This window comes from Vanellus vanellus, assembly GCF_965231255.1.
Source record: "Vanellus vanellus genome assembly, chromosome: 15".
Taxonomy (NCBI): domain Eukaryota; kingdom Metazoa; phylum Chordata; class Aves; order Charadriiformes; family Charadriidae; genus Vanellus; species Vanellus vanellus.
The window spans coordinates 4,390,261-4,529,779 of NC_138920.1; the positions used below are offsets into that span (position 1 = coordinate 4,390,261).

Sequence of the window (139,519 nt, forward strand, 5' to 3'; positions counted from 1 at the left end):
ATATCCTGGGGCAGACTCTGCCCCGCTCCAGCGAGGTTGCCCCGGCGGCACCACTTGTGTTGGGGAGCTCCTGGCTACAGCAGCTGCAACTCTCTGTTCTTCATCAGGTCACTCACACCCTGCCCCCTCCCTACCCTGAGCTAATTTCTTTCCCATCTGTACTTTTTTGTTCTTGGGTATTTGTGTTTTTGGTGTATCTTTGCTTCTTCTTAACTGTAATAGATGTACACTTAAAATAAATGCTTCAAATTAAAAGGCTTTTAAGTTAAGGGATGCCTTTGCCATAGTCTAGTTAATTGGTGCATCCAAGGATTGCTGCTATAACCCTGCAGAGTCTCATTTACATCTCTGTATTTATGTAACGTACAGTTCGGGGCCAAGCTGCCCCTTCCCTGCGTGGGGCCGAGCTGAAATCACACCAGCCTCTGCCTTCTGCCTCGTGCATCCCTCCTCCCCAGCCTGGGACCAGCGGTAACTTTTGGGTCCTCGCCTGCTTAGAGGCAGCTTGGCTTCGCCTTTGCCTTCGCGCTGAGGCAGGAGGCTGAGCTGGCCGGCTGCCGCCCAGGGCACGGCAAAGAGGAGCACGCTGGTCTCCGGGGGAAGGCAGGGAGGGCCGCAGGCAAATTTTAACTGGGGGCCATGTCTGTCTGTGCCAGATGCCTCAAGAATCTCATTTTGAGAAGGGACCAGGCAGCTCTGTCCTTCATCCTTGTTTTGTTCTTATGTATGGAGAGCACGGGGGGGAAGGGGAGAGCTCGCTGGCATCAGCACAGGGCGCAGCGGGCTGCACACTGGGGCGGGGGGGGGGAGGCGGGACCCCTGTCACTAACATCCTTCTGGAAGTCTGCACTATCCCTATGGATTGCTGAGGTTCGTGCTGCCCGGATTAATGCCAATTTACTAACTGCAAATAAACATATTAAATGGAAACTATTAAAGAAATCTATTTTAAAGAAATGAGTGGAGATGTCTTTCTTTGCAGTCCCTTTGCCGAAGCCATAACGCCCCTCCCTCTGCCCTGTGGGACTGGAGTGAGGATTTTTGATGTTCTCCCCAGGAATGATGGTTTTGATGAGGTCTGCTCTACCGTCCGCCCTCACTCCAGTCCCCTGCAGCTGAGAGGTGGCTGAAGTGTTTTCATGGGAAGGGATGAGGAAAAGGCTCTTTTCCCAACCCCTCCCAAGGCCTGGAGCAAACCAGGGCACTAGTGCAGGGAGAGGGGAGGGCTGTGCCTCTGCTGCCTGGGAAAGATGTCCCCCAAGACCCCAGCTGCCCCCCACATCTCCCGCAGCCAAGGCCAGGGACGTGGTTACCCTGTGACAGACACAACAGAGCAAGTCCTGGCAGATCTACGTTTATTCACGTGGTGTGAAGCTGGCAGTGGCTGTTGCAGCCATTTGCCTTCAAGCCACAGCAGGCAGCTGGGGACAGGACAGGGCAGGCAACCGGGCTCCTGCTACTCGTGCTGGCAAAAAAAAACCAAACCCAAAAGGGCTTTGGTGAGACCCTGGGCCTGGAGGCAGGGAGCACCCTGCCACCCTTCAGGTCCTGGCAGTAGTGGTGGGTGAGGAGAGCAGTGCCACAGCAGCGCTGGGCAGGATGAGGCCATGGGCTGTACAGCTGCTGCGCTGGCTCCAGGGGTGGCAGGAGCCCCTGCCCGGCCTCCCCTGCCCCATGGCTGGGTGGGCTTACCTTGGAGGTGATGACCTCCCTGGTGCGGGCACGCAGCTTGTTGACCTGCGTCTCGGCAATGTCGGCACGTTCCTCAGCATCATCCAGCTCGTGCTGCACCTTGCGGTACTTCACCAGGTTGGAGTTGGCCTGCTGCTCCTGCACGGGGAGATGCGGGTGCATGGGACACAGCCAGGGACAGGTTGTGAGCTTCCTGTGACAGCTCATGGTCCTTTTCCCTTATGGCCATCCCAGGCTGCCCCCGGGAAGGGCAGCACTGTCTTCCACCCCCCGAGGAGAGCTGGATGGGGACAGGCACTTACCGCCTCCTCAAACTGGCGTTTGTAGCTCTTGACCTTGCTCTGCAGTTTGTCGATCAGGTCCTGCATTCGTGTCAGGTTCTTCCTGTCTTCCTCAGCCTGCAAGAGCCCTGGCCCCGTTAGCAGGACCCACCAGGCCCCCCAGCTTAGGCTCCGGCTGCCCCAATACCTTTATCAGGAGTCCCAGCGGTGCCAGAGCCCTTCACACACTGAAAGCATCAACCAACCCCGCTACCAGCCCCGTGTCCCCTGGTCCCCCAGCACCTAGCTTAGGAGGTGCCAGCAAAACGGCAAGACAGAGAGGCAGAGTAGGTGGTGGATGTTGGGACAGCAAGAAGCGCTGTCGGTCCCAGCACAGCGCCCAGAACAAGCCAGGGCAGGGCTGGGCTGGGGTGGGGGGTGTTGGATATCCAAGACAAGGAGCTGAGGACAGGGAGAGGCAGGCCAAGTCCTGCTGGGCTGGAGCTGCGCCCGGTGCTGCCGTACCTGGTAGCTCAGCTCCTTGATCCTCCGCTCGTACTTGCGAATGCCCTTCTGGGCTTCAGCCATCTTCTTCTGCTCCGTATCCAGCTCTCCTTCCAGCTCCCGCACCTGCGGGGGGGGTAGGGGCCAGCTCAGCGCTCCCCTCCCTCGCGCCAGCCCCAGCCCCGGCTGAGGTCAAATCACGGTCCCCACACCAGAGTAGCCACAGCCAAGGCTAAGCCACCCCAAGCAAAGGCACAGAGCTGGCCCCAGGCTTGCAGGTCCTCAGGGACTGCCCCTACTGCCCACGGTCCCCCTGTGGCACAGCATGGCCCCAGAGGGAGAGGGCAGTGCCAATGCCCTGCAGAGCCCAGTGCCACAGGGGCTGGGGCAGTGCCAGGAGCCCGCTCCTGCATGGCACAGCCGGGGATCTGCCCCTGCCACCTCACCCTGGCCTCCAGCTTCTGGATCTGCTTCTTGCCCCCCTTGAGAGCAATCTGCTCCGCTTCATCCAGGCGCATCTGCAGGTCCTTGATGGTCTGCTCCATGTTCTTCTTCATCCGCTCCAGGTGCGCACTCGTGTCCTGCTCTTTCTTCAGCTCCTCTGCCATCATGGCAGCCTGCAAGCCCAAGAGCACAGAGGCATCACCACGAGGCCTGGCAGCCCTGACAGACACAAGGGCACAGTGGAGAAGCTCTGAGAACCTCCCCTCTCCTCCCACCCACCAGCCCCACAGGGTGCTGGGCATCCTTGCCAAACCATACAGCACCATCCCCACCACGATCTTACATCTGTGATAGCCTTCTTCGCCTTCTCCTCAGCGTTGCGGCACTCCTGCACTGCATCCTCCACCTCGCTGCTCAGCTGTGAGATGTCGGTCTCCAGCTTCTTCTTTTGGTTGATCAGGCCCGTGTTCTGCAGACAGAGGAGGGTAGTGCCACAATGACCGGTCATTCAGCGTGGCCACCAGACAGGCTCCTGCTGCTCCAGGACCAGCAGAGACCAGGATCCAATGGTCCCTCACCTGGGAGTGGAGCAGGTTGACCCTCTCGGTGGCCTCCAGCAGCTCCTGCTCCGCCAGCTTCCTGCTCCGCTCTGCCTGCTCCAGCGCTGCCCGCAGCTCCTCCACCTCTGCCAGCAGCAGGTTGTTGCGGCGCTCCAGGGCAGCCGCCTGCTCCTTCAGGTCATCGTTGTGGCGTTGAGTGTCATCCAACTCGATTTGCAAGTCCTGCCGGGCAGTGTGGCGTCAGTGGGGGCAGGAAGGAACTGGGGCTGGCAGCAGGGACAGCACTGAGCCCATCCCACCCGTGGCCACCCAACCTTGATCTGGGCTTGGAGCTGGCGGCCGAGTTTCTGGAACTCGGCAGCCTGGCGGTTGGCGTGGCTCAACTGGATCTCCATCTCGTTCAGGTCTCCCTCCATCTTCTTCCTCAGACGGACAGCCTCATTCTTGGCCCGGGCCTCCGCATCCAGCGTGGCCTGCATGGAGTCCATGGCACGCTGGTGGTTGCGCCTGCAGGAGGACAATGCATCAGCTCCATCAGCCCGGGGACACCCACTCTGGGGCAGTGCTGTCAGGGCCATGGCGCCAGCTCTGCTCCTACAGCAACGGCCCAGCTTGTCCCCTCAGCACACACCTCAGGTTCTCAAACTCCTCGTCCTTCTCCGCCAGCTTCCTGTCCACATCAGCCTTGATCTGGTTCAGCTCCAGCTGGATGCGCAGTGTCTTGCTCTCCTCATGCTCCAGGGCTCCCTAGAAACAGTAGCAGCCATGAAAAGGTGGTTGCTGGGGGGGAACTCCCCAGCCACCCACCCCAGCCTGGCCTCTCCCCCCAGCCCAGAGCTATGGGGAGCAGCACAGGGGGAGTCACCACAGAGCCCTGCTGAGGTTTCACAACCCCCACGACCACGGACCAGGGGTTGCAGCCCAGCTCAGGACTGCCACCCTGTCAGCATGGTGTGGGTTGCTGCTTCAGCATTTTCTGGCCAGTGCTGCAGGGTGGGACGGGGGCTCTCAAGGGCAGCAGGGATGTGCAAGCATCAGTGGGAAACACAGACCCACCTCAGCCTCCTCCAGAGCTGCCTGGATATCACTCTTCTCACTTTCCAGGGCTTTCTTCAGCTTCTCCAGCTCATGGATGGTTTTGCCACTCAGACTGATCTGGTCGGTCAGATCAGCAATTTCCTCTGACAGGGACAGAAGGGCGTTTGGTCAGGACAGGGTTTGGAGAGCCAGCCCCATGCAGGTGACTTCCCCATCCCCTTGCCCAAGCTTGGTCCGTGTCCCCCCGGCCTCTTGGATCACAGCCGAGGTTGTGCTTGGGGAACAGGCACCAGCCCTCATTGCTGGGCTCTGCTGCGCTCCCCCATGGTCTGGGTGAAGGAGAGGCATAAGGACCCACGGAGACCTGCTTGTCCAAGAGCGACACCCCCAACCCAGCACCATGCCACAGCCATGGCACTCCTGGCAGCAAAACACGCACCATTTGCAAACAAGAGCCAAGTGACACTGCCCATCTGCCCGGTGTGCCCCCAGCAAGAGGGCAGGACACATGCTGCCTTCCTGGCTGGGCTGCTGCATCCCTCCAAGGAAGAAATGGGCCAAGCTTGGCTGAGCAGCAAGGTCTGCTCCCTGCCTACTTGTCCCACCACATGGCTGAGGACAGGGGAGCCACAGGCTGCCTGTGAGAGCAGGACAGAGAGCCCACAGGGAGAGCTTGAGCCCAGTCCTACCCTGCAGGTTCTTGTTCTCCCTCTTGAGGGTCTCCAGGTTGTCCAGGGACTCTTCGTAGGCATTCTTGAGCTTGAAGAGCTCCGTGCTCAGGCTGCGTGACTCCTTCTGTGATGCCTCTAGCTCTGCCTGGGTCTCCTCATACTTCTGCTTCCACTCTGCCAGGATCCTGTCAAAGTTGCGCTGCTTCTTGTCCAGGGCAGCGCAGGCCGAGTTGGCGCGCTCCAGGTCCACTGAGAGGTCCTCGATCTCTGTCTGCAGCCGGTGCTTGGTCTTTTCCAGTGAGGAGCACTTGGCGTGGGCAGCCTCCACTGCCTCCTCCGCCTCCTGCAGCCGGATGGCCAGCTTCTTCCTGCCAATGGCAGCAAGGGATTAGCACTTCCAGCCCAAGTGTCATCCCACCCCACTGCTCTGAGGAGAGGAGGCCACAGCCTGCCCAAACAGCCCCAAGTCCAAGCAGGAGGGTACAGCCTCACCCTGGGGTCTGGGAAAGCCCCATCCTTGAACAGAAGCCTGCCACCTGCAAGGAACAGACTCCTGCCATGAGACTCACTTGGCTTCCTCCAGCTCCTCTGTCCTCTGGATGGCATCTGTCTCGTACTTGGTTCTCCACTGGGCTACTTCTGCATTGGCCTTGGACAAGTTCCTCTGAAGCTCACTCTTGGCCTCCACCTCCTCCTCATACTGCTCCCGCAGCAGGTCACAGTCATGCCGGGAGGCTTGCAGGGCATGGGCCAGGGCGTTCTTGCTCTGAGGAAGTGGGAGCTCATGAGAGGAGCAGCTGGCCCCAGTCTCCAGGATATGGGCCATGGCACCAGGATTGGGGGCAGTGGGAAGGAACTTCTGTTTTTTCCAGGCTAGGAGCTGCCTTTGGGACTCCTGTGTGCAGGGTGTGTCCCGCCTCCCCAGTCCAAGAATCTGGGCCACTGCCACAGTGGGACATGTCCCATTCCCTGAGACCTGTGTCACTCAGAGATCAGCCAGAAGAAGCCTCACCTTGGTCTCTTCCTCCAGCTGCCTCTTCAGTTCCTCAATGTTCTGTGTGAATGAGGTCTTGCCGCGGCTCAGCTGGTTGATGAAGGACTCCTTCTCCTCCAGCAGCCGACTCAGCTCCCCTGGGTTCAAACAGAGCCAAACCAGCTACTTTAGGGCCTAAATCCTTCCATCCACATTATCCCACATCCCCCAGAGCCTGTGTCCTTCAGCTGCATGGAGACCTCCAGCAGTCCCAGCTGTATCCCCACCCAGGCAAGCTGGGGCCCATGGGCAGAGGTGGACTCCAGCAGCTAAAGGTGAAGTAGGCCAGCTAGGAACCCCTCCTTCTGATGCCCGAGACCACAGCACATCCCCCAGCACAACTAGCACCACCACAGAGGTCCTCTTCCTTGCCAAGCTATACGACACTTCTGCGAGGCCTGAGTGGAGGCACCACACAGCCATCCCACTCCCCTCCACTCCAGATGGAGCTCCTAATATCTTTTTTTGTCCATGGGAGAAGCAGGACAGCCTGCCTGGCTGAATCACGGCTCCCCCACTCAGATGCCCCAGTGCAAGACCAGCCCCAGGGCAGCTACATGTCCCCTGGCTGCCACCCCCACCTACCATTCTCGGTCTGCAGCCTGCCCCGCTGCGTGTTCACGTCGGTCAGTTGTCGCTGCAGCTCATCCACTTTGGACTTGGCCTCACTCAGCTGATCCTCGTAGGTGCGGCACAGCTTCTCGGCACTGGCCTGCACACACCGAGCAAAGCCTGTGTGAGACCCAGCGCTGCCCGGAGAGCACTGCCATCCCAGGAGGGACTCAGTGACTGCACCACCCTGGGACCTCGCTGCCCTCCTCGGCTGATCCCATGTGCACACAAAGCAGAGAGCAGAACCCTCCCAGAGCTTTTGTGCCTCTGCTAAGCCAACAGTGGCTCTCTGCAATCAGTCTCCCAGGAAATGTCTTCCCAGATCCTCCAGATTCAACTAGGACAAGCAAAGCCTCCTGCAAGCACTGCCATAGTGACACAGGGACAAGCTATACCTAGTGAAAACGAGGGACTGTGCCACGGGAAAGAGCTACCTTAGACAACGTGTCATGGACGTGGCTGTGCTGAACACACTGCAACCAGTTGCACTGATGTTCACAGAAGAGCTGAACCTGCCCCGCACAGAACCAGTGCTCACCTTGTTCTTGGTGAGATATTCAATGTTGGATGTTAGGTCATCCACCTCCATCTTCATCTCACTCTTCTCCTTCTCCAGCTTCTGCTTGACGCGCTGCAGGTTGTCAATCTGCTCGCTCAGCTCCGCCACACTGTCTGCGTGCTTCTTCCGCAGAGCAGCCGCTGTGGACTCGTGCTGCAGGGTTGCCTCCTCCAGGTCCCGCCGCAGCTTCAGGAATTCTGCTTCCCGCTTCTTGTTCATCTCCAGCTGTGTGGCTGTTGCCCCACCGGCCTCCTCCAGCCGCTCACTCAGCTCCTCCAGCTCCCGTGACACTTCTGCCCGCTGCTTCTCCACCTTAGCTCTGGCAGCACGCTCAGCCTCCAGCTCCTCCTCCAGCTCCTCAATGCGGGCCTGGCAGAGACAGAATAAGGCAAAACCTGGTGAAGCTCTGGCATCTTTGCTCTCCACAATGGAGCAAAGTGTCTCAGCCTCCTCTGATGAGGAGACACTTTGCAAAGTGTCTCAGCCTGGAGAAGAGAAGGCTCCAGGGAGACCTTAGAGTGACCTTCCAGTATCTAAAGTCTAAAGGGGGCCTACAGGAGAGCTGGGGAAGGACTTTTTACAAGGGCATGTAGTGATAAGGCGAGGGGGAAGGGCTTCAAACTGGAACAAGGTAGATTTAAATTAGATATTAGGAAGAAACTTTTCCCTGTGAGGGCGGTGAGCCCCTGGCGCAGGTTGCCCAGAGAAGCTGTGGCTGCCCCATCCCTGGAGGTGTTCAAGGCCAGGTTGGACGGGGCTTGGAGCAACCTGGGCTGGGGGGAGGTGTCCCTGCCCAGGGCAGGGGAGTGGGAACTCGATGATCTTCAAGGTCCCTTCCAACCTAAACCATTCTGTGATTCTATGATTCTGTGCTGGGGAGCAACAAGCCACCAGCCTGGAGCAAATACTTGGGCTGTTTTGTGACTTTTGGAGGCAGGTATGCCTGGTGCTCCTTGGTAGTCTGTTTTGCAGAGCCTCTGCTCTCCTCTGGACGCTGCCATCAGTCCACCACACTTTGGCAGAGGGCTTTGCTTATGCTACAAATGACAGCTTTTTTCTTCACTTCTCTGCCAAGGAGACGCTCCTGTGCTCAGGGAGGGACTGGCCCACAGAGATTCTCCAACACGTTACGTCTGATGGAAATTTAGGACTCCTGGACTGTGAGAACAGTTCTTCCCACCATACCTGGAGCTCCTTGATCTTCTTCTGCAGCTGGGCCTCAGTCACTTGCCCATCTTCAATCCTTGAATTCAGTTGACTCATTTCAAAGTCTTTCCTGTACAGAAAGAAGGCAGAGCGTTTGGTCAGACAAATGCTGTCCTGCCAAGTCCCTCTGGCTCCTGAGCCAGAGGAAAACTGTTCCCTGCGCCCACATCCAGAGGACAAACCAACCAACCCACATAGGAAGAGACTGTAGGGGTAAGAAGCGGTGCATGGACTACTCTGAGGGAGGCTTAAAGGGGACTCTGGCTCTGAGGTTTTCCCTGTGAGGTCCCTAGGTGTTGTTCTCCAGTTCCCCAGTGAGAATGGGGCACAAGTGATGAAGTCTGTACTTGTAGCTGATGTCCCAGCTCTGCGTTAGGATCCTGCCAGACAAGTCTCTCCTCTCCAATCCCACATACAGAGGAAGCTCCATAACACCCTGATCTATTAGTCAGTGCAGCTGACCAGCTCCTCAGCATCTCTGCATAGTACCCAGGAATACCAAGCCCTCATTTTGCCTGGACTGATCACACCAGCAGTGCTCGAAGCCACATCCCATTAGCCCCTGCAGAGGCAACATGTCCACCTGATTTAGAGGTGGGCACTGTCCTAGCAGAGTAAGCACACCGCCCAGGCACGTAGCACACACTTACTTTTTGAGTTTCTCTTCCAGCTGCTGTTTGTCATTCTCCAGATCCATTACAGACTCTTGTGTCAGCTTCAGGTCTCCTTCAAGCTTCCTCTTTGCTCTTTCCAGGTCCATGCGGACTTTCTTTTCTTGTTCAAGAGAGCTTTCCAGCTGGAGAATGAAGGGAGACAGGCTAGGCAGTGAAAGGACCCTCTGTAGCCCCAACCTTCCCCATGTCCATTGCTGTGGGAACTTCACCCAGCCCTGAGATCCAGAGCTGTTGCCTAGTTTGTCTCCAGTCCCATTACCTCAGCCCAGGACTGCTCTCCATGGGGTACTCTGGACCACCTCTTGGTTCAGGGGCAGTTTATCAATGGGGTTATTCATTAACTGGACATAATAAAAGGAGATTTGATAATGATCCCACCCTCCAGATACTCTTCAGGGATACCCTTTGGGCTTTTCTGGAGGTTGGCTCAAACCTTTCTCACTTCACTGTCACTGGCTTATGACTCACATCATCCACTTGCTGCTCCAGTTTGACCTTGGCTTTAGTCAGTGTGTTGACCTTATCTTCCTCAGCCTGCAGGTCATCCAGAGCTTGCTGATGGGCCTCTTGCAGTGCTTTCTTCTCTTTCGTCAGCTTGGCAATGATCTCGTCCAGAGCAGCCATCTCTTCGATCAGGTTTTTAACCTAGATCAGTGGGGTTGAAAATTAAGTGCATCTTTTCAGAAACAGGGGAAGCAAAGCTAATACAGCAGCCTGACCCATGAAAGGCAGGAGTCCATGATCAACAGCAGCTTGGGACCACAGCAGCTGCCAGCCCCTCTCCCCTTGGCCAAGCTGGTTCCACCAGATGGCTTGCCAATGCCCCAGATCATTTGCCGTTGCACAGAACCCTTTGCCCATACCACTCCTGTGCAATGAGACAGGACACCAGAAGGGTTTGTCCTCTCCCACACCTTTTTGTGCTCTGCCTTGCCTCAGCTCCCACACACCAGCAGCCTTGTCCCTGCCGTTTCTCTTTGGTGCCCCCACAACCACTGAGGTTCCTGGGCAATGAGGCTGTACTCTGCAGGGAGGGTGAATTACCTTGTTCTCTGTGGCATGCTTCTCCTTCTCCACCTTGGCCAGCGTGATCTCCAGGTCATCAATGTCCTTCTTAAGCTCTGCACACTCATCCTCCAGCTTGCGTCTCTTGGCGGTGAGGTCTGAGTTCATCTCCTCCTCATCCTCCAGACGCTCCGTCAGCTCCTTCACCTTGGCCTCCAGCTGGATCTTGGACTTGATCAGCAGGTCACAGCGTTCTTCTGCATCTGCCAGGTTGTCTTGCTCCTGGGACAGACACAGGAGAGCCAGTGCTCATACACTGCCCCAGGAGCGTACCAACAGGCTCTCAGCCATGCTACCCTGGCCCAGAGCTGAAGCTCTCCTTGTGGAAGGGGCAGAGCAAGCAAAGGTGCTCAGGTGTACAAAAAAGACAGTTCCAGTCACTGCATATCTTCAAGGGCCATGGGAGGACAACTAACACTAACCAGGGCCAAAGAGCTAATTGTAACTAAATTTTCCAGAGGAAGGAAACACTGGACTAACGCTTCCTCGTGCGGAAATGGCACAGATTAGCCACAGCCTGGCGAGCAAACATTCCCATCCCTCCCACCCCAATGTGAGGAGATCACCCTTTCCAGAGCCAGGGGAGCATGAATCCCCATGGCAGCCCTGAGATGGCAAGTGTGTAACATCATTGTTTCAGGTTTGCACCAAGTCCAGCATTGCAATTCAAACAGATTGTGGCAATGAGGGGGGTTTCAGAACTGCAGGAAGCTGAAGGAGGGATCTAGCATGCTCTGCTCCTTCTTCTACCCACAGATTCTGCATTATCTTTACACTTCAATAGAGAGGGTGAAGCACTCACTGCCTGCAGCTGGAGAGCCAGGTCATTCTTCTCCTGGATCATGGAGACCTGCTTCTCTTCCAGCTCCTTCCTCTTAGCCTCAGACTTTTCCAGAGCCTCCTTCAGCTTCTGGAACTCCTCCTTCAGGTTGGACATTTCCTTCTCAGTCTGAGCAGACTTGAGTAAAGGCTTGATCTTGAAGAACAGCTTCATCCAGGACCAGTTCTTAACAGCATTGAAGGCCCGGATGTTCCACTGAATGGTATAGAGGGCTTCCCTGGAGGGATAAAAGCATAGCATCATCATGGGTGTAGATTCCCCACCTCTCATCCTTACTGCAGCAAACGCCTGGCTTTTGCAGGCCTAGACATGGCTCTATTCTCCACCAGGAGGGCAAATGGCAGTATGTTGGATGAATGGCACGTTGTCCACACACTGTAGTGGCCCTAGTGGGATGGGTAGTGTGGCCTGGCTGTCAAGTTTCCTCACCCTACATTCCTCCAAATCTTCTAGTGGAAGCCAAAGGCTCCTCCCACCTAGATACACTGACCCTCCCTACCAGGCCCACACCAGAGTTCTGGCAGGTCTGCCTCCATCCCGTCAGGTCAGGGTCTTACCCAACCACTGCCAGCCATAGGCAAGCCCCACAGGTCAAACCCATTGAAATGTGCAGAAGCAACAAGGAGAGATGCTCACAAATGTCTGCCTCCCCCCCAGCTCTACCTCCTGCTGATGATCTTCTGATACTCAATGCGCATGAGGTGCCCACGGATTCTGGCCTGCAGCATGGTCAGGATCTTGGCCAGACGTTCATCTCGCATCTCTTCCAGCAAGCCCAGCAAACCAGCCTTGAAAAATACCTGCAGGCAAGAGAGTGAGAACAGAGTCAACACCAAAGAGGACACAGGGCTCAGGAGTAACATAACCTGTCAGGCAGACCCGGGCTACCTGTGGCCAAAGGAGGAATACACAGAGCAATGAGGGCTACATGCTGCAGGTTTAGGTGCCCCCCTGAACGGGCACACACCCATGCTCTGCACTGGTTGGAGGTGCACCCACACAAGGCATAGGCACAGCTGGGCACCACATCTCCCTGCCTGCGCACATCCCCTCGCATGCCCCCGCAGGGACTAGCTGCTGTGTTGGGTAGGAGGAGATCGGGTGGCAGCGACCTTCTGCTCAGACCTGTTTCTTCCAAGCCTGTTTCTTCCTCTGCCCTCCTCAATCCCTTCAAGGGCCACACTCAACCTGCAGAGCACAGGGCTTCAGCAGGGCTGTGGCCAGGCAGAGAGCAAGCTGGGCACAGAGAGTAAACTGTGGTTGCAGAGAGATAGGAGGGGCAATGTCTCTCTGCCAAGGACCAGCTGCCTGGTCTCACCTTGGTATGACCAAACTTGTACTGCGAGTGATCCAGTTCCAGGGAGCTCAGCAGCTTCTCTGTGGCCTTTCTGCTGTCCACAAACTTGTCATCTGGAATGGCTGCTGGATTCAGGATACGGTAGCTGCAGTGACAAAGCACAGGGAGGACATGCAAGAGAACCCCAACACAGTTGATGGGTCCATCATCATCCCTGAACCCCACTCATGCCAAATGCCCCTGGGAGCGCATTGCTTCAGCTCAGGCTGGAGCCACATATGAACCAGGAGCTCCAGGGTGCAGTATGGGCTCTTCTGCAGAGCAGACACCAGGGAACCCTGCCAGATCTTAGTCCCTGAACACAAGGAAGGCTGTGCAAGAGGAGGCCATTGGCTTCACCATGCCTGGTCAGGCCCAGGCCAAGCAGGGTGGATGGGACCAGCCTGGAGAACGGTAAGGATCCCAAGGGCAGAGAGAAATCTGAGCCAGGATCAGAGGACCTGAGCCTTGCCACCATCCACCTGCACCAGCCCTGCATTCAGTATCTCAAACATCACCTGCCCTGCTGTCTCATCGTGTCTGGCACCAAACTATCCACGTCTGGCACCACAGAGCCAGCAGCAGAGCTATCCCAGGCTGTGCACGCACTGGGCATATTGTGGTGGTTCAGACCAGCCCTGCACAAGCTGGGGAACAGGTCAAAAACAGTGCAAGTCTGTCGCCCGTCAGAATACGTGTGGGTTGCTGGGCAAGGAAGAAGATGGAATTACCGCTGCTTGAAGTCTGCGTAGAGGATCCTGTTGGGAAATCCCTTACGGCAGATACGGATACCTTCTAGGACACCGTTACATCGCAGCTGGTGCAGCACCAGGAAGGCATCCATGGCTCCTATGGGTGAGAACAAAGATGGAGCAGACACTCAGCCCAAGAGGACAGGGGAAACAGAGCTGCAGCATGGGTCTGAACTCTGGAAACAGCCCATGGTTTTGAACACAGGTGTCAACCTGTCCTGCAGGTCTATACTGAGCACCAGTGTAGCAGCTGGGGCCCCAGATGGTGGAAGTCAGCCTGAAAGACTCATCCGTGCCTGCTGTTATACACAAGTGCAAGGCAGCCCAACCACCAGTGCACAGCCAAACTGGAAGCCTGGCATAACTCATTCTCCCCAGTGCAGGAGACTGTCACGGGTCACAGGGGTTTCCACACCGAGATGGGCCAGGTCTCAGCAGCAGCAAAACTGCTGCAAGAAAAGGGTTGGGGAGAAGGTGGGTGCAAGAGTCCCTGCCAGCTCCCACATGTGGATGCCACCCAAGGGAACTGCCAGGGTGCTCTCTCAGTCCTCACATACCTGGTGTCTTTGTCTCATTCGGGATGATGCAGCGGACAAAGTGGGGCTGAGTGGAGCGCAGGTTGGTCATCAGCTTGTTGAGATTCTCCTGTAGGGCAGACACGGGGGATGAGGCATGAAGCGACAGCTCTGCTTCCCTACAACACTCCTCTCCAGCCCCTTCCCCCCACAGGCAGGGAGAGAGCGGACACTGAGAGCCCCTTACCACTCTTCATGAGAGGGGGAATCCCCTTCTGCTTGGCTGCTCTCTGTGCAGCCCTGTAGCAGGACCACTGCCTTCTGCCAGGGTGGGAGCAATGGCAGAGGGGACTGGGCTGGCACACATGCCAAACGGCATCTGCAGGTTTTGCTATGCCAGAGAGGTGCCAGCTGCTTCCCAAGTATTTGTAGGTAAGGTTTTGCTGCAGGGGTGAGCCAGGAACAGAGGACTGAGCATATTTCTGGTTTACAGCTCTGCTGCTGTCCATCAGTCCTGCCCTCAGCACCCTGCAAATCTGGTGCTGGTATCCACAGTGCCATCTCTTTAGGTTCTCCCTGTACCCCCACAGTGCTGCCCGTGCCCCTTGGCTGAGACAGGGGGTCCTGCTTATCCAGCCTGCGCCTCCTTTTCTCTCCAAGGCAGGGCTCAAGCCAAGACGTGGCCCTGCCTTTTCTTGTGGGAAAGGCATCTGTGCCCTCGATCTTTCCAGGCTGCCTTCACCCGCTCCTACAGGATCAGCCTGTCCAGGACCAGCTCGGGGAAGGGAACGCCTTCCCACAGCTCCATGTCATCATGGGGCAACTTCTCGCCACAGACATCTTTCCCCAAGGCTTGTGACTGCCCAGGAGGAAGAAAGTCACACATCTTCCCGAACAGGGGCTCTGACACAAGCTCTGCCCTCTTTGAGCACCCTGTCACCACAAGGCTCTCAGGGCAGGACACAGCTTTGGGCTCACACACCCCTCTGTGCTGTTTTCCAGTTGCTTAAGCTCTGGGGTGGACAAATAACTCCTGTGGCGAGCATGGGAATAGGGGTGCATGTGAAGTAGCTCAGGTCACTTCCCTGGACAGGACAGCAGAGAGCTGCCTGCTCAGAGACCTGTAAGATCCTCCTCCATTTTCTTCTGCCCAAAGGCTGTCCTTCCCGCCGACAAGAATGAGGAGAGAAGTAGCACAGACTTAAAGTGATGTTCATGTAATACATTATCTAAACATCACTACAAGTCTTAACTGCCGCTCTCTCAAAGGTGAAGGAGCTGCTGGGCAGCACAAGCATCACGCGGGCAGAAGCAGCACAAGCCCCAGCTCAAAGGGAGCCATCGCTCTCCCAGCCTGGAGCCTCGTGTCCCTCCCTAGCAGCATGGGCACAGGGCTGGGACTCTGCCAGGCACAGGTCTCTTGCCCAGGAATGAGAGGGTGTTAGGAGCTTTTGCCTAGTAGTGGTTCCTCAGGAGCCCTGGTGGTCCTTCAGGCCCCAGGAGCTCTTGTGCAAGATACCCCAGAGTCTTGGTAGGGAAGTGGGACAGATAGCGGGACACTGAGCATGCTTCCTGGCTGGCTCTTACCTTATGCAGCTGCGACACTGTTTGGAAAGAAGCTGCCTTTTTACGTTTCTCCTTGGTCCCTGGCTTGTGAGGTTCCTCTGTTGGGTTGAAATATTGATTAATTACATCAGCAAAGCATCTGCTCAGCTTGGAGAACTCAGAAGCACCCACCCGTGAAACTCCCATAGTGCCTTGCTGCAGAGCACAGCCACAGACCACCAAAAACATCTCCCACAGCACCCAACTCTTGGGTGTTGCTCCTCAGCTTTTGGTACCAGGGGACCCCTTCACACATCCCAGGTCACAGGGCCACCAGGACAGCTCTACAGCACCACACAAGCTCAGCCTGGTTGTAATCACCTGCCTAAAGCCCCTAGGTCAACACTGCACGTCCAGAGCACCCACCTACCCAGGTCAGAGAGGTTTTTAGGGGTCAGTGTGGGTCTTTGCCCAGGCTGCTAGGTGCAGGAATGTTGCACCAACAGTCGGATGTGGGGGTAAGGAGACTTTGCTGCAAAGGGAGAGAGAAACTGAGGTAAAAAAAAGGGTGAGGTTGTTCCTCACCTGAAGTAGAGCCCACATAGTTCTCATAGAGGGAGGCCAGGAGCTTGTTTTGGGATTTTTGGAAGACGGACACCACTGTCTCATTCAGGGGGTCCTTGTTCTTGTCCAGCCAACCAATGATGTTGTAAGGCACCTGTCACCAGAGGAGAGAGACAAAGGTAAGAACAGCCCTGCAAGCGGGAAGGTCTGAATGCTGTGGAAGAGCTGACAAGAGACATACCACACCAGCATAGTGCACCAGCTCAAAGTGGGCCTCGTATTTGCGCTTTTTATCCGGCCGGGGCTTCTGGAAGTTGGGTGACTTCCCAATGTGGTTGTCATAGAGCTTGGCTTTGAATGACATGTCGGAGGCTTTTGGGAACATGCACTCCTCTTCGAGGATGGACAGGATTCCCAGTGGCTACAGGGAGAAGGTGGTATAAAGAGGTTTGAGCTCAGTGTTGCTATGTCCCATCCCAGAATGGGGGTTCTCTGTGCCACTGAGTAAGGTGAGGCAAGGCTTCACTTGAGAGACCTCATCCTCATTCAGGCAAATGTTGCAAGACATTGACCATGGGGCAAGCTATCACAGGGGTATTCCAGGCTGAATCTGACCTCCAGCCAGTCAGAGTGGCACTGGCCAGGCCTGCCAGACATGGGAGGGTTGCCCAGTTCCATCAGTTTGTGGGGAAGGGGAGGTCCTCTCCAGTATCCTGACAGGTTTTCTCCTTTCCAAAAAAAGTGAGTTTCTTCCATGCAATGGTGAAAATCATTTATACAAGCTGCTCAGAATCAGCAAGTAAGAGGCACTTACTCAAGTAAGAGGCACTGAGGGGCAGCAACTGGGTAAGAAAAAAGGGGCAGAGATCACTGTTCTCTAGAGGAAAAGGCTGCACCATGTTTTGTGGCTCACCACTGGGCAGGAACAGAATTTCCATGGTTTCAAACAGTCAAAATTTACGTCAAAAAGTGCTCAATGGTCTGGAGGCTCTGAGCTGTATGTGAGGCGAAAACAAAGTTGGGCACTTGCCACTGACTGGGGAGCGAATAATTTAATTTCTGGTAGAAGAGCACCCCTCGCTGTTCCAGTCTTGCAAACAAGCCACCTACCAGAAGTACCGTTCCTGTGCCCTGACTCATGCTTTACCTTCTCAATCAGGTCGATGCAAGCCTGCAGGTCCAGGCCAAAGTCAATGAAGACCCATTCGATGCCTTCCTTCTTGTATTCTTCTTGCTCCAAGACAAACATGTGGTGGTTAAAGAACTGTTGCAGCTTCTCATTGGTGAAGTTGATGCACAGCTGCTCAAAGCTGTTGAACTGTAAGAACAAAACAAACCTGCATCAGAAGGAAGAGCTCCAGACATGAAGGGATTCACTCTTCTGCTTTGTCTGGGTGTGAAGAGTGATCTTTCCTAGGCTCAGCTGGATTGCTACTAGAGGAGGTAGCCAGGAATCATTGGACATGTGCCCACAGCAATGTTAGAACAGTCCTTGTGAGCTGCCCGTTTGCTCCAGATAAATTAATTTAGACAAGAGCTCTTTTTCTTATCAAGGCCAGCAGTTTCTTGGAGGAGATGGAGCTGTCAGACACTAGGGGACTGAGCTGTCTAGCTACAGCATTCCCCCAAACCCATTGCAGGGGGCCTGCAGAACTCACGTCAAAGATCTCGAAGCCTGCAATGTCCAGTACTCCGATGAAGAACTGTCTTGCCAGCTTGGTGTCTAGGGTCTTGTTGATCCGAGTCACCAGCCACTTGAACATGCGGTCATAGGTGGCTTTAGCCAGGGCTCCCACAGCATAGACAACCTGCCAAAGCAAATCATAGAGCAGGTCATGGGCACTTATCCTTCTCCCTGCTTTTGAAGGAGCTAGAGGCCAAAGAAGAGAGCTCCTCTTGGCACATAAAGGACAGACAGACAGATCCACAGAGTTCATGGTTACAGTATATGCTCCAAGATTAGTTTTCATGTTCTCACAAGTGTGTTCTTGTGTCCCTGGCCTGGTCTTAGCCTCTAAGATCTTAGGATACAGATTCAGACTAAAGTGATATTTTCAGAAGCCTTGTGCACAGCAGGAGCCTACAGCTCACTTTGGATAAGACACTGGCTCTTAAGGTCCTCTTGAATTTTACTCAAGGACTGGCTTGCAGTATTCTGGCCAGGTTTGGGTTCCTAACTGTGATGTGGCTGGAATCTGACAAGACACATTTTTGGTACATATGAGTCTCCCACAAGATCAGTTTAGATGAGTTTTAGATAAGTATTAGATGAGTTTTATACTTTCCAGAGCTGAACTCTTCATGGGAGTGTGACTGTTTCTGAAGCAGATCCATAGAAACTGGACCTCTTCTGGCTGTGATCCAACCCACATTTCAAAGATACTGAACTGAACCTCCAGCCTTGATTAATATCCAAAGTTATCTGTCAGCTTTGCCACCAAATTCCCTAGCTGCTGAAAGCCTGTAACTGTGGATACATCTTCTCATGCTGCTCTGAGTCTTCTCTGAAACACAAGAGAGTGAATTGAAGCACCAGTTGCCATGTACACAGAACATTACACAATGGACCTGCCTGCAGAGGAGTCACATACCAGCGTGAGCAGGGAGCTGGCGTCCTGGCACACTCACCTGTTCCACGTTCTGACCTTTGGTCACATACTCATTGCCCACTTTCACACGAGGGTGGAGCAGCCCCTTGATGAGGTCAGCTGAGCTGACTCCCATGAGGTAGGCAGCTTTGTCAGCACCTGTAAAACAGTACAAAGGCATGAGGAGCCAGCAAGGAAGCCCCGGGAAGGAAAAAAAAGAAAAAAAATAATTACCAGCTCTTCTGCTGATCAGTGCTAACTATACTAGTTTTTCCACTTGCTCCAGAGCCTCCTCCACTGTCTAGTGCGATTTCCCATCTTGGATATCGTATGATGCTTTTAAAGTCTGGACCTCCTGCCTGAGAAGTTACTCTTTGGAGGAGACGGCCATATCAGACCTGCTGCACCTTATCAGGTGCCTATCAGGTTTTTGAGTCTTCTTGATCTGGAGTCCTGTATGCATTTTCCAGTGGAAGTTTGGATTCCCATGCAGTGAATTTGAACTGACCACAAGAGAGGTGATATTCTTGATTATCTTTCACAGACTCCTAACAGCAGATTGTAGTTAGAAAATCACCTCTGTAGGGAGATTGCTGCTAAATCAAAGTCATCTTTAATTACCAGGTAGCAGCTGAATCCTGTGTTGATGTTCCTCAGGCAAGGGGAACTCTTCCTTCATGAATGTTAGCCTGACAAGGTCTGATCCAGGTAGTTATTTCTGTTGGATCTATGCCTCAGCTGATGTATATTTACTGTTTAAATCTTCCAGTTAAGCAACAGGACTCCCCCTTCTCATCCTTCCACGTGCTGGGAAGTCACCCTCTCCTTGAAGCTTGCTCCATTATGCCGGGGAGCCAGGCATAGTGCAGCAGTGCAAAAGCATTAGAAAATATTTGAGCTCTGAATTTTCAGGTTTGTTCTGCAGCCTAACTATTCTCTTAGATCTATGATTTGCATTGGACTTGCCTAGAGCAGCAAATGAGGAAAAGTATTACACAGTGACTGTATCCTACTCTAACCGCTCTTCAGGAGGCTGTGACTTGAGCAGGTCCTTGCAGTCCTCATCATGGCCTGGCTCATAATTTGTGGACAACCTGCTCTGGAAGACTGTCTAATGAAGTGCAAGAGAAGAGGTGATGAAGGGCAGGAGAACACTGAACAAGGTGAAGCACAGCCAGGGTGTGACAGCCTGTGATATTGCTGAGGTAAGTCTGATGCAGATGAGACCACCTAATGTTTGCAGAAAAGGCTGTCCGAAATATGCCCACTCAAGGACAAGCCCCTTCGTTCACCTAAAGCAGGTCCTAAGACAGTGTGGTTGCTTGGGATCATGGTCACAGACCTTCACAGACCAGGCAAGGCCCAGAGAGGTGGTAGATGCCCCATCCCTGGAGATATTCAAGGTCAGGTTGGATGAGGCTATGAGCAACCTGATCTAGTTGAAGAAGTCCCTGCTCATTGCAGGGGGTTGGACTAGATGGCCTTTAAAGGTCCCTTCCAACCCAAACTATTCTATGATTCTGTGAAGTTATCACAGTCTGACCTTGAAGGAATTTGCATGCCCAGCCCTGGCTGGACATATCTGGCAGCATGGAGCCAAACTCACTTTCAGTGCCATCAGCCTCTGCCTGCTCTTCTCGCTGCTTTTGCTTGAACTTCATGTTGCCGAAGTGCATGATAGCGCCCACTATTTTATAGGAGCCGTATTTCTCATCATTGCTGAAGCCCAAGATATCCATGGCGTGCTGAGGAGAGACAAAGCAGCATAGATAGAACAAAATCATCACTCTGAGGTGAGGGTTTGTTCTCCCACCATCCCCTAAGGTGCTCTCCCTATCCTGGGGCTCTGGGCAGGGTGCTCTATCCAGTGGGCACCTCACCAACGAACCAGAGGGATCTCACAGGTAACTTAGAGAGGGACACAGAAAAGCCAGGACACATCCCCATGTCTTCCCAGAAGGAGGTTGCGCCCTTCCCCAGGCCCCCGCCTCAGGCTGTGCAGTGTGAAGGAAGTACACGTACATCTGTTGCCATGAGTTCCTCGCCGTCATCCAAGTTGTCCACAGTTGTTACACCCTGAGAGCAGAAGTGGTAGTCGTAGGGGTTGAGGGAGAGCAGCAGCATATCTGTTGGGGGGAGACATGCAGGGAGTGAGGCCAGTCTGGCAGAGACAAAGCTGGGGCAGAGGGGCAACCCTGGACACAGACAAAGAAGTAAGGCTTCACCAGCCTCAAATAGAGAGCACCAGCCAGTGGGAGGAACAGCCTCTTCAAGCTCAGGCAGGTCCACACATAGGTCCACCTCTTCTGTGATGTGCCTCCTGCTTGCTATCTTGGGATATGGCTTGGCTGCAGACTGATTTAGAAGTGGCCATCCATGTCCTTGTGACCAGCAGATAAGATTACTGCACAGCTCTCCAGACCTGCCTAATAAGGTATTGTTCTCGAGCCAGCAACAAGCTCAAGAGCTCACAGCCAAGAGGCTGACCAGCCCAGGGGCCCGTGCCAACCATCTTTCTGCAGCATGGAAAGGTTTCCTGTGCACTTCGTGTGACCTGGCACCTGGAAGGCAGGGCTGCTCACAGCACGGGACTGCCCCACTGCAAATTCAGGTCAGCTGGGGAACACATCTAGGATATGTTTATACCAGGGCCACTGATGTGAGTGAGCTGTGCAGCTGTTTTCAAGCTCACCTGAAACAGGTCATCTCATTAGGGTGGCTGAAGGAGCTCAGAGTAGGCTGCAAAACACTTCCCCCTACCCCAAAATAAATAAATATCCAGCCTGCACATGCTGAGGTTGGTGCTGTACCCACCACACAATGAGGACTCTGTGCAAGGCAGCTTTGAAAAGCACTGTCCCACCCTACATATAGACCCTGAGTGACCTCTTCTCTGCAGAAAGAGCTTTAGTCTGGCTTCTCAGTCTGTGAGGATAAAGGAGACAGGACTAGATGACCTCTTGAAATCCCTTCCACCCTGAATTATCTGCCAATCCTAAGATCCTGCGCAGCTAGCAAAGCGTTCGAGGGCAGCACCTGCACCCTGAGCTGGGTTTGCACATTCCCCGTGGACCCCAAAGCTGACAACAGAGCTCTTTGTGGCCATTTTCAAGCCACCACACTGTAAAGGTTATGCTGCAGCTTTGGCTGCCTTACCTTGCAGCTCTGGTTTCTTCCCAGAGAGAATCTGGTAGTAGATGTGGTAGCTTCGCTCTTTGGGTTGCTGGAAAATCACTCTTGATTTTTCCAGAAGATCTAGAAGCAAATAGGGCAGAGGGGTTAGGGGAGGGCTTGTTCTTTCCTGGAGCTGACCCAGGATCAGCACAAACAGTGAGATGAAATCCCTCCCCACTGCAGCTGGCACACATCTACTCACAGATGTCGATGTCTGCAGAGGCCAGCTTCCCTGAGGGGCCAAAATGGATCCGGATGAACTTGCCCTGAAAACATGCACAGGGAGCTAAGCACTGGGCTTGGCTACACGGGTACAATTCTGAACAGCTCCTAGGAACCTCGTATCATTACAAGATGCTGGTAATTTCCCACTTCTTAGCCTTCTGCTGATGCCAGGCAAGTTACTGGGCTCTGTGAGGGGTAGGTGGGTGAAGTTCTCTGGTTTGCAATATGCAGATGGTAAGACAGCATAAGGCTTTAATCACTACGTAGGCAGAAGTTTCCCTCACAACAGACAAATCCCTGTCCTCCGGCCTGTTCTTAAAGCTAAGCACTTCTGCAGGGCAGTGTGATACAGAGTCTGCCCACAGCCTCCTGCTGTGTGGTGTGCTGAGGAACCTCACCCAGGAGTGTCTCCTTTCCCTCCAAGGCACAAGAACAGGCAACGAAGCCACCCATGGTTGATGAGCTCTGCATCCCATGGCAGACCCAGGCTGGGCTTAGCCAAAAGGATGCTGCTACCTGGAAGGGGCACACTTGCCTCTCCCAGCTCCAGCACTCCAGGCCGTGCTTACTGGTCCTGTCAACTTTGGTCCTGTAAGGGACTTCTCTCCAGCCACAGGCTGTGACACTGGGGCGATTCACTCTGACCAGCGCACCATTTACTGTATTGATGAAACCAGAGGAAACTTGGTCCCAGCAGCCCAATCCCAGTAGGAAGCACAGCTAGCTTCCTGCTACATGCCTTTGGCCCACAACGTACAGAAATACAATACCACAAACGATGTATTCGGCTTACATAAACACAGCACGTTAGCTCTCTGTCTTGCTAAGACACTTACAAAACGTGAGGAGTTGTCATTTCTTATGGTTTTGGCATTGCCAAAAGCTTCCATAGCTGGGTTAGCCTCAATGATTTGATCTTCGAGGGTGCCCTGGAAAACAAAACCAAAGGGTGTGTGAGCTCCCACCCAGCCGGAGGGCATCTGTTACCAACAACAGATGGAAACAGAGAGCGGGGCTCCCTGCGCCATCTGCCTGCTACGCGCGTTAGCCGTCTTTAAGAACTTGCTGCTCCTGGGTACCTCCTTGTCTCATAGGGCAATGAAGCTCAGTTTAGGGGTCAGCAGAGCTGGGTTTTGCAGCAATTCTCTCTGTGGGTTTCTCCTTGCCTAAAGCGGCCCCTCTGAAGATCCAAGCCACTGTCCTCTCTGCACACAGCAGTCCTTAGCCCCTTTCTTAGGCTGCTACACTATGCAATCCAAGAGCAGGCACGCATTGTCACCACAACAGTGCAAAACATTTCAGGCTCTTTGGCTCTGCCCGGTATTTCCTCTTCTGCCAAACCAAAGTCTCGGACAGTGCAAATCACAGCACATGGCAAAAGAAAAGATCCAGATACAGGCCTGACCTACGACTCCCTACACCAACAACATGCACAGGGTCGCTGTGTGATGGCAACACATCACAGGTCCCAGCTGGTGTGATCTGCTCAACTCACTGGAGCTCCCCTGAGCAAGGCCCAAGATTAATCTATCTTCCCTCAATCTCATTTTTCCACTGGTGTTTCGTATGCTCGGTTCAAAGAGAAAGAGACAGCCTCCACCTAATGCACACAAAGCAGGACAAGAATTCAAAGAGAGAAGCAAGAGACTCATGCCAAGCCACACAAAGAACAGCGGGGTTCGACAACAGCAGCGGGGTTTGGTGGCACAGGCACCTGCAGGATTTTTCATAAGAGCTTTTGCCAATGCTCTGACACATTACAGCCCACAGGGCTTTCCTTAGGTGGGAAACACCATCTCTGGGCTCTGCCCACCAAGAGCCGCGCTGTCTTTTCAGCGTTGGGCCCACGACTGCTCCCCACCTCTGCAGCTCCAGGTGTGTGGAGGGCAAAGGAGACAGGGAGCAGCTATGAATCACAGCTTGACTGACAAACTGTATTTTGTCACTTGGATAGCCTTTGATCTGTTACCTTGGAATGCAGCCTGATCTAAAATTGCCTGGCCTGTGAGATTCAACAGGGGCTGCCCCATGGGCTGCCCCAGGACCCACAGATTCAGCCCCACAGCTGCTTCACTCTTCATAACTTTGCCCAAGTGGTCTGAGACTCATGTGTTACTGAGCATCCCCCACCCAGGAGTGTGCATCAGCCTCAGTGCTCAGAGAAACCGAGGGCCAAGGACAGAGGACTGAGCTGCTGGAATGGCTGAGCCTTTGGGGTGCTGGGAGCGCCAAGGACTGAACTTTTGCTGGGTTTCCAAGGGCGCTCAGTTGTTTCCTTGAAGCTAAGCAAGCTCTTCAGAAATGCACCCCAGAGAAGGTCATCAGCTGCCTGCAATGTGGTGGGCTGAGGCAGTTCAGGTCTTTGCAGGGGGTGGCGTCATCAGGGCCCTGGTCCGCAGCCAGAGCAGAGCGCTGCCGGTGGCAAAGAGGGTCTTCCCCTGCACCACCACCCTCGGCTGGGCCTCAAGGCTGGGGGGACACTAACTGCTCAGAGAGCGGGGGCTTCACCTCACCTTTGGAGGAGCCCACGCCACCCTCAGACAAACACTGTGCTGGTTAGAAACAACCATTTGAAGAGTAACGATCCCTTGAAGGAGAGGTGGGAGTTAGAAAAAGTAGAAAGTCACTAAGAGATGAAACACCAAAGCTTCAAACTATGGGAAAGTGGGAGCTACAAAGCCAAGCGGAGAACTAAACGCTTCCCAGGCTCCCAGACCCAAGGCAGGTGCCCCACACAGGCATTCCCCATCACCCCGCCATCTCTCTGCAGTGCAGCACAACCCTGTTCTCAGCATTAAAGATTAGGAGTCTACAACACTTACCCCAGTTTTAGTGGCAAGAGCTGCCTAGAGAAAGGAAAGAAAATTGTCTTTAGAAATCCAGAAAAGCCAGGCAAGAACCACAAGAAGCATGGTCAGAAAAGCAGGGCATGACCATTTAGTGCCAAAAAACGTCCAAGAAAAAATGGGAGGATTAAACTTTATAAGAGATGCCAAAAAGTTGTTAAATAGATTAGCTCAAGAAAATCAAGAAATGCGTCAAAAAGCAAGAACAGTTAAATCCAAACCCAAAGAAGAGTAAAGAAAATAATGCTGAAGTATTGCTTGTCTGATACCTAAAGCAGCCAGTTTGCTTCTGCAAGGGAAAAGCAGGCTGGGGCCTCAACATATCAAGAAGAAATAAGTAATTGCAAGGGCAGCTCAAAAATAACAGCACCAAAGAAATGCAAGAATCAAAACAAGAGCAAGAAAAGCACAAGGTAGAAAAGGGTCAAAATGAACAAGAGGAGAAAAAAAGGAGAAAAGGGCGAAAAGCAAGGCTTAAAAGAGGCAAGGTGGGAAATGGCAGGTTTACTCTATTCTTTTAATGTTCCTTAAGAAGATCTGTGGGGTGTTGAAGGAGGAAGAGAAGATAAAGAGAGCATCTAAAGCACCTCTCCAGGCTGCACAGATTGAGCAGCCACATAAAAAAAAAAATATCCATTTCCCCTTGAGCAGAATAATTTCAAGCCTTGCTTGTTCAAAAGTCAGGGAAAAGCCAAGCCCTGGGTGGGTCAGACCAAAACACGCTTCCAAATGCAAAAAGTTGGGGGAAGAAAAAAACAAGTAAAAAGAAGAAGAAAGAAGGAGGGGGGAAAATAATAAAAAAAAAAAAAAAAAAAAGAAGAAGAAAGAAAGGAAGAAAACAGCAAGAACTTGTTTCAAAAGAGGGTCTTACTAATTTCTTGCCCGGTGTGTCGCCCAAGGCTGCGACAATGGCAAAGTACTGAATGACCCGCTTGGTGTTTACAGTCTTACCAGCACCAGATTCTCCGCTTAGAGTAACAGAAATACACAGATCAAGGACATGAGGCAAAGAACAGGCAAAACGTCAAACAAGAGACCCTGCCGACCTGCCACCCTGCTCATCCTGCCAGGAGGAGAGAAGCGAAGCATCGGAGGGACGGGGAGGCCAGTGCTATCAATCCCCTCCAGGCTGGGAGCGTACATGCTTGTCTTAGGGACTCATCTTTGGAGCGAAACCAAGCTCCATCCTCGCTGCATCCTCCGGTTGCGAGCCAAGGCTCTGCCCGCCCCCTCGAAGGTGCCGTGGGGGGTCAGCTGCAGATATGGCGGGAGGTGCCGGCGCCCACCGAGGCTGTCCGGCCCTGGCCCCAGGGGCTTCAGCTGTCCGGGATCAGCCAGGAACCGGCCTGCCCTTCTCCCGCTTGGGTGGTTTCAGTACATCCCGCTTTCTTGTAGGGGCTTGGAGATGGAGATGGCGATGGCACCGCGCCGGGGGGAATGCTACCCGGGCGAGAGTGGGGTCTTGCATGCCCAGCGCAGGGTGCGGGCGGCCAGCGGGCCCCACTGAGCTCATCCCTATAGTTAGCCGCTCTCCCATTGTAATCCCAGATCACAAAGAGCCGGGGGGGAGCTGGGGAGCGGACACGCGCCAAGCATCTCTCCACAGCCCCTGCCTTTCCTAATTAGGCTATGGCCGAGGCTAAAAATGTCCGTGGCTCCTGGCAGCGGCGTAGCGTCCTTTAGAGTCCTTTATATAGCCCTTATCTATATGTCACTTGAAATCAACCTGGCCTACACCCTCCCACGTCACCCTCCTCCCCCGCCGCCACCACCCCTCGGCCATCTCCCTCTGGCCTTGGCCTCCATCTCTCCTTCCCCCTCGCTCCTCGGAGGACGCCGGCAGGGTCGGGGCGCCCCACGGCAGCTCCCGCAGCTGTCGGGGTGCGGGGGAGACAAAGCTTCGTCACCTGGCGCGGTGGTGGCAGGCTGGGCTGGGCGGGAAGGGACAGGGGGACCGACAGCTGCCAGGGCAGGGCAGGAAGGGGGGAACATGGCCACGGGGTGCCTGTGCGGGGCTGCCCCCAGGAACATGGCGCAGGGGGCCTCGACTGCTCGGTGGGCATGGAGGGGCACTTACGTGATAAGCATGGACTGGTTTTCGCGGTCTGGAAGAGAAGGAGCAGGCGTTAGGCTGGTGCCACCCCAAGAGCCTTGGACACCTACCCTGCCACCCCCCAAGATGGGGGTCCCCAAGGGGAGGGTCTTACTGCGCAGCATGTCGTTGTAGGCGTTGTCAGCGATGGAGTAGATGTGCGGGGGCGCCTCGGAGCGCCGCTTGCCCTTGTAGGCCGCCACCACGGGTGCAGTGTAGACGGGCAGCCACTTGTAGGGGTTGATGGTAACGCAGAAGAGCCCCGAGTAGGTCTGCAAGGGGAAAGGGGGTGGATGAGGGACAGGGGATCCCTGGCACCCCTTCACCTCCCCACCCCAAGGGTCTTGTCCCCTGGGCGCCCTTGGCTTACGTAGATCATCCAGTGGGAGTAGCGGCGCTTCAGGTTGTAGAGCACGGAGGCCTCATTGAGGTGCGTCAGCATGGCCATGTCCTCAATCATGTCGAACTTGGGGGGGTTCATGGGCTGCACCTCATCCTCCTTCACCACCCGCGTCTGCCAGAGGAAGAGGGACACATCAGACAGGCCCCACCAAACACCCTCTCCCCCAAAAACCCGCCGGGTGGACGGACATACTGACAGTCCCGTGCTGGGGACAACCCTGGCCCCTTGCCTGCTGTCCTCCCAAGAGGGTTGTCCTCCATTTTGGGGTGGCGGGGCCAGGGGAGCCCCACCAGCGCTCCAGCCACAAAGCCCAGCTGGGAAAAGCAAGCACCGAGCCCGTCCCCTCCCCAGGAACACAGGTTGCAGCCAAGCCAGGCAGAGGGGGTCCAAGCTGTCACCCCACAATGCGCTTGACACCCCCATCCTACACTCTTCTTCGCAGCCCAAAGCCCCGCAGCAGCACGGTCTTTTGCTTGGAGACATCCCTGGTCGTTTGGGCCAACAGCTGAAGCCTGTACCCCATCACTTATAACTGGATTTATTTAATCCCGCAAAGCCAAGCGCTGGGAAACTATCGCGTTACGTGTCTGGCCTGAATGGAAGAAGCTGGATTTAGCAAATAGTCTTGTGAATAAAGATTAAATGAAACCTTTCATAGAGTTTTTCTTACAGGTGAATATGAAGTGCGTGGTGTTAAAAAGCGTCAGGTGTTAATAGCAGGAAGGTGGATAGAAGAATAAGGGTGGGGTTACATCTCTTGAAACTGTTTCTGCTGGGAAAGCTGATCCAGGGAAAGCAGATACGGTTTTAGATTTTGCAAATCCATGACAAATTGTCAAAAAAGAGAGTTTCAAGAGGGAACAGCAAAAAAGGTTTGGAAACTGCTTTGTTCGCAGAAGCTGAAGATCTTTTAAACATCAAAATAAACTTTTTAAATTGATACTCCCTCCCTGGTAAATTTTCTTTTGGGGAGAGAACAGTTTTTTGCTTTTTTCCCTGATTTCAGACAAAAATATTTTCACAACCTTGACACTTTTCAAAGACGGTTACATATAATTCTTTCAAATTCAGCAGACGCAAGCGCTTCTCAGTGCCATGACAACTAGCTGAGAAATAGAAATAACAAACTCTACCATTCACTGTCTGGCCAGGTCCTTGTTCTTTTTCTCAGTTTTACACCCTTGTAATGATGTTGCGGGGCCATGCGGCTCCCATAGACAAGAAAAGAATATTAATTAAGCTCATTTGCAGCTATTTATCCTGATTGTTTCTTGCTTTGCCTCCCTCCTGCTGCTGGAAAGCTGGAGCCTCACCCCTAGTCACAGCTGGTCCTACCTCTTTGCCCAGCGCCTGTTCTCCCAACAGCACCCCTCACTCTGCTGCGAATCCCGGCTAAAAGGAGCAGGAATTGGCCAAGCGGCCCCTTACCTCCTGTTTCAACCTTCGAGATGAGCCGGGCAGCGGTTCAGCATGGCAAAGGGCTGTGCTGGGGCAGGCGCAGCCTTTGGGCAGTCCTTCCTCCCACGGGCAGGAGCTGTGCTGGGCCAGCCTGACCGTCCCCCGTCCGTCTGTCTCGCCCGGTAAACCGCGTTTGGAAGCAAACACTCGATGGGGGGATGCTGAACCGTTACCGCTCTTGGCAAGTAATTGGCCTACGTGTCCTGACACACCGCAGTGTGTGTCCCCTCGGGGCATGACTGATCACCAAGTGTGGAAGGGTTATCAGCAAGAGCTTGGCTAGTTTCAAATGTAGTCTTGTCACACATATCCCCCCTCCGCACACGCGCGCTAGCCCTTGGGAAAGGAAAGGTATTTTGCTTACTTCATGATTTTTGGTTTCCACAGTGACTTTGCCACCAGAGCTTTCTTTGATTTCCACTTCAATATAAGCTTCTTTCTCATCTGGGATCCAAGCTCGCTTCTTTCCTGGAGGAGAAAGGGAAGGGAAGGGAAGGGAAGGGAAGGGAAGGGAAGGGAAGGGAAGGGAAGGGAAGGGAAGGGAAGGGAAGGGAAGGGAAGGGAAGGGAAGGGAAGGGAAGGGAAGGGAAGGGAAGGGAAGGGAAGGGAAGGGAAGGGAAGGGAAGGGAAGGGAAGGGAAGGGAAGGGAAGGGAAGGGAAGGGAAGGGAAGGGAAGGGAAGGGAAGGGAAGGGAAGGGAAGGGAAGGGAAGGGAGACACAAAATAGGCTGAAATGTAGGAAACCATTTGAAATGGTCAACTGAAAGCCACATGAACAAAGTCCGGTAACATGAAAGGGCAGTGATTATTCCTTCCTTTGCTCTTGGTCATAGGAGCTGGGATTTCTTTGTCTTTTTCATGTTTGGCAGCTGTTTACTTTGCCAGCGTCAACTTTTAGTCTGACGGAAGTCTGCTGCTTCACGTGTGCTTGCACTCAGACCGTTGTGAAAAAAAGGACAGTGAGAGCAAGCAAAATCCCCCTTGTTTGCTGAGCCAAGAGCAGCGAGGCAGAGCACGAACCGGGCCCTGGAGCCTGAGCACAGTGAACTGCGGTACAGCGGCATGGCTGCGACACAGCAGGAGCGCTGCGGGGTGACCTCTGTACAGCTCCAAAACCAAATGGAGCTGGAGAAGGCTTTGCCACCATTCCCTCAGCCCATCTCCCTCCACCCTCCTGCCCCTCAGAGTCAGGGAAGATGAAGGACCACCTCCTCCTGCACCTCAGAACACAAGGGGACAGTGAAAAATCTGCTTTTCCTACTTCTGAGATCTTCCTGTCCTCCAGGGTGTTGAGGGCAATTCTGCAGTGCCCGCGATACCTCAGGTATCAGCACTGGGAAAGGGATGGGGATGCTCTCCAAAGAGAGCCATGGCCAAGGGGCTGGCTTGGGGCACACACACGGGGCTGTGCCGAGAGCTGCCTCGGGGTCTTACCATCGAACGGGATTGTCTGAAGCTTCAGCTGCTCTGTGTAGCTTTTTCGGAGGTATTCAGCAGCCTCCCCAAACTCGCTCATGTCCAGCATAGACATCTTGCCCAGCTGGAGGAAGACTTGGCAGCAGCAAAGGAAGAGTGAAAGACACCTAAATGCTGAAAGAAGGGAAGGGACAAGGAGTCAGTGGATGGGGAAAGCACCCGCCGCTGGGCTGCTGACCGAGAACAACACGGTAACCACATGTGCTTTTGATTTTAGAGAGTGAGAGAAGACGCTGACAACAATACTTGCTAATAATTACTATAATAACAAGGCAATTACTAAACACTTTCCCTTCTGCTGCTATCAGCCCCACGCTGCAAGTCCCAGCTGGGTGAGCCGGCATCGCTTTGGTGTCAAAATCCACATTCACGTTTTAGGTGTCACCAGAAATCACCAACGACACCCCTTTTCTTGATAAACTCCGCTAAAACCTATTCCAGCTCTACAGACCTGTTGGATCCCTGGTGCCCTGCACAAAACCTCTGCAAAGACCCGGGTCCATTTTGCAGAGCAATTTTGCAAGATGATAAAAGCAAGACTGGAGGTATTATCCCTGGGAAGACCTCTTCTAGAAGACCACCGTGACAGCTGCTTGGAAAAGCGCTTTTACGAGAGTGCTTTCTAATATCCATCTAATGCGGTATCACACAGCAGAGCTCCAAAATGCCGCAGCGATCACGAACGTAGCCACTGCTGGTAGCCAGCAACTTGGCAAAGCGCGCGGACCTTAGCAAAAATGCTCTCGATCCAGGTCTGTCCCACCCTCCCATGTACCGCCAGAGTCAGCCCCTGTCCTCCGGCAACATCCACCCTGCAGAGGTGAAGCGGGTTAGTAGCAGAGGACAAGCGTGCACACAGACATGCTCTTTATTACTAACCTTGGTGATAGGACTGAGTGGCTGTGAGCGTGCAGCAAAGCCCCTTTTTATTGTGTCTGTCAAGGTCAGAGTGGGAAAAGATATGTCAGAAATTCCCATGTGTCATGTCCACACAGCTCCATTGGTGCTGCTGTCCCACTGCCCGGAGAGACACAAAAGGCAAACTTCGCTTTTATCTCTCTGCAAATGCAGCCTGGTTATTTTTATTCCTGTATTGTCAGGCGAGTACAAAGGCAGAGTGAGAGACTCCAGCTCGGGGAGGCAGCGCAGCTCTCCAAGCCTGCCCGTGCTGCCTGCAACGGCAGGGAGCAGAGGAATGAGAGCTTCGCCATTTCCTCCTGCACCTGAGCAATCAGTCCTCCTGCTTCTTCCCTGCACCCTGCCAGGGATGCGTGCAGCCACTGGCTTTCCGAGCTGAAGCATCCCAACTTCTTGATCAGCTCTGATTCAGCCTCTCCCCAGCCAGACTGCCCAGGAACGGGGCACCAGGGAAGGACCTCGAGGCTTGGTCTCTGCTACCCAATTGTCTTCTTCTCAAAGAGCTTGGCTTGTTTCTCGAGGCACGCCAGCCGCTGCCCATTCAACACCAACCACCAGAAACACCAGAATTTACCTTTCTAGTTATAGGCATGAAACTTAACAGTCTTGTCAGAGGGGCCTGACGCTCCCCTGAGCTGTAGTGGCCCAAGGGCAGCCCCCCTGGGTGGGCACGCTGCTGGGCAGAGGGGCTCAAGTCCCCCGCTCTGCCTGGCTGCCCTGGGTGGGCTTTGCCTTTGGCAAGCTCTGCCCAGCAGTAACGTGCCAGGTCCTGCTCCCAGAGCTCGCTCACCTTGGGGTGGGAGCTTGGTTCACAGCTACGCCAGATTCAAAATCGCTCAACAGAGGGGTTGCTGGGTTTCCTCCACACCGTTTTACCCGGGCAGCACCCAAAGACACTGTGTACAACGTGGTAACCACAGCCTGGAACACACCCCCATGCTGGCAGCACCACCACGGGCTGCCCGAGATGGGAATGGGAACCGGCAGGGGCCAGCCAGACCCACAGCCACGGGGATTTCTGTGCCAGGCTCAAGGAAAAGCCAGTTTAGTTGCTGACACCCCAAGTGCAGTGATGTTTCTACCCTCTGGGCTGGCTGTGTTGCTGCCTTCCCAAAGGACCCTCATGCCTGCCCACCAAGCGCTCTGCCCCCCTCTTTGCCTTTGCTTTGGTGCATTTAAAAAGCAAAGCAGGGCTGGATGCTTTTCTGCACCCCATCTCCCTCCTGCCCGCACCGGGCCAGGCGATGCCGCTGTCAAGGGCAGGACCAGCAGACACCTTTCCCAGGGCAAAGGGATGTGCACACCCTGCCAGGGTGGGCTACCACTGCTCAGCCCCCCGGGAAACACGGCCGGTCCTCTCTGCAGCGCTGCTGTGCTCCTTCCCGGACACAAAGCCACTCCATGCCCACCGTGGGAGAAGGGGCACTTGTGGGCTGCTTGCATTCAACGCAGACTTGTGTGAAATGAGCTGCAGCTGCCTCCGGAGCTGGAACTCAGCCTAACTGGAGCTGGGTGACTCAGAAACCCCACATGCACGTGCAGAAAAGGGCAGTATCTGCCCCCCCCCCCCAAATGGTCTGGATGGCTGCAACCCCCATCCTTGACCGGGGGCTGCCTCAGTGCCAAACCACCTCTTGGCTCCCCAGTCGTGTGGTCACGTCCTGGAGACATAGACATTAGAAATAACCCCAGCAATGTGATACTGGAGAACCAGGGCTCACGGCTGCAGGGTTTTGCTGTTCCCCAGTCAGTACCCCTCACACCCCGAAGTAACTTGGGATTGTTGTATCCTCCTGAGAGTAGGGGAAACTGAGGCACGGGGTGATTAAGGATTAGCTGCACAGTGCTGTGCCCAGGCTGGATGTGGCATGGCCTCTGCCACAGCCAGAATAGCAGCACCGGGAGCTGCTTAGGGCACGTGGCTTCAGCCTGGGCACACAGCCCAAGTTGCAGAGAGATTTTTGCAGCCCAGGACCTGCCCTGAACCTAAACCAGGCACTGGAGGGTGTTTCTGCTGACGCCCCAGCAATCATAAGTCTTCCCATCCAGCATGCAGGCATGGTTTGCTGCTACACCCCATGAGTCTGGGTTCCCAGTGCCATCTCGTCCGCATCCCCCTGACAGGCCAGTCCTCTGCCCTCCCACCCTGCTTTGGAGTGAAGTCAGAGAGAGTCATGGGATGGAGGAGGACTCCAGACCTGTCCCCTGTGGCTTGAGCCGCTGCAGAGAGGGTGGCTGGGCTCATGGATGTGTTGATGTTGCCTTCATTGGCAGTGTGGCACGGTGCCAGTATTCTCCACGAATTAAAATGCTCCCATGGAGGAGAGCCTGTAGCATGAACAAGGTGACTTTGAGTACATCAGGATAAAACAGGGTGCAAGCCCCCATCTCCATGTCCCATGTGGGCACTCTCTCGCCAGGCTGGTGTTCAGAAGCTCAGGTCCTCATCGGGATTTGGCAGCAGCTGGTGCGGAGCTGGACTCTGCAGTTGTGTCTACTGCAACTCCCCTGGGGAGACCATCAGGGGGACACTAGTCCTGAGATCCCTCTTGACCATGGCATGACAGAGGTGCTCAACCTTGCCGAGATGGCAGAGTTTCATTGTCCCAAAGAGCCATGGGCACTGGTGGACCACAGGTCCCTCTGAGGTTACTCTGGTGGTCTTCTGCCTCTCTGTCCTGGGCTCGGAATCAGGTTTCCACCCACAGCCTGGAGGACCCTTTGGCAGGTCCGGTGCCAAGTACCTTTGCCATGAGTGCCCTGGCAGTGGGACGAGCTCTCGGCCCAGACCTACCAGCTGGTCCAGCCTCACACATTCTTCTCAGGGCATGTACTCGCCCCACGCTCTGCTCACCCCCTCCTCTGCCTTATCTTTAAAGAGGTTTTATTTTCGGAGATTCCTTCTGCAGTTCCTTCTGTTCGCCCTAGTTTCTCTCCCTCTTTGAAGAGGTTCCAGCAGGGTCCATCAAAGGCCGAGCAGATCTGTAGAAGGGGAAATGTGGAATGGTTGCTCCAGCAGCTGCTGAAGTGCGCTTCCGCTGGGTTTGGGTGCTTTCGGCGTTGGCGTTTGTGATGTGGTTTTCAGGGTGATAGGAAGCTCATCCTCATATTGCTGCCAAGGCCTGAGCTGTGCCCTGCTCAGACAGGTGTGACGGGACATCCTCAGTGGGGCAGTGGCCGCAGAGGGCTCTTATGGACCTCCCATGAAACCCCACAGGCACAACGAGGAGCCCATGGCTTTAGCCTGAGCAGAAGGGAGTTGGCTTTAGGTGGCTATTACCCAAAGCAAACAGTCTGCCCAAATGTCCCACCAGCCCTGCACGGCCATCCTCAGCAGTGGGAGCATTTCCCCTGATGTTTCAGGCACCTCTGTTCTTTCCCCCATAGCTCTGTGCTTGATGTTGGCATCCCATGATATGATGGAAGAGGACGGAGCTCCTCAACCATGCCCCCAAGGGCTGGACAAGCCTCTCCCCACAGGATACCACCAGCACCAGACTGCAGAGCTGCCCCTTCAATGAGCATTTTGTGGTCAGACCAGCTCCTATCCAGCCCTGGAGGGCCAGGAGGGTGCCAGGGGCTCAGCTGTCCTCTCCAGAGAAACCCCCTGGCTGCTCCCCGACCCCCAGGAGGAATGTTTCCCATTAGCAGGCTCTGATAAGTGGCAGGAAGGAGAATTACTCTACATGTCGGGCAGTTTGCTAGAGGTTTCCACACTTAACATATCACCGCTATCAGCTCCCTGAAATGCACTGGAGGGGAGTGCGAAGGCAGCTGATTAGATAAAGACAATCTGCGGAGGGGCTATTTCAGGCATATTTCCATCGAGCGAGAATGCCTGCTTCCAGCGAGACAGGCGGAGGTGACAGGCCAGCGCTGCCAGTCTGACAGCGTCCCTCTGGCTCAGCCTGGCCGTGCAAGGCTCCCTCCAAAGCAAACCACTAAATCCCCACAGTCCTGTCCCCCCAGGGTGAGAGACACAGCAGCCACCGCCCCAGCACAGCTTTCCACGCACCCCACAGCGTCAGCAGGAGACCCCAAAGGGACCCCAAAGGGCAGGTGCTCCAGTGGAGTTCAGGATGGGACAAGAGCTGGATCCCCTTGTCTCACAGCTCCCTGGGCACTTCCCAGCACGAGTCTTCTCCTGCCAGGACATCCCACCCCAGGGACAACGCTGGTCCCCCTGTCCTGAGCTGGCTGTCCTTCAATCAGCAGTGAGGTGCTGCTTCTATGAACCTTTAGGAACATGTGTGAAGCTGCCGCTGCCATGAGTGCCTCAGTGCAGCGGGACACAGCTCACTGCAGCATGAGGTTTGGGCAGCGTGGGCACACAGGTGGCTGAGGCTCGAGGCGCCAAGCTCACACTGCATTCAAGGAGTCTCCAAAATAAATATTAGATTGAGAAAGTACCCGGAAGAGACATGATGTGAGAAATTAGCGGCCAGAGTCAGCAAGCAAGGTGCTGGGAAGGTCACACACAGGCATGGAGACAGCGAGATCACCAAGAGAATGGGAAAATTGGAGAGGTTTAGTTTGCTCGCTTTGAATTTACCAGCTTTGAGGATCTAGGGGGGTTCTTCTCCAGTGGGTTTGACACCGTAAAGCATCTGTTTAGGAATGAAGGTTGTACTCAACACTGTAAAAATTACAGGAACGTGTGAGCCTTCAGTGAAGATGCTTGAGGTTTTGGCAATGCACTTCAAAACAATGAGAGAAAAGAGAACCTTGCCCAGTTCATTTGAATACTTAATAGCACCTTAATTGCTGCTGGCCTGCTGGGACAGACCCTGGCACACAGTAGCTGTTGGAAAGCATGGCCAAGAGCTGCCTTGGAGGCTGCGAGGGAGGCGCAGAGCCAGAGCAGAACCAGAGCCGGGACATGGTTCTCCCAGTCCCTGTGCAGGATTTGCCCCTGCAGTGCCATGGCTGTTCTGCTTTTGCATCAGTTCTCATCTGCTTTGAGACCTAGGAGCACGAGGGTGGGTGGTGTCCTGCGCACACAGCGAGCCCACACAACCAACCGCTCGCAGAGCATCGGTCCCTGGGACGATCCCATCATAGCCCCCTGCTTTCTCCACTCCTCACGCACCTTCTTTGCTCCATGGGAAATGAGACTCGGGCCATGTTGAGGAGATAAGCTGATGGAAACGGCTACACTGGGCTGGGATGTGCTGCTTGGCTTTAGCAGTTTTTTCCTTGGCCTGGTGACGGCCACGGCTCTGCTCTCCTGGCCTGTCAACCTAGACTTCTGCTCACTGCAGGCTCAGACACTGCTCGGCTTGTCCTCCCCACTGCGCTTGGTCATCAAGCCTCACACTAGACTGAGCTCAGTTTATCTCATGGCAAGGGACAACTGTTCAAGATGGAGTGACAACAAGCGTGGGAGTTCCTCATGGGACTTGGTAGGCTTGGACCTTCCTCAAGGCTGGCTGTCACCTAGGAGGGAGCAATATTCCTGCATGTCCTCACATCACAGCAGGAGACCTTCTCACATCATTATGGCCCACCAGACATCAGCAAACGTCTGATTTGCAGTCTCCAGTCTGGATACACCTTGGTGGGATGCCACCTTGCAGGCAGCAGCTTTCCCCTACGAGATGTCCCCTGTCCCTAAGCAGGGCTCTGCCCCATGGCTTTTGGGCTCAAGGGTTACCTCGAGCATTCCAGTGCAGCAGCTGAGCTGGACACACACACAGAGCCTGTGCTACCGCCTGTTTGTTGGCCGGTGGGTGAAATAAACCTCCCTAAAAGCTCCCTCAGGAAGCAAGTCCTGGTGTTGGTGGGGCTCTGGCCCCGGGGGACCAGCTGCATGGCCAGCACGGGAGAAGGGGATCAGCATCCATGGCTGGTCCCCCCCTCGGCGCTGCAGAAGCTTGGGCACAGCTCGGGGGAGCGAAGGTACAGCCAAACGCAGGTTCAGGGCAGCAGCTTCGTTTTTCCTCTGCCTCTCTCGCAGCCTGGCTCGGTGCTATTTATACCTCACTCCATGGCCACTCCACGGCGCAGAAAGGCCTGGTGGAAAAGCTAAGGAAGTGAAGTTACTTTGGGGGAAGAAATGACACTACCCGTTTATAAATAACCCGGGTTTCATTGATCTTTTAGATGCTCTCTTGGCAGAGAGTCCAATGTCATCGCTCCAGCAATGCAGACAATACTTGGGCATTGTTTTATTCTCAGTTACAGGGAAAAGGACAGCACCAGCTGCCTTTCTATCTTTAGCCCATGAGAGCACCCTTCAATTGTTCTGCACTTCAAACAATAGGCACACGTGTGGGGGGTTTAAGATTGCTGGCCTCACCAGAGCATTTCGCATCAAAATACGTCCTTAGAGACAATAGATTTCTTTCATGCCCCGGCTGAAGCTGGTATTTATACCACAGAGAAGCCAGGGTGCAAGAGCTCTGTCTTGTTTTTCTTGTGCGTGATGGGCCAGCGAGAGGTTCGGCTCCCCGGGGAGCCCTCTGAACTCTCTTCCACAAAAATAGTCCTATTGTTCTCTCTTTATTTGGCTGGTGCCGAACATCACATCATACCCTCCGCTCGGCTCAAGGGGTCAAGTTAATGGCTTCGCTACTACTCTATTGCAAAAACGAGTTTCTGCTCTAATGCACAAATATCTTTGTGACACAACACAGTTGGCCCAAACCTCAGACTTGGTTAAGTTGGTTTCTTTGCAGCTGGAAGAGCAAAGGAGAATTGGGGGCTGCGGGTTTTTTTTGCCCCCATTTTAGGGTACCAGGCAAAGCGAGCGTGCCAGCGTGCGGTTGATGAGCGATTCTTTGACGGCGCAGACGGGCAGCCAGGCACCCAGCTCTGCGACCGGCCCGTCAGCTGCAGTGTATCAAATGCCCATGCATAACTCAGCAGCGTCGCGGGCAAACGATCTCCTGGCTTTCTGGTGGCTCTGCCAGTGCCCTCGGTGCAGGGCTGCCTCTGCCCCGCATGGCTGGGGGGACCTGGGCTGCACCATGGGCATCCCGGCTGCGGGATGTGGCTGCATGGGGGACGTACCTGCCGCAAAGCTCCCCTTCGCGCGACAGTCTCTGATGAGTGAGAGAAGCAGGGTCACGTCAGAACTATTTATTCCCCCCTCATCGTGGCTGATGTTGTACTAAGTTTCAATTGTCTGAGCCCTCGGCAGCCTTTGAAAGGGGACGCGACATCCCAAAGCCACAAAGCTCATCTTCGAAGGCTCTTTAACAGCCAGAGGAGTGGTTTACAAGTATAAAGTGCTTTTCGTTAAACTTTGTGGGACTCTATTTTTAGCAAATAAAGATAATGTCCCAGTTGCTGTTGTTCATCTTTTGTTGCATGTAACATGCCAAATACTTACCATGTCTGCCATATTTTTTTATCATTTAACCTTCTCTAAGCTACATTGCGGCTCTCTTACGCTGCAGCGGAGATTATGGGCTATCTGCATGTACAAATCCTCCCCAGGCTATTGGCTTACTTTGAAAAGATCTCATTCTGCAGACTGAATTTGGAAAAGAGAAAGAAAAGGCAAGTCACAGCTCTCTATAAAAAGACTTTTCCCAGTCTGAGCGGGGCACATTCATTCTGGAAACTCCCAGGGACAGGGCAGCACCTTTTTCCAACTTTTCACAATGAAACTGGACCATTTTTTGCAACATTTTGCTTAGAAACTCAAGCTTTTTAAGCCCTTTCTCAGACTCTCAGAGCACACAAAGAGGAGAGCGGGCTCAGGACGTGCCAAGACCGAGGGCTGAGGAGAAATGCTCCTGTTTGAGCGAACTCTGTCCTTCTGCATAGTCATTAAAACTCTTGGACTTTGTTTCTCACTTCCTCACTTCCATCCCTTACGGTCGAACAGCCCTTGCCCTGTGGTGGGGTCTGAGCAGGCTCCTGGCACAGGGCAGTTTTCCAGCCAGACAAGACTGGATCACCAGTTCACTTCCAAATTCACAGCCTGGATCTGTATTAATTAAGGAGTGAATCCACAGTTACTCATCAAAGGGATGACAGAGAGGAAAAAGAGAATAGGACTCCCGAGTCCAGAACAGAGACCAGGTGGGTGCATTAGAGAGCTATACTTCAGAGATATTTCAGAGCTTTGTTTCAGAGATAGATCTCTAAAAGCAGAGCCAAGAGGCTTGCAATGGCCTGGAAAACTCCTGGTGATGGTAACAGGATAAAGAGCCGGCCGTCTCTCAGTTCGGCCTGGCCACCGGTGATGATCCATCTGTGGAGGATGACCGAGTGTGTTAACAACAGGCATTGCCCAGTGCTTGCTGCACAAAGCTCTCCCCCACAGGCAGGCACGTCCCAGGGCCGGGGGCTGCCTTTGCACCCCCCTCCTAATGCATCCCACCACGGGGTGCCCTGCTTGGGGCTTCCCCTTGCTGCCCCAGGGTGAGGCCAGGAGCATCACACGTGTGAGCACAGCATGCGTGCGTGAGCCTGGCACCCTCCTCAGCCATCGTGCTCTAGGTTAATATACGCGTATGTATGTCTATACATATGGTCTTAATCCACCCACAGCCTCTCTGCAGGTTTAGATGTCTCCTGCACAGTCCAGCTCCAGGGTGAAGGACTTGCAAGTAAGTCATCAGCAAGTCAGTGGCCAAGCGAGGAAAGTATCCCGTCTTCCTCCCAGGCAGTCCACTGACACATCCTACAGCCCTGGGACAGGCCACCGAGGAGACAGGGCGGTCTCCATCCCTGGAGGTTTTTGAGGCTTGGCTAAGTAAAGCCACAGTCACTCTGATCTCGTGCTAGGGATGGTCCCACTGTGAGCAGGAGGTTTGGTTAGAGACCAGCCCCTTCCCTCTCTCGTTCCCTGACGTGAGAAAATGTCCGAGCTAATTCCTGCTGGTAGACCAGACAGAAAGAACGAGTATCTGCGGGCAGCACACTGTAGTCAATGAAATCATCCATTTTGTGATTGCAGAATCTGATCACCACATGTAGATTTACTCATTCCACCCCCAAAGCTGCATGAATGAAAAATTAAGTCCAAATAAAGATGCAGATCTGAGGCTGGTGTTCAGCCGTTGTTCTACTGGCTACACACAAGTGTCACACAACCCTCTCTTACCACCAATCAACCATTTCAAACGTTCATAACACAGGTTGCAAACCAAGTCCAGCCCTGCTGCTTTTGTTAGAGCCTCACAGCTATGTCATAAATGTGCTGTGAAAATGCTTAAGTAATTATATTACTCCAGTAGGTACACAAATGAGTGCCTTGTGATGACAGTAAATCTTTTTTCTAGTTATGCTGTTGTGTTGATGGTACCTTACTGGCAAACGTGTTAGGGTTTCTTCATTTTATTATGCTTATTGTAAGGGCAGAGCGAGTTAGGACTGACAGTTCCTTTGTATATTTAAATAAAAAAGTAGGAAGGATCCAGTTTGCTTTGGATTTATTTACACATAAACAAATTTTATCTGTTCCTAATACAGACACGTTCCTGCAGAAATAACCCTCTTGATTTATCACACTGCCATTTCGAACCCTGTTGCTGGGAAATGAACGTCCTGCAAGTACATGAAACTGTTCTGAAATCTGAGATTTACCAGATGTACTCGACCGCAGAGGCACAGGACAGCCCCCAGCCTCAGGTCTGCCCGGAAGGAGGGCAGAGAGCAACCCTATCTCCTGATGAACCGAGACAAAGTGAGCGCAAATACACATCTAAAGCGGGAGAAAAATATCAGCTTGCATTATGCCGCAGGGCATCCCAGCGACTGCCGAGGACCCGGGAGCGCCTCCCTACTGCAGCAAGGCATGTGGCTGGGGACATCCCTCTGGGGACAACCACCTCTCTGGGCAAAGGCAGAGGTTTGCAAGACCTCCCTTTTGTGCATCTGCAAGGATGCCGATGGTCACCCCGAGGTTGGGCTGGAGCACCACGGGCTCCCTGGAGGGGCAGAGTCACCCTGGTAGACCCTCCAGGGGCTGGGGCTCTCCTGGGGGACCATGGTGGCCGCCCCGCGTGCCCAGCTGCACCCAGGCTCTTGGCATTCAGAGCTACGGAAAGATGGAGTTGCTCAAACACGAGTTCAATTCAGCTGCTTTAATTCCCCAAGCCAGGCTTGTGGTTCCTCCATCCACAGAGAAACGTGCTCCGCATTTGCCCTGGAGAGTACTTCTATCCAGCATGATGAGATCTGCCCCACTAAATCCATAAAATTATTGATCCCAGATATTCAGACAAGCCACGACCTCATCAGTGTTGGTGACGGCTCCATTCTGGAGAACATCCCTCGCAAGCCCCTACTTGTTCCTCTGCCGGGGGATGCAGGTGAGGTTGAAGCCTGGTCCTCACCTCACCTTCGTGACCACAGGGGTGGCGCGCAGCCCTGGCTTTCCAGCAGCAGCAACCAAACCCAGCGCCAGCGCCCACGCCACGCCACATCCCTGCCAGCCATGGCACCCACGTTGCCAACAGGGGGAAGCCCTGCTCCGCTCTGCAGGGGTGGTCCTTCCCCAGGGGTCCCACAGCCTGCCACACAGCGGGGGGACACCCAGGGCACCTCCGCCACGGCTCTCCGGGAGCTACGGGCATCCCTTCTGTGGGAGATGATGTCATTATTGTGGATAATGACCTGGAAGGGCCCCGAATCTTCCTCTCTGTGGGTTAGCAGCGCCGCCCCCGGAAGCCAGCGCCCACCTTCCCGAACCCCACGGGGCGCCCCCGCCAGCGCTGCTCCCGCCCGTCTGACATCACATCACGTGACGTCACACCCCCCGTGACGCAGCCCCGTGCCGGAGCGCCACGCGCATGCGCTGCCTCAGCTCCTCCCTTAGCTCCTTTCCCCACGCAGCTGTATTGGCACGCGGTGGTCCTGGCTCCCCCCTCCCCGCGCTGATAGGTCGGATACGCTGCCAATCTGTGCCCGAGGCGGGGCGAAGGTGAGTGGTCTGTCCAATCGGCTGGCGGAGGGCCGGAGCGGCCGGGAGCAGGTAGGGGTGGCGGGCCCGGGGTTTGCCTCAGTGAGGGGCCGGTGGTTAGGCCCGTTCCCGGGCCGGGGTCCGGCGGGCGAGAGGGTGTCGCGGCCCGGCCCTGCGCAGGCCGCTGCCCTGCAGCGCCGCCAGGGTCCTGCACGGGCCTTCCTGAGGCGAGGCGCCTCCTCGAGCCGTGGCCGTTCCCGGAGCCGGCTCCTGAGGCAGGCCCGGGGTCGGGTGCTCGGCCCTGCCCGGGCGGGAAAGGCTCGAGGGGCCGGGTGGGTGATTTCTGCTCTGCCTCCTCAGCGGTGGCTATGGCTGCGCCGTGGGAGGACGTCCTGCGGAACGAGGCGGCTGTCGAGGAGGCGGCACGAGTGGCCGTGGACGCGGCGCTGCTGCAAGGCGTGCTGATGCGGACCGAGGGGGAGCCCAATGCTTCGGATGTAAGCGCCGGAGCGGAGTCACGGGACGCGTTCGGTGCGGGCCGGGGTGTGAGTCAGCAAAGCGAGAGGAGCACGGGGAGGAGCCGGCTACCATCCCTGGGTCAACGCGCAGCGCTTTGCAGTGAGCGCCCTGCGGCACGGCTGAAGCACAGCCGACCCGGGGGGCTGTAGTCGCCTCCTGTCCTCCTGATGAGTGCATCCCCCGAGCGAGAGAACCCTGTGATACCGTTCCCCTTTCCAAGGGGAGGGATGGACCGGGAAAGGTTTGGTAAATTGCCAGGAGCCCTTTATGTGTGTGGTGGTGGGAGTTCATCCCCCTCCTAGCTTCTCACCACCCGTATGATCCTTTGAACCAGGGGAGGGTCTCTTGGAGGGGCCTCTGTTTCTAGCGTGCACCCAGCCACGAGTCAGCCTTTGCTCCATACCTGGGACAAGGTGATGGGGACAGGGATGACCGATACTTGGGATTACGTCTGGTGAATCTTTGGCCATTGACACGGCCAGAGGCGCTGATGGGGCCATGAGGGATCTCAGAGGAAGAAGTACCCCAGTGCAAGAGGGGTGGGTCCCTGTGGAGCCTGGGGGCAAGCAGGCAGCTGTGCTTAGAGCAGGCAGAGGTGCGAGGAGGGAGGTCTCCACCATGGGGGCTGCTCTGTGATGCCAGCCCCATGGTCAGGTCAGGGTCCTGAGGGAATCTCAGAGTGAAAGCAAGAGGGAGCCTGGGTGGAGAGGCCAAACACACTGCCAGTGTCTTTTGGCTCATGTAAAAATCAAAGTGAATTGGGAACTTCTCTGATGTAATAATATTTCTGCTTTGAGGGTGGCTCTGTGCCTGAGCTGTGGGATGAGCCTGGGGTCTGGAATCACCCCTGGGACTCAGTGAGCTGGGATCAAAGGAAGCAACTCTTGATGGCCAAAACCCTGGACTGGCAAATTCACATTTTCTCTGAAACTGAGGCATTTTGGAGACAGTGCTCTCCGTTTAAGGTGGAAACAGCATCCTTCAGAGGGAAGCACTCAGCCCAGCTGGAGCTCTGGAGCAGCTGTGCCTGCTTCCGCAGTGCCCCACAGATGGCTCGTAAAGCAAAGTCCTCAGAAGTCAGGGGTCAGCAGGGTTGAGGCCATGTGTCTACTGAGGGGGCCTGAGGATGGCCTGAGCCTTCAGCCAAGCAGAGGAAGCACCTTTTTAGCCCCACTTAAACTGCATAGTCCAGGGTGTGTTTCCAGCCCTGTGGACCTGTGTTAAGACCCGACTTCTGTGCTGCTGCATTCTTGTTTGCAGGTGGTGAATTATGCTCCCTTCACACTGCTCCCCTCGGCAGTACCAAGTGCCTTGTTTCAACAAGCATACGCTGTTCAGCAAGATTTTAACCTGCTGGTGGATGCTATTAGCCAAAACAAAGAATTCCTGGAGCGTACTCTGGCCAGGTAACTTTCTTGTGTGTTGCATTCCAATGATGTACTTTAAATGCAAACTATTTATCACCCTTCAGGCATTCCTACCTTCCATCCATTCATGTCCTTCAAGCTGAGGCAGGCAATCGTGTACTCTGCAGGAATTGTCTCCTTTGCTGCGTTATTTGTCCTAAGACCAATTTCCATCAAGTCTCTGTGTTTTGGGGACTTCTTAGGCCTCAAAAGGTGGAACATCTGCCCAAGAGTTCACTCCCTGCAATGATCTTCAATTTTACCAGTGTTTCAAGCTTGTAAATTCTTACTTGTGAGCTTGTTGGCCCCTGGGCCTGAAATTCAAATTGCTGGAGGCTTCTTTGAGTCCTAGATTTAGTAGCCTGTTTTGGACTTGTTTTGCATCTGCCTGTGCTACCTGATAACCACCAGCTCAGCTGCCTGCCCACAGTTTTGAAGAGAAGGTGTTTGTTCCTTCCCTCACACCTACCTCTAATCAGTCCCCTGCTTTCCTAGCCATGCTGGGAAAGTGACCTGCAAACTTTGGGTGCTGGGGGACTGGTCAGCTCTGGCTCGTGAGCTCTGCTGGATTTATCTGTGGCTGTTGGCCTGTGCTGGAGCGACCATCCCTGGCTGTGGCCCCATAATCTGTAGGGCTGATGCTTCCACAAAACCCATTTCCCTTCCTGCTGGCTGTTGAGCGCCGCCTGTCTGTGCAGGTGCTGATGTCTCTCTGGCACTGGGACAGAGCAAAGGAGACAATTTTCCAGCATCATTCTTGTTTTGCTAAAGCCTGGCCCCTCAGAGCTGTTTGAACGCTTGCCCCTGTTCCAGAGCTGCCTACGACCAGAACTCGTGGGTGCATGTTTATACCTGTGGTTAAGGAACACAGTGCCTGGGGCTTGTGTGCACTCAGGCACCTGCCCTGTGCCGCCTCCTGCGCAGTGTCTCAGGGCAGCTCTTCGGAGGTGCTGCTTACGATTGGCTCAGGAATTTATGACCCTGAAGAAAAGCCAGACCTACTCTGGCAGGGCCACTGAAGCACTTGGCACCACACTGCGTGGGATTCAGAGCCCAACATGTCAAGGGGAATTTGATGAAGCTCCTGAAGCTTCTCCTGTGAACTGTGTGTGCAGGTACAGAGAGACTTATGATTTCTGTCCTTTATCTGCAGAATTCTGCTCCATTTCTTTGCTTTCTGTCTCTCTGCCCTGCAAATGAAAGTCACCTCTGCACAGCAGTGCTTTTTGTAGAGTGGCTGTGCTGAGCAAACTGGATTTGTGTTACGGATATGCACTGTAGGCCTTGATGAAGAGTGTGTTCATGATGAGATGCTCAACAGTGCTCTAGGACTTGGTCTAGCCACAGGCCTGCTGTTTGTGCTGAAGAATGTCCCTGGTAAGGATTTTTTCTGGAGAGGAATTCTGTGACAGCATAAAGGGGCTGATCTGGTCTGTCTTTTCTCTCTAGCACCATCAAGGTAGATGACTTCACAGCTCAGCTCTTCAGAATCTACATGCAAGTTTTGGAGGAAGGCTTGGCTCAGGTACCTTGGCAGGAGACCCCAGTGGTCAACAGCTGTGCCCCTTTGCAGTGTGGTGGGATTGCCTGGTCTCTGTCTGCAAGCTTGCTTGCTGCTGTGGGCTTTGAACTGTCCCATAGTTGGGCTAATTGCTCCCTACGCTACGATGTCTCAGTTACAGCCTGTGAGCTCAGGACCTTGCCCTGTTTGGCAGTCATGCCCTTTGGTTAGTGCTGCTGGAAACAGTCAGGCCTTGATTGGGAGGATTTAATATAGTTTGTCTTTGTCCTCTGGGAGCCTCGGGAGAACGCAAGGACGTGTGGTGTGTCAGGACCTGCGCTGGCCAGGCTTTCCCTGCAGGGTTTACTTTACTCTCACGAGTGTTGCTAACTCCTCTGGAGTACTGAGGAGGGCTGTGCGCCCTGAGCAAGGGCCAAAGCACCCACAGACGTGTCTTGCAATTTTTTATCAAAGTGAAGGTGATTGGATCTGCCCCAGGAGGATTTTGAAGTGAGGTCATCAGAGGGATTTTCAATTAAAGGCAACAGGAGAACCCACTTCACCTCCCCTCTGTTTCAGTCTGTGTTTTTAGGCATAAACCGCTCTGATTACATGTTTGACTGTGGGGTGGATGGGACACCGTCTCTGAAGCAGATAGAAATAAACACCATTGCTGCCAGCTTCGGAGGCCTCACCTCCCGCACTGCGGCAGTCCATGGGTAAGGGAGCATCTCTGGCCCATGCTGCCAGGCACTGCAGCAGCTGTACCGTGTGGGCTGCGGCACTCCTTGTCTTTGCATGCCCTCCAAAATCCTGTTCCCTGGGTCTGGTTGGTGACTGTCCTGGCATTTACAGCTTTTGTTTTTTTTTTATTCCCCAGGCAGGTGTTGAAAGTGCTGGGAAAGTCTGAGGAGGCATCACGCCTGCTGCCCAACAACCCATCGAAAGGGCTTGCCTTGGGTATTGCGAAAGCCTGGGAGCTCTATGGTTCACAAAGGTAAGGAGAGAGGAGGTGCTAAAGGCTGGTTTGTCTTATCTCTCTTGGGGATGCAAGTGTTTGGTTTTGAAATTGTGCTTTCTGAAAGATGCCTGTTTGCTAGACAAGCCACTCTCAAAAAGCCTGTGGCACCCTGGGAAGAGCAATGCAGTTGTCTTAGTGTGCAAGGCTGCTGTGTCGCAACGGCAGGGAGGTGCAGAGGGACCCTGGAGGAGTGTGTCAACAACCCTTGCACAGAGCTTGCTTTTCCTCCTGTCTTTTCCCTTTGTGCTTATGCCCTGCACTGGTTTGATAATGACGCAGGATTGGTACTGCTCTCTATTTGCATGCTGACCCTTAGAAACATTGGAGAAAACAAGCAGGGGCAATGCAGGAAGCCTGAATCGGAGAGATCAAAATTTGGTGATCCTGGGTGCGTGTGGAGTGTTTCTGGGTTTCATGATGTCTTTGGTATCTCTTCCAGTGCTGTGGTGATGTTTCTGGTGGAGGAAGTCCAAAGGAACATTTTTGATCAGCGATGTGTAGAAAATGAACTTTGGAACAGGTAAAGGTTGACTTTTCCTGGGATGGGACAGGGAGGAGGCGGTACAGTTTTGGAAAAGGGCAGCAGAATGGAGTACTGCTGGGTTGTGGCGTTTCCCTCAAGGCAGCTTGTGGGGCATCTCCAGGCTCTCCAGCAAGCACTGATGGTGGGGGGAGTGTAGGAGAGGGTCATGCTGTGGGCCAAGTCTCTTAGACGAGACAAGGAGCAGAGCAGGGTTAATGAGGGTACTGCTTGCTCTCTGACTTGGGATTGGGCACAGAGTATTTCATAAAAGCTTAATTAATGAAACCTCAAACCCATTGTGACAGATCTGGGCAAAGCAAGCAATGCAGCAGTGGAGCAAAGGATGGGAGAAGGAGGTGTTTTGATAGGGTCTAGCGCTAAGCCTGTGCTGGAGCAGTGGGAGGTGTATGGCATTGCCTCTCCAGATCAGCAAGTCCACACTGCCGCTGTGTGGAGGAAAGACTGTAAAGCATGAAGGAGGTAAAACATACAGGAAGTCACTTGTCTGTCTCCAGCTCTTGGCTTTGAAGCCAACAGTGAGTGGATCTGTCGTGTTGGGATAAAAACCCCAAAATATTGACTTCTCTTAGAAACACTGTAGGAGTTGAAAGGTGAGTATGGAGAAATCCGGGATGTTTAGGCCCATGTTCTGCTTCTGACAGTATTTGGGCTGGAAACGTAGGGCAGGTGCTAAAAACAGGGTCTGTTTTGGCCTGTAGGATTCCTCTGGCTCTGTAGTACAAAGTCTTAGGTTATTTGTGAAGGAGCCTACGGGTCCTCCTTGCTGGAGCCACTGGTTCCACCTGTGATTTCTAGCTCAAGTAACTATGCCAGGCCTGGTGACTCTCCCACTCCTCTCTTAACAGGAATATTCGGGTCATCAGGAAGCGATTCAGAGATGTGTTTGAAAAGGGGTCTTTGGATGATGCCAAGAGGCTGTATATGTGAGTATGAGCCAAGGTGCGCGTTCCTGGCTGTGTGTTGGGCACACAGGGCTGTAAATGGAAATTTTCAAACAAAGCCGGTGGTACGTTTTGAGTGTAAATAGTGACTTTCAGAGAAAACAGTTCTCTTCCATGCTCCAGGCTGCTGCTTCTACTTCCCCTTAGAGCTGAAATGATATATTTTTCACAGTGATGAGATTTTGCATACACACATCAGTCTCTTACAGCTGGAAACATCATTTCCCTCCTTCAAGCCGCAGCCTTCAGAGCTCTGTGGGGTCTTTACTTCCTCCACATATATCTGCTATGGAAAGTCCTGGCTATTTCAGAGGCTTCCACAAAGACATTTCCTGTTTACCGTCCACGTGATGCTCTGCCAGTGGGAGTTGGATTGGGTTATTAGCGCTAGAGGAGGAAGCATTACATGTCCTTATGGTATCTCTTGGGTTTGAATGCACTCAGCATCTTGCAGCTCCCTGTGGGGACAGGACATGTGGGTCGCAGACTTCCAAGTGCTGGCAGTTGGTCCCAAGTGTGATGTTTGTCCTGCTTTCAGGGTACTGTGCTTGGAACTGTACAAGCCTAAAGGAAGACACGGTTTCAATGCCAATGTTTTTTCTGTAGTTAGTTAGGCTAATTTTTCCATGGTTTGACCTTTGGTGCCTCTGCTGTGTTTAATTAACAAATACATTTGTCATCACCAGACAGTTAAGGGGAAAGTGTATCCCCTGTACTTCCTCCAGAGCGTCCTCTCCTCTTACTGATGAATGCCTTTACAATTACACTGCCTGTCTGCCAGAAATTTCTGTGCTGCTTTCCCTCACCACGGCACAGTTTGTGTGGCCAAAGCTTGGGTGTGTGGCGCTATGGGTATGCTGACAGCCCTGCCCTGGCAGGATGTTTTGGTGCCTGGGCAAGTTGTTGAGTTGGTGTCCTGCCTTGAATTGCCACTGAAGAAGGACCCTATTCCCTCCCAGCTTCAAGAATCTCCCAGGCCTGGCTCCCAGTGGCAAAAGCTATTAAAAATTAGGTTCTAACCCCCTTGCTGGGCTGGGTGTGTGGACTATTGAGACTGGTTAGTCAGGGCAGAGGCCAGGTGTCAGCTCCCTGTCTCAGGTCAGGGCCAGCCAGCTGGGGCTCGGTGGAGAGGAGCCAGGCCTTGCAGTCCTCAGCTTGCTCTGGCCGAGGCAGCAGGGAGCAGAACAGCCCAGGAGAAGGTGTAAATGCTGTAACATGTTCCCTGCCTGACCCCTTTGCAGCCCCTTTGGTGCTGGGGGTTGGAGCAGAGGCTGGCGGGGTTCTGTGATGGCTTCTGGTTTCTGTTCCAGGGACGGCCAGGAGGTAGCAGTGGTGTACTACAGAGAGGGCTATGTGCCAAAGAACTACGACCAGCAGGTCAGTATTGACTGCCCTGCTCCAAGAAGCCGCCCACGCTGTGGCCTTGCCCAGTGGGTTTGAAACACCCCGTGATCCCAGGGATGTCTGTCCTGTCCTGGGTGGGATTAGTCCTGTGCAGTGTGGCTGATACCATTGGGAAACTGTGACTCTGCAGTGCGTGTGGGTGTCCCTGGTGCTCATGTAATAAAAACAAGTGGCTTTTTTTCTCCAATAGCCACTATTGTGGTGACTTCTTACTGCAGCACTGAATTTCTTCTGTAAAATATGGGTGAACACAGGTGTTAGCACCTGCTTAAAGGGTTTAGACTTGATCCACAGATCACTTTCCCCTGCTAGGACTATTAGGCTGCAGGTGATGATAATACAGACCAGATCTTGCTGTTGTCTGGAGGTGGCAGCACTGGACAAGCTGTGGAGGGGGTGCAGGTGAAAGCTGTGGACTAACCTTGCTGTGCTGTTTCCAGATGTGGTGGGCAATCTATGTATGCATGTCTGCTTGTCTCTGGAGTGCTAGTCCCACCACCCATGCCTGCCAGGCAGGGAGGGAGGAGGCGAATTGTATGTCAATAACTGAACAGAAAGGAGTGGAGAACTTCTGTGTGTGTGGGAGGTTTGTTTGTTGTTTTTTTTTTTTTTTCCTGTTTGTTTTTGCTGATGAGATGCTCGCTATCTTTCTGTCTCAGAACTGGGAGGCACGGTTGTTGCTGGAGAGATCGAGGGCAGTGAAGTGCCCTGACATTGCTACCCAGCTCGCAGGCACCAAGAAGGTCCAGCAGGAGCTGAGCCGGCCAGGGACACTGGAGAGGTTGATGCCCGGCCACACCGAGGCTGTCGCTCGAATGAGAGCAACGTTTGCTGGACTCTATTCCCTGGACCTGGTGAGTGTGAGCAGGGCTGGAGCAGGAGTGAACATGCTGACGTGTGCTTGGCATGTGTGATGTTTCTCTTTAGTTAAGAACATGAGAAGGCTTTGTTGTGGTCCCTGGAGGACGCTATTGAATCTGATCAGCCCCTGCTCCTCCTTGATGCTTTACTGTTGCCATCCTTTCCTGCCAGGGCGAAGAGGGTGACAAGATAGCTGCTATGGCTATCACTGACCCTGACCAGTTTGTGCTGAAGCCGCAGCGAGAAGGAGGAGGTATGAGCTGGAGCGGGTCTGTGTGGGTTCTCGTTGCGGTTTGTGCTGTATCCAGGAGAGGCAGTAGCTCTGTGATGGCTCCTGGTCCTGTGCTGAGGAATGTGGGGTGGGGTGGCTTGTAGCTATTGGGACTAGTCATGGCAGTGAGCTCCGTGGGCCCCAGAGCTGGGGTGTAGGGAGGCAAAGGCTGGGTCTGTTGGGGCTGGCAGGGCCAATTGCAGAGCTGGGACCAACGGCTTCTGCTGTGCTGGGAAGTGCTTGACTCGCTGGTTTTGTTGTCAGGGAACAACCTCTATGGTGAAGAGCTCAGGCAGGTTCTGGAGAAGATCAGAGACAGCCCTGAGAGAACCTCCTACATCTTGATGGATAAGATCAAACCACAGCCAGCAATGAATTATTTGCTAAGGGCCCACAGTCCCCTACAAGTGTCTGAGTGCATCTCAGAACTTGGTATTTTTGGTGTCTATGTCAGGTGAGAAACATGCTTGTGTTATGGGGTGGTTCCCTGCTTCAGCAGCACTTGGGTTGGGAGCGTTTTCCCCTCTGCACGCTCTGAGCACAGCAGCAGGGCAGATATTTCTGGGGAGGTGGAGGTACAGGGGATAGATGTGACTGACTGTTCAGTCTCTGCCCCTGTCAGCAGCTCTCTGAGCACTGTGTTCAGATGCTGAACTGCTGCTCTGTACCTGCTGTCAAATGAGTTTTTCAAAAACTGCAGAGCTGGTGCTGGTGGCTACTGGTGTAACAACAGCCATGTGGAACTGGTGTGTCTCATCCCTCATTTCTGGGAGTACTTCTCAGGTTCTGGATGCAGCCACATGCTTTTCTGAACCCCTGGCGATCTCAGAAATATCTGAAGGCTTAATGTGGTCGTGTTCAGCCCTAAATAGCTGCTGCTGTTGTTTAAAACCCTCATATGCCCATAGAAATGTTTCCATAGCTTACAAATGAAAGTCCTTCTTGTACAATTTTAGAAACAAAAGTACTCTGGCGGAGTTCACAACCTGACACCGCCTGTGTGCAGAGCAATCAGACCAAAATGGCCCTGCTGAGAAAGGGCACGGTCACTGGCAGGCATGAACCAGGCGCAGCTCTGCTGTCTGCAGAGCGCTCTGCATTAGCCCTAGGGCTGTTATGTGCCGGTTACCTGCCCTGCCCTGTGGCAGGGAACATGAATCACAGTGTCCAAGATGAAATGCCATCAGCTTTCTGGTCTGCAGGTGCTCAGGTGCCCTTTTCTTTACAGACGGGGCAAGGAGATGGTGATGAACGAGGCCGCTGGCCACCTCCTGCGGACAAAGGCGATCGAGCACGCAGACGGTGGGGTAGCGGCTGGGGTGGCGGTGCTGGATACTCCTTATTTGGTGTGAGGAGGCGATGCCTCATCCTGCCCATCTCATTTTGCTGCCTGAAGAGCTGATCTGCCACCGGGATGTTCTCCTTAGGGTGCGTGTACCAAGGTCTGACGGTTTGGGGACTGTGAGATAGGACTGTGTGGACACAACTGCTCAAAAGTCCTGTGTGCCAGCCCCAGCTTCTCTGCAATTCCTCCTTGCAGGAGAAGGGACTCCCTTGCTCTGCCTGCTCGGGGGGCCCTGTCCCGCATGTGTCCCAGCTGCGACCTCCCCAGACTGCATTGGTCTGGGTGTTCCTTGTGGTCTAGCCTGGGGGCAGGGGTATCTTCAGCAAAGCTGAAGGGCGAAGTGCCACAACAGGCACTCGTGCTGTTCCTGGTTCCGTGCTCCTTGATGCTGCGTTATTTCTGGAGACGGAAACCCAAAGCCTGGGGACTGGGAGGAGAAAGGTGGATGTGCAAGTAACACGCTTCAGTGCCTCAGTGCTTTCCAGGTTAAAGAGGGGAGCTCAGCCCCACATGCCCACAGCCCCTCCAGCCCTCCTTCAGGTGCTGCTGCCCCGATTTCTACTTCTCCCTATGCCTGAGGATCCTCAGGGTTCCTGCACATGGTTTAATTTGCCCAAGGCCACATGCTTGCTTTTGCTTTGCCAAACTCCTGTTCTGTTGGACTAGGTACTTATCCCAAACAGTGCCTCTGTGCTACACGAGGCAGGCAGCAGTGCAGAATGCCTCTGGCAGGCCATGCCCTCCCCATGAGAGGGCTGCATCTGCTCCTGTTGCCTCCTGCAGACTTGTCCAACAGACCCCTATGGGTTGGCACAGGAATCCCTCAGTGATGGTGACAGAGCCCAGCGCGATACTGAATTGGAGCTTTGTGTCACAGCCAGTGTGTTGAGAAACCCTGAATCCCCAAGGGCTTGTACCAGTGCGGCGAGCATCTCCTGCCTGGTCTGCTGCTGCTCGCACAGCCCAAGAGTGGTGTCAGGGAGCCCTGACCTCAGTAATGGTCCTGCTGAGACTGGGAGCTTTGCAGTGGGGAAGTAATGGAATTGCAGGGGCAGCTAAGTGGGCACAGCCCCAGTTGCAAAGGGCTTCAGTGTGGGACCAGCACCAGCGGGTAGTGAGACGCATCTCCCTGCACGTTTGTGACTCAGTGGGAACAGTGCAGTGGTGGAGGGACAGAGAGGAGTGCAGGCTCTCCATGCCATGGGCTTTTGCTTCTTCCTGCAGGCCCTCTTCCTCCTCAGCTGAGCAGTTCAAGGTGAAATGTAGCAGATACCCCTTTCTGGCAGTGCCCAGTAAAGCACCCAGGCAGCCTCAGCTCTACTATTTTTCAGTGACACCAGAGAGAAGCAGTGTAAAGCCAATTATTTCTGACGAATGAATGTGCTGATTGACTGTGCCTGCACCCCTACGTGGTGGCACTGGGTGTTTCAATCACCAATCTCTCACCTTGGGAAGAGCTCGGTTCTGTAAGTGTGACTGATTCCGGGATTCCTGGGTGCGTGTTTTGTTGCGGGGGGGGGCTTGATTACCCTCAGCCAGAGATTAAAATGTACATGCAAATCTGACTGCTGTTCTTGTGCCAGTTTTGTCTGAGCCTAGAGGTGAAGGGGAGGTGTCTGCCTCCTGGGCAGGTCCAACAGCAGCGTGTGAGCACCCCCATCTCCCCCAGACTCAACAGCAGACAAGCTCCTGCAACCAATACACACACTCTAAGCCTGTTTCCACTTGGTCTCCTTGAATTTTATTCCATTTTGCATAAAATTTGAGCTGTTTCCAGCCAAAATTACATAGCAGATGAAGAGTAACAGAGGAGGAGAGATGATGTGGGAATCCTTGTTAAGGAGGTGGCACGATCCAGTGGTACAGAGCCATGGGTGGCGTGTGGGACGCTGGCACACACTGAGATTATAGATCACAGACAAGTGCTGTGCCAGTGAGAGCAGCAGGTAAGAAGTGAGATTTGGGACTTGGACAACAGCCCACCAGAGCACCTGCAGCACTTTCCCTGAGCTACCAGCCTTGGAGGCAGTTGCCTCATCCTTTCCATCCCTGCCAAAAATCAGTGCAGTTTGCAGGTAAAGCCTGTGCGTTGGCCCTCGCCAAAACAACTGTTCCAGCAAGTTTTAAAGCCCATTTCTCCTTTGGTTTAAGTGCAATATCAAACAGCTTACATGCAATTTTCATACAGATGTTACAAAGGAGGTATCTTTCTCCCAGCTCAACCCAGGGCTGGAGTTAAATGTAATTCATTTGAAGAAGAATGACTTTGGCTGTACCCTTGTGATGTTCAGGCTCTTGAGCGAGAGGTTTTGGGTTTTCTCCTCTCATCATCATAAAACCAAGCCAGATTTAAGCAAAAGCTAACTTTAAACATCTTCCACTGTTGTTTTTATCTTGATGAGAAAACATCTAGGACTAAGGCAGCCCTGCCTGCCTCCATTTCTTTGCTGTAGCAATGGTTGTGGTGTACTATAACCCAGCGCCTGGATTGCCTGCAAAGGGAAAGGTGCCTCTGCATGGCTTTGTTTCCCCTCCACCCTGTGGCAGCAGCAGCACCCGCTCCTGCCCCAGGACGCGAAAGGACCATCCAGCTCCACAGCCTCTGAGTTCAGCCGCAAGCTGGTGACAGCAAGAGCAGGTGGCAGCAGTGCTCTGTGGAGCATGTCAGATCAAGACTTTTCCTCCTAGACCATACGTGGCTCTCCTATTGTGTCCCTGGCCAGTGAAGGACCCTGGATTGGGAAGTAGCAGATCTTGGTACCAAAGTGCTCTAAAAAACCCTGTTCAGAGCACAAAGCTCCCTTGAGCCTTGCCCTACACCCTTTCAGGCTAGGGGACCTAGCTCAGACAGTGGATGGCAAGACAAACTCAGCTATACAGTTATGATGAGAGAGCATTTTTAAGTTTTCCTGCAGCTTGCAGCACTCCACGTAGAAAAGGAAGCTTAGCTGGCATGTGGGCAGTGGCAGATGGACCTCTCTTGCCTGCCTGCATTGAGCAACTCCAGCACCACTTCCCCTCCAACCCCCAAAGTTCCTTCCCACTGTGCACAGGGTGCCACATAAATTACATAAAGTTAATTAACCCCCCCCCCCCCAAAAAAAAAAAAAAATTAAAAATCAAGAACGAGGTGCTGAAAAGGGAGGAGGATGAGTCCCTCTGTGCATGAGGCTGAACCTCTGATGTATAATACCCGTCTGGAACATGACACACACACTCCTCCAAGGCATGGACGCTTCAGTGAGACCTGCCTCTCCAGAGCCAGCCCTTTCCTCGTTCAAAATGTTTGTACATTCAATTCAACAGGGAAAGGTTTCCTTCCCGGGGCAGGCAGCGGTTATTCAAGGGACCTGCTCGTCAGTACACTGCTGCTGCTACAGTTCTGCTCAGCAGGTACCGGTCATGCTGCTACTGCTTAGTGTCACATCTGCTGTTGAAAAGATGTTTTATGATGCCCGGGTTTGCCAAGGTGGAGATGTCCCCCAGATCTTGGTCATTTTTGGCAATCTTCCTTAGTATCCGTCTGGTAATCTTTCCTGTAACAACAGCCAAGACAAGAAAGCAGGAGTCAGGATCTCTTCAGCATCCTTAGCAGGAGTGGGGAGTGCCCAGATGTGCAGTATCCTGCTTGCCCTGAGGTTTTTCCCCCCTGAATTTGAGTGGCCCTGAACAATTTATGGCTGATTTCCTTCCCCTGGCAGGAACTGCTCAGTGCTCTCCAGCACTGTCACTGGGCCCCTTACCTGAGCGGGTTTTGGGCAGGCTAGGCGCATACTGGATGTAATCCGGTGTTGCTATCGGTCCAATTTTTTCTCTGACTGCAAAAAAAAATACAAAAGAAAAAAGAGATTTTCATTGTAGATACTGGGAGATAGCACATACATCCTTTTCAGGCAGGATGACCAAGTTAAGACACATAGAGCTCAGCTGCGGGGGAACTGGGTAGGGCAGTGCTCAGTGCTGCTGCACCTGAGCCTCCGGGCTGTAGGAGTGGGCAATGCCAACAGAGCTATGAGCACATCTTCCCAAAGGCAAGGGCTCTTATTTTTTCATTCTCTCCATCTTCAGGAGACCTCTATATTGGCTACACCAATCCTATTGCCTTTTTGATAGAGCAAGGACTGATTCACTGTTGGATTCCCTACAGAGAAGAAACTGCCACGGGTCTGTTTCATGTATTAAATGCTGCAGTCTGTGGTGGCAATGAAAGAGCTCCCTTGAGACCAGAGCACAAACACCCAGAGCAACCGAACAATCCTTGCAGCAGGTCAAAATCTGCCAGGGAGAGCCATGAGAGCTGTGCCCACACAGGAGAGCACTGCTGCAAACAAAAGCCTGCCGGGTACCCTGGTCCTTCTCACAGCTGCCAACTCCTAAGAGGTAGCGATGGCATCACATGAGCAGCCAAAGGCCGGGAGAACTAATTTTAGTCTTCACCAGGCGTGCTCTCTAATCAGAGGGGGCACCTTGTCACAGTTGTCCACGCTGCATTCCCCAGACTACATGCACCCTCGTTCAAGCACCCAAGCCTTTAACCCCTCCATCACCTGCCCAGCACTGTCCTCCCTCTCCCTGCCACGTAACCTCCCAAATATTTGGCTGTTGCTACCTTGTTTTTTCAGCTCATCCATCAGGTTCTTGGTGAACTCATGGCCGTCTCTCAGGGTCACAAAGCAGTAGATGCACTCGCCTTTCAGGGGGTGTGGGTGGCTGACCACCGCGGCCTCCGAGATGGCAGCATGCTCGAGCAAGGCTGACTCCACCTCTGCGGTGCTCAGCAAGTGGCCTGGAAGCAAGGAGAGGCAGTGCTTTACAGACCCACGCGATGCTGGAGTCCTGCAGCCTCCCAGCAGCTGGCAGGAAGAGATCCACAAGTGTAAAAGACCCTAAACTACAGGTTTGAGAGCATCGATTTAATTTCTTGAGAAAAGAAAAGAGTTGGAGAGAGAAACTCATTTCAGCAGTGCAGGGGCTGAGCTGCCCTGAAGGCTGCCAGGTATCACTCAACTTGCAGAGTAAGGCCACCTCCCCTTCTCCCTCCCACTTTTAGGCTTCTGTCTTTAACAGATCATGAACTGTTCACAGCCATGGGATTAAACAAAGCACAGGCTGAGGAGGAGCTGGATTTGGTAAGAGGAGACCTGCTCAGCTAGAAGATGCAGAGGAGGAAGAGACTGGATCTGCAGAGCCCAGGAACCTTCCCTGCCATGCACTGCTCCAGCTTATCACCATGGGGAGATGAAACAATGCTCCCTGTCTCAGGGCAAGGACACAACTCACTCCTGTACCTGTGCTCTGACATTCCACCCTGTGACTGCTGTCACAGAAACCCATGGGAAGGTGGTCAACTCCCAGAATGATCAGTTGGTGGAGGATCAGGCACTGCTAGTCAGATGAAAGGATCTAGTTTGATCCAGGGGCAAGTCCAGCAGCATCTCACAACCAGCAGTAAGTACCTGTAGGCTACAGCCTCCAGGAACAGGAGGGAGTGCGCTGTTAAATGCTGGGCTGAAAAGCAGCTGAATCTCAATCACTCAGTCAAGGGAGATGGGAGAATCTCCACACAGCTCCAACCAGCCTGATCCAGCTTTGAGGTTAGCCCTACATGGATCAGCAGGTTGGATTAAGGTCCACATGGTCCTGTCCAACCTCTGCGATTCCCTGTGGCCCTAAATCCTTCAGCCCAGAGGCACCTTGGCTGGTTAAGGACCTCCTCTAAGAGGTTACAGAATGCTCCTTCCCTCCAGTGCATTGTCTCCAGAGAAAACAATGCAAAAAGCCACCAAGTCACGGACTCGTCTGCCTCAGAAATAAACCCGACCCAGCAATTAGATCCACTTTGAGCACAGGTTGCTGGGCAGAGTCACGGATGCAGAGCCATCCCCCATAAAGCAAGGTGGCTTTTTTAACTAGTGTCAGAAACGGATACAGAAGTGTCCTCCATAAAGCAAGGTGTGTCTCTTAACTAGTGTCAGAAAGCATGTTGGTCCCCAGTGAAGACAAAACTCATTCTTACCAGAAACATTCAACATGTCATCAATTCGCCCTGTGATCCAGTAATAACCATCTTTATCTCTCCTGCAACCTAAAAATAGCCAGAAATGACAGAGTGAGGAGGCAGTGCCAGCCCTCGGAGCAACCGATAAGGGATTCCGAGGCCAGGACATGGCAAGATTTAAATTGCTGTCCCCAGGCCTCTGCAGCCACGCAATCCACAGACCACCTTACCGTCGCCTGTCACGTAGTACCCAGGGAACTTCTTGAAGTATGTGGTTTCAAATTGCTGGTGGTTTCCATACAGCGTGCGCATTATTCCTGGCCAGGGCTGCTTAAATACCTGACGGTGAAAAACGCAGACCTGAGTCAGCGAGACCAAAACCAATAGCCCAGTGTTCATATCACAGTGATAGAGATGCATGCAGACTTTGTGTGTGGTGACAGAGATGCTAGAGAGACGGCTGCAAGTGATGACACTCAGACACTTGCTGCCCAGTGCTGATCTACTGGGAAAATCTCGCCAGGCTTGGCATGGGGAAAGGAGCTTGGCTGAAAGGTTGTTTCCATCCTCCTGCATTGCCCATGTGTGCAAGTGCATTTAATGATCGGTTGAACAGTTTGTTTACAGCATAAAGCTCCCAGTGAGTTACGGCAGTGAAAGGAGTTTCCTACCACCCAAGGGGGTCCCTTGTGTGGACCCAGAGTAAGCAGACATGTGTATGCTACAAAGAAGGTCCCGGAACTCACGGGGAACGGACAAGGGGAGGGTGGGGAAGATCAGCCCTTCTTTACCAGGTAGCCTTCTGCTTCTCCTTCCAGCTCTTCCCCTGACTCGTTCAAGATGGCAGGGACCACACCGAAGAAGGGGAACGTCTGCAATGGGGACCAGAGAGCAAGGAGACATGAGGTGAGTCCACACATTAAAAACCTGTGAACCAGAGGGAGTGCAGGGGCAGAGCAAGGGCAGCTTTGGAGGGGCTGTGGCACATGGAGCCTGTGAGTGCAGCTCCACAGGGCCAGGCCTGGGATTTTGGGTGGTGGCCACCTCCCCATGTGCATCACTATCCCACGACCACGCTGGAAGGCTCATAACCACCAGGCCACGGTGCAGTGCCAGCTGCTGCTGCAACACCTTGCCGTGGCCCCCGGGGAGCCCTCCCTGCCCCTGGGGAGAAGTACTCACAGCAGAGCCTGGCTTCATGGGGGTGGCAGCAGGGAGGGGTGTCAGCATGTGGCCACCCTGCAAAGAGAGGCAAAACCAAGTGAACTTGGGCCATGCCAGCCACAGCTGTTTGCATCAGCTCTGGTCACATCACATCCCATCCCAGTCAGACACAGGCTGCTCAGGGCAACTGTGGACATGGGACCTTGGGAAGGATACGGCAATGACAGGGAGCCCCTGTTTGGGTACGAAGCTTTGGAGGTGCTGGGGGAGAGAAAGAGGAGGAGGAGAGCAGGGTCCAGAGCAGACCTTGGCAGGGATCCTTTGGAGAAGAAGATGTTCCCTTGGAGCCTGTTTGAGGTCCAGGAAAGAAAGAGGAAAAGGGAAACCAACACTTGGAGGCCACACCAGAGTCTCCTGGGCAAGCAAAACCACCAGTCCACACAGACCCAAAGAAACACTACAGCAAACCTGCAAAGACACCCTGCAGGGAGCACAGGGGAAAGAGATGTCCCAGGGACACCCAGGCAAGGACTCACTGTCTCTGTCTGCCAGAATGTGTCCACAATGGGACACCTCTCTTCTCCCACCACACGGTAGTACCACAGCCAGGCTTCAGGGTTGATGGGTTCGCCAACACTCCCCAGCACCTTCAGAGACTTCCTGCTGTGCCTGCAGAGAGGAGCGGGGTGGCAGGGGCTCAGCAGGCCATGGAGAGCAGCAGCTGTGAGCCTGCTGCACAGCACAGCCTGCAGGAACCTCTGAGGATTCCAGGCATGGCTGAGACCCTTCTCAGCCCTCCACCACAGAGAAAGAAAGGAGACCTCTGTGATTTTGGTGTCTCCAAGCTCCCACTTGGCTCTGCTCCTTCCCTTCCTTGGGCCAAGGAGTGGAGGGGCTCTCTGGCCAGCACAGCTCTGTGAGCTTTGGGTCAGGAGCAGGGAGAACCTGCAATCTCTGAGCTTAGCTGCAGCTTACAGTGGAAGAGGAGGACCTGCTCAGAAGTTTCATAGTGAAGTTAGTGCTGGGAGTGCAGAAACATGGCCTGCATATTGCCACGTAGAAGGCAGAAGATCCTGGTTTGTTCAGAAAATATGCCAGGGTAGCTGCTGCTCAGAGAAGCTGAGGCCCCTGGTCCCCCATTAGGAGCCCCCGGCTGTGCCAGAGTCAGGGGACCTCCATGCCACTGGGGACTGGCACTCACTTTTTGACGGGCTCCTCCCCGTGCTTCATCAGCAGCCGGATGGCTGTGGGTGCTGTGTAGAACTTGGTCACCTTGTACTTGTCAACAATGCTCCACATTCGCCCAACGTCCGGGTAGGTGGGGACACCTTCAAACTGAGCAGGAGACAGTGCAGTGACACAGCCGTTCCTTACTGCTACCAACCTGCAGCACCTTCCCAAACAGGAGGAGCCAAGAGCAACATGGAACAGCAGTTGGACCCTATCACGTCCTTATAGGAATGCCAGGGTCACCACAGAGTGAAACCAGCCCAGTCCAAGGATCCCTTTACTGCTTCCCTGGGATGGATTTGGCATCACCCCACCTCAGGTGTCCTAGCAAATATCCCCCCAAACACCCTAGCAGCACAGGCACTTGGGTGGCCACCAGTGACACAGTCCCACAATCCCAAATGACCCTGACCACATGGTACAGGGTGAGAGGTCCAAACACAGTGACTGAACCAACACCAAAAGCACTAAGAACCCCAAAAAGGACTCCCCCAACGTGACAGGGATTTTTCTGCTTGCGTTTCCCCAGGGAGTCTTGGCCACGGGCCTCTGGCTCCCTGATCTGTATACAAGTTACAACCATAACACCACCAAAGGGAGATACAGGCATGGGAGTTAAATGCAGGTTGTCAAACCAGCACCAGCAGTGAAAACCACTCCCTGCTCCTGCTCCAGCTTTCACATTACCCCGCAGCAGCCCTGGCTCCCCTGGTACAGAAGGCTTGTACTTCTAAGGGAAACAAACAGGGCACCATTTGAAAAATTAACCACCCAAAAGCCACACACCAACTGGTCCCCCCATCTGCCACCACGCAGTCACCTATGCCCTCCCTGGGGACTGCCACCCTTCCTGACAGAGCCCAGGGCACTCCACGCAAGGGAGAAGCACGCTCATCACAGAGCAATGCAGGGATGCAGCTCAGCACCACAATCTACATTCTTGGAGTAAAAGCACCCAGCTGCTGTCCAGCACTTACTAACACACTAGTTGCTCCATTTGCCAAGGGTCCGTAAGTGAGGTAGGAATGGCCTGTTATCCATCCAATGTCAGCTGTGCACCAGTAGACATCCTCAGGTTGGTAATCAAACACGTATTTAAATGAGGTGGCAGCAAAAAGCATGTATCCACCCACCGTATGCAGCACACCCTATGAGAGGAAGGCATGCAACTGTCAGGGCAAGTTCCCACCAGAGCCCTCACCCTCCCAGGCCGAGCTGAGCATCACCAGTCCACTGAACTCAAACAGCAGCTGAGCTGGAATGAGCAGCACAGCCCCTTTCCCAAGACCTCCAAGGCTCCTCTTCTTCCTGGGGCCTCCCAACGTGACCCTCACTGGTTCCCATAGCTGAGGTGTTACTGTGATTCAGCCCAGCCCCGTGGGCGGTGAGCTGGGAAGCATACCTTGGGTTTCCCAGTTGAGCCGCTTGTGTAGAGGATGAAGAGTTCGTCCTCCGAGTCACACCACTCCGGTTCACACTCCGTGCTGGCACTGCTCATCAGCTCGTGCCACCACACGTCCATGGCTGGGTTCCAGGGAGTCTGAGAAAAGTAGCAGATTAGAAACAGGCCTGCCCAAAAGCAAGAGGGGGGGGACCTCACCCCCTCATGGACCATCGAGGCAGATGTTCACATCACAGCTTCCACCCCAGAGCTGTTTGCTGCAAACCATGCACCGGAAGCTGGAGCTCTCACTCCAGAAGCTCCTTTCCTCAGCCCACAGCCACAAGGAAAACCTTTAAACATGGTCTGGCTGCAAGACCTGAAGCAGACTGTCCAAACCACTGGTAACACTGATAAACCCCTCTCAGCAGCAGCAGCCAGGAGAGGGGCTACAGCAGCAGCTGCTCTGCGCTGTCACAGCAGTCTCCTCCTGCCCTCCGGGCTGCCCTGAGCCACAGTCACACAGCAAAGCAGCAAGCCTCACTCAGCACGGCCACGCACCCACCAGTCCCAGACACCTTGCGGGGACTCCTACGGCAATGCAGCCTAAGACAAACAGGAACATGCTGGGCTCACACTGCTTGGCCCTGCAAACCCGAAAAAAATCTGTTATCTAGATTTTAAGGTAATTACCCTGATAAGAAGTGACTGCTCCAATACGGAACGACCCAGCACTGGCCACCCGAAGGAGCTGCTTGAGGATGCCAGAGCTGTAACAGAGCCGCCAAAGCTTGTGGCTGATGGGCAGAGGTCACCCCCAGCGTTGTGCTGGCTGGCTACCTCTCTGGGATGGCACAGGTCAGTGCAAGACCTAACACCACCTGACCTTTTCGCCTTCCCTCAAAGGAGACTGAGGGCAGCTGAGAGGGCAACGCTCTCCAGCCTAAGCGCAGACCTCCCATTTCCACATCTCTGCGAGACCAGGCGCACTGACCCAGAACCTGGCAGCTCCCAGCTGGGGCACATCTCCTCCTTGCAGAGCTAGGGCCCATTGGGCAGGCACAGCCTGTGCAGAGTCCCACAGCTCCCTCAGCTGGAGGCGCAGAGAGCAGTCACAGGGCCACACAGTGACTCTCTGTGGCCTTAAAGATGTTCACGTGCCATTTGGAGGCACTGGGACCTCACGGCCCAGCACACAGCTCCTGCAAATGTGGTGCAGGGGACACTAGCGGCTTGGCAGCCCAGCATAACTGAGCCCACGTTGAAAGCTCTCACAGATCCCCAGGGTTCCTGGCTTTACCTGAGGAAGCAGTTTCCACAAGTCTGTCCCACCGGCAAGCTCCCAGCAAGGCACCACATCAACAAAGCCCAAGGTAGGCTCACACCAGCCCATCCAACAGTCGCTTTCTTGCCTCCCTCCTTCAAGGATCCCTCCATTTTAGCACCCAGCTTCCACTGCCCCATGGAGGAGGTGAGACCCATGGCACACGGCTCCTGAAGCCAGGCCTGCCTGTTCATGGGGTCCTGAGGCCGCAGCTTGGATGGGGCAGGCAGAGTCCACGCATTGGGTCTGGAGCTCCAGTTTTGCAGCCCATGGCACACCACTGCAGCCAGGAAGCTGCAGGCGATCCCTGCCAGCCTCACCGCAAAGGGAAGCGCGTCACAAGAGCTGCTTTTAAAAGGAAGAGAGATGAACCATCATCTGAACGCTGGCAGCGCATCCCAGTGGTTCCGCATTTACCCCATCAGCACGCTGACGCGCACTCAGGGGTTTTTACAGATGTGGATTTGTTTCCAGCAGCAAAGTTGGTGGCACCGCATTCACCTCGAAATCGTGGGTAGCTCTGGCCAAGCGGCAAGTGGTATCTATAGCTAACATGCAACTGCTGGTAACCCGGTTAGGAAGGCACGTGTGGCCGTGCAGAGTCAGAGCAGTTAGGAAGGTGGAGCGTTGCAGAGGGAAGCAGAGGGGAGGTGCCATGAGGAGGAAGGCAGTGCTGTGTGTAAATACCTTGGGATGGAGTCTCTGTGAGCTCTCAGTCTTTTTTTCCTGTTAAAAATCCACAAATAGGGTGTGAAAGTCAAGAAGCAGAGGATCCACACCGGGCTTTGCAGGCAAGGAGCTGGAAGCCCACAGGGCCAGATGCTGGGAAACCATCCCAGCAGGCTGGAGAGCACTCGGATCTGGGGCCAGGCCAGGAGATACCCTCCAAGCAAATGCCTGCCCATTTCCATCACCTTCCCTGTGTACCTGCTGTCTCCACAGCAGGTCACAAAGGCCACCCCCTACACGTGGCCAGCTGGGTACAGAAATACAGAGCCGGCACACAGCCCACAGACTGTCTAACAGCGTTACACAAGCCAACGACATGGTAAAGACGCACTCACAAGTGAAAACCATCTTTAATAAAGCATCTGAACAAGTAAAGCAGCAAGAGCCAAAGGGTAAGAGAGCATCTCCAGCCTCCTCCTCCTCCTCTTCTGCACAAGAGCCTCACCTCACCACCAGCAACCAGCTCAGAGACAGGCTTCTCTGTAGCCTCCCGACCAGGAAAACCTCACACAGAAAGGCTGGTCTGCTTCATTCTTCCCACCCCTTTGCAACTTCCCTGCGCTTACAAGAGATAAGGCAGAGGAAGCTAACGCAACATGGCCAGGCTGCCAAACACCGAACAAGATCTCAATAAAATTAACACAGCTGAACAAGGAAAATTAACTCAAAGATATAGGATCTGATGGACTTCTTGTTCCAGGGGTGAGCACAGATCACCCCCTTTTGAAAGCAGAGCTCGGTCAGATGCACTCCTCAAATACAACCCATTTCTGAGCAAGCACCAGCCTGGGGATAACCCCATGCAATCAGTCACCAAATGCATAGGGACAGAAGACACCATTGCAAGACATGGAGCTGTTCAGTAGTTGAAAGCAACCTGCCTTTTAAGCGGATGAAGGCAGCAGGTAGCCACTGGGCACAGCAGATTGCACACCAGCGTCAGGAGCTCAGCAGGCAGCCATGGCTCCACTACACCTTCTCCTCCTTCCACCCCCGTTTCACCACGTGCCTCTGGCCCACATCCTTTCATCTGGTTTCAGTTGCAAGGGAAAGCCCCAGCCTCAACAGCTGACATAGTTACTGTGCCAGCTACATGAAGACTGCACTATTCTCAGCCTACGATTGTTGTTGTGTTGGGGGACTGCGTTGAACCCATGCCACAAGTACAAATATCCTGGTTTACCTCTCCTGCATCCACTGTCACAGCTACAGTGCAGGAAGGCATTGCTCCTGGCACAAAAGGGGACATAGATACAGTGTTAGGGAGGAAAAGTTCTCCACTGGGCTGAGGAAAACAGGCATCTTGTCCTTGTCCTAGTGGCTTTTGGACCCCACTGTGCTCTCAGGGGTCCTGCAGGCTCGCTAGCAATGGCATTAAAGGAAGCAACGGGGAGAGGATCTTGATAAGGCAGAGGAAGCCTTTTTCAGACCACTCGCAATGCAACAACAGCAAGGAGGGGACAAAACCTGAACTGAAGTCAGAGAACAGGAGCACCCAGGGAAGCACTGCAGTGGTTTTGCACTGATTGGTTTGCTGGGCTCAGGCCCATAGCAATAGAATTCCTCCTCTTGTCCCCCCAGAAGCATACCTGTACGTCCTGGCACAGCCTTTTGAGAGGGGGAGACTTGCTGCACGTCCCGTCCACTGCTACCTCTTCCCTCCCCAGGTGCTTCACCACGATGCACTTTTTCAAAGGGGAGCCCCTGTAAAAGGCAGGAGCTGTCAGATGTGGCTGTTCAGGCAGGGACTGAGACTGCCCTTCCTGGGCTCTACAGGCAGCACTGGAGGCAGAGCAGGGGCCCTGAGCCGCTTTTGTTGAGCTGGAGCACATGCCACCACACAAACTCCAAGCGCACCATGAATTGCCAAGGGACACCAAGCCACAGGAACAGAGCTCAGAGAACAGGAAAGGTCTGTGCACAGCTTATTGGGGATTTATCAGGTGCGATTCCTACGGAGGAAGCAGGGATCCCACGAGCATCTCTCACAGGCCACTGCTGGGGACATTCCTTACAAATCCCAAATTTGCCTGCCATAAACAAGACCTCCCACAGCACCCAGGAGATGTTAGGTGGCTGCTCCCATCCCTAGGCATAACTGACTGTCTGATTCAGCAAGAGGAAAGGCTTTCAAAGTCAGATTATACAACAAGGAAAAGAATGGGCGTTTGTCCCCCCATGAGAGCCAACACAGCCTATCTATAATGCAAACAAAATTATCTTATCCCCCTCCAGCCCTCTCAGGGTACCACCACACTGTCTCCATCAGTTAATTCCCAACTTCAGAATCACTTCTGTCCTCCCAGGTACCTACTTTTACAGAGGTATAAACTTATGTTTTCAAGTTTTGGAGTTCTAAATGCTTTTAAAGAGTTTGAGTTTCTAACATGCATGCTATCTGCCCTAAACTTTCATGTTTGATCTAACTTACAAGATCACATTCAGTTTCATACAAGCTACGCAGACATTGTGTCTATAAACTTGGCAAAGTCATTTCATCATGATTATTTCCCTTTCTGTAAAATCCGATGATAGATCTGTCTATCTCTTTATGGTTTACGGTATCTTAGTGAAGATGCTTTAAAAAGTAAAGCAGCTTCACCATATGCTTGTGCAGAGTCAAGCCCTGATCCTGTGTACATGTTGGTGCATGTCAACTGGTGCCTGTTCTTTTTTCGTAGCCATTTCCCAAATTTAAATAATTTCTGGCTTATTTCATTACTGTTGAATTAGTGGTTCTGGAGCAAGACTTAAGCCTCGTGTTGATGTGCCCCACAGCTCTGTGTCCAACTGTTCACAACTGGTATGGCAGTGCATTATTCCCACCCAGTCCAAGAGCTGTTTCTGCAGAACTGGAAGATCTGCCATGGGCGATAACAATGGTGGATCAGTCTGTCTGCAGCAGATCTTCCCACCCAATATGTGGGCCTTTGGGTCAGAACAGACAAGAAGAAAGTTAAAAGAAAATATTTTTAAGATGAGCGAGTCGAAGCATGTATGACTTCTGAAAAGCTCATGAATGTAGCGCAGCTTGTGTCTGACCTGCTGCAGAGTCTGCCCACCTATGAAACCTTCTGTTTCTATCTGGGCAGGAGCAGATTCCAGCAGCAACGCCCTTCTTACAAGGGAATCCAAACTTACTTGTCTTTACATTTCTGCAGGGCTTCATCTGCAATTTGCTTCAAGTTGATCAGCTTGTCCCCTCGATAAAAGGCATCTGCAAAATGGTAAGGAAAACATTAGAGGGGCTTCACAGCCAAGGCAGCCTGGGACAGCTGGAAGCAACAAGCAGTTTCAGGAGGCCAGAGCAGAGCTCATGCACTGCAGTGAGGGAAAGCAGGCAAGCAGCTGATGGGAAAGGTTTCCTAATATGCCCTTTTAGCCTAGAGAAACAGATGCCAAGAGAAATGGTGAAATTCCTTCCCTGGGAGAGGTTCCAATTTGACCCGACAAGTCTCTTGGGAATATTCTGTGGGGAATAATCCAACACGGCCAGAACACAGATTGCAAAGTTTAGTGGGTCCTTTCCATACTGTGGACCTATTAATAAAACAAGTATTTTTTCATTATTGGAAAAAACGGTTGGGGAAATGCAGTGGGCTTACACGCAAACACTACCCCTCCCTTGATCCCTTGCTTGCAACAGTTGCAACAGAAATTTCCTTGAAATTGGGAAGGGAGGGAATTCTCATATTAGGACTGCCTCATAAATGATACATCTTGCAAACATCTGGCTGACTGTGAAGAGGAACATGGATGCAAAGCTTTTGGAAACATGTTATTAGCAGCTGGTGACATCATGCTTTACAGGACAAAGTGGGCGGGCTGCTTAGATGCTTCACTGTACATTCAAAGTGGAAAACAGTACTCAAGCACAGCTACAAAGTGGCGCATCCGCCTTGTGGCGGCTCAGCTGAAGCACTGCCCTTTCCTCTTCCAGTTCATAGCGCATTTGGCTTTTAAAATAAAGACTTTCCAGACAGGCAACAGTAGCAGCTCAGGGGCGCAGAAGAGTGTTTTACCTGCTGTGATGAGGAGAGAACAACCGCAGTTGAGAATCCGCTCACAGAGAGAGTCTGCCGAGAAACCTGCAAACTGACAGAGATCACACAACCAAGTCAGTAAGGACACAAAAAAAAAAAAACCCGCAACTGTGTAGTTTACTCATGGTAAACGATACCACCAGGCACTGATGGAGAGAGCTAAAGGAGCACATTCTACAGTTAATACAGAAGAGGACTAAGAAACAGCACCTAAATTTAGTTTCCATCCATCTCACGGTCAGCTCCCATCTTTCCAGCTCCTCCTCCTCGCTCTCCCAAAACCAAGAGCTGCTCTCTCCCAACAGCTCAGAACCAAAAGCAATGCAAAAAGCTGGTTCCTACCACAATGGAGTGCAGAGCTCCAATCCTGGCGCAAGCGAGCATGGCTACAACCAGCTCCAGGATCATCGGCATGTAGATGGAAATTCGGTCTCCTTTTTTCACGCCTGGGGAGGGAAAATGAACATGTCACATGTCAAAAGAACAGGATATAGAAAAGAAATCAATGCTTTTAAAATCAACATTTATATGCGCACAATAAAACTTCAGCTGGAGTTAGAGCTGAACCAGCCTTGGGTTTTTTTCAAGCCCTATGGCTCTTGTAACATGACAGCAGTGAACACTCCATGTTCTCATCAGACACAGCCATAGAAGGAAGCAGAAATTTAACCAACTGCTGCTACTGGAAAACCCCAGAGCAGGAAGTTTTAAGCACAGATTTCTTCCTTGTACAGCTGATGTGACAAGCATTGATTAGCTTTCACAGACAGAGCCAGAGATGAATCTCCAAAAGTTTGCTGCAGAGCAAATCTGCATCCACCGTGCTTTACAACTGTGGAAGAAGTGAAGCATTTTGCACAGTTACCCAACAGACTGCAACCACACAAAAAAATGAACGAAATCTCCCAAACCCTTCCCAGTATCCAATGCTACTATTGCTTCAGCCGCGTACCTTGGCTGCGGAGGACATTGGCAAACTGACAGACTTTGTGCAGCAACTCGCTGTATGTAATTTTCGCAGAATCTCCAGGTTCATTCCCTTCCCTGGAAAAGCAAAGTAATATTTGTTACAGCACAAGCATTACAAGGTAACAGTGATGCTGCAAATTCAGAGGTACTTACCACTCTGGACAACAAGTGTCCCCGCCTGCCCTTCCAAGCACAGAGTAACCAAACCCCAGAAATCCAATCCTGGGCTAAAGTTCTCCAATAGTAGGAAAATTTAGTCCAAAGTCCCCATTCCTCTGTAGATCACTACATCTGAAAGCAATCAAATGCATGCAGTGGAAATACATGGTACTTTCAGAGTGGAGAGAGGCAAGGGTCCAACAGAACCAAAGCTAAGCGCACAGAGGCTTGACAGCAAGCCAGGATTTATGGCACGGCACCGTCACTCACATGCACTTATGCCTGCAGACATGTATGTGTGAAATACTGGCCAATGTCGTCATGCAGCAACACCCAGCCCTTAAATACCAACCATCTGATGGACTGGCATGGGATGCCAAGGGTTGTCTTATTTTCCAAGGTCATATATAAATATACTCGTGTATATTTGTTCAGTGCCATGCCTGCTCTGCATTATTCTCTCTGTGGTCCTCTATGAACCAGCTCTAGGCTCCTGCAGTGCAGTGGAACCTTGCCATTAGACACACCAATGGGAAGAAGGGCAAAGAGCTACACCAGAGATGGAACAGGAATGTCACATCCCCAGGGAAATGGTTTCCTACGAAAGTAAAAACCAGCTAATCTTCATGTGACACAACACTTCAGCCATGCAAATGAGGTGGCACTCCCAACAGATCAGAAGATTAACAAAGAATCTGAAATTACTTCACACTCGGCAGAGCAGCAGTCTCCCACACCCAGAAAGGAGGGAAACACTTTTCCAGGTCTCTCCCCAAGGCAGCCAGCACAGAAACATTAGTGATCCATGAAGGAACAGGAGTATCACTCTCAGCTGATAGTCCCCCTGGGAAAGTGTCTCACTGAGTATGTGCAGCCAAACAAAAAAACACCACCAGTTCTGGGGAGAAGCCAGGAAGCACCTCCATACCGTGCCCTCCCTTAGGACTGCAGCCAGGTTCTGCCTAACTTGGGAACAGAAACCTCACTTCTTTAACATCTCAAACAGTCCAGTGCACGCAAAAAATATGTATTGAATTCTAGCTAAAACTGCTCCCCCTTCCCCCAGCAACACAAACAGAAGGAGGGCTGCTGTGATGCAGAAATGCATAAAGAAACACCGTCCTTTCTCATGTCATTCCCCAGGAAGGGCCACTCTATGTCAGCACAACAGCAGCCACATGCTCCGACGGCAGACGCAGTCCTGGTGGAAAGAGCGCAAGCGTTGGGACAGCCCCACTGATACAATCTCTCTGCCTCCTGCCCCGTGTAGGTCAGGGGTGTTAGAACTGGTGGTCACACTTGGATCATCCCATTCAAAAGCTACTCATGGATCTGCCGCTTTCAAACTTGATTTAATCCCTCTTGATATGTAGTTATGCTGCAGAGCGTTGTGGAAGTCAGAAGTAATCAGGTCCATCAATACCTGCATTAACATGTACAGGGCAGTGTATCTTCCCACCAGTGGCTCCTGAAAGGGGATTGCCTGCTCGATCCTTTATGCAAGTTTGGCCCCTTGTAAGTACAGAGAGGAGAGAAACAAGAATGCCAAGAGAAAGGAAAGCATGGGAATGAGAACCAGTGCCTGGAGCAAGTGGCTCAGCCCTGGCATCTGAGCAGCTTCCTCTCCTCTCCCTGTCATAACCAAGAGCATCACTTCGAGCTAAATGACATGTGAAACCATTAGATGGGGTCTCAGCTCCTAAAGAGAAACCAGGAAATCACAAGGTTTCGTTTTGATGTTACTACTTGAGGGATAAAGATGCAAGAGCTGATTTCAGTGCTGGACTGAGCAGCCGTAACTGATCTGGCTCAATGAAAGAGCATCTGCTTCTGTCACATCTGGCTGCATGCCGAGTGCCTTCCCTCACCATGCAGAAGTTTTCCTTGGTGCATCTACATTGCAGGTGTGGCAGCATCAAGGCTAGCACTGTGCAAACCTGCTTGGGTCCCGACATACAGCTCTGCCCCCCAGCAATGAGCCTTGCTACGAAATATCTCTTAAAGACAATTATAATGCTTCCAAATTCAAGCTAAAGCATCCCAGCCCACTAACCCCTCACCTGAAGATCTCTGCACCGGGGTCTGCTGTGTGCTGCAGGCAGGCCTGGTGCAACCAAGCCCCCAGCCCAGTGTCAACCTGCAGAATAGGGCAGGGAGGAGGGACCTGTGCCTGTGCTCTGCTGCAGCGCAGGATCTAATTACAAACTTTACTAAGAGAGAAACACGTTAGGAGGAAAGACTAGCACAGGCCATCCCATCTGGAAGGCTTCCCATGTAAGGCAGGTAGGCAGCCTGCGGCCGTGTGTGCTCTTTGGAGGCTCAGCTGGGCGCTGTAGGTGAAGTACTGTTTTGGCTGGTGGCAAACTTCACCAAGGACATGTCAGAAACCACTTTGCCATCAACTCAGTGGTGTAATACCTACCTGAGAAGGGAGAGTAAGGCTCTGCTTTGCATGCAAAACTTGGGAGTCCTCCAACACAAGCCCTGCAATCCAGCGCTCCGGGAAGGCTCAGCTCCCTACCTTGTGCCTTCACCAGCTGCGTTTCTAACACACCTCCTCAACAGATTGCAACAGAGCCTGGCGATGCCCTGCTCTGCAAACAGGCCTCTGCAGGTGCTGATTTGCTTCGCGCTGGGGCAGTCGCTGCTGCTGCAAGATGAGCTGACAGTGGGATGGAGACAGAGCCTATGTAAAAGGCTGTGCTGAGCACCCTACACTTGGCCAGCTGCCGAGGGGAGATGGCAGCCAGGTCACACTGAACTGCAGCTTCTGGGGTGAGCAGCCCTGCACACCCTCTCTGGCCAGAGCTACCCTGATACCTGCGAGGGACAGGGACCTGCCCTGAGCCACTCAAGCATGAGGCACCACTTGGACATCCCTGCTCTCCTCACACACAAAAAGTGCATCTCAAATACACCAGGGTCCTCCTCCTCGCCAGGCTTCAGGAGGGAAATTCAGGGCAGGGAATGCACCCAGGCTTGTCCTCAAAGCCAGCACGCACCAGGCTCCGCAGGAGAAACCTGGAGCAAAGTTAAAGAGAAGTTAAAACTTTTGTAAGGATTTTCAGAGGGCTTTCAAAGTCCTTTCCACTCATTTGCTTGACTGCCAAAGAGCTCCACCAGCATCAGCGAGGGAAACCTCAGGCTTCATATTTTAAGATGATCTTGTGCTTAATGGGAAATGAGTCACATTTCTACAGGACAAGACCCCTCCTTTCACCGCATCTTCAGCAAAGGCCTCTGAGCACTCTCTCAAGAACAGGCAAATTGCTCCCTGTGTCTGAAAATAGTTTGGAATGCCCACAGCTACACTCAGCAGGCTACGGCAGCACTCAGAGATTGCTCTGTCCTCTTCTCTGGCACAAAAGCCAAGAGAATTATGTATTTTAGACAGGGCATTTAAAGGAATGCCCACTTGCACGCTACCAAGCACTCTGTGCATCAAAAGAGAGCCTGTAAATTCCTGGCAGCAAAGTTCTGTGAGTAGCATCTTCCCTTCGGCATCCAGCGCATAGAAGCAGGAGCTGTGAGTCTCGAGCCTCTCACATGGCCTCGCTTGTCCAAATTAAATTGAAAAAGAAATAAAATTTTAAAATTTTGCTTCTGAAAACATTACCGCAGTGCTCCCCTCCATACCTACAGCATGCAGCCCAAGTCCTACAGAATCCAACATCCCCCAAATATATCTCTTGTTTTAAGAAGGGGTGATGAAAATAGTTGGCAGCAGCATTGCTGCGATTGCTAGTGCGAGATCTTTGATCTAACAGCAAGCCATCTTCTGAAAGAAAAAAAACAATTTTCAGCTCCCCAAACTTCCCAGATACATTGTTAGATGAAATACATGGAAAAACGCAGTTTGAGCCTGACATTTCTCTCATTTCCCTCAAACTGGAATCCTGCATTTAGCAACTAGTAATCCAAAATTTTACAGTATCATCTGGGTCACAGCAGGAACGTATTTGAGTTTTTTAGCACTTGAGAAGCCTATGTTTTACATACTGCATGTTGCGTGCACACTTAGCTAGAGAAAGGCATTTTTTGGCCATATGGTCTCAGCTGAACCACCCATTGACTAAGTAAATGCAAGTTACTGAAACTAAACACACAGATGCACAACTGGGAACCTTCTGAGGCAGTCTTTCCTGGAAATCAGTGTTTTGCTGAAAAAGTCAGGTTTCACACAAAGATGATGGCTTTCTAGCTGCCTAGATAGGACCAGATAGCCTAAAGGCAGAGACCATCACCACAGTGGTGTGCAGGACAGTAGTGCCAAGCTCTGCACAAAATAGGTCCCTGTCAACATATTAGAGGAAGCACAGGCTCTGCAGAGCACTTACCATATTGCTCCCTTCTGCCAGCAGTTAAAGCAACAGGCTCTGAGCTTCTGAACAGGCACCGTGATGCATACAAGCCCCACAGCACATGCCTCTGGTGGTCCTACCAGTGTCTTGTCAAGCAGCCATGCTGGGCAGGGGAAGAAGAAAACTTCAGATGGGAAACCTCAACACTTATCACCTCCGTGGCACAACCGCACTTACAGGAGGCTCACAGACTGACTGCCTGCTCAGCTGGGAGTTTGACCTTGGAGATGCAGAGCTGCACACCTCTTCCACCTGGTACCCATGTAGCTAAATCAAGGTCAAGCTTCCCTATAAGAGTGACCATGTAGGTTAGCAAAAGATTTAGTGTTGTACGTATATTGTGCAGTAGGGACAGTGATTTGTAGGAGCATACAAGCATTTCTTTAGAGTCACATTAACTCAAGCGTGGAGTTCCCTGTGGAGCAGTCAAGGATGCGGAGCAGCAGTGTGGGAGAGGGAAGCTGTGGCCAGATGCACTCCTGATCCTGCACCAAAGCAGGTTAAGAAGTTGCTGTGCTCTGCCAAGCATCAGGGCTGACTGCAGGACTTTTCAAAGCACTGGTCTGCTTCAACCACTCATCACATAACCAAGTGAGCGTTACATTGCCCATCCAAGCAAGCTGACCCCATCTCAGCTGTAGGATAACAAGCAGTAGGGAGGGGTGGTAACTTCTTAACCTGCTACAACTCTGTGGCCAATGGGATGCACACCTCCCAGAGCACCCAGACCAAGCAAAGCTGACCCAAAAACGAATCAGCAATGCTGTTTGGGTTCTCTCTTTCACCATTTCTAAATAAAAATTATTTGCATAACCTGTTTGAGTAACGGTTGGATACAGCTTCCCTGTGCAACGCTGCCTCAGCATTTGCATGGAGCAGCAGGAAGAACGTGTTGCATCAGTGGGAATTATGGTTTTCAAGGTAACTGCCAATGATAGTTGTGGTTCACAAGAGGCATAACACCACAAAGATAAGATGGAAAACAGGAGAAAATGATGAAATGAAGCCAAACAAGTGAAGTGTTACAAGTTTTCAAGATCTGCCAGACCATCTGCAGATCTGCAGTCAGTCAGAAACAGGAAAATCACACACCAAAGCAAACCAGGGCACAAAGTCAGAGCCTATCTGACCCCTGTAATTGCTCCCACTGAGGACCAAAGGGGCTGAAGATCATTTAAGTTTCTCCTCTAAGCTCCTGTGACCACACCACCCTCAAATAAAAGCATTAACCCAGAGTTACCAAGCACAGCTGGGGTGTGGGACACCTGGAAGGTACATTTTCAGAGCGAAGCACACCATCTCAAAGCCACCAGGTTTCATTCCCCAACTGGCAGAAAGGCAATGGTAGGCCACAGAGCAGTTTTGCTTAATGCAGAAAAAAGGCTCTGCATTTTAGCTCCTGGAAAGCACCTGTAAGAAAACACAGATTCCCAGCTGGAGAAAAAGGTGTCAGAAGAGGGAAAGGACCCTTTCCCAGATAATGCAACATCACAGGAAGAATTTGCACAGAGGGGAACCACAGAAAGCCTCCAGTAGAGCAGAGATGAGGACTTTGTGAATGTCTGCCCTAAACCATCTCTGGTGCTATCTAAACTGAAACATGCTCTGAGCCCAAAATCCCTCCTAAGCATGGGACCAAGCTGGTGCATGAGAGGCGTGGGATGCAAGTTCTGTGCATGGGAGGCAAGTTCTCCAGCAGCCTGTCCCCAGGCCACGGTACGAGGCGAAGGAAGACCACAGGCTCCTGCATGGTGGCACCTCCTCACATGCAAGGTCACTGGGGGCAGCCAGACGGGCTCACAGCTTCCCAATCCACCCTGCATCCAGAATTAGAGCAGCCGAAATGCCAGGCAGAGCTTGGCCGGGCAGAGCTCCTGCCATCTGGGGAATGGGCTCACGTGCATGCCGCATGGGCAGCGAGAGCCCTGGGCCTTTCTGACGCGTGCGCTAGCACGCACGGGCTCATGCTCAGCTACCACGGCTATCAGCTGCTCACAAACCTCCTGCTGCCATTTGGCCTTGGCCATTCTCAGGAGACCCAGGAAACCTGCAGCCTGAAGAAGGGTCTGCCTGGAGGTAGTTTGGAAACAACAGCTGCCAAAACTGAAAAAAAATACTATTTTTCACCTCCACCCCCAGCCTTGCTTATCCCATCTGACACCAGAACGGCACTCAAGTAGAGAGCACCCTTTAAAATCTGTCCTTGAGAAAACAGATTATGGTGAAATGTGAAGTTTGGAGAGACCAGCTGTGCAAGATAATCAGAAAAAGACACAGTTTCATCAGGAAAAAATCCCAAACACTTGCATTTGCATGGATTCTTCAATATGGAAATGCTCCTAGACAGACTGCCCAAAGCAGAAGGGTTTCCAGCAGGGTCTGCATCACTGACTCCAGGTAGGAGCCGGGGTAGGGGAGAGGGAAGGCGGCGTAGGGCTGAAATAGGTTTGCAAAAAACCTTCATGAGAACATTTCATAGTAACGGGACAGACTGCCCAGCCCTGCCCATGCCTAGTGTCACCTATCTCCCACCACCGTAATGCATAGCAGCAAATACCCAAAGGAGGTCTTTGAAGGCCAAGAGGTTTTCTGAGTAAAAGGTTTACCAGAAAGCTGAGCCTTTACGGTCCTTGCAGTCATGCTCGAATCCTGTTGCATCACGACAAGGATCAAGAAAGAAGAAGTTGTGTAATGATGGAGCATAGCCTGGGAGAGGCTGGTGAAAAGGTTTTCCCAGTATGTACAGAAATATTTGGCAGCACTGAGAGAACACTGTTGAATAAACCTGGCAACAGAAATCCCAGGGAAAATAAAAATCTTATCAATTTAATAGCATCACTTTCCAAAACCATACAGTTAACTCTGAGACCTGCATTAAAACCACCCTATGATTTTTTCCTCCAGTGCCCCCCATACATGTATGTAGGGCCTAACAAAGCTCCACTGTCAAATCCATCTCTGAGCCAAACCACCTCAACTAAGAGTTGATCATGTACCTAGGATGAATGGGTTCCTATTGCTGTAAAGAAACCCAAACCAGGCTGGCAAACAGCGCTGTGCTGTGCCAAAGCAGGAGCTCTGTGCTCTGCAGAGCACAATGCGCTGTGTCCAGCCCCCAGTGCCCATCTGCTCCAGCCCAACTGACTTAAACGCAGGCATTACCATGCTGGTATTTTACAAAACAGCTAAAACGGAGCGTATTTCTAAAGGGACACTGGGCCACCATCTGCTCTCTGATCAGGGAATCAGTCTTCTAATTGCCTTTAAAAATAGCCATGTGGAAATGCAGCCTACAAAGAAAACACCCAACACCCTGCCTGGTTGCTAGAGTCCTATAGGAAAAAACGCATCAATCTTTCTGTCCTTCCTTCTCATTAAATACATTCTCAGCTACTCTTTCTATTTGCAGCCTTTCAGAATCCAAACAAGTACCAGAGGCATCTAAAAAAATAATATTTATCTTGTGCAGTCCAATCACTGCTCACTTCACCACACCCTGAGCGATGCCTACAGCACAGAGCCCAGCTGGAGGTGGACACTGCTCCAAAATCACTAGTTTATCTATTGAGCCTCCAGAATTCCCTCCAATTTTCCCACTCACCTGCCAGGCTACACCCTAAAAAAACTGCTTGAAGCCCCTCTCTCCAGACTGTGGGATGCTCAGACATCTCTAAAGGAACCGACACCTCCTGGCTTAAACCGCTGCTGGTTCATCAGCCAACATAAGCAAGCAAATAAAGTCAATGCGATGGGGTCGTACAGCCTGCATTCACACCCGAGAGCCAGAACACTCAAGGGTAACAGTTTTAGAGAAGATAGGGTCAACAGCAGTCAGCAAACCCCTCTTCAAGGGAAATCTATTATTTTGCCCCATTTGACAAAATAAGGCAGTTTACAAGTAATACAGACCACGTGTAAAACGCCCGCTGATGGTGTCAGCAGGTATTCTGCACTGACATGTATCTGCTCAGCAGCAAGGGGAATTCTGCTCCTCTGCGCTTCACATTTTTCCTACTCACTTGATATTTAGTAACCATCAAGACAAGAGGATACGCATTAACTCTAATTATGTTCTTACTTTCTTAAGTATTTTACAACACAGGAGAACGGCCAATGAGGAAAAATGACAGCTTTTAACCTATTTTATTTAGAGGAAAGTTTAAGATTTTTAGGAAAAAACAATAATTAAGGTTTTATTTAAAGAAAAACTATTATGTGGTGTTGCAACAGAGCCCATATGCAAGACTTACACAGTAGGTCACCAAGTTTGGCTGACCTCAGCCAGCACTTCTAACCCTGTGAGCCAAATCCACACAACGCTGTAGAAGAATGAGAGAGTTTGACATGAGAGGAAACATTTTAGATGTTTACCAGAAGTAATATTTTCAGAGGACCATGGACTATTTTTACCAGTCCAACAGGAGGAGAGCTTATTTCCAGCACACCACAGCTGATTCCTTGTTTAAACAATCTGCAGTTGGGCCACGAAACATACTCTGGACAAAGCTTCTGTAAGTAAAATAGTCAACAAGCCACCTGCAGCTGGGAAACGCTCCATTTTGGGAAATACTGCATCTCTGAATGGAGCATACTGCCAAATTTTCAAGTCCTTCTAGAAACACTGAAATCCAGGAAAGCTGATTTCAATGGAGACTCAAACAATATCCATTAAGGCCATGACAGGAAATTAAACTTTTAATCAGATTTTTGGTGGACATTTCAACTTCATGCCTCAGAAACCTCTATAGGTGATGGCCAGGTGTTACCTCCTGGACTGTCACTATACAAGGAACATCTCTTAGAAGATGGTCAGCAGCAACAGGAATGCAAAACATGCTTCACTATCAGGCACCCAGGTGTGAAAAAGTAACCAGGAAGGCAATCGATTTCCTTGAGGGATTCCCCTAAAGAAGGGAGGTGACATCTGTGAAAATGATGGGCTTTGAATTTATTGAGAATTGCCAGGGCTCACAATTTCATATCATACCACATTTCACTGTTTACAACAAATGATGTGCAGAAATGCAAACAGAGACCTGAAATCCCACTCCAGCCATGCACAACAGCTCTGACACAGGGCTGGGTACTGGAGGAAAAGGCAAGCTCAAGCTCATTGCGCTGGTGGGAGTCAAGAGGTCTTGTCAAACCACTGGCAATCAATACTACAGCCCAACAGCTCTGGGCACAGAAAACCCACCAGGCACAACAAATGCAACTACCTACAGGAAAAATGCCGTGCTTGGAACAAGCACCCACTTGCACCTCTTTTGGCAAAGCCTGATCACTTTGTCCCCTCTAAACACCACTACTCGGAACTAGTCTCATCCACATCAAGCCTGAGTCCTTGTCCAGTTCTGCTCCGTTCACACCAGGGTGCCAGGCGAGAACACACAAGCCATTCACACAGCTAAAATAAAATAATCAGCTTTTCCAGTCTGATGAGCAAACTGAAGGCTCTGATCTTCCATGTCCTGAATCCGTACAGGAGTTCACCACCCACTCTGTCCTTGAACTGCATTTATCCACCCCAAGTTTCAATTCTCCTGCGAATATTCAGGTATCTGCCAGTGTTACAAGTTTCACAGATGTGAGAAAATCCGGGAACTATTGTCTATGCATGCACACCCCTCGCTACTCCCCAAGGTAGTTATTGTGCAACCACACACCCAGAACCTTGCAGAAAGGTGGCTTTAGACAGAGTGTAAGCCAACATTTTAAGATAAGGTTTTAAGAACCAATTCATGAAAAATTGTTAAATTCCTTGTGTTGAACCAACAGGGCCAGACCCTCTGTCAGAGCAATAAGCAGCATGAGGAAAAGAATAAGAAAAAAAAGCTGCCACAGGTCTCATTTACACTCATTTAGTATTGCACTTCAGCACTGGGGTGTTTGCAGCAGCTCAGCCAAGGGCCTCTCACACTAAAACAAAATACCGTGCTGGGTCAGAACCAGGGTCTGGTGTTTTGTCTCCAAGAGCAGCAGCAGGAGATGCTGTTTATGGAGGGCACATGAGCCTGGCGACCATCAGCAGTTCAGTTTCAACGCTGATCCTTGGGGGACCTGCTGCTGGTCCTGCAAAGTGACTATTAAAAGCAAGGAAGCAAAGCGTAATGCTAAACCAGCTCCACAGAAAGGCCTTTCTTCCATTCATGGTTAAATTACTTTCTTGAACAACCTTTTGTGGGAAACCTCATTAAGGTGGTCTGAAAACAGCCGTACCTATGCACTCAGTGCCACCCGCCTTCCACTCTGGCAGGTCTGCCAGCAGGACTTAACTTCACAGCAGCTCCATCATCTTTCCCAGTCGACTGCACTGGTCCAATGCACACAGTGACCCGACTCTACTGTACCACTAGGGATGCAAGTTGGATTTACCAGTTCCCAGGACCCCCTCCATTGCCCTCTCTAGACAGAGCGGGGCTGGCAACCTCCCAGTCCTTGGAACGGCAGCCCTTTGCAATAACACACAGCATACCCTGGCCAGCAGCTCTACAATTTCACATTCAAGTTCCTGCAGTCCTCTGGGGCGCATGCCATCTAATCCTGGGCACTTATTGACATCCAACTTGTTTATCTGGTCAAATACTTCCTGGATATTCCCTTGTATTTATATAGATGGATGCTGTATCCCTGCCAGTAGCAGCTACCAAGGGTTTCAGAGCAAAAGGCTGGGAGCAAACAACTCCGACACAACCCAAATGAAAGCTGCTTCCCCGATTCAAGGCTGCTGCCAGTGTGCGTTCCCAAGCAGGAGAGTTCCCTTATACAACCCCCCTTCTCACAGCTCAGCTGCAGAGCAACCACACAAATGCTGCCCAAGCGCCTGCTTTCTTTACAGACTTGACTTAGGAACTGTTAAAAGGGGAGAAAAGCCCCATTCTGCCTATGGGAGCAGGTTTACAGGTTGTCTGAGCTCAGTAAGACCAGGCACAAGTCCAGGGGTGCTTCTGAATGGGCAAAAACACAGGAGACTACAGGCACTGTGTAATTAAGCAGTCACCAACCTTTAATACCTGTCCCCTTCCTTCATTGCACTGCAGAGCAGAGCAGCACAAGGCTGAGAGCTCCCTGGAGCTGGCTCCCTGCTCCTGCCCTGCATCCTAAGACAGAAAAAGCTCTGCAGAGCAAGAACAGGGCTTGAGATCTCTGAAACATCAAACTACCCTTCCCAGCAGCTCCCTGCAAACTGGCATGCGTACCTGGCAGAGATGACTCAAGCTCTGCTTCCGAGTCAGCTCTCGGAAGGGAAAAATAATAATTTCAAGCTACTCTGTGCCTGCCAGCTGTCTGAGTAACGTGGTGCTCGAAATCCTGACTCACAGCATCTGGGAGAGCACACCCCACACAATGGAAGCCCACAGGACAGTACCTGCCTGAGGAAGGTATTTCACTGCTCTCACATATTTAGATCATCCCTTTGGCACAACTGCTCACCTGGTAACTATCTCAGGGATTTCACTAAGAATAAAGAGGATGCAGGATGCAGCACACAAGTGCAGGCCATTAACAGAAACACTCAGGACAGAAGAACCTCAAGATATGACAGGCCACGATGGCCATGTTTTCCATCCCCTCAGGCCAAACCAAGAATCTCCAAACCCTTAAGCAGGCATTACCACACTGTCCTGGGGCAGCCCTGTCTTCATATCTCATCTGCAGCCAAATCCACAGTAGGACAATCAGGGTGATTACATGAAATCAGTTAATTTTGAGTCCAGCATGGCCTCGCTCTAAACAGCCCACAGCTGAAGATGGAGACACCAATAGAGAAAAGCCAGGGAGCTACACCTGAGGACAAGCTATGAGTCCTTCCTGTCCCAGTTTGCACTTATACACAAGCATCCAAACACAGTGGCTGTTTGCACTACTGCTACAGCACTAACCATACTGGCTGGTGAAAGTTCCAGAACCAGGAGAGGCAGAATTCCACTAAAGAAAACAGGAAAGCACATGACCTGGATGTGTCTGAGCTATGACAGCTACTCTCTTTACTCCTTGTTTTAATACCAGGTTTCTACTGATGCTCCCACCATTCCCACTCTTGCACTACCCACACAGTTCAGAGTCAGAGAGGGCCCCACAAAGCAGCAATGTTCTCATTTGGAGGTACAAGAAACACTGCTCTAAAGCATTCAGGCAGACGCAGCCAGTTTTGTAAACCCTCTCCCAGGCTGGAAGATTTCACAAAACCCACCAGAAGACAGCTACACTTTCTGTGATGGAAAGCTACAACTATCATTGCCCTTGAAGGAGGGCACAAGATCCATAACTTAATGAAATACAAGTGTATTCAATGTATTTTATTACCTACTTGAAGTGTACCTAATCTGCCTGTTTTCCAGAAGCAAAGCATTGTACTGTCCAGCAGTGCTTCCAAAATAATTAATATCTGCCAAGAACACCAATCTATCACTCCACTCCCAGCACATGCAATGGGGAGATGACATGGATTGCTGAGGATGCACCCCAGAAAGCCTCTCTGATTTTCAGGGCTGAGTGGGGCCACCCCTTTTCCCATGGAGAATCCCTATCAGGGAAAGGAGCTGTGCTGAGCCTGGGTAGTGCTGTGAGCATAAACCAAACGCATGGTAACTTTTCTGTAACGTTTCTCACAGCTTCCTCACATTCCTCTATGGAAGCAATCCCTCCACAGCAATAATGCAGGAACAGCAGCTTTGGGTATGGCTGTTTGGTAGCACCTGCACCATAGCTTTGACCCCTCCCAGCAGCCTGTAGGAAAACAAGCCTGCAAATATGTATCAGTAAAAGCAACCCTCCCAGTAGTGAATTTTTGTTCTTTAAGTAAACTGTGTGATTTAGGGATGTGCTTTCAGTACCAGAACTGTGTTGAAAGAGGCTGCTTCGCTGGAAGTATGACAAGTCATCCAGGAAGTTACCAAAGAAATGAAAAGTCACTTTGGCACAGGACACTCAAGAGACCTGAAGCCAGCAGGAGTAGTAGAGCTGAGTGCATTGTGTAGAAGCTGGCTAAAATTAAGCACTTCTGAAATTCTGGATGTTAACAGCCCAGCATCCTCAGTCACAGCATCTGTGCATGTAACAGCAATGGAAGACTGATACCTGCAAAGGTATCTAAAAAGAAAAATGAAATACAGTGCTGATCTGGATTATGGAGACCAAGCACTTAGTTCTCAGCAGTTTAAGCCAAGATTATTTCTGCAAACGGAAGAGGTCCAGACCTTTACAGAAGAAATGCAACTGAAACACAGTTTCATCTGGTTTCATTTTTGACTATGGGATGGCACATCCCAGGATGAAGCACTCCACGGCAAGGAACCAGATCGAGGGGTACCAGCACTACAGGGGGCCCAGGAACCAGGAGGTGTGGTCTTGTCCCAGGTGGCCCCAGCAGCAGTTTTAGACTGAACCGGTGTTTAGCAATCTGTATCCTCTCTGGAAGGCTGCTGTCCAAAAACTATTTCCAGTTTCCTCATAAAAGCCTCCAGAAGTGCTCTGGACCTTTTTTTTTGTTTTGGGTTTATTTGATTTTTTTTGTTCCATTTTGTTTTTTAAAAATGCTCTATAGTTGGGTTTTTTTCCTTACAGAAAGGTTTATTGGAAAAAAGGTCACAGCTACAAACCCTTAAATCCTTTATTACCTTAAAAAAAAAAAAAAACAACACACAAAACACCCCAATAAACCTCCACCTTCTTCTTCTCCTTCTTCTCTTTGCATGTCATGTTTGTCCTAGGCCCAGAATGGGAACCATAGGTAGTTATTCTTTTGTTTAAACAAAGCTCCAGCAAGCTCTGGCAGCCTTTACTATCTTTTTTTTCTCCTTTCTAGATGTGTTATTTCATATGCAAGCATAAGAAAGGAGAAAATTGATAGACTCTCCCAAAGATGGCAGAAGCCCGAAGCACCCTGCTAAGCCCACACACCTCGGCTCCAGGGAGGCTAAAAATAGTGTGCAAAGCTCCACCTCCTGCCCCTACCCCCTGGTCCCACCAGGCACTGCCAGTACTGCAGCTGGGGTGACTGGTTTGAGAAATGAAGGTCAGAACTTGGTGCTTCACCTATGCACAGGTTACCTAGAGAACAGGCTTCATCCAGGTATCTTCACACCCTGGGGGGGCTAATTAGAGACTTTTGTAATAGGCGGTGTTCTTTTTGAATTCCCACCTGGTTATACTTTTACCTCCACAAGCTGCCCAGGATGATGTTTATGAGAGATTATTAACAGGCACTTCAGCACAGAACTAGTGGTTTGTCCATTCGACACAGATATGCCTACAGCACAGTGAAGGCATACTGTGCTCCTGCTCTAATTAATGCTACCCACCACAGATGAAGTCCTCAGCACTGCTTCAAGTCCCCTGCCAGCACCCTCAGTGTCCCAGTGCACCGCGCCTGCAAAAGCCACCATAGGTAGCTACCTGCACAGCAACCACAGTGTTACTCATTTCAGCCTTTCCACACAATTAGGAAAGAGATTTCACTTTTGAGAGCAGCCCTTTATCAGAAACATTTCCTGGAGCTTCTGTTCCTTTTTAGGCCACATCAGCAATACCAAACAGAGAAAGAGGAATCAAAAGCAGCAGAAACAGAAATACTTGTAACGTTCGCAAGCAGCACGAGATATTATAGTAGAACAGGCAACAGGGAAAATCCGAGTGTTTCCTACCAACTCAGGACGGTCTTTTGGAACTGCATAGTTCTAACAGCACCAAGAGGACAATACCACGACAGTAAAATGTCACCTATGTACAAATTTTGCAGCATGAAGCAATCCCATGTACTGCCCTTTGTGCTGAAAGAGCAATTCCGTGTGGCTTGGGATTCAGCCCTCTAAGCGGAGCCAGTATGGGCACTCCCAGACTGCTGGTGGTGCAGGAACCTTCAGAGCAGCTTGGCCATAACAGATTCAGATGAACCTCTCGCTCCTTCCAGTCCACGCAAAACTTGAGACAGCCACAGTCAGCAGCACATGGCAGTTCTGAGTTTTGTCAGGACACATCTCATTTGAGGCATTCTGCAATGCCTCAAAACATTATTCACTTTTCCCCTAATTTCTCCTCTCTCAGAGCAAAGACCATGGTCTTGTATCTTTTCAAAGCTCTCATCAAGCTGGGCAGTCACCAATACCTTGGTATTAGCTCAGCACTTTCTCCCATCTAGCAGGCTAGAGACTTTCTTAGAAGCAAGCACATGGCCAAGGTATTTAAAAAAAAAAAAAAAAAAAAAAAACAAAAATCCCAGTTTTTCCCAAGAGTCCTCTTTGGCTTTTGGAGGCTCTCATTTCTTTTTTGACCTTTTGTACAGTGTGACAAGTTTCAAGTGTTCTAAGAAAGCGTGCTCATTCAATACAGTGGTAAACACAAAATGTGAAAGGATAAGACAACAGCAATTACATTTTGTTATTGAAGAAAAGCATGTGTCCAGAGAGGCATGCACACACTCCTAGAAGAGTAATTTAGAGTCGCAAACCCTAGCCCCACTTCCTCAAGACCTCAGTGCCACAAGTTTATGGGTCAGTACTGCACAAGTCACATTCAGTGTGCCTTGTCCACCCCTGCCACCGACATTCCAGATGACAGCTCCAGACACCCAGCACCAGGTCACTTGTGACAGAACCCTGCTAGAAGCGTCTATCCCGAAATAGTAAAGGAAAACTGTATGCTAAGGAGGAAGAGAGACCTTATTTTTCAGCACTGAGAACACCACAACTGACAAGACACCCATCATTTTAGTATCCACTCCAAGTTTTGCTCAGCATCACAAATACCCCCCCCCCCCAAAGGCTGCCAGATTAACAAACAAGAAAAATCTTCACCAATATCAAATTAGAGCTGTAGGCTGCTGCCTAGCTGTCACCCAAAGATTTATGTGCCAGTGGAGCGATGCACCTACTTCCTCCATAAACCCCAGCACAGCTGCCAGCACTGGGCTGCCAAATAGCTTTGTTTGCTGGCACACCCTTACCTGCATGAGTTTACAAAGGCGTTTTCATTCAGAAATTGCAGTCATTTTACATCCGAGTGAGATAGAGAATGTATTTAACTAGTAGGGAAGTAAATACTTCCCCCTATTTCACCTGTGTCTTATCAATATGATTATTTGCTAGGTGGTATGTAATTCTTTTACTGAAGCAGTAGCTCAATGGATAGAAAATCTACTATGAGCCCATGTTTACAGTCGCAGCCAGAACTACACTGGTATAAACATGTTCCTTTCTGTAGCAGGGTAGCCCATAGTCACCTTTACACCAGGTGATGGCAGTGACCCTTCAGCTGCACAAAATGACTTGGAGCAGCACAGTTGTTTATCATTAGAGAATCTTGTATTTTTATTGCAGTGACAGTAAGACTCCAGCTGCTCTGCTGGAGGGACTCACCATAACCCAACAAGTACTGCATCTCTAACAAGTGATACATTTACTTGTGCCTTCTGTACTGCCACACACAGTTATACCAGTGCAACATAAACACATGCCAGTTCAAGGGAAACAGCAAAACTACATGGGTGGGCAAAGCACTGTTCTCAGCTTGAGGACACAGCTGCAGTGCCAGCTGAGCTACTTCAGCAAGGGAGCATTAGTTCTGGATCTCGGACATCACCAGTGAAACCCATTTTGCATCAATATGAAAACTTCAAGTTTCAAATGGCTTTTAACACTAGTAACTACTCTGGTTAAAAAAGAAAAAACAAAACCATACAAACATATTTCAGATAGGGCTGGAAGTTAACTTTTCTTCCCAAAGGTAACCCAGAGTAGCCAGCCTTTTTGAAAGCATCAGTATTATACACATTTAAGTGCAAGGAATCAATATCAATAATCAGGTTTTAGGAGAGCCTTTCTGCCACAGGAGTGGCAACTCGCCAGACCCACAAAACACGAAAGCAGGAAATCTGGGATTTATTAGCTTTTTGCTGTTGGATGTTAGCTGTTCCTCATCCCATGTCTCTACACATGTGTACCCACCTCATTAGGGAATTGGGGCACCTGCCTGAATACCATCTGACTGCTCTTAGCTTTTTTTTTTAGCAGGTACAAGTGCACAGGCAGAGCTGGAACTCGGGAGTTCCCCACCGCTTCACTAGGCCACCTCAGCGCAGCCCAGGATGGGCAGAGAGGCTCCGTCGCACAGCTCCTCTGAAACACACCGAAAGCAAACACCTGCTGAACCTATGTGTACATTAAAGCCTCTCAGGTTTTACCGTGTTTTAATTCACCTCAGCAGAAATTGACACAGTTTGTACACTTCAGCATAGTATTTACACACCTTCTACCCCATAATAAAAACAGAAATTTACCAGTAAAAAGCAATTTTGTCCCCGAGCTTCTTCTCATTGACATTTCTGTCCAGGAGATTGTAGCAGACGTTGGTGGTCGCCCCTTTCATCCACTCAATGAAGATCTTCCCCTTTGTCACATCGAAGTTGTACTTCAGAAAGGGCCCCGTGTGCTGACTCTTCCAGTAAAACTCTTTAGCAATGTCACCCCAAAATTCTGCAAAGGCAACAGGCCGAGCTCGTGAACCACACACGGGCAGGGAGAAGGAAGACAACACCGTAAGGAACCAGAGGAGCAGCCCCCCACACTCCCACACCCCACACGTGACGAGGAGGATCTCGCCGCAGCCCCACTGCCCCCTCAGCCCAGCCGCCCCCTCCGGCCCCGCTCCCTCCCGACCCTGCCGGCAGCCCCCGGGAGGAACCGGCGGCGCCCTGCGGATAGCCGGCCTCCCCCGCCCCGCCGCGGCCCTTTCCCCGGTGGAGGGAGCGGGCACGGAGGGGGGCTCCCGCCGGCGGTGCTCACCGTGCGGCTCCTCCACGGAGCGCTGGTAGAGCCGCTCGTAATGGGACAGCGAGGGGACGTGAGCCGCCGGCAGCAGCTCGGGCCGCGGCCGGTACAGCCGGGCCTGCTCCTCGGGCAGCACCATGGCGGGGCGCCGGCGGCTCTGGGCGGGCGAGCAGCCGCCGAGCCCGCTTCAAAGCGGCGCGGAGCCGGGGGCGGGGACGGCGGAGGCGGTGGCCCGCCCTCACGGCGGCGGGGCGAGGGTGGGTGGGGGCAGAGCCGGCCCGGAGCGCCAGAGTCCGCCCGCCCGCCGCGGCAGGGCCCGCTGAGCCCGGCAGGCCGCCCCCGGGGCCGGAGCAGGCCCGGGCAGGCCGGGGCTCGCCAGCACCCGGCGGCGGGCGCTGTGTCCCTGTCAGCGGCGCGGTCCTGTCAGCCATGTCACCCTGTCAGCCGTGTCTCTTCTGTCAGTGGTGTCCCCCTGTCAACCACGTCCCCCTTGTCACTGGTGTACCCCTGTGAGTCATGTTCCCCCTGTCGGCCGTGTGCCCCCCACCAGTGGTGTCTCCCTGTCAGCCATGTCACACCCGTCACCCCCATTGGTGGGGCCTCCCACTGTCAGCCATGACCTCCCTGTCAGTCCTGTCTCACTGGTGTCTCCCCCTGTCAGCCATGTTCCCCCATGCTAGCAGTGTTCCCCCATTAACAGTGCTGCCCCATCAGCCACATTTCCCCCACCAGTGGTGTCCCCCATGAGCTATGACCCCTCAGGGCCTGTCACCGCCACTTTGCCAGGAGCAGCCCAGGGCGCCATGGATGAGATCCTCCTTCACCAGCCCCGAAACAGGCCCAGAGGCCATGGCCATGCTGGGTGCCTGCCCCCCTGCAGAAAACAACCTTCATTTTGATTCACGACACTCCACTTCCCTGCCACTGCCTGGCTGGGTGAGTAGAGCAAGCCATGGCAGTTCACTGAGCACCTTGCCCCCCCCCCCCCCCCCCCCCCCGCAAAATATTTTACAGATCTTGTGTAGTTAGTGAGAAATTAAACACTTTTTTTCACCAAGGTGGCAGTTGAATAATGGAACAGGGACCCAGAGTGGCGGTAAGGTCTCAGCCCTTGGAGATAGTCAAAACTCAACCAGACAAGCCCCCGAGTGACCTGTCAGAGCAGGAGGTGGGATCTAGGGTCTTCCACGGGACCAACGTGATTCCGACAGTCTCTGGCTTTAAAGGCAGGAGGTGCCTGTGGTGGTACCTCCTGCAGCAGACCCATTGTCAGCTCAGTCAATGGGCTGCCCTGGTGGCATTGTCTAGGTAGGTTGCTGAAACCCTCAACATCTCTTCTGCACTGGGGAATATCACCCCTTCGAGCAAAGCTCTGCTGTGCCCAGGGAGCCACTTGCTCTGGAGCCGTGGGCCACTTTTGTGGTGTTTGGGCTGGGGCCAAGGAGCACTCAAAAGATGAAAGTCCATAACCTTGAACTTGGCACGGTATTCCTCTGGCTGGAGAGCAGTGGTCTGGTGTCAGCAAGCAGGTACAGCCTACTCCGGGATCTTTGGTGTTTTCCATAGTTTAATGCTCCCTGGGAGCATTGCCTTGCTGTACGCTGCAGGAGATGCAAACCCGTGGACTGGTGAGCATCGTCTGCCACTCCAAGCAATGATCTCATCAGCAGAGAGGCCAGAAACAGTTCTTCAACAGACAAAAGTGGCTGGTGCTGGTGTGTATTTTCTCTTAAGCATGCTGCCTAGTTTTGAAGGACACATCTACACTGCAGCTCCCTGCTCTGGTGTTAGTCTGCTGGCTGCCCATGCTGCTTGAGGGTAAAATTTTGACTCCATTTGGGAGGACATGGCTGGTTTCCTCCAAGATGAAACCCAGGAGCAGTTCAGGTGATACCTCCCTCCATGGGCTGTATACTGTGGGCAGCATCACTCCAGAGACGCTCTCTATACACTTCTCCAACATGACCTCAGCAGGCTTTACACCCCAAATCGGTCAGCTGTCCTCCCACCACACTATAGCACATGTAACAAAGCATCCTTAGCCATATGGTATAAAATCCCTGTCCTGGAAAGCTGCAGCGTGGCCTCGTATTAGTCATTTCATTGTAATTAACAAAAAAAATCACAGGAAGGAGCATTTAGATCTTAGGGTGCAGGATCTCAGTCTTTACTAGTAAACTACATGGATAAAGGTGAAGTCTCCAGCACAAGTCCACATCCATCCAGATGCCCAATTTTAGCACATTCCCTGTTGGAGTTTCAGCCTGGGACCACCACCAGTCTCCGAGCCCAGGCTCGCTCCATGAGCAGACATAGTACAGATACAGCCAAACCCTGCAAGGTATTTCCCTTTACCAGCCAGCACTATTGTTACCTCCAAGTTCCCGATTACAAAAAGAGGTTTTTGAAGAAAAAGTCTACTTGGCCATGCAGCTTGTGCTCTCTGGCATCGATTTTTTTGAAGCTCCCCAGGATCTACAGCAGTTGCACTCCTCCAGCACTCCTCTTGGAGTCATGGTCCAGGCACAACCCCATGAGTTATGGGGTACACATGGCACATCATTTAACAGCCCCACCTGGAAATCACACTGATCCTCTCCTGAGAAGCAGGACAAACCCAGCATTTCTAAAGTCCTTCAGAAGCCACCTAACCCTGAAAATTTTGTATTACAAGTTGCCAAGCCTTAGTTTTAGCAGCCTCCATCTCGAGGATTTTGCATTTACCAGCAGGGCTTAGCAGTTCGCTAACAAACCTTCTGTCCCCCTACATGGCAGGCAGGGGGCTGTAGTTCACCCCACTGCTGGAAAAGAGCTTTGTCGGTCTCCCTGTCATGGGACAATTTCCCCAGAGCCAATGAAGAGGTGGTTTGCAGATCTGGGAGGCACCATCTGGTTTCCTTCTCATTGGCCTTTCGCTTTCAGTGATTTATCCAGCTGAAATTCTCCACCAGGCTCAGTGACAGCATGATTTCTCTCCAGCAACTGTTGCCCACTGTGGGCAGGATGTACCGAGCCACGAGGCCAGGGCAGCACCGTGTCCCACCAGCCTGTCAGCTGTCCTCCGGCCAGCATTGCCCAGTATGGGCTGCCGCAGCCAGGGGATTTTGTTGTTGTACTTCAGCTGTCCACAGCTGTGTCCCGGGAACTGCCTGATGGGGAGCAGTTGCATCATCTCTCACAATACACCTGCAAAGAGGAAAACTCAGAATAGCCTCCCAGAGGCATTCTCCCATGCTCTCTCCTCTTGCAGGAGTTCGATAACCCTCCACGTGCCTGTGTACAGGGCTGTGAACCGCATCAGTCAGCCCCTGCCATGGTACAAACACAGCCCTTCTCAAACTTCATTTCCGTGGTCCACAGCTGAAATATGGACATCTCCAGGCATCCCTTCAGTGATTTTATAGCCTCTAGGGAAAGGGCTCCTGCTGCATGACCACACTTTATTATTCCAGCTCCCTCTACTCCAGGGCAGCTTGCATCCATCTGGGCTCCTGCCCTGGGAGCTGGTGTGTGGTGGGGCTGGATGCTACAGGGTTTGCCTGGCTCCCAGCTCTCCTCCTGACTCACCAGGCAGCCCTGGAAAATCAGCTGCATTTTGGGCCCTTCATTTCCTCTTCCTGTAAAGGAATGAAAGTACATAAAGGGTACACATTAACGTATATTAAGGTCTCTTGTAGAAAGTCAGAGGGTCAAAAAAAGATACTGGCCAGGATATGTGGTACCTCACTCACACTGTCTGCTTGGGGTACTCTGGAAACCACCCTTCTAGCAGCAGCTCAGCAGCCGTGGTGGGACTCTTCACTGCACCTTCCCTGACACACAAGACCTCAGTCCTACAGATGCTGGGGGTGGGGGAAAGAAACTGAAAAATCAGAAATGGTCCATGCTTCTCAGGCCTTCTGTAGGGCGGGGGGAGAGGGAGGCAGCTTCCCATGGGAAACTTGCATTAATTTGGGCAAAGCACTGCTCCGGTAGTGCACCTGACTTACCTGGGGGGCTCCAAATGGGGTCACAGGACATTCCCTTCTGACTGGCCTTACTGCCAAAAAATGCAGGTGAATCACATCCCTGTTTATGCAAATAACTGAGCATATCAGATATGTGGTAGCTTGAAACAAGTAGATGTCTCCTCCCTCCACCTGCCCCCCCTCACCCTGCTCACTGCGTCCAAACTCCTTTCCGCTCTCATATCCACTTGCTGATAAATCCATGTGAGCTAGGAATGGTTAAAAGCTCTATGTCCTGCTGAGTGCATGCTGCCAAAGCTCCTTGAAGACCCTCCTGAGACGCATCCCAGGCATGCTGTGGTGTGGCCCTCCCATGGGAGCACACGTCCGGGCACTGGGCTGTGCGCTGGGTGAGGCTATCCAGTTTGCCTGGGATGAGGCTCTGCTGAGCATGGGCTCTGTGTAGAGGATGATTTGGGTCAGCTTTGGGTTGCTGTCAATGTCAGCTGCTTTTGGGACCAGTTCTAAGTGAAACCCATGGAAGGGGCTCTTTTGCAGCTGAATGTCTTTTCTTCTTTGCCAAAATCTGGGTGCGCAGGATGCAGCACGGTGGGAAGGATATAACCCACAGCAGTGGAGGAAGCAATTTGGGAAGGCACAGAAGTGTCTGAGCAACACCAAGGTCAGCGTGATGACTGACACCTATGTGCTTGCATGGAGGAGGAGGACAGCAAGCCACCTCCTCTCCCACTGCCCCTCAACTCATCCCAGAGCGTCTTCTGGACAGGGCAGCCTGGACCAGGGCCTGGCGAGTCTATAACAGGTCTGGCGAGGCAGGTTTAGCAGCTTGGTGATACAGCTGTCAGTGATGGTAATCAGAGAAGACATCTTTTTAGCACAGACCCAGCCCCTGGTGAACATGTCACACTGCAAACAAGCTTATACCTTGCATGGACATGCCAGAGGAAGTGGGAGGCTTTATCAGAATATCCTGCAGTGGGAAGGGAATGTTTTCTTGACAGCTATAGGCGACTGCAAGGGCAGAGAATCAGGGGACAGAATAAAAGAGTGAAGGATCTGGAAGGAATCCCAAGTAACACCAGCAAACGCTCCTGGGACCTGCAGAGCGAGTGTGAGAGAGGCAGCAGGGTGGATATCTGACAGCAGGGGTCAGCTTATGGGCTGGCCAGTGCTGGCAAAGGGGTGTGCTCAAGGTTAGCTACATTAAAACCAGCCTGTGTTCATGCCCCCCGCAGGCACCCATGCTGGCCCTTGCGTGGGAGATGACACCGCAAGCGAGCAGCAGGACTGCTAGCAGAGAGCTTGAGGCTGGCATGGCTGGCACTGCCAAGGCTCAAATGTGCCTTGCAGGAACAGAAGGGAAGGCACCATGCAGCACCATGACCACTCTTGGGCTACACCACTGGCATCCCCCTTCTCCCACACATGACAGTACCGTGTAGACTCAAGCCGTGTGGATCCCAGGAGCAGCATCTTAGGAACAGCAAGGCCACAATGAGCCAGAGGACATGGGGCGGGAGGATGTGACTGGGCTGTGGATCTTCCTGCTGGGGTTTTCTGTGCTCATTTTCAGCACATGGCCAGGCTGGGCAGCCCTTCGCTCGTGCTGAATGAATCAGCACATAGCTGCCACGGGGTTAAACACCAGATAGCACACATCTCCCCACTGATGACACTCCTCCTCTTCGTTGGCTGCAGAGGAAATTTTAATCAGCACCGTGATAACAGCCTTTCAGTCCTGCTGGGAGTTATCAGCTCCTTTGTTTGTAAATGTAGCTGCTCAATACCACAGGGCTCTGAGTTCCAGCACATGCAGCTCCACAGGCCTTTGGCTCAATCAGCCTCCCTCCCCTCCAGCTGCCTGCTCCCAGCTACGGGGGCACCGGGCATTAAAGCAGGGCAGGTTGTACTGAACACAAGGATCAAGCCCGAGATATTTCCTTCCCGCCTCTGCTGTCACTGGGAGAGAGACCTCTGAATTTCAGGCTGTTTTAAGCTTCAAAGAGTCGCTGATGAATATCAGAGCCTGGTAATTTAGCCCTCTGCAGAGTACAGACAATATATTCATAATCATTTTACATGTAGATGAGCTAGTAACGCAATAAGGGTTATAAATCAAACCCAGGAGACGTTAGTGCTGTTTGCCTGTGCTTTTTGAGCGATCTAGCCACAAGAAAATGTCTGTCTATCTCCTAGATGGGGCCAATTAACCTTATAAAGATGCACTCTCCTCTCACAGCGGCTCATTTGTTTACTTGGGCTCTGCCGGCTGCTGCTATTTTCATTCTGGAAGACGGGGGCCAGGTCAGTAAGAGACTCGGCGGAGGCCCGGGTTGCAGAGGAAGGGAAACTAGGTTTAGGAGAGATGGTGCCTTCATCAGCCACATGTTAGAGGAGGTTGGGAGCTGTCGTGATTTAGGGACAGGGGCTTAATAATTGGCTTCCCCGTGTGGCTTCATAGCTGTCTCCAGGCTTCAGAGAGTGTCCTTGCATGGCCGTAAACATAGCTGCCTTCTTTTGTCCCTGTTTTATTGAGCAGTAGGAGATAGCTGGAGCTCTGGGGAGCTCAGTGGCTGTGGAGCAGCCATGTCCCACACCCTGGGTGGCACAGGCCCAGGCAGCCCGGGCGGGCAGGCGGCAGTGGCATGCCCTCTGCTGATGAGCTGCCAGCCATGCAGGTCTGCTGTGCCAGGGCCTGCAGGGACCTCAGCGCCAGCAATGCGGAGGTCTCAGCACCAGTGGTGCAAGGTCTGCAGTGCCAGCAATGCAGGGTCTGCAGTGGCCACCATGGGGGGTCCACAGTGGCAGCGATGTGGGGTCTGCAATGCTGGCAATGCAAGGCCTGCGATGTCAGTGACGCAGGGCACACGGTGCCAGTGATGTGGAGTCTGTGGCGGCAGCGGTGCAGTGTCTGAGGTGCCAGCAGTGCAGGCTGCGAAGTGCCAGTGATGCAGGATCCACGCGTGAATTCACTGCAGCCCAGTCTCCTGCTGCAGCACATGGGCTGGCCATGCTGGGTCTCATCCCAGCCACAGGGTCTGGGCACAGGTGTCCTTACGCTGTCCACTGACACCATCTGCTTCTGCCCTGCCCAGAACCTGGAGCAGCCAGGAACTGAGCTACACTGGGATGCTTCTCTGGTACCCAACAGCAAGAAAGCCATGTCCTACCTGCACAGGAGGGGGGCTGAAGCTGTTGCCCAGCCCTGCACACCACTACCTCTCTCAGACATGAAGCCCAGGCAAGGGAGAGGGTTTGTATGTGGGCACAGGAGCACATCCTACCCTCAGGCAGCTTGGGGGGTAGCAGGACTGCACCAGAGCTTGGTGGTGGTGGCTGATGACAGCACCCAGCAAAGCGGGTCTGCTTTGCTCTTGTTTTGCTTCCTTCTGGCTTGGCCATGTCCTGCCCCACACCGTGTGGGGATGTCTGTATGCTGGAAGCAGGATGAGGCCTGCTTTGAGTGAGCTGGAGTTGGGGTGGCGCAAAGATGCACTGGTAGTCAGGTGGACCTTGGGAGCAAAGGGACACGGCTGGAGCTGAGGTCGGTGCCGACACCAGAGGGTGGTGTGGTCTCATGCATCCCCAGCACCAAACCCTCTGAGCTACTCAGATCTCGGGGCTGTGATTTGGCCCAGGGACCGGCCATTTGCTGTGAAAACCTGATGGACCTTGCAGCACCATGGACGAGGGTGAAAGGCAGTAAGTGACTCGTCTGGGAGCTGCCTCCAGATTCAGTGGGGACAGGCAGCAGCTTGTCCCACCCCAGCCTTGTCTTCAGTATCCGGGACCCCAAAACTGGGCTCCAGGCTTTGCTCACCCATGGCCTCGGTTGTGCCCTGCCCTGTGGCGGGGACACAACTTTTGGGGAGCCAAGGGGGCCACTGAGAAACACCCCATGCTGCCTCGCACCGGGGGCTCAGGCTCTTCGCGGTCTGGCAGATGCTGCGAGATGGGGGCTGTTTCCTTCATCACCCAGGGTATCACAAAACCACAGGAGCCGCATCAACACCATAGCTGGTGTCCCCAGGGGCTGTGGCAGGCAGGGGACAGACAGGGCTGGGAACAGGAGAGCCACCGCTGGAGACACATCACTGCTCTGACACATTTGTAAGAAGAGGCCTTGGAGACAGCTTTTATTTATTTTTTTTCATAGAGATTTTTAATGTTTATTTTTTAACAGACTTGTTTTAATTTTTTGTTTTCTACAATAATTCAATGTAAAAATCCCAGTACAATATACAACAGTTTGAACATTTGGAATAAGAAATCCAGCTTGGGGAGACACGTAAGTTCAGCTAGTTTCTAACACAGGTAGCAAATTCCCTCCCCCCTCCCCCAGATTTACCAGCCAGGAAGGCATGTGGACAGGAATGCTTTACAAATGTCACCCCCATCCCATCAAGACACTGGCTGCTCTGTCCCTGCCCGTATTGCAGTGGGATGGTCCCTCAGACACATCACCTTGGAAAGGGCAGGGTCCCCTCCATGGGATGGCTTGGAGCCTCCAACATTGCAAGGCAAAGTCTGCAGTCGAGTGAGGCTGGCTGGCCCTTGTGCGTGAGTGATGTGGGATGCCCTGAATAGGTCCTGCACGCAGGTACCTCAGGGTATGGAGCTCCCTCAGGATGGAGAGGAGACCTGTCCCTCCTCTCGGCAGCAGTGCCAGCAGCCTTGTGCCCTAGTGCAGCCATAAGGTCGTTGGAAGTGGATGGCCATGTGCCTGCATGGCCCAGCCTGAGGGAAGGAAAACAAAGATGATGCAAGGGTCCCTGGCTCTAGGGTCTTGAGGGGTCATCTCAGGGATAGCTCACTGGTCTGGGATTTGGCAGTCTTTCAGGAAGCCACTTTGGCCTGGCCAATGGTACTCAAGCATCCTGGGATGGTCCTGCTTGAACAGCCTGGAGTGGTCCTGCTGGAGCAACGCAGGAATATTCTGCTCAAGCTGCATTGGATGATCCTGCTCAAGCAGCCTGGAGATGTCCTGCTCAAGCAGCATGGGGTGTTGCTGCTCAAGCAGTGTGGGATGGTCTTGCTCAAACACCATGGGATTGTTCTGCTGGAACAGCATTAGGGTAGTCCTGCTCAAGCAACCTGGAGTGGTTCTGCTTGAGCAGCATGGAATGGTCCTGCTGGAGTAGCATGGGGTGGTCCTTCTTGAGCAGCATGGAGTGGTCGTGCCCAAGCAGTGTGGGATGGTCCTGCTCAAGCAGGCTAATATGATCCTGCTCAAGATGCATCTGGTGGCCTGCTTGAGCAGTGTGGGGTGGTCCTGCTCAGGCAGCATGGGATGGTCCTCCTTGAGCAGTGTGGGGTGGTCCTGCTCAGGAAGCATGGGATGGTTCTGCTTGAGCAATATGGGGTGGTCCTGCTCAGGAAGCATGGGTTGGTTCTGCTTGAGCAATATGGGGTGGTCCTGCTCAGGAAGCATGGGATGGTTCTGCTTGAGCAATATGGGGCAGTCTTGCTTGAGCACCATGGGGCAGCTGCAAGTAGCAGGGATAGTTCCTCATGTCCTGCAGCATCCCAAGCACTGCATTCAAAGCCATATCTGGCCTTCCTTGCCCTGCTTGGAAATCTTCCACTGATCGGAGAAGTCTCCCAAAGACTTGTGTGTTTGAAGGGATCCCAGGGGGCTCTGGTTGAGCTCCACATTCCAAAATAATTATTGCTAATGCTAAACCAGGACATTGGTGACTTCATCTAGCTGAGTTGTGAAACCTTCCAAGGGCAGAGATCCCCTCACTTCCCCAGTCACCAGTTCCGGCTGCACCAGCCCTAGGGAGAAGTGTTTCCTGATGTCCAACATGAACATCCCTGTCTGCAAGCTGTGGCCATTACCTCTACTATGAAAGTGCCTTGAGTAGTGGGGATGGGGTGAGAGGCTGGTTCTCCATCTAACGTAGCCCCACATCCCATCCCCAACAGTAAAGGCCCTTCCTGCTTGCATCAAGGATGGCTGTGCTGGTGGTGGCTTTCCTCGGCTGGTAAGGGATGGGATACAAGGCAGGTAAAAGAAGAAGAGAAGGAGAAAATAACAGCAGGGGTCAGATGTGCTGGGAGTAAAAGAGTGCAGGGAGAATGGAGGTGAAGATGAATGGGAGAAGTCAGGCTGGCAGAAGATGGGAAGTCAGGATGGAGTTGGGAGGTGAAGGAGAATGAAAGGACAGTGAGAGAGGGAGGTGTGAGGTAAGGGATAGTTCGAGGGTCAGGAAGGGGTTGAGGGGAAATCTGTGAGGTAGGTTGGACAGTTGGAGGATAAGGAGGGATGGGGAGAGGGGGAGGGGTGGAAGAGTATAAGGAGAAACAGGGAGACTGTGGGAGGCGAATGACAAGGGATGGTGAGATAGCCAGAGGTTTAGTGTGAGGAGGGACAGGACAAGAGGTGAAAGAGCATGAAAAAGGATGGGGAACAATGGGAGGTGGAAGTTCACAGGAAGGATGGAGAGACTGAGGTAGAGAAAGAAGAGATATGAGATGGAGAATGAAGGAGAAGGTATGGGAGGTGGTGGAAAGTGGAGGCCAATGAGGTATGGGTGACAGTGGAAAGTGAAGGACAATGAAGAGGAAAAGAGAGGGTGGAGGAGGATGAGGAGGACTGGACAGATGGTAGAAGTGGAGGATGAGGAAGAACAGGGAAATAGTCAATAGTGTTGGGGCATGGGGAAGGATGGGACACAGTAGGAGGTGGAGGAGGATGAATAAATGGGTGAAATGGAAGAGGAAAACAAAGAGATGAGATCGAAGGTGGTGGAGGATGAGGAGGGAGGGGGAGACAGAGATGAAGGAAGAAGAGGAGGGCTTGGGAGAAAGTAGGAGATAGACAAGGATGACAGGAGGGATGGATATACATTTAGGGGGTAGAGGAAGACAAAGATTGGAGGGCAATGGAGGATGGATGAGGAGTTGGTGGGAAACAGAAGCACAAGGTGGGGATTGGAAATGTATGGGTGTAAGAGGAGGTGGGATTGGGTGGTGTTGGCAGCTGGAGGAATGGGGCAATGGTGGGAGGTGAGGGTGGATTTTGGGATGGGGAAGGGGAGGAGGATGAGGGGCATAAAGAGATAGGAAGAGGTAGAAGTGGATGAAGAAAGATGGGGAGAAGATGAGAGGTGGAGGAGGTCAAAACGGGTTGGTGTGATGGTGGGAGCTAACAGAGGATAAGCAGGGATAAGAAGATGGTAAGATGTAGAGGAGGACCGAGTGGTGGTGGGAGCTGATGAAGGATGAGAAGGGATGGTGAGATATTGACATAAGGAAGAATATGAAAGGGAAAGAAAAAACTGGAGGCAAAGTAGGATAAAGATGGATGGGATGGGGTGGAGGTGGAGAAGTGGAGAAAGAAGAGAAGACATGAGGAGATGGTGGGAAGTGGATGAGGATAACAAGGAACAGGATATGGATGGAGGAGCAGGTGAGAGAGATGGGATGTAAGCATGACAGGAAGACAGGATACGAAGGGCAATGGAGGAGCAGAAGGAGGGATGGGAGGTGGTGGGTGATGGAAGAGTGCAGGAAGAAGGGATGGGGTGTGGTGGGTGATGGAGGTGAACAATAGGGAGGGACAGGACATGTAGGATGCAGGAGCACAAGATGGCAGGAGGGGACATGGTGGGTAATGGAAGAGTATGGCATGGCAGGGAGGGATAAGACAGAGTGGATGACAGCACACTCTGGAAGGAGGGTGAAAGGAGGGCTGGGATGTGAAGGGGGTGGAGGAGAACAGGGAGGGATGGGAAGCAGTGGGTGACGGTGGAGCACATGAAGGAATAGGACATGGTGGCTGATGCAGGAGCACAGAAAGGAAGGATGGGACCCAGCCGGTGACAGCACAGGAAGGAGGGACGGGATGGGTGGACAACAGAGGAGCAGTGGAAGGAGAGGTGGGACATGAAAGATGGAGGTACAGAGGAAAAGGGATGGGATATGGTGGGTGATGGAGCATGGGAAAGAGGAATGGGATGGGTGGGTGATGGAGGAGCACAGGAAGGCAAGCTGGGCTGGGTTAGGCAGGTGGTGAAAGAGCAGAATAAAGAGGGATGGGACATGGTGGGCAATGAAAGAGCACATGAAGGAAGAAAGGAATGTGATTGAGGATGGAGAATAACAAGCAGGAAGGATGGGACATGGGGTATCAAAGAGCAGGGATGAAAGGAATGGGACATGAAGGACGACTGAGGAGAAAAAGAGGGAGGGGTGGGTCATGGTGGGTGATGGGAGGACCCCAGGGAAGGACATTTTAATGTAGTAAGCCTGGAGGAGGCTGGGACCTGCAGGTGATGAGGGTCACAAGGGCAAGAAGCCATGGGCAGTGACAGGAAAGGGGATGTGGGGTCCACGTGCAGGCTGTAGCGAGCTGCTGAGCAGGACAGGATGGGATGGGACAGGACAGGGGAGGCATGAGAAACACCAGTATCACAAGAACAATGCAGAGCTGAGAGGAGCCTGGTGCGATGTGACAGCCCTGGCAGTGAGGCCATGGAGGACCCATGGGCGATGACAAGGACACCCGGTGGCACAGTTGGGATCAGCACACGGAGATGGTGTCAGGGATAGAGACAGGTGGGTAAGGAGAAGATGGGACACTGTGTGTGGGCTGGGCAGCTGGCAGGATAGTGGGGACAGAGGGACATGATCTGGAGTCATCTCCCCACCCGTGGGTGCTCCAGCCCTCCCACACTCCCCTCTGCAGCAGCACCGGTTCCCCAGACAGGACAGGCATCACGGTCCCCTCCACCGCAGCACGGGAAGGCAGCACCAGAGGTGTGGGTGAGGGGTTGCAGGGCCTTTATTCATCACAGGACAAACAGGCATGGTACAGGGGTGCGGGACGGGGCGGGCAGGGGGCCCGTCATCAGGGCAGAAGGTGCCCTTCATGTGACCTGGCGAGAGGAAGCAGGAGGACAGGGCAGGGACAAGCGTGGCTTTGCCCGAAGCACCTCGGGCTTCGCCCCGGGCCGGGCGCTGGTGTGTGGGGAGGACAGGGGCAGAGGCTGCACGGGGGCCGGGGCTGAACCAGACACCTCCACACCTCAAGCAGGTTTTCCCCGTTGCCTTCGCTAATCCCTTGCCGGCCTCAGCTCAGCCCCTGGCCCCGCGGGAAACGCCCGGCACTGCTATTTACAGAGTAAGACAGAACTGACCAATATTACAAATAATTAAAAGGCAGTTGTAAAAATGAGAAACCACATTCCAAAAGTAGAGAGTCTTTAAAAAAAAAAAAAAAAACTAAAAAAAACAACAACCAAAACCAAAACCCCCGTTTATCAATGAAAATGCTAAAAACCACCCCGAAAGGATCTATGTACAGCAGGAGATTGCCCGCGGCAGCGCTGTGCCTGCCGGGGTGCAGGGACCCAACTTCTCGGTGGCAGGCAGGGACGCTGCCTGGCCCCGGCTGCTGGTGAGGGTGGGCAGCGCCTGCCTCGCACATCCCGCACCCGGGTGACGAGGGTCCCCGTGGGGCCGGCCAGGCGCCGCGGGAGCAAAAGGCCATCGGTGCTGGGCCTGCTGGGCCCTGGCTGATGCTGGTGTGTCTGGAGACACAGGCAGTGAGCGGCCGTCGCGGAGATGCTGACGGAGGCTGCGACGTGGCAGTGATGCAGCCTGCCTGCTGCAGGCAGCGTGCGGCTGGACGGGAGGGGGCAGCAGCTTCGGCAGCAGGAACATTTTTTAAGCGAAGCTGCAAGATGACAGCGATGCGCCGAGCCCCTGGAGCAGTGTACACAGCCCCACAGCAACGCACGGAGCCCCCTGGAACAGTGTACGGAGCCCCAGAGCAACGCGCAGAGCCCCTGGAGCAGTGTACAGAGCCCCTGGAGTAGTGTACACAGCCCCAGTGCAATGCACAGAGGTCCCGGAGCGGTGTACAGAGCCCCAGAGCAATGCATGAAGCCCCCCAAGCAATGTATAGAGCCCCCGGAGCATGGTACGCAGCCCCCGAGCAAGGCACAGAGCCCCGAATGGTGCGGGGCACCTGCAGGCAGCTCCATCTGGGTGAATATCTGCCTGGCCCCTGGCAGGCAGCTCGAAAATAGGTCAGGCAGCCTCCTCTAAAATTGCTGTTCTCTCCTGGGGCTGCACAGGGGCACCAGCGCTGCTCTGCGTGGGGCTGGGACGCGGCTCCCCAGCCCCAGGAGTTCTGCATTGCCGCCAGGGCTGCGGCTGCTGCTCCCCTCCCTCCCCGGATAAGGCTTTTTCTGGTGGTGACCGAGGGACGCGTGGCGCAGACCACGCTGCAGCCTCCCAACCCACAATCTCTTAATCCAATTGGTGCATCTCCAATGCAGCTCATTTCGGTATTTTTAAAATGCACTTGATTTTACATTGCAGGCTGTCCGGAGTTGGGCAGAGCCAAAAGTGGAGGAGGAAAAAAAAAAAAAAAAAAAAAAAAAAGAAAGAAAAAAAAAGTATATTCAGCACTTGGAGGAGCAAATAACTACAAGTGGCCCCAGGCAGGGAGGTGGGTGTGATGCAGGGGGGCACCACAGCCGCGGCCCCTCGGGATGGTGGCAGGCGATACGCGTGTACATGAGTGTGCACACACACACACGCACGCACACACCGTCCTGCCCCACGCTCTGCGACCCCGTCTCTGCTGCTGGAGGAGCCAGGGGGACTGTCCAGACCCTTCCCAGCAGCGAAGGACCTCAGCAGCCCCCCCAAGAGCGCAAGGGTGACCAGGGAGGGTCCCCACAGCCAGCCCAGCCCGGGTGACTGCAGCGACCCTCCCCGCCTCCTTCCTGCCCGGGGAAGCACGTGCGGCCCTGCGGCTGATGCAACCGCGCCGCAATCGGGGCTGGCAGGGATGCGCTGGAGCTGGGACAGGGCGGGCAGCGCTGGCAGCGGCCGCAGGGGCTGAAGCCAGCACCCTCCGCCCGCGGGGGGCCAACACAGCATCGCACCTCCATCCATCGCACCCACAACAGCATCCTCGCCGCGTTTCGCCCCAGCCCTGCCCTATCTACACGAGCAGCCACCCCTGGCTGCTCTCCCCTTCTCGGGGCCCCAGTGAGCCCTCGGCACGGCAGGCTCTCTGCTGACATTCCTGGGGCGGTGGGCACCCGTGAGGCCCCCCCAGTGCTAGCAGCGGCTCCGAGGGAGTGGGTCTCCGCACCGGCGGGAGGTGAAGCAGCCACCCCGGTGGGATGCCCCCGCAGCAGCCTCCACCAACGGCTCCACATCTGCTTCGTAAGCGTCCCCAGGGGCGAGGGGACGGTTAGGAGACAGATGCGCCTGCACCGCCTCTGAGAGGGGCCCCCGCGGGGCGTCAGCGCGGGCGCTCTTCCAGCAGGAGAGTGGATAGCAGGCACGCTGCGTCCCCCGGCCCCCCGTCCTCACTCACTCGAGGCCCCCGGCTTCTCCTCCACCCTAAGGGGGTCCGTGGGGTGCAGTTTGCACTTGGAGGGGGAATGGCGGACGGTGGAACGGGACGGCCGGGCGAAGCAGGAGGTGAGGGACTGGGAGCTGCAGTCACACGCCGTGTCCTGCAAAGACAGACAGGGCACACGGGAGTTAGAGGGGTCAGGCACCCTGTCCCCCACCACGGTGGGACACCCCGGGGGGCACCCTGCCTCGTTACCTCGCTGGCTATGGCTGAGATGAGGTCGGGGTCCCGCAGGGCTGCGTCCTTACTCCCCTGGCCAGGGGATGAGGGCTTGGGGTCCTCGCAGCTGCTCTGCTTGAGGACTTTCTTGTTCAAGACACGGGAGATGTTTTCAGCCGGGTGGTGGGTGGCTGGGCCAGGGTGCTCAGCTCTCTTGCTGCCCTCCTCCCCAGTGGCCTCCTTCTTCTCCGGGGGGGCGGTGGGGCTCTGTGCCCGCCCGCAGACGTTCCTGAAGAACTCCTGCACGAGGCCATACTTGGGTGCTTCGGGCTTGGCCCGGCTGCTCTCGGGGCAGCCCGGCTTCCAGATGGACTCGGTGCTGCCCGCATGCTCCACCACGCTGAACAAGCTGGACAAACCATCGTTGATGTTGCTGAGGACGGGGCTGTCACGGGTGGTGGTGGAGCGGGCCCAAGCAGAGCCATTCTGCTTGCTCTGGTGCAGGTTCCAGAGGCTCCTGTCCTTGGAGGCATCCAGCTTGGAGGAAGACCTCCTCTGGAGCTTTGGAGAGCCGTATTTTGGAGAGCAGCATGGCCGCTCAATCCTGGAGTGGACCTTATCCAGGGAGGAGGAGATCTGCTTGCTGCGCACAGACACAAGGGAGGAGCTGCGCGGGGACCAGCTCTTGCCGTGCACACCGCTGCCACGCGGCAGGTCGGTCTGCAGGCCAATGCTCACCGTCTGGATGGTCTGTGTCCCCACATGGGCCAGCCCCACCGTCTGGCTGGAGGTGCTTTTCACCTTCCTCTCCAGCGAGCTGGAGCGGATGGCCTGCCGCACGCAGTTGGTGATCTCCTTCATGTCATCACTCATGTTGCCAGAGATCTCCAGGTCGTGCAGTGATGGGGGGAAGCGGGGCACCGGTGGCACCGTGCTCTCCACTGTGCCGCCATCCAGCAGCTCCCGCTGCTGCTTGGAGAAGTTGCACAGCCACTGACTGTAGGTGCTCTCAGCGCTGGCTGACTCCTCCGGCTCCTTCGGTTTGGCCATGGTGAACAAGAAACCAGGTTCGATCATGATCTTCCCTTCTTTGTTGTGCACCAGAGGCGCCTCCAACCGCCGCACAACCGGTGGGCTGTAGTAGATGCGGATCCCTGTCTTGTCAGGTGCCGTGTAGCTCCTCTGCATTTGCTTCTGGGCTTGATCATGCCCGGAGAGGCTGCTTGCCCGCGAGTAGTCCCAGGAGGAGATGCCCAGCTTCTCCTTGGCCAAGCTGTCAGGGGCAGGTTGCTCAATATTCACATATGTACAGTTTGAGGGAGGAACACCAGCACTGTCCCGGATTCCATTGGGCAACAGCTGGGTGGCCGTGGATGCCTTTTTGCCCCGGGAATGGTCACCCAGCCCTGGCGCGGTCTTTCCAGGGAGGTAGGGAGAACAGTCGAGCAAGCTTTCAAACTCTGACATGGAGGAAACAGACTTGGTCCTGTGGGAGAAAAGAACAAAGGGCTCACAAGAGGACAGGGCAGCAGGCTGGGGGCAGCTGGAGACACCCCGCTACCACCCCAACAGCACCCTCCTGGGCACCCAGTCCTGGTCCTCATGGGAGCCCTTGGTCTCCATGGTGAACTCTGGACCACGGCTGTGTCTCCCCCCAGCTGCCAGGTCTGCCAAGCCTGGGAACAGCCCCATGCAGCCTCCTCTGTGTCCAGGGGACCATGCGGGCACCAGCACACTCACCTTTTGAGGTTGGTTCCCTTGGCTTCTGCTTCAGAGATTGTCTCTTTGTCTGTGATCTTTTCATTGAGAGCCTAGGAGGACATGAAAGGAAGCTCTTGTGTCAGCAAGCACAGGAACAAAGTACATGGATGGGCTGGAGCAGGGGCTGCACCCTGCTCCTCTCCAGCTCTACCACCTTCCCCCATGCACCCAAGCCCAGCATCCCATCCCCAGGGTTACACAAGGCTCCCTGTGCTCACATCTATTTTAAATCAACTTTTTATAACCTCACTGAAGCCCTTGGGGTTCAGCCACACTCTCCATCCTCTCCTTCTCCCCTATCCCTGGTGCTTCACCTTGCAACCTCATTTGCTATTCAGGGGGGGGGAGTTATTTGGGGTTCACATGACCTCCCATCTAACCCTTACCATAGACCTGAGCCCAACCAGCACCCCAAGAGCCCTCCACTTTCTCTTGCCCACCTCTTTCCAGTTGCTGCCGTGCTTCTCCATTTCAGAGTGCTTCAATGCCCATGGGTTGGTTCCTTTCTGCAACTGGAGAATGTGCTGGTCACTCAACATGTGCAACGTGTGCCCCTCTGGGCAAGCAAAAGCATTTGCCGCTTGCCCCCCATGCGGGCCCTGAACACGTAAACACTCCCAGAGCACACCTGGGGGCCAAGTGGCAGAGACTGGAGGACACATTCACGACCAAGGGACACCATACCTGGTTGAGTTTGTTCTGTAGGTCCTTCGCTTGCTGCTCTGCCTGCTGCTGCTCCTCCTTGAAGCGGGCCAGCAGCTCCACCTTCTCCTGGTTCCAGTTCTTCTCGCTGATCTGCAGCTGCTTGGTGAGGTCCATGACGGCACTGTAGGACTCGGCCAGGAGATGCTGGTGCTCTTCACGCTCCCTCTTCAATGCCACCTTCCAGTCTGGCAGCGTGCGCTCTGCAATCCCTTTGCCTGCCTTCGACTCCAGCTGTGGGGACACGGTGGTGGCTGTGGGGGACCAATGGCTCCAGCACAGTGCTGGACATGCCTAGCAAAGGGGCAAGGCTGCGGACATCCCGGTTCCCAGTGCAGGTCCCGTACTGCCCAGGTCAGGCAATGAACGTGTCCCCAAGGCCATGTCGCACAGCATGGCTCACCCGTGGGCACAGCCGAGCTGCAGCCGGCCCTGGCTGGCAGCCATGTCATGCCAGACGGCCCGGCAGACGGTCACCCAGTGGGACGTCGGCTGAATGTCCCCCCTGCTCGGCTGTGCTCTGCCTGCAATCCTGCCTGCTGGACCCGGCTCCGGGCGAGGGGCAGCATCTCCCGCCAGGCTGGCAGAGCAGCCCCCGAGGATGCTGCTGCCACTGGCTGTCAGGAAGGCACCTGAAACTGGGGTGCTGCCACTGCAGCAGCTCTGCTCTCTTTTGGTGGGGAGAGAAAGGAGTCAGGAATCACCACTGAGCTCTGCCCGGAGAAATCCCACCTGGGAGGTGCCGGCATCCGCTCTGGGAAGTGGAGCTGATGTATGGCCATGAGCTGCTGCCAGCACGGTGCGAGAGAGCAGAAAACCTTCATCACTGTGAGGGCAGGGCTGTGGGACCGATGGGACTGGTTCCGTAGGCAGGAGCTTCCCCCAGCGCTGAGGCTCCCCTCCCTCCACCCCCTGCTCTTGCCACAGCCGTACATCCCTCCTGCGGCATCTACAGGGGTGCTGAGCCCCGACCCATGCTGTGACCCCGGGGAGAAGCAGAGGGCTCTGATGCCGCTCCTAGAAGCCTGTCCTGGGGAGGGATGCTGAGCGCTGGTACCATCCTGCCCACCCTAGACAAACCCAGCAGAGGAATAAAGAGCATCCTCTGCTGCTCCACAGTCACATTTTCGTGCCAGCCCCGTTGCTATAGAAACTCGCCTGCCGGAGCAGCTGCTAATTGAGATTCCCACAGTGCCACCCTGCCTCCCAGCCCTGCCCAACAGCCAGCACTTGGCACACGGCGCAGGCAGCCCCTCAACCCCACGTCCCCACCAGGCAAGGGGGGAGCTCCCCCAGCCTGTGGGGTACCCCGGGGCTCCCACCTGGGCGATGTGGCACTTGAGCTCGGCGCGCTCCATCTCCCAGGCAGCCTTGGCCTTGGTGAACTGCTGCTGCAGCTCACTGGCACCACGCCGTTCCTCCCGCAGCTCCGTGCACAGCTCCTTCAGGGTCACCTTCATGTCTGCCAGCGTCTTGATGCACTCGTTGGGCTGCCGGGGGATCGGGGGTGAGCGGAGGGAGCCGGGGCCCCATGCCGGAGGGAACCGAATTGGGTGGGACCCCGTGCGAGCTGCCCTCACTGCATCCCAGCCCAGCAGGCTGCCCACCCCCGGGGTGAGGGACAGGGGGTGCCACCAGGGCAGGGGACCACTCCTGGAGGTGACATGCCAGTGGGGAGCATCCCCTCCCAGCCATGCACCCTGGGAGAAGCATCCACCCCGTGCCACGCAGCTGCAGTGGGGCTGATCCCACCCACCCCTGGGCTCGTGGGGACCCCACTCACCGTGTTGGGGGTCCAGGCATCCCCGGTGCATGTCTTGTTGTCCGCCTGCTGCTGCGGGGCGAGCTCCTCCTCCTCCAGCAGCAGGTACAGCTCCTTCATGCTGTTCACCTGCAGGAGACACCACAGCTGGGGTGATGAGGGGACCCATGGCCAGGGAGGGGGACACCCGAGCAGCCCTGTGTGGAACACATAGGCATGAAGGATGCCCGACAGCATGGTACCCCCTCCATGGCAGCTGGGGTGGGAGCCCCTCAGCCCACAGTACCTCCAAAAAGTCCTCGCCCTCACTGTGCACCATCTTGCCCTGGCGCCAGCGCTTGAGGAACCACTTGAGCTTCATGAAGAGCAGGAGAAAGCTCTGCCTGAACTGCTGCGACTCCTGCACTAGCAGGTTCTTCTCCTGGCTCCAGAACTTCTGTTCCAGCCGCCTCTGCAGGTTCAGGCTCTGCAGCTCAAACTCCCGCCGCAGCAGAGCTTTCTGGTGGTCCTCCTTCAGCTGTGGAGAGACACGTGGGCTCTGAGATGGGGCCTGGCAGCAGCGATGTGGTGTCTCTGCCCCAGGGTCTGGGCTGAGCCTGGTGCCAGCCCCGTATTTAACACCCCTGGAGAGCTGCAACGCCCTGGTAGCATGCTGGGGACAGTGGGGCCATCGAGGCATTGCCCTGCATGGAGGACTGTGCTCAACCCCTGTGCCCCTTGAAGATGGGACGTGCTGTGTGTGGTCCTGGGTGACCCCTGTGTCCTCAGGCAGGTTGCCAGCCTGGGGCTGGAGGTGGCACGGCCCTGGGGACACGTGTCTCCCAGGGATCAGGACTGCTGCCTGCTTACCTGGCAGATCTTCTGCGAGAAGTTGTCCACCTCGTCCTTCCTCAGCTGCCTCTCCTGCGAGAGCTGCTCCTGCAGTCCCCGCAGGCTCTCGTTGGCCTCCGACAGCACCAGCTGCAGCTCCTTCATCTGCAACAGCCCGGGGAGGGGATGGGGATGGTGGGCTGCGCCTGGCCGCACCTCCCTGTGTCCCTCCCTGATGGGGCTCTGCAGCTTCCCTTCTCCCCCCGTCCCCAACCCCGCTGGCCGAGGGGACGCGGCTCCGTGCCCGTGTCTCACCTCGGTGGCGTAGGAGTCGTTCTCCTCAGGCCGGCAGGTTTTGTAGCTCCGGGGATGCGCGGGGTCCGTGTCCTTGGCGTGGGGGATGCGGTAAGGGTCGGCGTCCCTAAAATCAGGCTGCTGCATGCGTGGGCAAGTTAATGAGAACAAACCAAAAGAGCGGGAAGAAAAAAAAGCCAGAAAACAAAACAATGGGTCTCCGAAACAGTAAAGAACTACAAGACAACAAAAAGGATGAGAAGGAGCTTCATCACCATGGCGGGAGACAATGCAGAAACCAAAAGGAAACACAGGATGAGGAGACACGTGGCCTGGATTGTTTGGGGAAAGGGGAAAAAAGAGAGAAAGAGGGAAAAAATGTGCAAACACCAGTTACGGTGCCATGCAGTGACTGGGGGAGACTGGGACCTGGGGCTGGTGGGACCACATGCAGAAAAATAGGACTCTGAACAAGTGAGTGTGCTCCAGAAAGGGGCTTGTGCCCCCGGCCCCAACCACCACGGACATCCCTGGCCCCTGGCATGAGCAGAGCCCCCCAGAGAGGGGGGGGTGGCAGGGCATGAGCTGCTCTCCGCTGCTCCGAAGGTGCTTCCCATCAGATGCAGACTTGCCCTGGAACCTTTGCTCTCCAAATTACCTTGCCTGGGTACCACTGGGGGCTGAGGCTTCTCGCAACCAGGGGTCCCCGCAATTTGGGCTGCTTTCAGGAGGCTGCAGGCTGCTCTCCTCCCACCCAGCTCATCCCCAATAAGCAAAGAGCTTATTGGGATGTTGGGCTGAGCCGGGGGAGATTGGCCAAAACACTGACCCCTGCTAAGGTGGGATCACATCCGAGAGCCCCCGGCCATGGGCAGGGCAGCCTCGGCACGACCAGCCCATGCCGGGACGAGCCAGGATGCCACCACCTCCTGCCCTGGGCACACTCCGTTGGAGCAGAGTCCTACCTTGTCCCCGGTGCCACTGGCATGCAGCGAGGTGTTAGTTTGGGTTTTGCTCTGGAGAGGCAGGAGGGAGGTTACGTTGGGGATTGGGGTTTGCTCTGTTAAAGCGGGAGGAAACGGAGCGGCAAATAAAGCGGCGGCTGCTGTGGGGGACGTGGGAAGAAGGCTGTACCTGGAAGTCGGAGGCGTGCTCCTTCTGCAGCCCCTCTTTGGTGGCGTCATGGCTGCCAGGGCCAGAGAAGGGGAAAGAGTCTATCTGCTCCTTGAGGCCACCGGTGAGGTGGTCCACCTTCCTCGTGAAGCAGCCCAGGTCCTGCTGGAGCACACCCAGCCGCATGAGGAGAACGTTCATCAGCTTGGCATCACTGGGGCTCTCGCTGCCGCTGCCCACCGCCTCGCCCAGCAGCCCCCCCGTGCACTCGTTGTCCAAGCAAGCCTTCAGCCCGGAGGTGAAGCCATTGGCATCTGAAATCAAGACGTCGATCGCTTTGCTGACAAGCGCCGCCTGGTCTCGGATGCCCAGCAAGGTCTCCAGGTCCTTGGCCTTGAGCAGCCTGGTGGGACCATCGGGTGCCTTCCCACCACCGGGCATTCTGTCCTGCCCATCGGCTTCGCTGCTGCCCATCCCGTCCCTCCAGCCGGCGGTGGGGATGCACTGTGCCGAGTCGCCGGCCTCGGCGTCGGTCTCCAGCATGGGCCGGGTGGTCTGGCAGGAGGCCAGGTCGCAGCGCTGGAGGTTGGAGAGCAGCACGCGGTTCTCATACTGCAGCTTCTTCACCTTGCCGCTCAGCTCGCTGATCTGCACCTTGGCCGTGGCCAGCTCCTCCTGCGAGGGCTCGCTGATCACCGAGCAGCTGTCCTCCGACAGCGTCACATCCAGCTCGTGGTCCGACTTGTACTTGGTCAGCTCGTTCAGGAGGAGCTTGTTCTGGTCCTCCAGCTCCAGCAGCGAGCGCCTCAGCAGATCGGCCTCCTCCTCCACGAACTGCAGGTGCCGGCGCAGCTCCGCCACCGTGTCCCCCGCGTCCCCGCAGCCCGAGATGCCTGCCAGGAACCGTGAGTCCTGCCCCGGCAGCTCTCTGTCCCCTTGGCCCTTCATGTCATCCATCTCTGCCCGCAGCCCACGGTTTTCCACCTCCAGTTCCACTATCCTCCGGCTGAGGATGTTGGCTTCCTCCTCCACCAGCTTGAGGTGGACCTTCAACTCGGCTTCCCGGGAATGGGGGGAGTCAGCCAGCTCCTCCACGGAGAGGGAGCTGTCGAGGTCCCCATACAGGGACCTGTATTTCAGCAGCTCTTCCTTCATGCCATCATTCTCCTTGGCCAGCTTAGTCAGCTTCTTGCACATCAGGGCCGACTCCTCCTTGGCGAAATGCAGCTGGCACTTCAGATCTGCGCTGTCCTCCTGGGGACCAAGAAGGCGCAGGCGTTAGAAAAATCGCTGCCGGGGGGGGCCACGGTGGCTCTGAGCAAGCCCTGGAGACACGTCGCCCTCCCACACGGGTGACCCCAGGGAAGCTGCAGCCCTCGCTCATGGAGGGAAAAAAACTTGGAGATCCATCCTGGAGGCTTTCAGGGGGAGCCTGGACACAGGGCAGGACGCCTGGATAAGGAGACCCACGGCTCCAGCCTCAGGAAGGACATCGAGCCACCGCTGGGGATGCAGGGACCGAGCCCAGCCCTGCCACAGCCCCATCCGCCGCGGGGAGCGGGGGGGGGGGAAAGCTGTCAGACTCCACAGAGCTAAATAAAAGCCAGCAACAAGGTTTCCTCCTGAAAGCTGGCAAGCCCTGAAGCAACTAGCGCTGCTGCAGCTGCAACACCCCCAACACCCCCCCGCCGGGGCTCTGCTCCTCCCGCTCGGCCCCAAACACTCCACCATGGGGCAGAGAAGCAGAGGTTTTGGCTGGAAACCTCCCGAAGTCCCAGCCCTTGCCCAGCCACCACCTAGCAAGGGGACAGAAAGCCCTGGCAAACCCCCCAGAATCAGCTCGCTGGTCCCTTCCCAAGCCCCTCTGCTTCTGGGGACCATTTCTCCATGTGCTTTTTTTTTTTTTAATTTAGCTGTTAGGATCTCGGCTATCTGCCCAGGCAGACCGTTTCTCTGCTTTGGAAAGCTTTTTGGATGCAGGACCAGGATTTCCTGACGTCCAACTTGCAGCTTCCCGTGCCGTGGGGTCACTCGAGTGCTCCGAGCTCTGGCACGGTGACAGCCAGGAGGGGACCTGCTGGGCTGCGTCCCTCACCCTGTGGCACCCCTTGAAGCCCCGGGCGGGTGCTGGAGGTGACTGAGCCCTTTGGCCGGGAGGCTGCTGGCTCTGGCAGCCCTCTGCCTGGCTGAACTCATCCCCTTTCTTCTTTCCTTGGCTGGGAGAAACAAGCTGTCCCCCTCTTTGGGTGCTCCTGACCCCCCAGCCGTGCCCACGCTCACACCCCCCAAACCCCACAGCAGCCATTTACCCTGCAGACTTCCCAAGCTGCTTATATCAGGACCAGGGACAATGGAGGTTGGGGGGGGGGGGGGGGGAGGTTCCATGAGTTTTGGGTGCCGTTTGATTCCCCAAACACCCCGCTGCGACCACAGGAACCACCCTGCTTCTCTTCCACACTCGCGCACTCGCTAAGGCACATTAAAACTGTGCTCCCCCTTAATTAGCTGCGGAGATTAGGGGAGGGCCAGTGCGGGCAGCTCTCCCCACTGGGGCAGACATGACCTCAGTTCCTGTTTTTCCAGGGGAAAAAAAAAAAAAAAAAAGGAACAAAAAAAAAGCAGAAGCCTATCGTGTCCCTCTGCCCCTTGGCATCGCTGGAGGGACACACACGTCCCCAAGACCACCTCGAATGCTCCTGGGGTCCAGGGCAGACCTCAGTGTTGAGTCTGTCCCCCCCCAGCTCCATTTTTGGTGAGCGGCGATGCTCGCCCAGCGCAGCAGGGCAGGAAAGGGGCCCAGGAAGCCACCGATGAGTCACCAGCATCGGTGCCCACAGGGCCGAGAGGGAGCACCGGGGAAGGGGGGGGGTGGGGGGGGTGGGGGGGGGTGGGGGGGGAGGGGGGGCACATCCAGGGGTGTTTGCACCAGAGGATGCTCGGGGTTTGCTTTCCAGCACTGGCTCCTTCCCGGAACATCAGTCCCACCGCACAGCTGGGACCGCATCCAGCCCCGCGTCCCCAGGCTGAGGGGTCTCAGTTCCGCGGGGGTGTGGGAAGCAGAGGGGGGGGGGTTCTGCAGCCCAGGGCTGGGGTTTGTTTCCTGCCCCGGGAGGAGGCCGAGGAGGGGGCTGTATTTCAGCCTTGGGAAGAGAGGTGATGGAGGGGGTCCCGGACAGCCCCCTCGGTTTGGGGCACAGCCGGGTGTAGGGGCAAAGCCACAGTCTGCTCTTCGGGGAAATGGGGGGCAGGAGTATGGGACCGTCAGCTGGCCTGAAGCGGCTCTCGAGGATGGAGTTAAAGGGAGAAATGATAAATGAAAGACCGAAGGGGAAATTTTTTGAGGGCCTGGGGATCCCCGTCCCGCAGCTGCACAGAGCGGGCTGTGCCAGCAATGACACAGGCCACCCAGAAACCCTCAGGGTGCTCGGTGTCCCCTCAGCAGTGCACGGCAGGAGCAGCTTTACGGGGTCTCCCTCCCTGCCCTGGCTGTGGGGGAGCAGATCTACTCCCCAAAATAAACCTTTCAGGTCTTTTGCCTTGGAAAGAGGATTTTTCCAGCATTAAAACACTCGCATTTCTATTCCTGCAACAGCAGCTCTGCCCCTCCGAGCCCCAGTAACAGCATTAGCGAGTCACAGCAGCTCAGCCCAACAGCAAGTGACAGCTGAAATCCCGCCGCCACTGCCGGCAAATCCCACTGCCCCGCGCTGCCCCAGCAGCCTGGAGCGGGGCAGGGACAGCTCGGCCTCCAGCCGTTCCCCACGGGGACCCTCAGCTCCCCCAAACCCTGTGGGGGGCTCCGGGGCCACCCTCCAGCATGGCACAGGCAGGAGGGACCCGGGCTGCAAAAGCCGCAAGCCAAGAGCAGAAGCAGCTTTGCAATGTGAAAGCCAAAGCCCTTCAGCTCCTCACTGCAGTCCTGACACATGGAAAGGGTTAAAGCCACCGGCTGGCCACGGATGCTCCATTGATAAATGAGACAAGGGAGCGGTTGAGGACAATGAGGATGGCCCAGCACATCAATCCCTCCCTTATGCAGGGTCTCTGAAAGGCAGGGAAGCCCTGCAAGAGAGGGATGGCGCTGCCATGCCCACATTGACTTCTGGGCCAGGCGTAGTCTCCGGCTGGCACCAGGACCTGGGGTGCGGGTGGGCCACTGTGGCATGCCCTCAATATGCTGGCACCGATACCTGCACTGATGGTTTCTTCTCGGTCTTCCCAATGGAGCGAGACCCCCGTTTCTTCAGGGAATTCTGCAGAGAGAAGAGAGAGCTGTCACCCGCAGCGATGGCACGGCACCCCGTCATGGACAGACAGACCCAGCATGGATAGACATTGACCTTGACTTCTCCAGCTGCTTGCAAGCCCCAGGAAAACACCAGGGCCCCAGTGGGCTGACGCCCTTTGCTTTGGGGGAGCTGGACTGGCAAGCATCATATCATGAGGTTTGGCCAGAAATTCCCCCTGCAGGCAAGGGAGCAGCAGAGAGCAGGAGTGAGCAGGAAATGAGCCGTGGAGAGGCTGAGTCAGGTCCTGCCAGGGCTGGATGGAGCAGGGAATCCAACCCCCAGGCCAAGGGACGGCTCTCGGGGCATCCCAGTGTGGGAGCAGCAGACAATGATGTTCCCCGTTGCCTCTTCCCCAAGCAAGGGACGTGTCCCGGTCGCTCAGCTATGGGGAGGGCTCCTCAGCAGGATGATGTTGACTCTGCCCTCTGGGGACACAAGGGGCAATCTCCAGGCTAGTGAGGACAGCTGGGAGATGGGGAGGCCAGACAGAAGAGGGGGGAAAAGCGGGTTCCCAGAGCAGGGCCAGTTATCTGGGGGACAGGAGCTGGGGGAAAACCCTCAAGAACATCCACAGAGCCCCCCGTGTGTGCCGGTCGATCCATGTGGCCGCCCTAGACCTATTTCCAAGCTGGCGCTGAGGCCCAGCAGCCAAAGAAAGCAGCTGTGAAATGTAAGCTGCTGCCTGTGCCAAGGTGCCGGGCTCCAGGCTTTCCTATTAAGGCCACGACCATCGCTGGAGCTGCTGCTGCTGCTGCAGAGCCTTTCCCAGGGGCTGGCTGTGCCACGTTGGCATCCCTCGCCCCCACCGTGCTGGGGACCAGGGCTGGCCAAGGGCATCGCCCGGCCCTGACCAGCCCCGAGCGCAGCACCCCAGGTCAGACGTGGGCTGTCATCGCTCCACCTCGAGCGCATCCCTTGGGGCGGCTGTGCCTCAGAGTCCCGTCACAGCTGAGCTCGATGTTGGCACGGGGTACCTGGAGCGGTCCCCACTTTTCTCCTGCCCCCGAGGAGATGCTGCAGAGGCGTAGAGCCGGAGGGGCAAATGCCTTTGGGGATGATCTGCCCATCCTGACAATTATCCAATTATGGGAGAAACCTCTTGGAAGGGAGAAATAATCAGCCCTGAGGGGTGAGCCCAGCCCTACACAGCCTCCACATTGGCTTGGCTGTTAACAAGCTCTGCCACGCTATGTGCCCTCCAGCAGCAGGGAGGAGGTGGAGGAGGGCTGTTAACTCACTCGTTTGTCTAATTAGCGCTCTGCAATCAGTGAGTAACCCCAATGCCCTTGCTAGCTTGAGGACACGCCATCCAGAGTTCGGGGGAGCTGCTCTGAGCTGTGCCAGGTCTCGTGGCAGCGGCAGCATCCCCTTTGGGCTCGCGCAGCTGCAGAGAGGGGCCCTATCCTGTCCCACGTTCTTTTGCCAGGGCAGAGCGGCAGCTGGCGCTCAGGCCTCCCTGCACACTGACCACGCAACCATTTTCTCTGCCTGTTTTTCAAGCGCAAGAGCGCTCCAGCCCGGCTCCCGCTGCTGCCGTTTGTTATTCAGCCCGCGCTCGCCGGCTGCAGGGAAACCCATTTCACGCCTGTTAGCGCAGGCTGCGCGGTGGAGGGACAAGACACCCCGTCTGGGGTGACGCTGCTCCGTGCCACCCTGCGAGAAGGTGGCTGCAGAGCGGATGGGTGCGACCACGGCCGGGTCCTGCAGCTCACCAGGAGCTGGCCCCGGTGTTAACCAGAGCCAGCCCCGGAGATCCCAAGCCGTGTGCTGGCTCCCTGCTCTGCCACGCAGGGGAGCACGGCGGGGGGGGCAGAGAGAGCCCTCCCTGTGTTGTGTCCCCATCCTCAATGGGATCAGGGCCAGAGTGCCGCCACAGCACATCTCCTCCCACACACTGCCCTGATGGCTCAGCCAGCGACGCTTCCCAAGGCTCCCCGGGGACCGAAAGCATCCCGGGCAGTAGGGAAGTGGGTTACAAGTGCTGCAATGGATCACAAGCCCATGCTGTCACCGGGATGCTTCTCCTGTCACCGAGGATGACACGGCTCCTGGCTGGAGGCTGGTCCCAAACCCCGCATGGCACGGAGCACCCTGGACCCCTGCGTATGGGTACCGGCACGGCACACAGCTTCCCAGGACACAGATGGGACCGTACCCTCCTCCCCCCCAGATCAACAGCACCACTGCGACACCGCTGGGACAATGCTGGGACACAGCCCCATGGCTCAGCACAGTTTGAAACAGCAGCATGTGGTCAGGATACGGCCAGCACCAGGCACTGTGCCGGGGATGTGGCGGACTCCACACATCGTGCAGAGCTTTGGCTGGTGGGAGCTGGGCACAGCCCAGGGCTGAGCAAGTGGCCGGGGACACGTAAAGTGGCTCTAATGCAGGGGGAATGTCTCTTAGCCCCCCCGGGACAGGGTAGAGCCACTCGGTGCCCGCAGAGTGGGATGAAGCACGCCTCGCCGAGGGCAAGCGCTGCTCGGGTTTCACGAGCATCTGCAGCACGGTTTGGGTTTCAACGATGCGAGCAGGGATGGTGGATCCCGCAGTGCAAGGCCAGGACACCTGCTATGGGCAGAGCCTTGGGGACGCCTCCCAGTCCCCCCTCCCGTGTCCCCCTCACCTCTCGGAGCTTGTCCATCTCGTTCTGCACCACCTGCTTGGCCAGCTCTGTCTCAATGAGGCGCTGGCGCAGGTCCTCGTTCTCCTCCTCCAGCCTGATCCTCTTCTTCTCCACCACCTCCAGCTCATTGTGGAGCCGCACGGAGACATCCTTGGCCACCTGGGGACACAATGGGGCTATCATTGAGCTGGGTGCGGTGTGCACGGGGCTGGGACCGTGGTGCTCGGACACCCACAAACCTCATGCAGCGATCACCAGGCTGTTACTACTGAGACCCTTTGGAGCAGACGCTGTGCTGGGTGACACCGTGGCCCCTGTGTGTGTCCCCTCAATCGAGTGCTGTGACCACTGTTCCCCCTTCACCAGCTGCAAGGCTGCCCCGCGTCCCCATCCCCTGACCAAACCCTGCCTTCTCCAGCCCTAACACGATGCTGCAGGATTCTCATTGCCTTTTTGTACCTTTTTCCTACACTGTGTGGCTGGAAAAGCCCCCATAAGGCTGGAGAAGCCCCATAAGGCTGGAGAAGCCCCATAAGGCTGGAGAAGCCCCATAAGGCTGGAGAAGCCAGCGGGCAGCACCAGAGCAGGCAGCCTCTCGCCGCAGGCAGCAGCTGTGCTGGTTGGGAGAAAGGCGAGCTGCTGCATCACGTTACGGAAAAAAACAGCAGCTGCCCCCCGGGGTGAAGGGTGCCTCCATCCATCCCGGGCACGGCCCCAGAGCCCCCCTCTCCAGATCACTGCAAGGGAGCAGGTCCCCACATAAAGGGAGCTTAACAGCACAAAGCGTTCGCTCCTACATCTGCAGGAAGGGAAAAATTGTCCCCAGTCCCCATCATGTCCCCTGCCCAGCCCAGGGTACCAGCCGCAAGCCCCGCTGCAGGGATGGGGTGCTCAGGCTGTGGGGCTGGGCTCCCTCTTCCCCCGAGGATGGGCTGTGCTTGCTTTCCCAGAAGGGAAGCAGCTGGAAGAGGGGTGTTTTTGGCAGCCAAGCACGCCAAGCTGGGGGCTGCTGGGTGGTTTGGGGAGGGAATGGGGCCCCCAGCAGGGATGGGCAGCCCAAGGTGGGTTCGCAGCCCCACACTTGTGGCATGTCTTGGCTCCCGGACGGGCTGTTTTCTGCTCAAAAATCTAAGTTACTCCTTGAGCTGTTGCCCGTCCCGCCGGAGCCATCTCCAGCTGCCACTGCACCTCCCTCCTGGCAGCCGTTGTGGAGGCAAGAGCCCTCAGCAAACACTCACCGGCACCAGCGGCTCCTCAAGGGCCAGCGGCTGGCGAGGGCGACGCAATGTCACCCCACAGAAATCCCCTTGTCCCTGTCCCAGCCTGCCTGCCACAATGCCCATGGCTCTGCAAGGTGTCCCTGATGGCCAAGAGGAAAAGCTCCAAGGTCCCCAGGGTCCTGGTCTTCCCGCTCCCTCCTTGTGCTGCTCCAGCCGGTGGTGGTGGCCCCGTCCTGGCCCCATCACTGCAGGATAAGGGAGCTCGACCTGTCCCATCGCTGCAGGATAAGGGAGTTCGACCCCGGGGCACACGGCCAGGCTGGGCTCCAGCCTGCACAGGATCAACCTCACATATGGCACTGGCAAGACCCCCATCCTCAGGCGACGCTTGGCCCTCTCCACCCTCCAGACCCCACAAAACGCCCCCATAAACAGACCCTCCGTGATCCAAAAGCACGGCTCCCCGCTTCTCGTATCACCACTGCTCGTGCAAAATCATGATGCCCCCATTAAGGGGCTGCACCCCATAAACAGCAAAACCCCACAGAGCTCCCCGCATCTCAATATCCCTTGCCACCCCCTCGTGCCTCACCAGCCACCACGTCCACACCTCACCGAAAACCACTTTGGGAGACCTGGGGACTGCCCGCATGGGGATGTTGTCCTCCCAGCCTCACCTTGACGTCCTGCTCGAGGCTGTGGATGAGCTCGCCGTCCACCTGGCCCGTCTGCGCCACGCGCAGGCTGCGGCGCTCGGCCTTGCGCAGCCGGTACTGCAGGATGCGGCAGGTCTTGCTGGCCTGGTCCAGCTGCTGCCGGAGCTCCTGCAGCTGGTAGACATCCTCCTCCATGTAGACGTCCCTCATCTCCAGCATCTCGGCGCGCAGCTCCTCAATCTCATCCTGCAGGGAGATGCACGTTAGAGGAGAGGGATCCTGCAGCTTGGTCTTCCCTCTTTTCCACCCAGGACACCTCCCCACCATGGCTCCCCTGCTCTCCTCCATCCCACGAGATGTTTTCACAGACCTTCAACCCCTTAGATCAAGCCCCAGCCTTGCAGGAAAAGGGCTCGGAGCCAGCTGGGCACCATCACCCACTGGCAAGCCAGCCACCCTGGGGGGGACAGCAGACACGGGCGCCTATAAATATTTGCGGTAAAAGAAAGAGGAAGGTGGGGGAGGGAGAGGAGCTGCAGGAGCAGCACAGGCGGCAGCCGCGGCAAGAAAAATGTAGGTCGTCTTTGGAAAAGATGTGTCAGGGAGGCAGGCGAGGGAAGGAGGAGACGGCAGGCGAGGACAGGGGAGGCAACGCGGGGACACAAGCAAGATGCCGCCAGCGTCAGGGACCAGAGGTTGTCCCTTGTTTTGCCACCACGCAGCAATCACTGAGCTGGGTCTCCCTTCCACCCCTTCCCAGTCTCATCAGCTCTCGTGGTGATGAACCTCTCCCAGCGCCGCAGAGCCTCCAGCACGGGGCCACAGTGTCACTGTCGCAGCAGGGCCAGGGGTGACGTCCCACTGGCACCAGCGCCGATGCAAAGGCTCCTCTGGGTCTGTGGCACACGATCGCTGCAGGACCCCCTGCAAGCAGCCACAGCCCCATTTCCACCTCCCCATCCAGTGCAGGGCTACAGCCACCGGGGATGCTCAAGACTGTCCCCTCCGGTCCCTGGGGACCCACGAAACCCTGCCACGAAACACCTCCCATCACTGCTGAAAGCAACTGCCACTTGAGAGGTGAGGGGCTCACGCTGCCGCCTTGCACTGCAGCACGGCCTCGGTAGGGACAAGACGAGGATCCGGCACAGCCCCGATTTGACCCAGGCAGAGGGGGACAGGACCCCGCTGCTCCCAACACCGCCCGTGACAGAGTCCTACAGCCCGAGACAGCAGCACCGCGCTGGTTCTGCCAGGCGCTGGCATGCTCGCTGCCGCGCTCGCCCAGCCCGGACAAAGCCCCAGCTGCAAGAATTCCCCCGAAAAGCGAAGCTGAGCCCAGGGAGGGGGGGGGCAGCAGCTGCGGGGACAAGTCACAGTCGCTCACTGTTGGCTTTAAACACTACGTGATAAATAAGGAATGCCAATTAGACAATCCCGGATTATCTGCTGGCCCAGGCTGCAAGAGCCCAGCGGCACCACGGCCACCAGTGTCCTGCCACCCTCTGCCACTCTGCTTCTTGCTGGAGGGTCTTGAGAACAAAAGCAGAGCAGAAACAGCCCTGAGGCACCGAGATGGGCAGTGGGGTATCCCAGGGACACATGGCCGGGCTGCTCCAGGGACAGCTGGAGAGCATCCCGTGAAGAAGCATCAGGCGTGAAACCCCCCAGGGATGAACCACACATGCCGGCAGACAGCCCTGCGATGGCTGCGATGCACCCCGGGGTGACGACCCCGATGGAAACCCATCACCAGCAATACCCACCCCACCCAGCAGTGTCACCACCTCGGGGACACCAGCAAAACCCCTGTAAGCCAAAACAGCCTGGGCAGATGGTTTACGGCATCTATTCCTTGGGAGCTTTCATGGGAAAAAAAAAAACACATTATGCATCACAGGTGAGCTGGTGCTCTGCAATGGGGTGGTGGAAAACCACCTTTCCCCACCAAAATCAGACAAATCGTGGTCTTGAATAATAGGCATGCGGGGCTGCCCGCGTCCTGCTCCGGCACCGACCGTACCGGCTCCCGTTTGCTGTGCGGCTTCCCCAGGCAGGAGCCAGGCAGGGCAGGGAGCGGGGATCTTGGAAAAAACCCAACCAAACCTTACATGTGCTGGAAGGAAGCCTGGGCTCGCCGTGCTAAGAGCTCCTGCTTGTTTACACCTCGGGTTGTAGCAACCGTTACTCGATGGGGCGGCCGTGTCCGGCGCGAGCCGCTGCCTGGGCAAAGCCCGGTGGCACAGCCCCGCGCTGGTCCTTCGCCGGGTGCTCCCGCGGGGAGCGGGGCTGGGGGACTCGCAGCAGGGCTGGCACTGGGGGGGGGGGGAGCCAGGAAAACAGTGCCTCCCTTCGCTCCAGCTGCAGGAATTCGCCCATACCCTGTAACGCCAATAAACCCACGCAGCAGCCGCAGCCCAGCCGCCCCACAGCCCGCCCCGAGCGTGCCCCTGCTGCTAAGCCGCAGTATAACTGGATTAGGATCGGAGAGCAGAAAAGTGCCAGCAAACTGGAAGAGAGCTTAGGGTGGCAAAGCTGATCGCCTCCACGGCCAGGCTGCGGCGGGCAGAAGAGCTTTGTGGCTCCTGGAGGCAGCGCATGGGGTCCCCCGATGCCTTTGGGGGTCCGTGGCAGCCACCAAGCCTCACCCTTTGCATCTGAGCTTTTTCTGGAGTTGATGGCGAACTTAGCAAAATCAAAGCAAAAAATCCATTTGGATCAAGGTGAGAGCAGAGTCAGGAACGGGGAGGGAGCCCCTAGAAACATCCCGAATTCAGGGCTGGCGTTGCAAGCATGAGGCACCGTGAGCCGTGCTAAATAAAGTATGAAATGGAGGTGAGGTGGGCAACATTGAGGATGACATAAATAACTTCTTTCCAACACAACTGCCTGTGGGGGCTGCCAGATTCGGTCACTCATCCCATAACAAAAAGGTGCCCATCCCTACGTGGAGTCACAGCCTCCCACCACCCGTGGGCTGCTCACCCCCTCCATCCTCCAGGATTATCCACCACTGCATCCATGCTCACCCCAACTCTGCAGCAGCGAAGGTTACGTGGTTTTTTTTTTAGGCCAGAAGTCACCTGCCTTGGAAAAGATACTGGGGATCCGCAGTGCAGGGAGCCTTGTTTCAGTGCCCAGGGGACAACGGCGTGCAGAAGCAAACCCCTCACTTGTGTTTGCAGCAGCCAGGTTACACTTGACGGAGGAACCCAAGAGACAACATAAACCTTCAACCTTCTCTGAGCAAACCCCGGAGAAACCATCTCTCTCTGGGGAGATTATTAAGGAAACTAAGAAGCCGCAAGGTGGGATACAAACTGCCTGGTTCCCGCTCAGAAAAAAGCGCCCGCGTTTTCAGAGTAGAAGGTAACAGCTACAGCCATGTCCGCAACGCCCACTTGCAGGACATCAGCTCCTCCAGGAAGGACAAGAGCTGGAAGGAGCTGAGCTTTAGTTCCTTGAGGGAGACCAGTGGAGATGGCAGAGAACACCTCAAAAAAGCAGATCAGACCCATCACGGCTTGTGGCAGAAGAGTTAAACCCTCGGATCTCCTGCCCAAGAGGAGCTACGCGCCGGCTTAGGCGCCTGCAAGGATGCAGCGAGCTCCGAGCAGACCAGGGGACTCGCGCTGCGCAACGCTCGCAGCTCCTCAGCAGGACCCGCTATCTTCGAGAAGCAGAAAGCAGCAACGGATACAAAACAGGATCATGCAAATAACGACATGGCTGGCTGTCGTGCTGCTGACAGCCCGCACGCCCGCAGCTTTGGCAGCCCCAGGCTCTGGGGCGCAGCCAAGCAGCAGCCGCCTGCCCGCGGGGGACAGGCAGCCCTCTGGGGAGCACAGCCCTGACAGCATTCCCACCCTCCACCCACACCCCAAAACCTCGGGGCAAGGTGCAAAGGAGGAGAAAGGGTGGAAGCCACCGGTATGTTTTGCATCGACGCCTTTGTGCGGAGCTCAGGGCCGCGCTGGTGGCGGGTGTGCCCGTGGGAGAGCCTGCGATCCCCCGTGCAAAGATGGGGATTAACATCCAGGAGCAACAAGCACCGCTTCCTCCGAGATTACAGGACAAAAGCAGGAGCTTTCAATTAACTCTGAAGCCCCCGCCAGACAGCAGAGGGAATTATGCTAGAATTTGCTAGGGGAAAAAAATAAAATGAGAGGAGATTTCTGAAGGCAACTGCCCGGGGTTCCCAGGCACGTCCCCTGCTAGCAAATGCAGCTCCCCCCGAGCCCACGCCGGGGTGCAACGGGTCGAAGGATGGGTGAGGGACACCCATGTGTCACACACAGGGGTTTCTCTAGATGCATTAACAGCAGCTCTAACCCAGCTCCGACAGTAAACATTAGCCATCTTTCCTTCCATGTCACGCTGGAGCTCAGCGCAGCGGCCGGCGTGCCGAGCCCTGCCCCCGGCCGGGACACCCGCTCCCCGCTTGGCAGAGAGCGCGGCACATCAGCCAGGGAAAAATCAACATCTCTCAGCTTTACACCTGCCCCCATAAATTAACAGGCAAACAGCTGGGGGCTCTCTGCAGCCCGACACACACGTCCCGCAGCATCCCAAAAGGCAAGAGGCTGCAAAGCCCCTTCCAGGGTGGCTGCCGGTGGGGTGACGCTGCACCCCGGCTCTGCCTGTGGTCACCAGGACTCCCCGGGCACGGTGCCTGTCCCTGCAGCTGTGCAGGATCTGAGCAGTCAGCGGGGTTGGGACCCAGCACCAACACGGCTGCCCAAACGCAACCTCCGGGTCCCCCATGCAGCCCCCGGTGTCCCTGCGGGATGCTCTCGGCAAACCCTCGCTGGTGGCATGCACCAGTCCCTGGCTGATTTGGGCAAAACAAGGCACCCACCCACCCGACATGTTTCTCCACGGAGCCGGGAAACGCATGCAAACCCTGAGGGACGCCGGGCAACGCGGGGCAGGGAGCGGGCAGCAGGAGGGGGCAGGCAGGACTGCGCTCCCGGTGTTACGTGGCTCTCGCCTAAGCCCCTTCCCGCGGAGAGGAGAGGGTTTGCAGGCAATCCCCTCCCCTCGCTCCAAACCCTCTCCCGTGCCCACTCTTTGTCTGCCTGTCCCTCCGCAGCTGCTGCCGTATCGCATCTCACATTTTCCAGCCCGCTGAGCAGGGCCGGGAGCTGCTCTCCATCGCACGGCTCGGCAACGGCGAGATGGGGCAAGGACACCCGAGATGCCTCCTCCCTCCCCTTGGCTGCCAACCTGGGCGTGAGAAACAGCCCTTTTTTGGGAGAAACGCTTGAAATAACCTATCTACAGGGGGGTCACGGCAGGTGCCCGCACCCAAGAGCGGGGATGAGAGAAGACACCAGCCCGCTGTGCCCAGAGCAGGAGGAGGAAGGCAGAGCATTGCAGAAATCTAGGTTGCAAAGAGAAATGGGTGAAATGTGCTTAAATACGTATGTTTTATTATGGCAGCCAAGGAAAGACGCAACGTGAGCTGGCACCGCTACAGAGGGCTGCGATGTGCTCTGCTGGGAAGCTCCGAAACCCAGCGTGCATCACACACGCGTAGTAGTACCACGCACGTCTCACCCATGCCAAAACGTCGCCAAAACCCTCCCGCCCCCCACAAAATCCTCGTTTCTCTTTAAAAACACACCAGGTTTTACCCAGCTCCGATGAATGAATACAAAAAATATTCATTTGCAGCTATTTGGGCGAGTCCTAGGAAATAAGTCACCTCTGGTAAGTGTGATTCACCCGTACCCGCGGGGAGGGGAGCTGCCGAGGCCAGGGGCCACCTCTGCAGGGTCCCTGCACGCTGCTCACCACCCTGGGCTGTGCAGCAAGGCGGGTGATGCCGATTGCTTGGGCTAGGGCTTTATTTTTGCCGCAAGGCCCCAAATCCCCAAATTTTTAGCACAAGCCAGCACCCCGCTGCAGCCCAGCACAGTTTTCCGCTCCTTGCTGGAGAAACTAGGCAAAACTTCCATCTTTTTTTGGGGAGCACAAGTGGTGCGTGCATCTGGCTGCGGCTCTGCTCAGCTGGAGATGGGGTACCAACCCGGCCGTCTCCTGCTCATGTTTCAGGAGCTGCGAGCTACAACACCGAAACATGGTTATAAGCAGGATGCACATGTCAGGGAGTTGTGAGCAGAGGGACCCACGTGCTGGCGTGAGCACACGCAGGATTTGCCGTGGTGAAGAAGGGAGGATGCCACCAGCATCCCCATGGTGCTTCTGGGTGCACGCCTCCAGCAGCTCCCCGCTTTCCCCTCTGGTCCTGGCTGGGGGATTTGAGTTGTTACTCCTCATGGCAGGTAAAATACTCACACCCTGTGTGCCCACAGCTTGCCGGGAAGAAGATCACATGGAAACAGAGGAAGCGATCGTGCAGTCCACAGGAACGTCAGCGTTTGCACACGCGTTCTGGGGAACTGGAGGGGCCTCATCTGTATTTTTCCAGCTCTCAGTAAATCAAAGCCCTTAAGCTCTCACTGCTAATTCTGGCAGGAGTTGGGACACCAGCTGGGAACCAGGGCTTTGCTAATGGACAAAGGGCCTGATTGAGCATCTTCAAGCGCGTCACCCAATGCCTAGCTCCCACCTCGTAGCTATAATCCCAACGCATTTACAAACTTTGGCACCAGCGGTTGAGAGCTGGCCTGATTTCCAACCTGTGACATCTGAAGAGCAGCCAGCGAGACGCAGTACCTACCCCTGACCCCCCCCAGCAGGTGATTGCCCAAGCATCTCATCCACAGCTCCACCCTGAAAAGCAGAGGGTGCAAAACGCCTGAAACCCACCAGGATGTGGTACCTGGTGAGTGCTTGTGCCCACCCTGCAGCAGGCAGTGTGTGCCAAGGTGTGTCGGATTGAGACCGGAGGCAGAACATGACCCTGTCCCTACATAGCACATCTGCCCTGGCTTCCCCATGTGCCCGTGAACCAGGCAGCCACGCCACACGCCTGGAAAAAAGCCCCGGGGAGCATGGGAACCAGTGGAAAGGAACGAGCTGGAAAATCTCCCCAGGCTCTGGCAGCACCAGCAGGCACGGAGGGCAGTGAGGAGCATCCCATCCTGTGCCCAACAGCATGGGGTCAAGTTGTGCCATGCTGAGCTCCGGGATGCCAAACTGGGCTGAGCCAAACTGTGCCACACTTAGCCTTGCCAAGCTGGGCTGAGCAAAGCCGTGCCATGCTGAGCCGTGCCTTGCTAAGCTGTGCCAGCCCAGGCCGTGCTGAGCGTAGCCATGCCAAGCCAGGGCCATGCTCAGCTTGGCCATGCTGTGCTGAGCCAAGCTGCGCCCGTCTATGCCATGCCGGGGCAGGCCGTGCCCAGCTGGGTCATGCCAGGCTAAGCTGGCCCACAGTGTGTCAATACATGCCCTGTGCCAAAGCATGCCATGCTGTGCTGAGCCGTGCCCAGCCATGCCACACCATGCAGGACCGTGCTGTGCCAAGCTGAGCTTTGTCCTACGTCCAGTTGGGCCATGTGAGCCATGCCCTACAGCCAGCCATGGCACACTTGGCTGAGCAGAGGCAAGCCCAGCCAGAACACGCCAGGCCATCCCCAGCCGTGCCACGCTGCACCGAGCTGAGCCCAGAGGCACCGAGCTGAGCCCAGAGGCACCGCGCCAGGCCACGTCCAGTGCCGCCGTGCTGGGCTGAGCCATGCCGAGCCCTGCACCCAGCCGCGCCATGCTGTGCCGCCCAACCGAGCCAGGCCAGGCTATGCTCAGCGATGCCGTGCCAGGCTGAGCTGTGCCCTCTGCCCAGCCATGCTGTGCTGCACCCTACCTGGGGATGCTGTGCCATGCTTTGGGATGCCGTGCCGCACCCTACCTGGGGATGCTGTGCCATGCTTTGGGATGCCATGCCGCACTCTACCTGGGGATGCTGTGCCATGCTTTGGGATGCTGTGCCGTGCCATTCCCTGGGGATGCTGTGCCATGCTTTGGGATGCCGTGCCGTGCCATTCCCTGGGGATGCTGTGCCATTCTGAGCCACACTTTGGGATGCCACTGCGTGCTCAGGGATGCTGAGCCATGATACACCCAGGGATGCCATGCCGTGCCGTGCCACGCCATGCCCTGGGATGCCGTGTCGTGCCCAGGGATCCTAAGCCACAGTGTCCCATGCCTTGGGATGCAACACTGTGTCATGTTATTGCCCAGGGATGCCCCGCTATGCTGAGCCATGCCCAGGGATGCCACGCTGTGCCGTGCCATGCCCAGGGATGCCACGCTGTGCCGTGCCATGCCCAGGGATGCCACGCTGTGCCGTGCCATGCCCAGGGATGCTGAACTACACTACAGCCAGGGATGCCGAGCCTTGCTGACCCATGCTCTGGGATGCCATGCTGTGCCACTCTACTGCCCTATGCATGCCGTGCCACACCGAGCCGTGCCCGGGGATGCCACGCCACGCCATGCCGAGCCGTGCCCACCTTGAGATAGTCGTTCTCGGAGCGCAGGTCCTCCAGCTCGCGGAGCAGCCCGTCGGTGCTGGCGTCCAGCAGCTCCTCGGTGAGGTCGGAGAAGGCGAGCGAGGTGCTGAGCTGCAGGCGGCTGCTGGCCATGGAGGCGGCCGAGGGCTCCTCGGGCAGCGGCGAGGCCTCGCCGGCCGAGGGCGGCGGCGGCGGGGCGCTGCCCGGGGACTCGCCGTCGCTGCCGCTGAGCCCCAGCTCCAGCGACAGCAGCTTCGCCTCCTCCGAGGCGCTGCAGTCCGACACCTCCGAGCTGCTGTCGGTCAGGCTGGTCCCCGCCACCGACCCGGCCGCCGACCCCGCTCCGGGCCGCCTCGCCCCGCCGGCCGCCGGTTCTGCCCCGCGACACCGCCCTTTCGCCCGCGCCGCTCCGCGCCCCGCCGCCCCTTTACCGCCCGACCGAGCCACCGCCGCCGCCGCCGCCCGCTTCTCCGGGCGCCCCTCTTTACCGCCCCCCGCCCGCCGCGGGTGCGCGCCGCCCGCCGCCAACCGCGGGGCCGCGCCCGGGTGGTGCCCCCCACCGCCGCCGCCGCGCCGGCTCTTGGCCAGCGACCAGCCGGGCACCTCCTTGGGGCGGGCGGGCGACGGCGCCCGCTGCGGCTTCTTCTTCTTCCCCGGGAGCGGCGGTGGCGGCGGAGGCGGTGGTGGAGCGGGGGGGCCCTGCTCCGCCGGCGCGGCCTCCATGTCCCGCTGCGCTGCGCTGGGCTCGGCCCCGGTCTGCGGCTGCGGCTGCGGCCCCGGCTCCGCCCGCTCCCCCCTCCTCCTCCTCCTCCTCCTCCTCCTCCTCCCCCTCCCCGCCGCCGGGCGGGGACGAGCGCGGGCGGCGAACAAAAGGCGGCGGAGGGGGGGAGTAGGGGGGGAGAAGCGGAGGGGAGGGAAGGAGGGAGTGGGGGGCGGCCGTGCTGGCAGCAACAGCGACCCCTCCGCCCGCCCAGCGCCGCGCCACCCGCCCCCCCCGGGGCATCCCCGGTGGGTGAGGGGCATCCCGGGGGTACCCCCGTGGGGAAGGGGTCGCCCGGGCGTCTTCAGCAGCGCAGGTCCTTAGGGAGGTAGCCTTGTGAGCGCAGGTTCCCCCCCCACACCCGTCGCGCCCCTATGGGTGAGGGTCACTGAGTCATCCTTGGGGACAGGGGTCCCCTCGTGTGTCCCCCGCAGAGCAGGTCGCTGGGGCATCCCGGGGTGTGTGTGTGTGTGCGCATCACCCCATGGCATCCCGGTGGGTGGGGGTCCCTGGGACACCCCTGAGAGTAAGGGTTCCTCAGGGCAGGTCTGGGGAAGGGGGTCCCCAGGGCATCCTCCCCAGTGCGAGTCCCCTGGGAGTCCCTCTAAGCACAGGTCCCCCGGGGCAGCCTCAGGGGTGAGGGTCCCCAGGGTACCGTGTGGGTAAGGGTCCCTGGGGCACACCCCTGGGTGGGGGTCCCTAAGGGCACCCCTGTAAGTACAGAGTATCCTCAGAGGAAGAGGTCCCTCATGTACCCCATGGATTTGCTGTCCCTGGGGCCACTCTTGGTGAGGATCCCCTGAGGCAACCCTACGGGTGGGGAGTCCCCTGGGTCCCCCCCGCAGCCACGCTGCCCAGGGCTGGCTCCAGCTGCCTGTGGAGCAGTTGGGGTGCGCAGAGCCCTGCACAGTGCCTCTCCGGGGAGAAGCCATCAGCGGCGAGTGCCTGTGCGAGGCTGCTCCCACCCACCAGCCCGCGTCTCTCATACGTTAACAACCCGGCCCCAAACCCACTGCGAGCATCCGAAAGCTGCGTTTGAAAAATGCTCCTCTGTGCCTGCCCCTGTGCAGCGCGGCCAGCTGCGGCCTCGCAGCGGGAAGCGATGCTCTGCCGCCATGTACAGAGCTCCCATACCCCAGATTTGGCTTTTAATGCTGGGCAGCACGACCCCACGGCAACAGCTTCTTTTCTCCAGGGGCAAACCCTAGCCTGGCCGAGGTACAGAGCCCACCGCACACTCGGTCAGCTTCTGCCCGAGGGGGTTTATCATGGCATTGCTCAACACCCCTCCCTGCCCAACACCCAGCCCCCTGCCCTCCCCCCAGGGAGCCTCCACAAGCACCGGGCATGTGCTTCGGGATGTGGGGTGGGATTGCACCCCCTACTCTTCCCTAAGACAGCTGTGTGTCCGGCGTAGGAAAATCAGGATTGTACAATAAACCTGTGATTTTATTGCAGAAACAGCTCTGTGCTGCTCGCAGCCTGAGCAAATGACAAATTGGGGGGGTGCCTCTGGCCATGGCGGGTTGAGCCCCTCCTGTGGCTCTGCGGGCACGCAGGTGGTGGCTCCAGCCACTGGTCAACGGCTGATGGCCGTGACAAGGGGGTTGTGGATGGAATAAGGGACCCCAGGAAGGTGAGGGGGGCTCAGTGCCCCCCTCAGGACCCCACACTACAGCACAGCCACTGCACTGTGGCATTGCCCCCAGGCACTCCTGCCCCTCCTAGGCTGAGCCACAGCCACGGATGCGCAGTTTTCCAGGCTCTGGCATATTGCCTGATCCCACACGTGGCAGGAAAGCAGGTTGAGCTGTCACAGGTCCCATGCTGCAGCCCAGGGCACAAGGGATGGATGGAGGGCAGCGAGGAGCTGCCCTCCTGCTGCAGAGCAACACGTGCCCAGAGCTAACGGGAGGGCTGCTCTCCCCACTGCCTCGCAGCATCGTTAGCAGACCTATGATTCAGCCCTGCTGCATGACTGCACATGCCCCTGCACAGGACTTCAGGCATTGACCAACAAGTGCTGCACTCATTAACAAAGATCATTATTTTTCCTCCGGGCAGTGGTTAATTGCGTAATGCGAGGCACCCCGTGGGCTGCCCTCGTGGAGCCACACGGCAGCAGGAGAGTGAGGGATGGAGGCAGTCCTGTCCCCAGCCTGGGGGACAGCCCCCAGAATGACACAAGGACTGGGGGACATGATGTGCCCCCAAAACTGGTCAGGGCTGAGCACAGGGTAAAACTGCTTTCCTGGAGAGCAGCCTCCCTTCTCCCAGGATCTGGCTGGTGTCATCACCCACCACCCCCTCACTGGACCTGGGGACACATCCCTGCACTCCCAGCCCACCTCTGCCTTATCCCCACTCCTGTCCAGGTGGCCTCAGGTTGTGCACCCAATGGTGGGTGTGAGTCTCGCCACAGCGGGGTGTGCATCCAGTGCTGCACGTCCATCCCATAAGAGGCATATTGCATCTCACCACCTTTGTGGCACAGCGAGCTGGCAACAACCTTCGGAGGCAGGGAAGGGCTGAGCCAGCCCCGTTCTGGGACCACTGCCTGGGGGACAACTGCTCAAAGGCAGAAACAAGTTTGGGGTGGAAACAGGAGGGATATTAACAAACCTCAAAACATCCCCCGGGGCTGGAGGCAATGCAGGCAGCCAGGTTTAGAGCTGAGCCAATGTTGCCCTGGGCCAGGCGCCTGGTCCTGCGCTCACCATCCCCTTGGCACAGCCACGGAGATGCGCTGGAGGACACAGAGCCCTCCATGGCCAGGGTTGTGCCAACTGATCTCATTGATGGTCTGTTGTAGTGGCTGGTCTTGAACTAGCTGCTCCCAGGAGAATTATTCAATAAATTTGAATTAAATGCGGGCGGGCAGCTTTCTGAAGCCTCTGAAAGAAAAGCAATGAGCTTAACCAGCCCCCTGGGCCCTCAGGAGGTCTGGCCAGCAGCCAGCCAGAGCCAGGATTCGGCACATCCCTGAGCAGTGCAGAGGGAAAAGACTGCTCATCGGTGTCTGCACCACTGGAGACGAAGCTCCAGCAAGGCAGGAGTACCCCAGCCCTCCCGGGGGCCACCAGGGCCTGGGAGAGGGGACACAGGTGAGGTAGCCAGAGGGAACATCCCCCCACTGCACCACACAGCATCCCTGGTGGGCTCTGGCTCCTGGAACAGGGAGACATCAACCCTGCAGATCCCAGCCCCAAGCTCACCGGGGTGGCACTGGAGTCGATCCCACCATGCTTGGTGTGGACAAGGGCAGAAGCACCCCAGGGGTTCAGGGGGACATAGCCAAAAATGTGTGTTCTGAGCGCAAAGAGCAGAGCCCAGGTGAGCACCGGGAAGCAGCAGCAGGTCTTCACACCTGAACACCCTTCTGGATCAGGCCCTGGGTTCCACACACTGTCCGCTCCTTCTCCTTCGGCTCTCAGTGGCAGCACTGGCTTCAGTCCAGACCTTTGATGAGGCTGTCAGGTGCATTTTGGGTTAAGATGCTAAAAGCCTTGTAGCAAAGTACTACAAAGCAGAGCAGCGAGCCCTGGAGAGTGGCAGGAGGCAGAGCCGGAGCCCTCTGCCTCCAAGGGTGCAGCAGGACCTAGTGATCCTACACGCTGGCCCAAAGGATATTGATCAAAGCCAAGAAAACCCCATAAATTGATGATCCTTTAATTTCTTAGGGGAAAAAAAGATCGAGGAATGCTTAGCCAATATTCAGCCTCCCCTCTTTGTTCAAACAACATTTGAATCCAATATTAAGCACTTTATATATATATATATATACACACACACTATTTGAATGACAAATATTCTAATCATGTTATTTTTAAACACCTGCATGCATTACTTAAGGTGCCATGCTCCCCCCTCCCCAGCACTGCTTTCACTGGTGGGGTTTTTGCTGCCAGGGAGGGTCCTGGATAGGGACAAGGATGGGGACACACAGCCAAGGGCACAGCCAGCATCCCAGGGGAGGGGACAGTGTGTGTGGCCTGCCATGCCACGCTTACAGCTGGGGGAATCACTCTGCTTTCCAGCTGCAGCGCATCTGCTTGCAGAGCTGCTTGACATGATGTTGCATCAAGGACAGTCTGCGGCAACCATAGCAACAAGGCTGCCTTGGTTTTCCACCTTTCCCGGCAGAAGTGATTCCGATTTCTCCCAAATTTGCTGCTGCCTGAGAGATGCCAGCGAAAACCTCTGGCCAGGCAGGAAAGGGGGCTGATCTGCCCCTGGGGAAGGTACCCAGGTTGGGGCTCTGCTGTCCCATGTCAGGTGAGGATGCTGGTGCTGGGCCCCGAGAGCAGCTCGGCAGGCTCCAGGCACTCCCACCACCACCAGCCTGAGCCTCTGCAGAGCCCTGAGCTGCATCCCAAACCCTGGCTCTCTGCATCCAGCGTCAGCAGCGTGGAAGCACTGCCTACCCGCACCAACAGCGTGGATCGCGCAAGAGGAAGGAGGAAAAACAAGTAAGAGCCAAGCATCCAAACATCGCTGGGGTCAGCAGTGCCCTGTAAGCAGACGGCAGCACCAGCACAGCATTGTACGACAGAGCATGATGGTGTTGCCCACCAAAATGGCTGCTGGGGTTTGGAGATGGGGGGCCTGGGTCCAGGAACGGTCACAGGGATTTAGGGTGTCAGAGCAGCTTTCCCAGACGCTGAGGGCACCTTGGGAGCAGAGCAGCACCCACTTTCCATGACACACCACCAGCATCTCACTGACCTGCAGTAAGAAATGCAAAGATGAACCAAACACAAGACACCCCGGGCTCCCCTTCCCTGGCCCCGGGCTGTACCCACTCTTGTGACAACCAGTCAGGGCTGCTGCAGCTGTGGCACCCACTGGTCCAGCTCCAGCTGAGCCTGGCCACGAGCCCCACAGCGTCTCCCTTTGCCAATCCCACCTCCCAGCATTGTGGACTTCATGGTTCATGGTCTCCTGTCATCACTGGTGCTGCCTGTGGTTCCTCACCCTGCCCTCGGTGCAGGTCCCAGAGCCGCACAGAGCCCCCCTCCCCCCCAAGCCTGCCCTCCCCTTATGGCGTGGTCCAGGGGGGCTCCAGGCTGGTTTGCTGCTGCTCAGTGCTCCCCCCCTCTCTGCACCAGTGCTCCTGGGAGCTGCTTTTTGGAGGTTTGCAATTGGGGTACCAAGCCACCACACTCAGGTCAGGGCTGCTCTTCCCTTGCAGCTTTCCTCTCCCCCACACCGAGAACTCTGGCTCTGCAATGGCAGCAGCACAGGAGTGTAAGGTCAGGTTCTGGGCCAGCTACAGGCATCACACTGAGCTGGCTGTCCCCAACGCTGGTGACACTGCAGTGTGGTAGGATGGGGATGTTCATGAGCAGCAACAGGGAGAAATTTGCTCTAGAAACCCAACACAGCACTCACAAAATCTCACCCGTGTTTACCGCACGGGCTCCAAGGGAAGTACCACTGCACCCCCAGCAGACAACCTGCTCCCCCAGGCTGGAGGCTGGTACCTGGGCCCAGGAAGGGTCATAAGAATTTAGGGCATCAGAGTGGTCCTCCAAGCTGCTGAGGGCATCTCCCAGGCTGCCTGCTCCCCTAGCTCCACTCCACGGGAGATGCTCTGTTTGGGATGAGGCAAGGACATCACCATGTGCCAGCAGGTCTTCACACCTATGAGCCTTCTCCTGGCCCCACACCCCAAAGCAAACCAAAGTCCTCAGCAAGCACAGACAGGGGTCTGCAATAAACATGCAGATGGATGTTTTCTGCCCCATTTCTCCCGGGGCTGCTGGCCGGCGGAGCTGCATTGCCACCTGGTGACCACATGGAATAGCGCAGCTGCTGCCACACGAGTGCCTCCCAAACAGCTGGCTGAAGCGGCACTTCTCAGCAGGCTGCAGAGACAGGAGTACTTATACATATAAATTTTATTATGTTTTTATTTATACATAAGCGTGATGCAGAGCTGCTTCAGTGTCCATCCGGTTTTTTAATTTGTATTTTGCATCCCCATACCCAATACCTTCAGTGTTTTTGGGAACAGTGAGGGCAGAGATCAACAGCTCTGCTAAAGCACTGCCCAGAGAACTAGCACCCCACTTTGGGCACTGCCCAGCAGCATGTTAGCAAGAGAAAAAGGTCTTCCTTTTGCTCCCATCTCACTGGTGGAGATGTGGCACAGAAACTGTGACATTGCAAAGACTAGGCTGATATTTAAAGGGTACTGATTATTCATTTACAGAATCACAGACTGTTGAGGGTGGGAAGGGCCCTCTGGAGCTCCCCCAGTCCCACCCCCCGCCAGAGCAGGGGCACCTCCAGCAGTGGCACAGGACACGTCCAGGCGGGTTTGGGATGGCTCCAGAGTGGGAGACTCCCCCCCTCTCTGGGCAGCTGTGCCAGTGCTCTGCCGCCCACACAGGAGAGAAGTCCCTCCTCAGGCTGAGATGGAACTTCCTATGGTCACGTTTGTGCCCGTTCCCTCTTGTCCTGTCACTGGGCACCACTGGAAACAGACTGCTCCCATCCCCCTGGCACCCGCCCTTGAAGGATTTATAAGCATTGATAAGATCCCCCCTCAGTCATCTTTTCTCCAGACTAAAAAGCCCCAACTCCCTCAGCCTTTCCTCATAAGAAAGATGTTCTAATCCCCTGATCATCTTCATAGCCCTTTGCTGGACCCTCTCCAGCAGTTCCCTGTCCTTCTTGACCCGGGGAGCCCAGAACTGGACACAGTGCTCCAGATGTGGCCTCCCCAGGGCAGAGCAGAGAGAGAGGATGACCTCCCTTAACCTGCTGGCCACACTCTGCTTGATGCACCCCAGACATTAGGTTTTGGGTTTTATTTTTCTGGATACCCAGCAGAAAATTTTGGCACCATCATGAGAATGAAACCCAGTGAGGGCAGCCCAAAGGCTGAGCTGAGAGCACAGGTGTGGGCACTGGTTTATTTCTTCCACAGTGACCAAACACAACTCAGGACGTTCCACCGTGGGGAGGGAGGAGGAACAGCAACTCCATGGTTCAACTAAAGGATCAAAAACACATAAGGAAAAGTCTAAACAGATTCTTTGCATATCTTAACTTCGCTATTGAGAAACTGTTCCTGCTACATGAAGTTTTTTAGTGTTAGACAGTTACGTTGACGTGCTGACTACAAATTGGCTTTCCAGAAATCTCTAATGCATATATCTAGCTTTAAAAAAAAAAAAAAAAAGTCTAGTAGACAGTGGGGGAAAAAAAAAGTGAAGCAAAATCTAAAGCATTTAGAGCTTCAAGATTTGACAGGCCAGCTATATTTGTACTCACCTTTTGGAAGAGTCTTTGTAGCCAGAAGCATAGGGTGAGCCTTGAATTGGAATAAGGAAAACAGTTGCAGAAGCTACTGATGCTTTTCCTAGACAAGGTCTGCTAAGAAAGGCTGAAACTGCATTTTGTAGCCTTAAAAAGGGGCAGTATCAGGCCAACGTTTAACATCATAGAAAAGACAAGACATAAACATAAGGAAGAAAAAACACCCCTGCTTAACCTTCCCTTTTGTAACTCCCTACATAGCTTATTTTATATTTTCTTTCAGCTGAGCCAGAACAAGCTCATCATCTAAGCAGCATCTTTGCTTAACCAGCCACTGCCAGGGTGCCCTGAGTGCACTAATAAGCCTGAACCCCTGACGAGCCTCACCTGGGGCCCTGCTCACACCTCCACCTGTGGTCCTGGAGCTCCATTTAAGCTCAGACCCGGGCTTCTCTCAGTTCCTGCCTGTGGCACCTTCTGGGATAGTCTCTCTTTTATACCTCCTCAAAGATGATGTTGTTGGGAGAACTTGTTGCAGCCCTCATCTACTTCTGCTGTTCTTCAAGAAGACAGTAAGTGTGAGATGTGTTGTAATGCTTCTGTAATTTGGTAGTGAGCTTATGAATAGCCACATTTGCATATTTGCAGCTGTTAATCATGGCTAGCAGCTCTAAGGAAGGGCATACCTGTGCCTTTTCTGTTAGGGGCAGAAAGCCCCAGAGAAGAGCTGTTTTGCAAGGAGCATTTTCCTTAACAGGAGATATAGCCCTCGCTGGGAAGCTTTCAGTGGATGCTGGGCTGCTGCTGCCCCAGTTAGGGAGCCCCATGATGTGCCAGGGTCTGTGCCCTGTGGCACGTAGCTGTGATGTGCATCCTTGGGCACCTCATCCTGGTTGCTGTGGCTCAGTGTTAGCTTGGGTGGCCAGAAGCCTTGTCCAGTGTGAGCTTCCAAAGAGTTGCAGTCAATGGCTTGAAGTCCAAGTGGAGAGCAGTGATGAGTGGTGTTCCTCAGGGGTCGGTACTGGGGCCTGTACTGTTCAACATCTTTGTCAGCAACATGGACAGTGGGATTAAGTGCACCCTCAGCAAGTTTGCCGATGATACCAAGCTGTTTGGCAAGGTAGACATGCTGGAGGGGAGGGATGCCATCCAGAGGGACCTGGACAGGCTGGAGAGGTGGGCTCATGCCAACCTCATGCAGTTCAACAAGGCCAAGTGCAAGGTCCTACACCTGGGTTGGGGCAATCCCAAGCACAAATCCAGGCTCGGCGGGGAATGGCTGGAGAGCAGCCCTGAGGAGAAGGACCTGGGGGTGCTGATTGATGAGAAGCTCAACACGAGCCAGCAGTGTGCGATTGCAGCCCAGAAGGCCAACCATATCCTGGGCCGCATCAGAAGTGTGGCCAGCAGGTTAAAGGAGGTGATTCTGCCCCTCTACTCCACTCTTGTGAGACCCCACCTGGAGTACTGCATCCAGCTCTGGAGCCCCCAACATAAGAAGGACATGGAGCCCTTAGAGCATGTCCAGAGGAGAGCCATGGGGATGATCCAAGGGTTGGAGCACCTCTCCTATGAGGAGAGGCTGAGAGAGTTGGGGTTGTTCAGCCTGGAGAAGAAAAGGATCCAGAGAGATCTTATTGCAGCCTTCCAGTCCCTAAAGGGCCTACAGGAGAGATGGGGAGGGACATTTTACTCGGGCATGTAGTGATAGGACAAGGGGGAATGGCTTTAAACTGGAAGAGGGCAGGTTCAGATTAAAGATTAGGAAGAAGTTTTTCCCTTTGAGGGTGGTGAGGCACTGGCCCAGGTTGCCCAGAGAGGTTGTTGAGGCCCCATCCCTGGAGGTGTTCAAGGCCAGGCTGGACGGGGCTTAGAGCAACCTGGGCTGGTGGGAGGTGTCCCTGCCCAGGGCAGGGGGGTGGGAACTCGATGACCTTCAAGGTCCTTTCCAGCCTAAACCATTCTATGATTCCTCTGGGGATAATCCAGATGTAAACTCAAAGAGTTTGGGAAAAGTAGCGAATGGTTCTGCATGTTTTTCTGTGCCTGTTGTGTTAAAGTTGGCTGGTTGCTCACACTGTACTGTATGAAGCTGTTTGCTTGGGCAGTTATTGCTCATCAGGCTCAATGAAGAAACTTTCTGTTCCCTTGTGGGAAGGGATAAGGGCTGGGGATGAAGACTGGGGCAGCAGCTCCCTGTGAGGAAGAAGAGTGGGGGTGCCCACACATGAGGAAGAAGATTGGCTATATGTGAGAAACAACTCAACCATTTTAAATGAGTTTTAAATTTTAAATACAGTAAGAAGGCCTCTTTGATCATGTGAGGGAGCCTTGTGCTGCTCCGTCTCCAGCGCCCTACATTTACCCTTTGTTCCTTGTCTTTCATATCTGTTTCATGTGCTGTTTAAATGTTACCTCTAATGAGCAGAGCGGAGCTCAGGCTGCAGAATCCAGATGAGAGCCAGTGCAGAGACCAAGCCCTCGAAGTTCAGGGGGATTTAGTTTGGCCAAAACAGAATGACCCACTTACAAAATCCCTCTGAACTCAAGTTTTGAACAGCCTCAGTGTCCAAAAATGCTTGTATTCAGAGTATATGGGGTTGTGCCTCTCTCCCTCTCCTCTGTGCTGGGTGAGTACCGCAGCCCTGTAGGAGCAGTGATGGAAATGCTGCCGTCCCTCAGCTGCACCTCTCTGGCCCGTGCTCTCAGCTTCTCTTTCCCGAGCTCAGCAGCTTTGTGTCAGGTCACCAGGACTGTTAGAAGTTAGGACTTCTTTAGAGGAATGCCTCTTCAGAAATAAAACTTACATCCATGTCACTCTTTCTTGAGAGCTTGAACAAAATAGGATTTATGTTTGTTTTTTTTTTTTTTTAAGATTTAGGCATTGTAAAGCCTTCAGAATACACAATTTCAGTAAAATCCAACCAACTTTTATGTAGTGGGAGCTGTGAAAAAGAATCACACTGAATATGAAACAAATACTTAATATAAGGTAGATTCACGGTTCACTATTTCCAACCCTAGACTGCCTGTCTCAGTGATGTTACTCTGTCCTGTCACTTGTTGCCCTTTCTATGCTGTGTGGGAAATGTCACGGTGATGTTGGTGACAGAGGAGGGACGAGGTAAGGTGCCTTCAATGCAGTCTGTACTGAAGATGGCAAATAAAGCCCTCACAATGAGCTGGCCAGTGCACAACAGCACAGCTACCACCTTTGGAATGGGATTGGAGTTGCTTGGCTCGCAGCAGCAGCCCTAATTACTGCTCATTAATGGAGAACCTATTTCAGTTTAATTGCTGAAAATTTGTGCTTCTGAAATAGAGGGTCTGATCTCTAATCTTGCCTCTGCTATAAAGCTCTAAAGTCCTACAGTCTAGGTAGAAATTTGAGTCTCCCACTTGATCATAGCAGACTTTGAAATGTGATTGAAGCTTTTCCACGTTGGGCCTGAATTCCCAAAGGTCTGGATGCCGATAGCAAATCCTTTCCATCTTTGCCTCTTCACCACTTTTCCCACAAAACCAAGCATGAGCCAGGCTTGATTATACTGTGGGTTTGAGGTACGGAAGCATGGGGGAGATGATGGGCTTGATAGTATGATAAACAGGTTAATAAATGTTGGAGAAAGCCCATGAGAGTGGGCTCTTGGGATGTTTCAGGAGGTTTCAGCTTGCAGCTGACTCCCTGTACAGACAGGTCAGCCCTTCCTGGGTGGGAGAGGGCACAAAATGCTCATTGCTGAGAAGAAAATATACGCAAAACAGGCTCCAGGACGTGAAATAATAGAACCTTACTGCAAGGGCTGGTTCATTAAGGGAAGGGACAAAGCAGTGTGAACCTCGGTTTCTGCCCTGCTGAGCTCCACAGAGCTGGACCTGCAGTGGTTGTGAGTCACTGCAGCGCAAAGAGCATCTAGTAAAGAAGGTGAGGATGGATATAACCACTGCAGACTCCTCTGTCTGCTGGCTCCCTCCTCAGAGAGGTCTAAATGGGCAATTGGAGGTGCTCACCCTGCTGCCTGTACCTGATACTGGCTGTGGGACCAGCGTCCACGGGGCTTACCCCATCACCAAGTTCTCACTGGCTCTGTTTGCGAAAATAAATCAGCCTGGATGTTAGCTCAGCAGGACACCTGAAAGCTTAATGCATGCCTGACACACCACATTTCCAATGTGCCGGTGTAAATCGAGCACATTAATAACCCTTTGGGGCTGGTATCTAAAGAAATGGGAAGCACTGAGCTCCTACAGTTGCGAGCCGGAGGCTAGACTCTAGTTTTGGGTATGCGCGTGGGGGATGCGGCCAAACATCTGGGTCTCCTGCCTTCGCGTGCGGACGGCTGCTTACCAAAGGGGATTCCCAGCACATGGCTGAGGGTGATGCGCTGCTGAGTTGTGTAGGTATGAGGTGTTAGCCACTGAGTTGTAGAGCTAATTTGATACGCCTTATGTCGAATGTTTGTAGCAGATAGCAGCTGTTTGCTACTCCTACTATTTTCTCACTGCAGCTCTGGCTAAGCAGCGTGATATTTTTATTAAGAAGGCAGCAGAAGATGTTTCTATGGGGAGGAGAGTTGGTGTGGATGCCCATCAGGAAAAGTGGTGCCATTGAAATGGCCTCAGGTGATGCTTTTCTGGAAGGTGGAAAGCATTGGGTGTCTCCATTGCCCCATGGTGGGACCCAGCTGGTGTCTGCAGCACCTGAGCCCAGGAGTGCTCTGGTTTTCCTGTATCGCAGTGAACTGTTTGTAGCTGTAGGCAGGTGCCTAAGACAGGAGGAGTCATGCATTTTCCATAAGCCTAGGCAGAAAATAAGTCAAATGATAAAAAAAAAAAAAAACCCACTGGTTTTCACTTTTTTTTTTTTTGTTTCTCTGAGAGGTGGTAATTCCACCTTCCACTATGTTCTCCAGAAAACCTCAGGGCCTCAAGTTTGAGTCTGGCGCAGCCTCTGAGCGGGAGACTTGGCTGCGCCCACTGACTCTGGTTCCCCTCTGCCCTGGCATTCAGCAGGCCTGTTGTGGGAAATCTTCTAAATATGGGGGGAATCACTGAAGCAACAACTGCTCTACTTCAATCGTGGCCTCCAAGCAACAGAATCACAAATATAAATAGTTTTTTGGAGACGATGGATAGTTTCTCTGGGCCAAGCTCCTTTTATATCCTCAAGATGTATGCTTTCGGGTCTGCTGTAAGATCTCCCAGACTGCCCGAAGAGGTTTTATGCAACAGCTTTGTCTGGGGAGATGTTTTGGGGATATTTAGAGCTTGAGGAAGGTAGCTGGAGCTGAGGAGTTGGAGGCTTTGCCATCTGTTGGACATGACCAGGTGAGATGGGGGCTTGCATGGCCTCTTCCTCCTATTGATTGTGTTCTGAGAGCTGAGCAGATGGCACTTGGAGGTCTTCTGTGAAGGACACAACTGCAGTAGGGCACTTTATAGGTGGGCTAAAGAGTTGCTACACTGAGCCTTGACCCTTCCC

The 139,519-nt window shown here is 54.5% G+C and overlaps 4 protein-coding genes across 5 annotated transcripts; 1 reads left to right on the forward strand and 3 right to left on the reverse strand.

Annotated features, from left to right (window-relative positions):
- Window positions 1-1,456: 1,456 nt before the first annotated feature.
- On the reverse strand, window positions 1,457-30,202 carry MYH7B (myosin heavy chain 7B; the record flags this gene model as incomplete). The annotated part of the gene is made up of 42 exons (XM_082491373.1): window positions 30,091-30,202; window positions 29,022-29,125; window positions 27,167-27,310; window positions 26,912-27,068; window positions 26,782-26,809; window positions 25,576-25,672; window positions 24,681-24,704; window positions 22,695-22,787; window positions 21,836-21,899; window positions 21,616-21,714; window positions 20,482-20,585; window positions 20,066-20,204; window positions 18,500-18,618; window positions 17,530-17,679; window positions 17,019-17,189; window positions 16,113-16,292; window positions 15,893-16,025; window positions 15,350-15,426; window positions 13,805-13,892; window positions 13,227-13,344; window positions 12,478-12,601; window positions 11,823-11,959; window positions 11,121-11,376; window positions 10,298-10,540; window positions 9,722-9,898; window positions 9,230-9,375; window positions 8,559-8,649; window positions 7,353-7,742; window positions 6,788-6,914; window positions 6,182-6,300; window positions 5,739-5,935; window positions 5,188-5,537; window positions 4,517-4,641; window positions 4,092-4,207; window positions 3,775-3,967; window positions 3,479-3,682; window positions 3,244-3,369; window positions 2,903-3,073; window positions 2,478-2,582; window positions 1,995-2,090; window positions 1,693-1,830; window positions 1,457-1,465 (listed from the first exon to the last, which is right to left on the reverse strand). The coding sequence occupies exons 1-42, from the start codon at window positions 30,185-30,187 to the stop codon at window positions 1,457-1,459; spliced, it is 5,826 nt and encodes a 1,941-aa protein (XP_082347499.1). The 5' UTR covers window positions 30,188-30,202.
- Window positions 30,203-42,271: 12,069 nt separating this feature from the next.
- Window positions 42,272-53,286, forward strand: GSS (glutathione synthetase). The gene is made up of 12 exons (XM_082490938.1): window positions 42,272-42,405; window positions 43,688-43,833; window positions 45,283-45,358; window positions 45,914-46,053; window positions 46,215-46,331; window positions 46,795-46,875; window positions 47,745-47,822; window positions 49,151-49,217; window positions 49,904-50,098; window positions 50,277-50,358; window positions 50,641-50,830; window positions 51,605-53,286. Exons 1-12 carry the CDS (start codon window positions 42,277-42,279, stop codon window positions 51,726-51,728), a joined length of 1,425 nt encoding a protein of 474 aa, XP_082347064.1. The 5' UTR covers window positions 42,272-42,276; the 3' UTR covers window positions 51,729-53,286.
- A 162-nt stretch (window positions 53,287-53,448) lies between these two features.
- Window positions 53,449-86,987, reverse strand: ACSS2 (acyl-CoA synthetase short chain family member 2). Of its 2 annotated transcripts, XM_082490939.1 has the most exons (19): window positions 86,861-86,987; window positions 86,356-86,551; window positions 68,543-68,634; window positions 67,933-68,036; window positions 67,570-67,642; window positions 66,689-66,764; window positions 65,137-65,251; window positions 63,506-63,544; window positions 61,516-61,653; window positions 61,091-61,261; window positions 60,085-60,218; window positions 59,420-59,552; window positions 58,902-58,958; window positions 58,511-58,591; window positions 57,950-58,058; window positions 57,738-57,806; window positions 56,331-56,507; window positions 55,465-55,539; window positions 53,449-55,257 (listed from the first exon to the last, which is right to left on the reverse strand). In XM_082490939.1, exons 1-19 carry the CDS (start codon window positions 86,982-86,984, stop codon window positions 55,130-55,132), a joined length of 2,091 nt encoding a protein of 696 aa, XP_082347065.1. In that variant the 5' UTR covers window positions 86,985-86,987; the 3' UTR covers window positions 53,449-55,129. The 2 variants fall into 2 exon arrangements, with proteins under 2 accessions (XP_082347065.1, XP_082347066.1); XM_082490940.1 differs by lacking the exon at window positions 63,506-63,544.
- Window positions 86,988-101,117: 14,130 nt separating this feature from the next.
- On the reverse strand, window positions 101,118-117,828 carry MTCL2 (microtubule crosslinking factor 2; the record flags this gene model as incomplete). The annotated part of the gene is made up of 15 exons (XM_082491074.1): window positions 117,616-117,828; window positions 115,719-115,877; window positions 112,991-113,053; window positions 108,822-110,054; window positions 107,709-107,828; window positions 107,433-107,558; window positions 106,870-107,100; window positions 106,605-106,712; window positions 106,144-106,311; window positions 104,804-105,055; window positions 104,560-104,631; window positions 104,099-104,169; window positions 102,395-103,844; window positions 102,158-102,299; window positions 101,118-101,146 (listed from the first exon to the last, which is right to left on the reverse strand). Exons 1-15 carry the CDS (start codon window positions 117,811-117,813, stop codon window positions 101,118-101,120), a joined length of 4,422 nt encoding a protein of 1,473 aa, XP_082347200.1. The 5' UTR covers window positions 117,814-117,828.
- Between the last annotated feature and the right edge of the window lie 21,691 nt (window positions 117,829-139,519).

Bases quoted from the DNA above. Each gene is read 5' to 3' on its own strand.
- GSS (XM_082490938.1), top strand. From the start codon at position 42,277: ATGGCTGCGCCGTGGGAGGACGTCCTGCGGAACGAGGCGGCTGTCGAG. The intron at 42,406-43,687 runs GTAAGCGCCGGA...TCTTGTTTGCAG, and splicing joins GGGAGCCCAATGCTTCGGAT to GTGGTGAATTATGCTCCCTT. The intron at 50,099-50,276 runs GTGAGTGTGAGC...CTTTCCTGCCAG, and splicing joins GACTCTATTCCCTGGACCTG to GGCGAAGAGGGTGACAAGAT.
- ACSS2 (XM_082490939.1), bottom strand. From the start codon at position 86,984: ATGGTGCTGCCCGAGGAGCAGGCCCGGCTGTACCGGCCGCGGCCCGAG. The intron at 58,059-58,510 runs GTAAAGAAGGGC...TTTCACCGTCAG, and splicing joins GAGAAGCAGAAGGCTACCTG to GTATTTAAGCAGCCCTGGCC. The intron at 55,540-56,330 runs GTAGCAACAGCC...TTTTTTTTGCAG, and splicing joins GGATGAGCTGAAAAAACAAG to TCAGAGAAAAAATTGGACCG.